The sequence below is a fragment of the Balaenoptera acutorostrata genome, chromosome 5 (assembly GCF_949987535.1).
Source record: "Balaenoptera acutorostrata chromosome 5, mBalAcu1.1, whole genome shotgun sequence".
Lineage (NCBI taxonomy): Eukaryota > Metazoa > Chordata > Mammalia > Artiodactyla > Balaenopteridae > Balaenoptera > Balaenoptera acutorostrata.
In genome coordinates, this window is record NC_080068.1 from 67,221,987 (window position 1) to 67,333,910 (window position 111,924).

Sequence of the window (111,924 nt, forward strand, 5' to 3'; positions counted from 1 at the left end):
ATTTAGAAAGACATTTTTAGTTTCCAGACATACTGAAGTTTTTTCTATCCTTTTGAAAAATTATTTTCTAATTTTATGCATTATGGTCAGAGAAATGATTTATATGATTTAATTCTTTTGAATCTGAGGCTTCCTTTTAGGGCTACTATATGGTCTATTTTTTCAAATGTAAGAGATATGCTTGAAAAACGTGTATTCTCAGTTTATAGGGTGTGGAGTTTTATACATGTATGTACATATATAGCCATATGTTTATGTTGGCTATATCTTCTTGTTCTATTGTACTTGTTATTCTTCTTCTTGTTCACCACTATATCACACTTTTTTTCCACCCTAAGATTCTATCTTTTTAGATAATAAGGTTAGTACTCCAGCTTTCTTTTGGTTCTCATTTGCCTGGTGAAATTTTTTCTTTCCTTCTATTTTCAAATTTTTAAAAGCATATCTCTCTTGTAACTCACATACTGTCTTTTTTTAAAAAATAAATTTATTTATTTTTTTGTATTTATTTTTGGCTGTGTTAGGTCTTCGTTGCTGCATGCGGGCTTTCTCTAGTTGCGGTGAGCAGGGGCTACTCTTCATTGCGGTGTGCGGGCTTCTTATTGCAGTCGCTTCTCTTGTTGCGGAGCACAGGCTCTAGGCACGCAGGCTTCAGTAGTTGTGGCACACAGGCTCAGTAGTTGTGGCTCGTGGGCTCTAGAGCGCAGGCTCAGTAGTTGTGGCACACAGGCTTAGTTGCTACATGGCATGTGGGATCTTCCTGGACCAGGGCTTGAAACCATGTCTCCTGCATTGGCAGAAGGATTCTTAACCACTGTGCCACCAGGGAAGTCCCCTGTCTTTTAAATCTAATCTGATTCTGTCTTTTTTTTTTTTAAATTAATTTATTTATTTATTTTTGGCTGCGTTGGGTCTTCGTTGCCGTGCGTGGGCTTTCTCTAGTTGCTGCAAGTCAGGGCTACTCTTTGTTGCAGTGCGTTGGCTTCTCATTGTGGTGGCTTCTCTTGCTGCGGAGCACAGGTTCTAGGCGTGCAGGCTTCAGTAGTTGTGGTGCGTGGGCTCAGTAGTTGTGGTCGTTGGCTCTAGAGCACAGGCTCAGTAGTTGTGGCTCATGGGCTTAGTTGCTCCGCAGCATGTGGCATCTTCCCGGACCAGGGATCGAACCTGTGTCCCCTGCACTGGCAGGTAGATTCTTAACCACTGCATCACCAGGGAAGCCCCCTGATTCTTTCTTTTTATTGATGGATTTTATCCATCAACTTACAATTTATTGTGGTTATTCTTGCATAAGGATTTATTTCTGCCATTTTGTTTCATATTTTCCATCTACTGTACTTCAATTTTGTTTTTTTGTGTTTTGTTTTGATTTTTTTCCTCTTTTTCTGCTTTCCACTGCAGAGATCAAGTGTTCTGCTGGTTTAAATATTAAATTACTTTTGAAAGCGTCCCAAAGTGACTTCGTCATTATTAGTTAAGTGGTCATGGGCAAGTCTTGCCTGTGCTCTCATCTGTAAAATGAGAATAAAGGAGAATATGGTTGTTGTGGGAATTTAATTAATTAATATATGTAAAACTCTTGAGAAAGTGCCTGGTAAAAATAAAGTTCTATGTGTTTACTGTTATATCATTTTGATAGTTGCTCTTAAGACACCTGTTTGTGTTACCCCTCCTTGTTGATTTCTGAAATATCGAGATTTGTGTGTTCTCCTGACAGGTATTTTACCTCTTCTCATGTGCCTTTCTTCTCTTTCTGTCCTCCTTCCCACTATCCAGCACGTTGGTATTATCCAGATTCTAAAATTTTAAGTCTTAATTTTTATAGATATATTTTGTTTCTTTTTTTGTCCCTCCTCTTCTTTTTATTAATATGCTTTACCAAGCTATTTGATTATCTTTATCACATCTCTTGCAGCATCTTCTATACTTACTTCTCTAATTATTTCCTTCAAGTTTTTTCAATGTTGATCTTCACTTGACATTCTGAGACTTTGTATGCCTAAGAACATTTTTATTACACCTTCAGATTTGAATGACAGCATAGTTATAATAGGTTCAAAATTCATTTCTTTCAATATTCTAAAAATACTATGTTGCTCTTGTTTCCAGTGTAATTATCAAGAAGTTTGATGTTGTCTCAGTCTGCTGGAATTGCTATAATAATTTACCATAGATTGGTAAACAATAAAAATTTATTTCTCATGGTTTTGGAGGCTAGAAGTCCAAGATAAGGGTGCCAGCATGGTCAGGTTCTGGTGAGAGCCCTTTTCTGGGTTATAGACTGCTGACTTATTATAGTACCCTCAAACGGCAGAGAGGGCAAGAGAGCTTCTTGGGATTCCTTTTACAAGGGTACTAATCTCAGTCATGAGGGCTCCACCCTCATGACCTAATTACTTCCCAAAGGCCCCACCTCCTAATATCATCACATTAGAAAACAGGATTTCCACATAGCAATTTTGGGAGACACATTCAGTCCATAACAGATGTAAATCTGATCCTTGTTCCTTTTTAGGTGACCTGTTTTCTCTCTGAAGCTTTTATAATTTCTCTCCTGTCTTCAGTATTGTGTCTAAGTGTGGGTTTTTCCTTCTCTCCTACTTGGCTTTCTCTGAGCCCTTTTAATAAAGACCACAGACTTTATTAAAGTATCCTTAATTTGGGGATATTTATCTCCATTATTTCTTAAACTATTTTCTGCACTCCTTTCTAATATTTCTCATTTCTAAGGCTCATTATTACCTGGATGTTGGCACTCCTACACATATCCTCCATGATGCTCATCTTTACTTTCACATTTTTGATCTCTTTTTCTGAGGCCTTCTGGAAGAAGTCCTCAATCTTATCTTCAAATGTACTATTTTAAAGCTATATCTATACCTAATCCTTGCTCAAAGAAAAATAGGAGCACTATCAAATAACAAAACATAACAAAAAAAGCACTAAGTGGAAATACTAGGTATGAAAAAGGTAATAGTGGAAATAAAGAACACATGGGGGTTGTTGGTGCCTTGATAAGAATGGTTTGACTGGAGTAATGGGAATAAATTGTGATTAGAATAGTTCAAGAAGGAAAGGTGGCATGAAGTGAATATGGAAAACTCCTTTCAAGGAATTTTTGCTATAAAGAGTGTGAAAAATGGAATGGTATGGTTCGAGAGGGTTTTAAAATGGGAGATTAAAAATGGGAGGTATTTTTTGATGATGGCCATTCTGACCGGTGTGAAGTGATACCTCATTGTGGTCTTCATTTGCATTTCTCTAACGATTAGTGATGTTGAGCAACCTTTCATGTGTTTGTTAGCAATCTGTATATCATTCTTTGGAGAAATGTCTAGTTAGGTCTTCTGCCCATTTTTGGATTGGGTTATTTGTTTTTCTGATACTGAGCTGCATGAACTGCTTGTGAATTTTGGAGATTAATCCTTTGTCAGTTGCTTTGTTTGCAAATATTTTCTCTCATCCTGAGGGTTGTCTTTTCGTCTTTTTTTATGGTTTCCTTTGTTGTGCAAAAGCTTTTAAGTTTCATTAGTTCCCATTTGTTTATTTTTGTTTTTATTTCCATTTCTCTAGGAGGTGGGTCAAAAAGGATCTTGCTGTGATTTATCTCATAGAGTGTTCTGCCTACGATTTCCTCTAAGAGTTTTATAGTGTCTGGCCTTACATTTGGGTCTTTAATCCATTTTGAGTTTATTTTTGTGTATGGTGTTAGGGAGTGTTCTAATTTCATTCTTTTACATGTAGCTGTCCAGTTTTCCCAGCACCACTTATTGAAGAGGCTGTCTTTTCCCCATTGTATATTCTTGCCTCCTTTATCAAAGATAAGGTGACCATATGTGTGTGGGTTTATCTCTGGGCTTTCTATCCTGTTCCATTGATCTGTATTTCTGTTTTTGTGCCAGTTGGCCATCATCAAAAAATCTACAAACAATAAATGCTGGAGAGGGTGTGGAGGAAAGGGAACCCTCTTGCACTGCTGGTGGGAATGTAAATTGATACAGCCACTATGGAGAACATTATGGAGGTTCCTTAAACAACTAAAAATAGAACTACCATACGACCCAGCAATCCCACTACTGGGCATATACCCTGAGAAAACCATAATTCAAAAGGAGTCATGTACCACAATGTTCATTGCAGCTCTATTTACAATTAAAAGGACATGGAAGCAACCTAAGTGTCCATCGACAGACGAATGGATAAAGAAGACGTGGCACATATATACAATGGAATATTACTCCGCCATAAAAAGAAACGAAATTGAGTTATTTGTAGTGAGGTGGATGGACCTAGAGTCTGTCATACAGAGTGAAGTAAGTCAGAAAGAGAAAAACAAATACCATATGCTAACACATATATATGGAATCTGAAAAAAAAAAAAGGTTCTCACGAACCTAGTGGCAGGACAGGAATAAAGATGCAGATGTAGAGAATGGACTTGAGGATATGGGGAGGGGGAAGGGTAAGCTGTGACAAAGTGAGAGAGTGGCATGGACATATATACACTACCAAACGTAAAACAGATAGCTAGTGGGAAGCAGCCGCATAGCACCGGGAGATCAGCTCCATGCTCTGTGACCACCCAGAGGAGTGGGATAGGGAGGGTAGGAGGGAGATGCAAGAGGGAGGGGATATGGGGATATATGTATACATATAGCTGATTCACTTTGTTATACAGCAGAAACTAACACAACATTGTAAAGCAATTATACTCCAATAAAGATGTTAAAAAAAAAAAAAAAAGAAAGTACCTGGAATCTGAGTTCAGAGACTTCTCCATATCCCACCATGATAAAATTTGATTTGAATAAATTATACTTAACTTTAGAATTAAGAATATTGCTACCATTATACAAAATTATTTGTAAGAAAGAAAATAAATTGACTGGAAAGTTTATTGGAAAATCTATGTCAAGCTCCATAATTTAAAATTATTTAGAACAAATTAAAAACATCTATAAAAGGTCAGAACATTCAGTATTTCAAGATAAAACTACTTTAAAAAATTGTATCATGGTTATGAAAATAACAATTATGGCAAACTATACATTTTTTAATTATAGAAACATTAAAAATAAAATATCTAACAAAATATGCCTTGCTGTTGCTTTGGGGAAAAGGTGGGGACAAATTTTTAAATTTTATTTACATATATTTATTAAAAGATTTTCCATATGACATTGTAAATAGTCCCATTTCTATTGTATTTTGCTGTAATACACGAATTCACACACAGGAGATAGAATACATAAAATTACATAGATGGTGAAAAAGTAAGCCACATCACACCAAATACACACTTAATTACTGCAAAGGGCATAATGAGAACATATAAGGAATATTAGTTTTAGAAAAAGAGCACTGCCCACCCCCAGGTACACACAAACACTCACACACAAACTCCACTTTATTAAACCACAGGAGGAAATAAAATGTATCATAAATAATTGGTCTTCCATTTTCCAATGCTAGTTTTTAAGTTATTCTTTTTCGATCATAATGAAATCTATTAAGAACAGGATTTTCTTTAAATGTGTATGGTTTAAATACGATTAGTTTTTTTATGACAATCTATTTTGTACTTTTGTTCTTTTATTAATATCTGTATATATCTAAATCCTTTAAAGTTACAACTTTGAAAATTCATTGTAAAAAGCTGTTTTCTATTTAATATGCCACAACAGGTCAGTGTTTACATACTATTCTGGAAGACTGATAAATTACACCACACAGGTTTAGAAGCAAAAAACTGGATATTACTGAATGTATAGTGGAATTTTAACAAAATGTTTTACTGTATTTACCCCATATATTGATATTTTTGTATTCAAATTTTAGATTAGTACAGTGAGAAATTTTATTTACTGAAAAATATCCCAAATTTCTGTTCTGTCATTTTACAAAATTCTAAATACAGCTTTTAGTTTAATTTTAATAGCATTTATAGTATGTGAAGAGTCCATGTGATAGCCAAAATAGTATAATATTGTATACAATATATGAATGTATCTTTTCTATCACAGTTCTTCTAGTTGGCAATATCAAATTATATAGGGCAACCATTATTTTATCAAGACCTTTGCTATTATAAGAATAGACCTGAATATAGTCCCCTCAATGATAGATGGCATATTGGTGCATAATTAATTTTACATTTAGAAGGAAAAAGTTAAACATGACAGCATAGCATCAAAGTTGATCATCCCTTGTGAATGTATTAAAGATATGGGTTATAAACACAGGCATGGAAACTAGAATATTTACATACATATATCATGGCTCATTAAGAAAAAGATTATTAAAGGATAATGTGAGTAATACATCATATTAATTCATAGTATAAACACATTTTGAGAAGTAATTTAAGTCAGGAATAATAAAAATACAGATATAACATTAGCACTATTCATACATATTCTGTTCTGTCATATATATGAAAATATACACATGGATATAGCTCTTTTAAACCAAATTTTTACATAAATATTCACTGATTTAAATAAAAGTTGACAGAGGTAGAATTTGCGTCAATGTTCATAATTTTCAGGAACAAGTGCTTCAAATATTTCATTACTGTTTGTCCTTTAAAAAAATCCATATAGCCAACTCACTGAAAGCCATCATTCTGAAAAAGGGGGGAGGGGAAAGGTGGATTAAGCAAAAAATGATAAAATTACTCAGTACTTTCACGAAAAACTGCAATTCAGTAATGTTTTAACTGAAATTATAATCTCTAATAAAACCTTTGCCCACAATCAAATTATAGTTAATAGTCAAGAAGTATTGTTCTATATTTAAAGGGAAAAGATATTCCCTTTAAACTATTATACAAAAGCACATCAAAGTATATGAGTACTAAAAGAATGATACACAGTGAAAAGAAGGGGTAACATAGAATGTTAATTGAGAAAAATCGCTCAAAAGAAGGGATACTATGATGTATAGGTTTCATAAAATTGCAAACAAGTACTGTAAATTATGTTGTCTGAGTCTTAAAATAGCATGTTAGGGATAGTCAAATATTTTTCCACCTATTCTGACCTTATGTGCTATCTAACCACCCTCCCAATTAAAAAACACAGACATTAAAATATAAAAAATCACACAATGGAAACACTGAGAAAGTAATTATTTTTTTCTATACCGAGGAAGACATACGTAAGAAGAAATTATCAGACAGGTTGTCAAATACTGATGTAAAACATTGTTTATAAGAAAAAAAAGTTGGAAACAAACTATCAATATACGTTCCATAAGAGGAGCATGATTAAATAATTCATGGAATATCCATGTGACGAACTGTTAAATCACTATTTTAAAATGGCATTTTTGAAAATGCTTTTAATGATAAGAATAAATGCATGCAACTATATTAAGGGGAAAACCCCTCACAGAACAGAACAAAACAAAAAAACTGATGAAAACTATTTTGAGTATGATTTCTATTAGAATTATACATGTATGTCTATGCTTGTGTGTATATTTATTATAAATTAAACATAAGAAAGGAGTAGGGGCTTCCCTGGTGGTCCAGTGGTTGAGACTCCGTGCTCCCCTCCCAATGCAGGGGTCACGGGTTTGATCCCTCATTGGGGAACTAAGATCCTGCAAAGATCCTGCATGCCGCATGTCACGGCCAAAATAAATAAATAAATAAAGTTAAAAAAATAAATAAATAAACCTTTTTTTTTTTTTTTTAAAAGAAGGGAGTATACCAAATGGCTAATTGCTATTTTCTCTGGGTTGTAGGATTAAAAGTGATTTTGATTTGTACATCCATGTTCACAGCAGCATTTTCACAACAGCCAAAAGGTGGAAGCAACCCAAGTGATGAATGGATAAACAAAGTGTGTTATATACATAGAATGGAATAATATTCAGCCTCAAAAAGGAAGGGAATTCTGACACATACTCCCTCCCTCATGGATAAAACTTGAAAACATTATAGTAAATGAAATAAGTCAGTCACAAAAACACAAACACTGCATGATTCCACTTACTTAAGGTACAAAGAATAGTCAAATTCATAGAGACAGAAATTGTCATGGTGATTCCAAGAGGTTAGGGGAAGGGGAGAATGGGGAGTTAGTGTTTAATGGGTACAGAGTTTTAGCTGGGGAAGATGAAAAAGTTCTGGAGATTGATGGTGGAGATGATTTTTGCACAAGAGTGTGAATGTACTAACTGCCAGAGAAATGTACACTTAAAAATGGTTAAAATGATAAATTTGACCTTATGTATGTTTTACTCCAATAAAAAAAATGTAAAGAAAAGTGATTTTGGTTATCTTCTTTATACTTTTGTATTTTATGTTGTCTCAGTGAGCATTTTTTTTTTTTTAATGCTATTCTTGTCTGCTTACATTCTTTTTATGTATGTATGTATGTATGTATGTATGGCTTTGTTGGGTCTTCGTTTCTGTGCGAGGGCTTTCTCTAGTTGCGGCAAGTGGGGGCCACTCTTCATCGCGGTGCGCGGGCCTCTCACTATCGCGGTCTCTCGTTGCCGAGCACAGGCTCCAGACGCGCAGGCTCAGTAATTGTGGCTCACGGGCCGAGTTGCTCCGTGGCATGTGGGATCTTCCCAGACCAGGGCTCGAACCCGCGTCCCCTGCATTGGCAGGCAGATTCTCAACCACTGCGCCACCAGGGAAGCCCTCAGTGAGCATTTTTTAGATGCAATAATCAAAACAGTAAAAGCAAAACTGGATTATATATGTTAACTATGAGAGACACTGTAAATATGGCTTGATATGAATATTTCATATTCATTTCTGGGTACTCATGGGGAAATCCCATAAAATTAGTTTTGGTGACAACGTTAGAAAATATGAATGGAAATGTGTTACCAATTAACAACATCATTAGGATACTCTGGGAATTTGTTAACAGTTGTAGACATTTTCTAATATACATCTACTAGAATGGCTATAATAAAAAATGGAAAATAACAAGTGTTGACAAGGACTTGGAAAACTGGAACTCTTAGACTGCTGGTGAGAATGTTAAATGGTACAGTCATGTGGAAAAAGTTTGGCAGGTATTCAAAAAGTTAAACACAGAATTACCTTATGACCCAGCAATTCTAGGTACTCCCAAAAGATATTAAAACAGAGTAAAAGAGATACTTGTACACCAATGTTCATAGCACTATTATTCACAATAGCTAAGAGATGAAAACAACCCAGGTGTCCATCAACTGATGAACAAAAGAACAAAATGTGGTATAAACACAAAGGAATATCATTCAGGAATGAAAAGGAATGAAGTTCTGATACATGCTACAACACAGATGAACCCTGAAGACATTATTCTAAATGAAATAAGCTAGGTGCAAAAAGACAAATATTGTATAAATTCACTTATATGAATATCTAGAGTAGGCTAATTTATAGAGATAGAAAGTAGATTAGAGGTTATCAGGGGCAGGGAAGTGAAGACAGGGGACTGGAGAGTTATTGCTTAATAGATACAGAGTTTCTGTTTGGGTGATAAAAAATTCTGGAAATAGTGGTGATGGTTGTACAACATTGTGAATTTAATGCCACTGAGTTGTACACTTTACAAAATAGTTAAGAAGGCAAAGTTCAGGGACTTCCCTGGTGGTCCAGTGGTTAAGACTTCGCCTTCCAATGCAGGGGGTGTGGGTTCCATCCCTGGTCAGGGAAATAAGATCCCACACACCTCCTGGTCAGAAAAAAAACAAAACAAAACATGAAACAGAAGCAATATTGTAACAAATTCAATAGACTTTAAAAATGGTCCACATCAAAAAAATCTTAAAAAAAAAAAGTAGGCAAAGTTCATGTTATATATATTTTATCATAATTTAAAAAAGTTTTCTAATTCATTACAGCTTTAGAGATTGCTGGAAACCACTATGTTCTAGATCAGTGGTTCTTAAAGTATAGTTTGGGGATCCCTGGGAGTCAAGCCTCTTTTCATAAACTAAGGAGTTACTTGCTTTTTCACTCTTATTATCTCACGAGTATACAGATAAGTTTTCCAGGGGCTATGTGATGTGAAAGGCCAGTTAGTAAATAAATATTTCAGATTTGTGGGCCACAGGGTCTCTGCCACAACTACCTAATTCTGCCACTGCAGAAAAGCAGTCTGAGACAATATGTAAACAAATGGGTGTGGCTTAATAAAGCTTAATTTACAAAAATAGGCAGTGGTGTGGATTTGGCCTATAGGGCCTAGTTTACCAAACCTTGATCTAAAATGCAGCTGTGAATCAAGCATGAAAAAAATGCTTGTGTCACAACTGCCAAGAGGCTTTATAATGAGAAGCAGAACCTCCATCTAATCACATTCAAATTAATGCAGCAGCTTAGAAGTTGTGAGGACACAGTGACTGCTGCCAGCACTAGGAAGTGGTCCTCAAAATGAAAGAGGAAAACAAATGTTTTAATCAAATAAACAAACACAAGAGCAAAAGCACAGCAATCAGGAATCATTTAAACATAGGCCCTACAAATACCAATAAACCCTGGGGCATCAGTATATTAAAGAATAGAACATAGCTAATACTCTTAGGAGGATTCTGAAGTCACCAAGGAAATGCTTAATTATCTCCTATAAAATTCTATTCAGAGAGGCCAAAAAATGAATAATTTTTAAAAGGACTGACTTTACTATTTCTGTCAATAAGCCTGCATTTTTCAGTCATCTACTTTTCAAACCCTGGGTCTGACATGCTTCTTTCCCATTCACTCCCATCTCCAATGAATGAGCACATCACTTTGATCCTGCCTCAGCCAAATGTGTCCTAGCTCTTTACAATCATTTTGGAAAACTGACTTACCATAGCTACTCAAGCTCAAACACATGCATGTCCAGTGACCTGACAATCTCACTCCTAAGTGTATACCCAAAAGAAATGCACACATCTGTTCGCCAACATAAGGTACTAGAATGTTCATCATAATTCCATCTGTAATAGCCCAAACTGGAAATTATCAAATGCCCATCAAAAACAGAAAGAGTAAATGGACTGTGGTATGTTCACATAATGGAATACTCTACAGCAACAAGACTGAACCATCTACGAGTACACAGCAGTATGGATGAATGTCACAAAGGTACTATTGAGAAAAAAAGCCAGAAATATATGATTTCATTTATAAAATGTCCAGAAACAGACAAAAGAAATCTATGCTTTTAATAACCGAGACAGTTACTTTTAGAGTAAGGCTTATGACCAGAAGGACACCCAAGAGAGGTCATATTTTGTTTCTTGATCCGGGTGCAGGTTGCATAGGTGTGTTCAGTTTGTAAAAATTCATTGAGCTGCATAACCTATGATATAGCACTTTTCTGTATGTATATTATAATTTATTTAAAAATATCTAGCTTTCAATATTAAGTAATATTTTCTATGTCTTTGTCCATACTTTCACTATCTGTTATTTGTGCCTTGAGTTTGGCACTTCATCAAATATTACCCTGTGATATCTCATATTGTCATTTAATTTTTGTTGTGGATGTCTTCTCTCTCTCTTTTAATCTGCATTGGGTCTTAGTTGCGGCATGTGGGATCTTCATTGAGGCATGCGGGATCTTTCGTTGTGGCGTGCAGGCTCTTCCTTGCAGTGCGTGGGCTTCTCTCTAGTTGTGGTGCGTGGGTTTTCTCTCTCTAGTTGTAGTGGCGCATGGGCTTCTCTCTAGTTGTGGCATGCAGGTTTTCTCTCTAGTTGTAGTGGCGCGTGGGCTTCTCTCTAGTTGTGGCGTGCAGGTTTTCTCTCTAGTTGTAGTGGCGCGTGGGCTTCTCTCTAGTTGTGGCGTGCAGGTTTTCTCTCTAGTTGTAGCGGCGCGTGGGCTTCTCTCTAGTTGTGGTGCGTGAGTTTTCTCTCTCTAGTTGTGGTGCGCAGGCTCCAGAGCGCGTGGGCTCTGTAGTTTGTGGCACCCAGGCTCTCACTGAGGAGCGCGAGCTCAGTAGTTGTGGTGCACGGGCTTAGTTGCCCCACGGCATGTGGGATCTTAGTTCCCCGATCAGGGATCAAACCCACGTCCCCTGCATTGGAAGGCAGATTCTTTACCACTGGACCACCAGGGAAGTCCCCAGATGTCTTCTCTTTTTTAATTAAGGTATAATTTATGTACAATAAAATACATGGACTGTAAACGTTCAGTTCAACGAATTTTTACAATTGTATACACCCATGTAACCATCACCACCATGATACAGTACATTCCATTACCTCTGAAAGTTCCCTACCACCTTTATAGGCAATCTCCTCTCCCCCCACACAGAAAACAACTCTTGTAATTTTTATAACCAGAGATAAGTTTTGCTTGTACTTGGTGTTACACGCATACCTTTCTGATAATCAGTCTATATGTTCAGGAGAATGTAAAGGAGACTTCAGAGTAGAACTAAGGGGTGGTGTGCGAAGACCATGCCGACGCATCTCTTGGATTGCTCGTTCTCTGTCAATAAAGACAAAATAAGAGATTATACCAAAAAGTGGTAAACAAATAAAAGGTCCTGTTATTGTTATTAGTTAAGTAATTTCTACTCAATTGATTAATTACTATTTCTACTAAATTTAAATCCTTTGTAGGGACTTCCCTGGTGGCACAGTGGTTAAGAATCCACCTGCCAATGCAGGCGACACAGGTTTGAGCCCTGGTCCAGGAAGATCCCACATGCCGTGGAGCAACTAAGCCCGTGCGCCACAACTACTGAGCCGGCGTTCTAGAGCCCGTGAGCTACAACTACTGAGCCCATGTGCCACAACTACTGAAGCCTGCGTGCCTAGAGCCCATGCTCCACAACAAGAGAAGCCACTGCATTGAGAAGCCTGCACACCTCAATGAAGAGTAGCCCCTGCTTGCCACCGCAACTAGAGAAAGCCCACGCAGCAACGAAGACCCAATGAAGCCATAAACAAACAAGCAAACAAATAAATAAATCCTATGTCTTTATATCATTTTTAAGTTGAGGATAAAAGATTTCAATTAAAGGAATATGTACTTTAAGAGATTGTTCAAAGCCCCTCTGAATATAGATTTTCAAAGTTGGTTGGTTCCCCTCTCTGCCCCTACCTTTCCCACCTCTTCTTGCACATAAATCTAGTCCTCTTCCTTCTTCCTGTCTCAAAACGCCCAAATGTTAGAAGTAAAATAATCTACTTTCTGCTATGTCTGGGTTTGCCCCACAAAGCATGATGACTGTGTTGCCACCTCTACTGTGGGCTATTCACAGTCCCTGACCCAGACTTTCTGACTTGAGCTCTTCAGTACCTAGGATTTCTACCTAGATGGGTGCTTCACAAACTTTTTTCATTATAATCCCCTAAAAAAACTTTTTTAGATGCCCCTCCCCAAATTATTCCCCCTCCGTCCAATTTTAATACATCAGATTTTAATACACAGATACACTGTTAATATACTGTGGCCCTTCGGAGGGCCATAAATCACTGTAATACCTAAGGTTTCTTTGCCATTCTCTCTTCCCCAAGAATCCATATTGTTCCCTGCAGTGACAATACTGCCCCTTTAAAAATGCATGATCTAGTTGCATGGTAAAGAGAAGGAAAGACATGGTCATGTGGGTCAAGGTTTCTTTGGGGACCAGGGGCAAGGAAAAAGGAGAATTAAGGGAGTCTATAACCCTAGGCAACAGAGAGCTTGATTTAGGACCCTTGAATTGAAGAGAATTTCAGTTGTCATTAATAAATGAAAATCATTACACATATAGAAATCATTACACATATAGATCTATTTCAGAAAATAGATCTTCTAAAGTACAAGAAATTAACAACACTGCTTTCATGACACTGATGCAACCTCAGGCTTCATTTCTCTTTGAAATCACAAATATTGATTTCCTAGCAAATTCCATCTATAATCCAAATTGCACATCACTTAAAAGTTTTGAAGCAAATGGTTAAGAATAAGATTAGAGAACTCAAAATATTGACCTAAATAAGCAATCTGACCACTATTTGAGAATGAAATCTTAGGAATGCTGATGCCTATGCTATTAATACAGTAGGAAAGAAAAATGGAAGAAAAGTAAATTGACAAATTGATTCACAAATTAGACTTGGATTTTCACTGTTAAAGCAGGTCTCATTCCTGTTTGTAACACTTGGAGATTAAAATTTTCAACATAATAAAGCAAATGAACTGAAATATAAGTGACTATGAAAATTCCTAAGCTGTAGGGAATATACTGAAAAAATTAAGAGCACAGGCTTTAAAATTAGACAAACCTGTTTGGATTTTAGTCTTGGCTCTGCTATTTACTATTTGCGTGACCTTAGTTTCTAATAATAATATAGGCACAATAATAGATAGTTAATAGGATTAATCAGATACATACATAGTATCTGGCATATATTTGTTAAGTGCCCTTGAGATCATCAGCATCATCGCTTTTACGACGATTTGTATTTGGAATTTCCTATTGGACCATAATGTTTTGGGCTCTTGTAGAATCCTTACTAGCTTGCTGATTCCCTAACTATATCCTTTGAAATAATGCCCTAATTTTGCCCTGAGGAATGCTACAGCAAACATTTATACAATACTTGCTACTTTACTGTGGGGATATTATCTTCTACAACACTTGTTGCCTTTTTAGGAAGAATTACCAACGAAACTTATTTTACATATTAATGCTAAGAAAAGTTTGCTATTTGTAAGCCATATTAAATCCTTTTGTAATAGAATAGGGAATAAATAAAAACGCTGTTCAACGCTAAAAATATATTCTTACCGTTCATATCTTTCAGTTGAAATCTGCCTTTTCAGAACATCAAGATCTGTTTGTAATTGTGCCATTTTGGCCCGAAGCATGGTGTTTTCCCGGCTTTGACTATTTCTTAAAAACAAATTTAGAAAATCAAATAAATAATATTCTGTTTTATAGCATCAAGTGCTATGGATTTTTGTTTTTGTTATTAATAAATACAAATGGAGGTGACATATAAGGATGAAAAAAAGAGAAGACTTTTCAACAATAATTCCATAAACGTCTGGAGCTTCTATCACAAAGTTTTCTTTTTCATTCATCTCATTTATTTAACGAACATTTACTGAGCTTCTAGTATGTGCTAGGCGCTGCAACAATGCTGGAGATACAAATGTGAGGAGACATGAATTGTAACATCAAAAAGTAAAGTATCTTTATTGGCTCTTTCTTGACTCCTACCTCAGAAAGAGATATATTTCTAATACCTTTTAAAAGTTAATTATTCCACTCATACTATCTACACTGTGTTTCCTCCCTTCTTCCAAAAATATGTCCAAACTTCTCCATCATCAATCTCTTAAAAGGTAATCAATATCCTTATGAGGGTCAAATTTCATGGTCTTTTCAAAGTCCTTTTTCCTAATCCACAGCATGAAACACAGCCAACTCTCCCCATTCTGAAATGCTCTCCCCTTCGCTGACTTCTCTCTTCATTCCTCAAATTTAGGTATTTTTCTAAAGTCCACTCGTTCACTTCCACGGATACCACCTCTGTGGAGAACATATACAAATTACACCCCCAAACATGATGTTTCTTCTGAGCTAAACCCCCTGAGTTTCCCAAAGCAGCGGCCATGTAATCAAATACTTTGCTTTGCACTCCCATCCCCCACTCCCCCAACACTTCGAAAAAAAATTTTTTGGTTCCTCCACTATTTTTCTATCATTTGTTTTATGCTACAAATCTATAAAAAATTATTCATATTGAAAAATTATTTGTGACAAGCTATTTTCCTCACATAAGTTGATTCATGACGCTTACAATTTGCTTTCTGAAAGGGTTAACTTCTCTTTAAGCAGCTGAATTTCTGTATCCTTCTCGTGGGAGGTTAAATGGGAATGAAATTCTTTATCTCTATTTGTAGCCAACAATGATTCAAGGTTTTTAATTGTATGTCTCTCACTTGACAGTTGTTTTTTTAACAGCTCTGATTCTGATTTTACATTTTCTAATTCCACTGCAACCTACAAGAAAAACAAAGCAAGATTACTTCAGTATAATTTTAGACTTACTCTGAAAAATTATCTGCAGAGCTATACACACATCAGTTGCTTCATTTTGGGTACTGATTAAAGATTCTGTAATACTTTTCACATATAAGAAAAACATCTTATTTTCAAAATAATCTTTGCTATTTTTTAGCAAAGACCTATCCCAACCCTCAAATAGTTTTCTTTCGTGTTATCTTGTCAAGAGAGGGTAATTAACATAAAATCCTAAAATGTGGCCACCCTATCAGTAAGGAGGCCCTTCTGGTTTATTAAATATGTATATTCTGATTACATAGTCAAACCAGTCTTGAAGCTTCTCAGTACCTGAAAATAAAGTTACTACTAAATGAGTGAAAACTGGAAACACCCATGTTTAAAAACACACATTGGGTTGTTCAAAGTAATGCTTCAGTTTGGGAATGGGACGTTCCAGTTAACTCGACTTTTAAAATTAAGTAAGATTTTTATCAGGAAAAATATTCCACTTAGAAAGGAATGAACTGCTCAATTCTTCATATAAGTCTTATTTTTAAACAGAGAAAGAATGTATTGGGATATGTTCCTATTCTATAATTAGAAGACTTGTATTCTCCTAAATACCCATTTGCTTCAAAACAGCACCTAATTTTATCATCATGTTTGCCAAAGAAACCTCAACAAAGAATGTAGTAGTCAAATTAGAGTAGGGCTGAATAAAACAATACGCTACTGTGACTTCCTGGTAGCGCAGTGGTTACGAATCCGCCTGCCAATGTAGGGGACACGGGTTTGAGCCCTGGTCCGGGAAGATCCCACATGCCGTGGAGCAACTAAGCCCATGTGCCACGACTACTGAGCCTGTGCTCTAGAGCCTGTGAGCCACAACTACTGAAGCCCACGTGCCACAGTTACTGAAGCCTATGCGCCTAGAGCCCGTGCTCTGCAACAAGAGAAGCCACTGCAATGAGAAGCCCATGAACCACAACGAAGAGTAGCTCCTGCTCGCCCCAACTAGAGAAAGCCCGCGTGCAGCAATGAAGACCCAATACAGCCAAAAATAAGTAAATAAATAAATTTATATATAAAAAAAACAATATGCTACAATATTATCTTTTAAGTTCTTACCCTCTCAAATTCAAGGTTTTTGGAATTCAATTGCTGGGTCATAATATCTTTGCCTGAATCAAGCTTAATGCAAAGTTCTCTGAGAGACGACACATCATTTAATACTGCTGCTTTCTCATCTTCTTGGTGTCTCAGCTCTTCTTCTAATCTAGATATGGCTTTTGCCATCGATGAGATCTGAGATTCATAAGCATGATGTGCATTTATGTGCTGAAAATAAGAAAACAGGTACAAAGTTAAAGTAACCCAGCAATTTTAAAGGTTTGAATCTGTGTAGCTACAACGTCACTTTATAAAACTATAAAAGCCAATTTTTGCAATTTTAAAAATTTTGCAATTTTAAGATACTCTCAGGAAGTTGTCTGCTATTTAAAGATGGCCTATTTAATGCTTAAAAAAATACTGTGTTTAATTATTAATCATGGTAACTAAGTACCTCATGTATATATTTGGAAGATGCAAAGATGAAAATTACTGCTTTAGGGTTGTGAACATGAGAGATCTTTGAAGTCATATTAAATTTTTCCTTTATAAACTCTTTGTTATAATAATGCTTTTTAAAGTAACATATATACTTATCACTCCTCAATTGCCTTTAAATTCTGAATTTCAAAAATGGAGTTTGCTTTAAAACTATATACCTAAAGTCATATTTAAATTTAATTTAACCTAATAATAGTATACTACTTTATAAGATTTTTAATAACTGAAATAACGAGCAAAATTTGAAATACTGATAAACACTTCTTTCCTAAAGTAATACACATTAAAAAAAAAGAATTAATTAATTAATTTATTTTTGGTTGCGTTGGGTCTTCATTGCTGCACGTGGGCTTTCTCTAGTTGCGGCGAGAGGGGGCTACTCTTTGTTGCGGTGCGCGGGCTTCTCATTGCAGTGGCTTCTCTTGTTGCGGAGCATGGGTTCTAGGCGTACGGGCTTCAGTAGTTGTGGCACACAGGCTTCAGTAGTTGTGCTTGCAGGCTCTGGAGCGCAGGCTCAGTAGTTGTGGTGCACGGGCTTTGTTGCTCCGTAGCATGTGGGATCTTCCTGGACCAGGGCTCAAACCCATGTCCCCTGCACTGGCAGGCAGATTCTTAACCACCGCGCCACCAGGGAAGCCCTGAGTAATGCACATTTAAAATTTTTCACAATTTAAAATGTGAGTGATAAATACAAACAGATATAAACTCTACTTCTAGAATTTAGGAAGAATTCCACATTTGAAAATTAAATTATTAAACAAGTTTTACTAAAATGAATCAACATTAAAAATCTAATACACTGCTTTGAAGATTTAATAAATTTCAACAATTGTAGAAAAGTACTTGGATTTTCCAAATATTAATGAATTAATTAATCAAAATTCCCCCAAAGAAATATAAATATGTAAGTCAATTTTATATATCACATAAGAACATGAACAATGACAAAGAACAAAAGAACTAAAGAATAGTTTCTCCTGAGAACTATTTTGAAGGTTGAAAAACATTCCTTTAGTTATTATACTCTTAACAGAAAAACTTACAGAAATAGTGTATTCGTTTCCTACGACTGCTGTAACAAATTATTGCAAATTGCTGGGTGGCTTAAAACAACAGAAATTTATTCCCTCACAATTCTGGAGGTTACAAGTCTGAAATTTAGATGCTGGCAGAGTTGGCTTCTTCTGGAGGTTCTGAGGGAGAATCTGTTCCATGCCTCTCTCCAAACTTCTGGTGATTGCTGGCAATCCTTGGTGTTCCTTGCCTTGTAGACACATAACTCCAATCTCTGCCTTCATCTTCACTTGACATTCTCCTTGTGTCTTCTGTGTCCAGATTTCTCTTATCTCATAAGGATACCAAACATTGGGTTATGGCCTGCCCTAGTCCAGTGTGACCTCATCTTAAATTGATTACACCTGCAAAGGTCCTATTTTCAAAAAGGTCACATTCACAGGTTCTGGTGGTTAGCATTTCAATATATTTCGGGGGGGCCATAATTCTATCAACTCTCTGGCTCCCCCAAATTCATGTCCTTCCCATGTGCAAAATATATTCATTCTATTCCAACATTCTAGCATCAACTCTAAGTCCAAAATCTTATCTAAATCAGAATGGGTAAGACTCTGGGTATGGTCCTTCCCGGGGCAAAATTCCTCTCCTTCCAAGGATCTGTGATACTAGAAAACAAGTTACCTCCCTCTGAAATAAAATGGTGGAACAGGCATAAAATGGTCCTATGCTGAAAGGGAGAAAATAGAAGGAATAAAGGAGTTACTAGTCCAAAGTAAGCTTGCAGCCAAGTAGGGCAAATTCCATTAGATTTCAAGGCCTAAAAATAATTATCTGTGTCTTGATACTCTGTCCTCTGGACCTGCTAGGGCAGCCCCACCTTCTCAGCTCTCAGGTATAGCCCCATCTCTTGGCTCACAGTGGCAGTGGCGCTGCCTTCTGGAATCAAGGAAGAAATAGCCCAGTCCCCTGGGCCCATGGTAGCGTAGCAGGTCCACCAGCTTTTGAGCCGCCCTTGACAGCCCTGCTGATCTCTGAGCCACCTTCATTCTTCCCTTTTCTTGAAGGAGAACATATGTCCATAACTCTAGTGGCCTGTTTTCTGCTAGTAGGATCCAAGAAGTTTAGCCTTCTTTCCTTTTATCCTGTTTCTGTCTCTTTCAGCCCAAGCTGGCAGTGTTTCTGCTGAGGTGATTGGTTGGATCTATGAGTCACTCACCTACTCTCTTTGCCTAGCCACACTCTCAGCCCTGAACACGCTCTCGGCTTCCGGAACACGCTATCTGGATAGGCTAAGACTTTTCCAAATCATCAAGTCCCGGCTCTTTTTTTGCTTAGCAATTTCTTCTTCAATTTACCTCTTTCCTTCACATCTTACTATAAGCAGCCAGGAGAAACCAGGCTGCACCTTTCATACTGTGCTTGGAAATTTCCTCAGCTAAACATCCAAGTTCATAACTTGTAAGTTCTACTTTCCTAAGAGTACACCATAATTCAGCCAAGTCCTCTGCCATTTTATAATAAGAATTACCTTTTCTCCAGTGTCCAATAACATGTTCCTCAATTCCATCTGAGACCTCACTAGAAGAAACATTCTTATTTCTGGACAAATTCCATTCATGACGATTTATGTATTTTGTAAATAATAGAAGTTTTCTCTACAGCTTTCCTCCTTTTTTCTGAGTTCTCACCAGAATTGCCTTTAATGTCCATCTTTCTACCTACAAACTTTTCAAGGTAATCTAGACTTTTCTATCAGGCACCTCAAAACTGTTCCAGCCTGTACCCATTACAAAACTCTTCTAGCCTGTACCCATTACAAAACTCTTCCAGCCTGTACCCGTTACTCTTCCAGCCTGTATCCAATTCCAAAGACCCTTTTTAGGTTTGTTACAAAAGCATCCCACTTCCTGGTACCAAAATCTGTACTAGTTTCTTAACGTTGCCATAACAAATTACCATAAACTAGATAGCTTAAAACAACAGAAATGTATTCCCTCTCAGTTCTGGAGGCCACAAGTCTGAAATCCAGATGTCAGCAGGATCGGTTCCTTCTGGAGGTTCTGAGGGAGAACCTGTTCCACACCTCTCTCCCAGCTCAAGTGATTGCTGGCAATCCTTGGGGTTCCTTGCCTTGGTAGACACATCATTTCAATCTCTGCCTCTATCCTCATGTGGCATTCTCCCCTGTGTCTTCTGTGTCTGAATCTCCCTTATTTTACAAGGACACCAGTTATCAGATTAGGGTCCATCCTACCCAGTATCACCTCATTTTAACCTTTTAAAAAGTATTTATTTATTTATTTTTGGCTGCGTTGGGTCTTCGTTGCTGTGTGCGGGCTTTTCTCCAGTTGCGGCGAGCGGGGGCTACTCTTTGCTACGGCGCGCAGGCTTCTCATTGCGGTGGCTTCTCTTGTTGCGGAGCATGGGCTCTAGGCGCACAGGTTTCAGTAGCTGTGGATCGTGGGCTCTAGAGTGCAGGCTCAGTAGTTGTGCGCACGGGCTTAGTTGCTCCACGGCATGTGGGATCGTCCCAGACCAGGGCTTGAACCCGTGTCCCCTGCACTGGCAGGCGGATTCTCAACCACTGCACCACCAGGGAAGCCCACCTCATTTTAACTTGATTAAATCTGCAAAGATGCTATTTCCAAATAAGGTCACATTCACAGGTACTGGGAGCTAGGACCTAAATATATTTTGGGGGGGAGGGGGTGCATAATTCTACGCACTACAGATAATCAATACTTTCTTCTAAAAAATAAAGACCGACTACAATACTATACCAACAAAACAAAACAAAAATAGAACTAATAGCCAACTGTTCCGTATCAATCTAGCTTATTTAGGGTCCCTATATTTTAACTAAACTCAAAATTTTATTAAGAGACTTTTATTAGACTGTCTTTATGACAAAAGCTTATTTAAATCCACATGCAAAAGAATGAAGTTGGAACCTTACCTTATATCATGTATAAAAATTAACTCAAAATGGATCAAAGACCTCAACATAAGAGCTAAAACTATAGAACGCATAGAAAAAACAGGGGAAAAGCTGCATTATGTTGGATTTAGCAACGATTTCTTAGATATGACACCAAAAATACAGGCAAGAAGAAAAAAACAGATAAATTGGACTTCATCAAAATTTAAAACTCCTGTGCATCAAAGGATAAAACTGAGTGACAAGGTAAGCCATGAGATGGGAGAAAATATTCACAAATCACATATCTAATAAGGGATTGAAATCCAGAATATACAAACAATTCCTACAACTCAACAACAACAGAAAACAACCTGATTAAAAACTAGGCAAAGGGGCTTCCCTGGTGGCGCAGTGGTTGAGAATCTGCCTGCCAATGCAGGGGACACGGGTTCGAGCCCTGGTCTGGGAAGATCCCACATGCCGCGGAGCGACTAGGCCCGTGAGCCACAATTACTGAGCCTGTGCGTCTGGAGCCTGTGCTCCGCAACAAGAGAGGCCGCGATAGTGAGAGGCCCGCGCACCGCGATGAAGAGTGGCCCCCACTTGCCACAACTAGAGGAAGCCCTCGCACAGAAACGAAGACCCAACACAACCATAAATAAATAAATAAATAAAATTAAAAAAAAAAAAAACAAAAAACTAGGCAAAGGATTTGAATAGATATTTCTCCAAAGAAAATACACAAATGGCCAATAAACACACAAAATATGCTCAACATCACTAATCATTAAGAAAATACAAGTCAAAACCAAAATGAAATACCACTTCACTCCCATTGGGATGGCCATTATTAAAACAGAAAAACAAAACAAAAAACCCCAGAAAATAACAAGTGCTGGTGAAGATGTGGAGAAACTGGAACCCTAACATTGCAGGTGGGAATGTAAAATGGTGCAGCTCCTGTGAAAAACTGTATGGTAGTTATTAAAAAAATTAAACATAAAATTACAATATGATCCAGTAATTCCATGTCTGGGTATATCCTAAAGAACTGAAAATAAAGACTCGAATAGATATTGTACATCCATGTTCATAGCAGCATTATTTTCAATAGCCAGAGAAGGAAACAAACCAAATGTTCATTGACAGATGAATGTTTAGACTGTGGTATATGCATACAATGGGATATTATTCAGCCTTAAAAAGGAATGAAATTCTGACACATGCTACAACATGGGTGAACCTTGAGATTTAAGTGAACCTTAGGCCTAAGTAAAATAATTCAGTCACAAAAAGACAAATATTGTATGACTCCACTTATAAGAGGGACATGGAGTAGTCAAATTCATAGAGAGAGAAAGTAGAATGGTGGTTGTCAGTGGCTGGGGGAGGGGAGAATGGGGAGTTAGTATTTAATGGGTACAGAGTTTTAACTGGGGAAGATGAAAAACTTCTGGAGAAGGATGGTGGTGATAGTTGCACAACAATATGCATGTACTAATTGCCACTGTATACTTAAAAATGGTTAAAATGGTAAATTTTATATTATGTATATGTATATTTGTATATTATGTATACAATATATTATGTATATTTTACTTACAATATAAAAGTAATGGGGCTCTCCTAAGCAAATTACCAGAATTAATAACAGATTACCATTGAACTTGATTTTTACCAATGCTTAAACCTCACTTCAATAAAGTGCCTTTGAATGTTTTCTGTTTTACTAAATTCTGTCTGTGCGAGACCAATGAATATATTACCTCCTGAATTTCTTTTTCTAGTAGCTCCACTCTTTCTCGAAGGTGTCTCCTCTCTGTGTCAATAGAAAGAAGTTCCAGTCGAACTGAGCTGCTTTCTCCCTCAGCTTGATGGGCTTTGACCTCCCAGTCTTCAGCACGGTCATGAAGCATCTGAAATCTATCTAACAAATCTTGATTTTCTCTTTCCTGGTTTAACCACAATCAAATTGTTTCTAAATTAGTCATCATTACTCACTGGAATACCCATGTCATAAACATATACACACATTGGGATTTTTGTTTTAATTTAGGAAGCATAAGCTATCTGTGCAGACACTATACTAAGTAAGATCTGTAAGAAAATATACAAAGACAGTAGGCAAGATCTCCACTTTCATATGTTAATATCTAATAGAGGAGACAGAATAAAGAAACATGAAAAAGTTAAAAAAAAAATCAGTCTTAAGTCCAACCTAAACAATGTTTTTTCACCTTAGCAGCCATTAAGCTCTCCCATCGTGACACTTCAGTTATGTAATTATGAACTCTACTCTTCATTTCTTCTTTTTCTTGCACTGCTGCTTCTAATTCCAATGAAATTTGCTATAAATCAGAAAATTGAAGACAAATCTAAAATCAATGTAGCACCTAATGAGTTCTATTCATGTTCAAATAGCTCTTTCTGAATTTGGGGAATAAGTGAGAGTAGGAAAAAAGGAAAACTGTTCCTGACTGTTATTTTCACATGTTTTTCTTGACTGATCTTGACTTTTTAACCAAATATTACCATATATCTCCCACAATATATGTGACCACATATCTGGTATTTAAACTAAGGGCTAGCTACGCTCAGGGGTTGACATTTAAAAAATATATATCAGCAATATGCTCTATAATGAATAATTTTTTAAAATATTTAAAATAAGAAAATCATTGGTTTTCTTGGTGTAATCCTTTAATAAACCAGCACAAACAAAACCAATACCTTTTAGTATCTGCCATTCTAAACTATTCATTAATTAACTTGCAGGCATATCTCTAAGCCACTGGAAGTAAGTATGAATAATTAAAATCTATCATGGGTCTTTAAAACACAGCAACTTTGCCCTGGGGGTGATGCTGAGGTCCTCACCCAGTAGGGTAACACCGATTTCTGCCATAGAGAACACCATGCTCCCAGCTTCAGGATTTCTTGCAACAAAGACCACAATGGTGAGGGGACTACAGTTGTACCCATTAGACACCCTGTAATATACCGCAGCATTCTAAACCACATTTTAAAATACCCTTATAAACACTATTCTCCTTAAAGAATTATTTCTTTTGTTGTTGATATTTATATAATTAAAATTTAGAAAGCATATTTAGAGCTTTAAAATTTAGCAAACAATGAATATATTGTATAACTGTATACTATAAAACTATCAAAGTTTATGCATTGTGCTCATACCTGGTTTTCTCTTGCCACTGTAGCCAGATCATGCTGTAATCTTCTGTTTTCCTTAAAAGACATTTCTTTAGATCTTCCTACTTCATCAAGTTCCTTGTGAGCTGCATCAAGTTGGCGCCGGAGGCTGCTTATCTCACGGTCCCGATTAATCAGTGTTTCCTTTAGGTGGCTGTTACATGGGTGGTTAGCAATAATAAAGAAAGCTTTTTGGAAAATTTAGTTCATTTACAAAAAAACTGTTGTACTCTGATTTAAGTATACTAGGAATGCAAGAAATTACAACTACTCAACCTATGGACTGGGAGAAAATATTTGTAAATGATGCAACCAACAAGGGTGTACACCAACAGCTCATACAACTCAATAACAAAAAAACAAACAACCCAAGCAAAAACTGGACAGAAGATCTAAATGGACATTTCTCCAAAGAAGAAATGCAGATGGCCAATAGGCACATGAAAAGATGCTCAACACTGCTAATTATTAGAGAAATGAAAATCAAAGCTACAATAAGGTACCACCTCACACCAGTCAAAATGGCCAACATTAAAAAGTCTACAAATAATAAATGTTGGAAAGGGTGTGGAGAAAAAGGAACCCTCCTACACTGTTGGTGGGAATGTAAATTGATACAGCCACTATGGAGAACAGTATGGAGGTTCCTTAAAAAGCTAAAAAGAGAGTTACCATATGATCCAGCAAACCCACACCTGGGCCTATACCCAGACAAAACTATAATTTAAAAAGATACACACACCCCTATGTTCATAGCAGCATTATTTACAATAGCCAAGACATGGAAGCAACCTAAATGTCCACTGACAGTGAAATCTATAAAGAAGATGTGGTACATATATACAATGGAAGACTACTCAGCCATTAAAAAGAATGAAATAAAGCCATTTGCAGCAACATGGAGAGACCTAGAGATTATCACACTAAACGAATAAGTCAGAAAGAGAAAGACAAATACCATATGGTACCACTTATATGTGGAATCTAAAATATGACACAAATGAACATATCGAAGAAACAGAAACAGACTCACAGACATAGACTGTGGTTGCCAATGGGGAGGGGGCTGGAGGAGGGAAGGATTGGGAGTTTGGGATTAGCAGATGCAAACTAGTATTACAGAATGGATAAACAACAAGTCCTGCTATATAACACAGGGAACTATATTCAGTATCCTATAATAAACCATAATGGGAAACTTCCCTGGTGGTGCAGTGGTTAAGAATCTGCCTGCCAATGCAGGGGACACAGGTTCGATCCCTGGTCCGGGAAGATCCCACATGCCTCGGAACAACTATGCTCGTGCCCCACAACTACTGAGCCTGCGCTCTAGAGCCCGCGAGCCACAACTACTGAAGCCCGCATGCCCTAGAGCCCACGCACTGCAACTACTGAAGCCCGCGCACCTAGAGCCTGTGCTCTGCAACAACAGAAGCCACCACAATGAGAAGCCTGTGCACCGCAACGAAGAGTAGCTCCCGCTCACCGCAACTAGAGAAACCCCGCGCGCAGCAATGAAGACCCAATGCAGCCAAAAAGACCAAAAAAAAACATAATGGAAAAGAATATGATAAAGAATATATATATATAACTGAATCACTTTGCTGTATAGCAGAAATTAACACATTATAAATCAACTATACTGCAATAAAATTAAAAAAAAGAAATTACAACTACTTCATTAAGATACTGATTAGGTGAAGCAGATATTTTAGATCTCTACCAATCATTATGTGCAAATAAAGTCATAAAATAAATTTATTATTCTAAAAGTCAAGTAAAAACAGAAGACTTTCAAGTGTTAGGAGCAGAACATAAATGATTCAATTGGCACTTATTTAATGTTTAAGTCCCCACTATTATATAATATGTAAGGGTGTATAAAATAAATACAATTAGTGACTTTTGTCTTGAAGTAGAGAGACCAGACATAAAATGTAAAGTCTTGTAACAATGTTCAAAAAGGTTTAGATGTGGAATAAATTCAACACTGGCTACTAGGGTAATCTGAGTTTTAATGATTAGGGCCTGCACAGGGTAATTACAGTAGAAATAAGGAGCAAGTAGGTATGTAAAAGAATAATTAATAAGACATAATTGTTTAGATGTGGATGACAGAGGAAGGGAGAAAGTTAAAGAGGATAACATTTCCATGCAGGAAACTGAGAAAATAACTGATACTGGTAAAAATAGGAAAACTGAAAAAGAAATTTTCCTATTGCCAGATTGCTATTCAAATAGATAAAGCTGCATTCACTGAAAATTTCTAAAAAAGCTGGATGCCGTTCCATTGATTACTTACTTCATAGAAGATTCATACTCTGAGACTGTTATCTTCATCTGAGAAATAGCTTTTTCCTATAGAAATTATAAAAATATGTAAGATTCTAAACCATTCATATAGAAATGTCTTCATTTGAATTGATACAATGTCACATTTATATAGTTTAAATCCAATTATATAAATTATGTTATAAAAGAAACCTCCAAGTAAACATATTTCCATGTACCAATTATATTTCATATATTGGCATATTTCTACCCACTCTAAGAATGTGAATTGTTCCTTGAGTTTGCTATAATCATATATGATAAAACTGTATTCTAGAAATAGAACTTTTAAAGATTCAAATTACTGGTATAAAATGAAATTTAAACACATTAGAAGATACGGCCTTGGGTCTTAGGAACTTGTACACAGGCAGTAAGAACTGCATATCTAAAACAGAGAATAAAATAAGCTTTTCTGTTCAGATGCTGGATAACATTACTTAACAGTCACATACTTTATTAGCTAGGTTTTCATGCAAGTTTGCAATCTTTTCTGTCTTCTCATCTACAGTCTCCTGAAGAATGTCTTTTTCTTTATCAATAACACCAATGGTCTTTTTCATTACATGAGCCTCTTCATTCTGTGAAGTCATCTTGAAGTGTAGTTTACCTATAAATGAAAAAGAAATGTTTGTTAGACAAAGTAAATTAGGATTAGCAAAAACAAAATTTAAGAATACTTACCTATTTTTTCCTCCAGTATTTTAACTTGTGCTTGTGCTGATTCAAGTTCACTTCTTTTCATGGAAAGTTGGTGCTGAGAGTCCTCAAGTGACCGCTGTAGCTGCTCATTTACTAGCCTAAAGAGTCAGTGGACAAAAACAAATGGTATTCTTTACCTCTGGTAGAAATAATTTTTTTTAATGAAAGATCTTAACAAATATTTTTCTTATTTTTAAAGTTTCTTTTATTCCTTATTTTAAAGCTCTTCCAGTATAATCAAGGGCATTATACTATATATATTATTCCTTTCTTCAAAACTGTTCCATCTTCCTCAAAATAATATGGTGTAAAAATCAAATTAATTGTATACATTTTTCTAGAGGCTTCCTAGTAGTTTTAAAGCTTTTCTCAGTTTCCTAATATCAACCCTCTTTCTCTTAAAATCTATTTCCAATAGTCAAGGCAAAGGAAAAGTCTTGTTTTTACAGAATGGCCTAGCACTTCAAGATCCTGACCATCCTGACCAGCAAGCTTTTAATTCTGCTTCACATTCTGACTTTTTTTGATAGGTAGTCAACTGGAGGTCATAGTAAACAGGGAAATAGGTATTTACTGTAGTGCAATGAGGATTTAAGACTAAAGACTGGTTTCAGGGAGCAAAAAAAAAGGACATACAGCAAAAATAAAGACAATTTCAGACGAATCCTTTACTGATCAGTAAGATTAACTTTTTTTCAGAAGTAACAAGAATTTGCTCTCATGTCATCTAGGGTCTTTGGAAGCTTTTAGTCCTGGCCTAGGAATTCTTAGCCTGGCCTTGCTGGAAAAACATGGCTCTCACGTTAGGCTATTTACTGGGGACTTCCACAGGTTCCTTTTAGGGTTTGTTTGAAGATGAGATAGTAGAAGATACTAAAGGTGGCTTAGCTTAGAATTGCCTAATAGGGAGGAGGTTGGATTCTGAAACCACTAGTAAGATGGGACATCTCCCACAGAAATGAAGAAGTTTTACATGCAACACTGAGATATTCTGAAACACAAAATACATGACCCTGACTGCTCTAATAGCAAGTGAATGATGACCCAGAGGCAGGGAGGGAAGTCAAGGTGAGGCTGACTTCTTTAGAATTGCACAACCAAATAAAACCAAGTCAGAAAGATTCTTGGTTCAAGCAATTTTACTTCATAAAATCATCTGTGAGGTCCAGGTGACTCACTGTATTCAAGCTGCTTGTAAAAGCTACAGCTATTACTCTGAGGGATATAACTACACGGAGTGGAGAAAAAAGAAAGCTAATATTCACTGTACTGATAATTTACAGACATTAGCTCATTTATTCCTAGGACAGTTCCATAATTAGAACCATTATCTCGATATTATAGAAACAAATAACTAATAACGTGTTCAAGATGGCAAAGCTGTTAAGGCAAAGAAAACATATAAATCCAGTTTAGTCTACCCTGATATCCAGGTTTTTCTACTACATCACATTGACTACTACGAAGAGCACAGGACATCTTCTATGTGGAAGGGAAAATGTCTGCCAGTAAACTATAAAGAATCCTTTCAAAAATGGAATGGCTCCCAGAGTTCCTAATGAAGGACACCCAGTAGTTGGCAGTGCTTGAAACCCTAGGTAGAAATGTAAAGATTTTTTTACATCTAAGTTCATTAGCAGGGTTAATTCCTAATGAAAGTAGGGTTGATAAATGAAGGCAGGATAACATCTTGATTGATTATACATATAAAGGAGGCCCTTACTGAGTCTTAAAAATAGCTTTGCCTTTTCATATTCTAGTGTAGACAGGCAAGGGAATAATAGAGATTCCACACAGACCTCGGTGGTAACTTTCTGACAGAAGGATTGCTGCTAAGATAAAGGTCTTCTTAACGAAAGAACTGAGGTATAAAGTTCATAGGAAAGAATAGTTGAGTGACTATCGTATTATTTGTCATCATGGTGTTTGGAAAGGAAAATTTGAGAAACTGTTGAGCACTAAGTTGCTAGGATGAGCTAATTTCTTAGCTTCGAAAGTGCTATAAGCAAAAAGCAAAGGGAAGTGATGACTTCCCACCAGAGAGCGAAGCAATAAAACTTAGAATCAAAATTCTAGCTCTTTACTTACCAGCCATGTGGCTGGATAAGACCATCTCTCTGAGCCTCAAATTCCTCAGTTTTATTACAGTACATGGATGTATACATGTTTTCATCTTAGGGGGCAAAAGTAATTACTTCTCTTCATGATGGACTATATTTTAAACAAAGACAGCATCATAAAGGGTCCTTTATTCATAAGAAGTGTTCAAGTTGTAAAATGGAGCTGAAGCTCCATCTAAGAGGCGTAGGTTTGGAATTTTAATGGCCTCTTAGAAGAAAGAGAGATTGATATGGTATCCCTGTTTTTTAAAATTTATTTATTTATTTATTTATTTTTGGCTGCGTTGGGTCTTTGTTGCTGCCCATGGGCTTTCTCTAGTTGTGGAGAGCGGGCTACTCTTCGTTGCGGTGTGCAGGCTTCTCATTGCAGTGGCTTCTCTTGTTGTGGAGCATGGGCTTTAGGCACACGGGCTTCAGTAGTTGTGGCTCGTGGGCTCTAGAGCACAGGCTCAGTAGTTGTGGCGCACGGGCTTAGCTGCTCTGCGGCATGTGGGATCTTCCTGGACCAGGGTTCGAACCTGTGTCTCCTGCATTGGCAGGCGGATTCTTAACCACTGCGCCACCAGGGAAGCCCAGTATCGCTGTTTTTTTTTTTTTTTTTTTTTGGTATCCCTGTTTTATTTCAGATGTCTCCAAGACTCTATGGTTATGACCCACCACTAACTGAGAAAGTATCATCTCTTGATAACTGAGAGAGGGGAAAAGGGATCAGGACTGGCTTTTCTTTCACATTTCTGCAAAAGGATGATGATTTATATCTGGTGGTCCTAGGTCCCTTGGCCCTTCTAAGTCCAGTCCCATGAGCTCAGCTGTCCTTACTTAGGGCCCTGGCTCCTCTTCTTGTCTTGGTAGAAAAAAATGTTAGGCATGCCCAGAAGATAATTCTTAGGCATCCTAAGGAATCTATGAGCCTTATCTAAAATGGTTCTCAATTCCCTTAACAAATAAATACTTCTCGAAGGAGACCAGTTATATTTGGTTTTCTGAATATACAAACACACTCTACTATAAAAGCTGATACTTATTGCCATAATAATAACTCTAACTAGAGCTTATGGGCTCTTTCCAGGAAAATCCGCTAATGCATTTATTTGATCCTGGATAAGTACATAACCCTCTAGTTTTAAAGAAGGTACACAGTAACTAAAGACTAAGGTGAAATGAAAACAGTCTGACGGTATTTTCAGCTGCAGGAATCTAAATGTTTAGAGCCTCATAGCTAGCAGTGGTAAGGATTAAGGCTATTGTCCTCTGCTGTTGCACCAAGAGACTAGACCAAAGATCCTCTATTTGGACAATTAGAGACTGTGCTTGATATAGAAAAGACTGTTTGGTAGCACTGAAATTTGATGAAAAATGCCTAACTCAGGGAGGGAAAGAGAAAATGGGCCCACCAGGTGGATGAAAAGGAATATATGCTTTATCTATCTGAGTATCAGCTTCTTAAATGTCTTCATGTTAAGGGAAACAGAACTTGATGTGATTAAAGGGACAGCAAAATCTCTATTAAACATATCAAAAGTTGCATGAGGTTTGGACAAGGAGACTTTATTTCTATACAGTGCTTGGTATTATGTTTGTATTGGATTCAGCTTTGGATGTGAACTTGACAGCTTGAACTCATGGTTCTAATGTTTACCAATGTATACTGATATGGAGAATGTGACTGACACACCTTCCTCAGAGACAAGTCTGATATTTGTCAGAGCAAAAAAAAGTTATGGAATCCAGCAATCCCCCCGTTATTACCTATCTCTGTTTACAGACAAACAAAGGTAAAGAGAAAATTCTCCACAACCCATTCCTATAACAAGGTAAAAAGAAAATTCTCCACAACCCATTCCTATAACACAGTGACTGGATTATTCCTAGGTGAGGGAAGTAGCAGACTGGGTAAGAGAAAAGGGTACTAGTATAGCAGAGAAAACGCCAAAGGAGCCGCACGGTAGGGGATCCAAGGGAGGGCACTGAAAGCTCTGTCTTATAAGACTGGGAAGGGCATCCTGTGAGGGAAGGAAAGGGGAGTTATAGATATAGTTTGAAGGAAAAAGCAAAATGGACTAAATGCAGCTCCATTCATCTGGACACAAAACGGAAAAGGGTAGACTAGTAATTCTGGGTGATAGAAATATACCATGGTATTTGTACTTTGGAGTTGAACATAGACATGAACCAGAGGGGGAGAGGCCATTCCATTCAGGTAGCTCTCCTTCATAGCATGTATGTAGTACCTTGCAAGGAAAAAAAAAAAAACCAAAACGGAAAAAGAAGCTTCTACCTTAGTTCTTCCTAAACAGTATTCCTTAATTAAACAGACAAACAGCCAGCTCTTGGTCTTATTACATAGTTTGTTTTGATTTTGTGTAACAAATGTTTCCTAAATCTGGCCACTGTTCTCCAAGTTCATTGTCACTGTTTCACTCCAGACACATTGTCTCCATTGTCTGCCATCAGTCTCTTAAGACTCCAAATTCACCTTCCCTATTTTTGTGAGAGTTCACTTCCTAAGAGGAATGGTAGGAAGTCACCCCCTTGGTTAAAAATCTGTTTGTTCTCCATGTTTGTAAGATAAAATCCAGACACTCTTGGTTATCATACCAAGTTCTTTATTACCTGACTTCAACCTGTAGATACAGCCTACTTGGGCCATACTGACTTTTTTTTTACCATTTTTCAGACACATCATCTTTTAGACTCTGTATATAAATATTCTGATTTTACATTTCTTTGAAAGAAGAACGAGAAGAACAATGACATAGGTAGCAAAAAACTCTGTAATTTCCAGCAATTCTACACTAAGGAGTACAAATAATCTGAAGTACAGGCATACCTTGGAGATATTGTGGGTTTGGTTCCAGACCACCAAAGAAAATATGGCAATAAAGTGAATCATGTGGATTTTTTGGTTTCCCAGGGCATATAAAATTATGTTTAATACTCACAAACATAAAAAACAAACTTATGGTTAACAAAGGGGAAGGGGGAAGGGGGAAAGGGTAAATTAGGAGTTTGGGATTAGCAGATACAAACTACTATATATAAAATAAACAACAAGGTCTTACTGTATAGCACAGAGAACTATAATCAATATCTTGTTATAAATCATAACGGAAAGAATATGAAAAAGTATATATGTGTGTATATGTATAAATATATATATATATATGCACATATGTATAAGTGAATCACTTTGCTGTACACCAGAAACACAGCATTGTAAACAACTATACGTCAATAAAAAAAATTAAATTAAAAATTCAAAGCCATTAAAAAAATAAGTAAATAAAAATAAAAGTTATGTCTGTACTATACTGTAGTCTATTAGGTGTGCAATAGCATTATGTCTGAAAAAAACGATGCACATACCTTAATTTAAAAAACCTTATTTCTAAAAAATACTAACCATCATCTGAGCCTTCAGTGAGTTGTAGTAATAGACAAAGCTCACTGATCACAGATCATAACAAATATAATAATTATGAAAAAGTTTGAAATATTGCAAGAATTACCAAAATGTGACACAGAAACACGAAGTGAGCAAATGCTGTTGGAAATACGGCACCAATAAACTTGCTTGATGCAGGATTTCCAAAAACCTTCAAGTTGTAAAAAACATGACATCTGCAAAGCACAATAAACTGAAGCACAATAAAACAAAGTACGCCTGTATCTGTTAGGGAGATTTTAGAAGGAGGTAGGTACAAAAATTTGCCTGCAATCATATCAAGCTATGAAAGTCTTTAAAAGTACAGATACTCAAAACTTACCCAGATTCACTCAGTGAACAGGAACCTCCAGAGATCAGTCCCTAAATCCATACTTTACAAAAGCTCCCCAAGTGATTCTGCTGCAAAGCCAACTTTGAGAACTACTGCTTTTCAAAGGCCTAGTCCAAAATGCCACCATTATGAACCTTATATAGCAACAAGCTTGTTCCCGGAAGAGAAATGAAACTTTCAATAAACTTACCTAAGTGAGTTCATCTCTGTTTTCTGATGAGATGAGTCACCAGCCACATGGCTAAGTTTTTGAGTTTGGAGTTTTATTTTTTTCTCTAAAGCCTCTATTGTTTCTTTCATTTTTAACATTTTAGACTTTAATTCACATTTTTCATTTTCAAGCTATAATTAAAGTTTAAAAATTAATAGGTATGTGTCTCAGTTTCTTTTCCTTAAGCACTTTTTCATAATATTTCTGGAAGAAAACTAAGGAAACAAATTAGATTTATTTAAAAATACTTTAAAAGTCACGTGTACACTTTAGGTTCTAGACGTCAGAATAGGCAAACACATTTTTCTCTCTCTCCTCTTCAATATCATTGAAATCAAAGAAAAGATACCAAAAAAGAAAGGCAAGAAAGGAAGAAAAGAATGTATCCATAACAGCAATGAGGGGAAACCACTAGCAGACCAAAATTTTGAGAAATTTCTAAAAAGAAAAGTAGCTAGGACTGAACTGAAGAAAAATCAGAGCAGAAAATACCGTAACCCAAACACAAAATGGACAAGATTTATATGAGGAACCTGTAACATTTTTCCTGAAGAGCATAAAACACAACCTGACTTAATGTGAAGACACACCATGTTTCTGAATGGGAACACAATATTGGAAACGGATTAAAATTTCCTGAAATAATTGTAAATTCAATAAAATTTCAGTAAGAATCCTGACACAACCTTTTTAAAATTAGATGGGTGACTCAGATTTCATTCTAAAATTTACTTAGGAAAAAAGAAAGTTAAGAAAAAACAGTAAGAATGGGGGGCAGGAGGAAGACTGCAGCTAGACTTGCTTTATGAGATATCAAAATAAATGAAAAAGCTACTATAATTAAGATAGTATGGATTTCACATATGGACAAGCAGATACATCACAAATGTAAGTTTAGCAAAGGCAGCATTTTAAGAAAGTGGGAAAAGAATAAACTCTTTAAAAATAGAGCTGGGATAGCCACTCACTGGAGACAAAAAATTAGCTAGATTCTATTTTATTTTACGTACAAAAATAAATTCTAGATGCAATAATGATCTATATACAAAATTCAAAACCAAGAAACATTAGTGATAAATTTAAGTCTTCCAGTTGAAACTGTAGACTGACCACACACATTTTTAACATCCCTTCTTCTGGAAACAGTGCTAAAATGATAGTAAAGAAATAAGAAGGTTATATACTCATAATACAGAGAGAACAAGAGAGGAAACAAGGGTGAACACGTGACTTCAAAAACTTGTGGAAGACAAACAGCAGAGAGTGGTTCAGAGTGGAAGAAAGATATATACAATCTAAAGCAGGGTCTGAACCTAGGAACTAATGACCTTTGAGGCCAGGTAGTTCTTTGTTGTGAGGGCCGTCCTGTGCACTGTAGGACGTTTAGCAGCATCCCTGCCCTCTGCTTACCAGATACAAGAAGTACTTTTTCCCCTAATTGTGACAGACAAAAATTCTCCAGATATTGCCAAATATCTCTTAGGAGGCAGAACTGACCCCAGTAGAGAATCACTGACCTAAAATGGCCAAGTAGGGAATACCAATGAGCACAGCCAGTTGACTTACCCTGAAGAAGCTCAACACGTGGAGGCATGAAGCTGTGGGGTGGGGCCACGAGGAGAACTGAACAAGGAGATTGGCTGAAAGTCTATATACTGGGACACTCATACCCCAGTTATCTCTTTCTAGAAAGTTTTCTTGGAAATCAAATATATTAAAAAAATCAATAGAAGGGCTAAAAGACAAAGTTGAGGCAATCTCCCAGAAAGCAGAACAAAAAGTCAAAGAGAAAATAAAGGAGAAAAGATAAGAACATTAGATCTCTTTAGGAAGTCTAAAACCAACAAATAAAGCTCCAGAGAGAGAAAACAGAAAAGTAGAGTAAATTACCAAAGAAATTGAAAACATAAGATAAAGAGAAAACCCCAAATCCTTTCAGAAATAAAAACATGTCATGTACAGAGAACTCAGAAAAGAATAGCATCAGACATCTCAAAGAAAGTTGAAAGACCAATGGAGAACAGTATTCAAAATTTTTAGTGAAAATAATTTTCCAATGTAGACTGCCATATGCCTAAGCCAAATCATAAATTATGAAAGTTGAATAAAGACATTTTCAGACAAGCAGAGTACCAAAAAAATTTCCTCCCATGTATTCTTTTTCAGGAAACTGCTGGAGAAGATGCTATACCATAATGAAGGAACAAACCAAGAAAAGAAGAAAACATGAGGTTCAACACAGGAGAGGGGGACAGGGAAAGTCTTATGAGGACAGCTATGGAGAGACATAGTCCATAATGAAGCAAGATAGAAAGCTCAAGAAGGGAGGTATTCGGGGGAAAAAGACCAGAACTGGTAAGTTTGAAAACTCAAAAAATATTGAAAGGCATGTGGCAGAGATGGAGTTCTTGATAAAAATTAGCAATGAAAAACAGAAAAGTAACAAAAAACAAAATGAAACAAAACAAAACAAAAGCAATTATTAACTCCAGGAAAATGGTCTACAAGAAAAAAGGTAAGAGTAGTACTGTCCCACTTGGCTGAGCCGTAAACCACGAGAAGTCTTGGTAATATAAACAATAACTACTGAAGTGAGCAAAATATGTAATTAAACTATGTAATGGGGGAAGAAAAGGGGAGTGCTAATCCATCATCTACCATCATGGAGACTCACTAAATAACCTTAAATCAATAAAGACTAAATAGCACAAGCACATTATTTAGAAACAGGGAGGTAAACATCAGGAAAGAGAGCTGTGGATGGTAATTTGTGGGATACGGAGGTGGGAAAGGAGAAATTTTTTTGCACTAAAAATCTTCCAGAATTCTTGTTCAAACAAGAGTACATGTGTGGTATAAAGATTAAAAACAGGAACATTTGTGTACCCATCACCTGGCTTAAAAAATATTACCTGAACCTTTGAAACTACTGTGAGCAGTCTCCAGTGACATGCCCTAACTCCTGCCCACAGTATCCACTATCCTGAGTCTTCTGTTTCTCATTTCTTGCTTTTCCTTAGCACATCACATCTGTATGAATCTCCAAACAATTTACAGTTTAGGTTAGCATGTTTTTGAACATTACATAAGCAGAATCATACTGCATGTTTTCTTCAACATCATATTTGCAAGATTCATGCATGTTGATGTTTGTAGCTATTATTCATTCATTTTTGTTGCTCTGTAACACGCCATTGTATGACTTACCACTGTTTATTTTCCTCACAACTGACATCCAGATTGTTTTCTTTTTTCTGTCAGAGAGTAAACATTTTAGGTTTTGTGAGCCATATGGTCCTTTGCCACTACTCTACTGTAACAAAGACACAGCCATAAGCAATGTATTAACAAATAAGCATGGCTGTGTTCCTATAAAAACTTTATTACAAAAACAGACAGGAGACCAGATTTGGTCTAGGGGCCATAGTTTATTGATTTTGATCCAGGGTTCATATCTAGAAATGGATTTGCTGGCTAATAGAGTATGCCTTTGCTAACCTAGAACAATGCCAAATTATTCTCCAAAGAGGTACCACCAGTTTGCACTCCCAGAAGCTTCACAAACTCACTAATAATACTAGCTATAACTTGTTAATTTCTGATGACCTGATGGATGTGAAATGATTTTGCTGTGGTTGTAATTGGTATTTCCCCTATTACTGAGGTAGAACATCTTTTATATTTATTAACCATTTATAATTTCTTCTGCCATGAAGTGTCAATTCACATCTTCTGTTGAGTTTTTTTTAGGTTAAATGTATGGTAAGTTGTTCTCTGCATTAGCGGCTTGTCTTTTCAATTTATGGCTATTTGATAAACAAAGATGTTCTTGTCAATGCGGTCCTATTTATCTATGTTTTCTTTAAAGGAATAAACTTATTTGTGTCTTGTTTAGGAGCACACACTGGCACCAGACACCTGCTAGCTGTGTGATCTTGGGCAAGCTTCCCCTCTGTTTCCTTATCTGTGAAATAAGGATAATATTAGCATTTACTTCTTATGGTTGTAGTGAGAATTAAAATTATATACATGAATATACATAAAATGTTGAGAAAGGTACCTGACACACAGTAAATGCTATATAAATGATTGCTATTATTATTATTTTGCCAAGGTAAAAAGGTTTTTCTCTTGAATTTTCTTCTAAAATTTGTAGCTATTTCTTGAACATTCAAGGCTGCAAGTAACCTTGAACTGATTTTTGGGTCTGGTATATTTTAGGTAGGATCCAATTCCTCTTTTATTTTATGTTTTATTAAAAAAAATCTATCTATCTATCTATCTATCCATCCATCCATCCATCTATCTAGACTGCGCCGGGTCTTAGTTGCAGCACGTGAGATCTTCGTTGCGACATGTGGGATCTTTTAGTTGCGGCATGCGGACTCTTAGTTACGGCATGCATGTGTGATCTAGTTCCCTGACCAGGGATCGAACCTGGGCCCTCTTCATTGGGAGTGCAGAGTCTTACCCACTGGACCACTAGGGAAGTCCCCAATTCCTTTTTTATATACATATATATGAACAGTCAATTGTCCCAGAAACAATAAATTACTGAATAATCCTCTCTTACCCCATTCATCTGAGTCCTCTAAATATCAAATTTCCATAATTTGTGGGTTTGCTCTCTACTGGGTTTTATCACTCTCTTAATCCCTGAGCACTACCACCCTATCTTAATTAATGACTCTAAAGCCTTCATATCTAGTAAGACAAGTTCCACACTACGTTATTCTTTAAAATTTCTTTGTGATTCTTGGCTCTTTGCTTCCACGTAAATTTTAAAATCTATTGTCAGTGTTCACTCTCACACACATCCACCCACCCACCCATCTTCTTGGGATTTCAGCTGAAACTACATCAACTCTACAGATGAATTTGGGGAGAATGTACATTTTTTTATAAACATAATATCTGTCACCTTTTTAATAAATTGGATACATCTCTCCACTTATTTAGGTCTTCCTTAATGTCTTTCAGTAAGGATTTAAAATGTTTTTTATTAAGATCATGCAAAATTATGCACAGGTATCTTGTATTATTTATTGCTATAAAAATGGTATGGATTTTCTTTTTAACTATCTTGCTTGGGATTTGTCATGCTACTGGAATTCACTGTACATCCTGAATCAGAGGATTCCTGTGTTTTCTATCATACCTAGAGAAGTATCAGTTATTATGTCTTCAAATACAGCCTCTCCCGTATTTTATTATATTCTCCTAGAATTTTGACTAAATAAATGTAGGACCTTCTCACTTTATTCTCTAAGGCTTTAACTTATTTTATATTTTCTATCTCCTAGTCTCTTTCCAATGACTTCTAGTACTTCAGATATATTTTCCAGTTCATTAATTCTTGCTTTCAGATTCTGGGCAGGCTAGAGTGACAGGGACCCTTCTACCTGAAATAACTAAAAATTTGGGCAAAGTATATGGAACAATGGTTTTCAAGACACTGGGCATTAGGCAATGATGGATAGTGACCCCTGAGAAATGAAACAAGTGAGATGAGCCCTATAATTGTTCCAGTTTATTGCCTGAAGAATTTCCAGGCTGTGGCACAGGGAAAGAAACCAGCTGGACCTGGTGATTCCCCTAAGTTCAGAATACAGGACTGAGAGTCTAGGGAGGCCAAAGCAGTTAGAATTCGCAGGGCAGATACTGCAGGAGAACTGCACAGAGTAAGAGCACCAGAGATCTAAGAGATCTATAAAGGGTGCCCCTTGAATCTTCAGCTGAGTAGAGCTCAGCTCACAGAGAGCTACCCAAGACCAGGGAAAGAACCATCAAAGAATTAGAGGGAACAGTACTGAGGGCTCATGCAGGGCCAGGAATAGCTTCTTTTCCCATCAGTCATTTGAAAACCTCATAATTCATGAGGCAACAGGTAGTGAGCATACTCAAAAAGATTTGGTTTCAGTAGTAAAACAAAATTAGTCTGAAGCTAAATGCTATTCTAGTCCCACCTAATTAAGCTTAAAAGCAAAACCAAAAAGTAACAAGCTACTTCCATCTGACTTAAGTGTATCCCAGAACGAACTTCAAGAGTGTTTCTAGGAATACAAGCTCTCCAGCAACCAAGAAAATAAAATTCACAATGTCTGACATCCAATCTAAAGTTACCAGGCATGCAAAGAAACAGGAAAATACAACCTATGAGGAAGAGGAAAAAAAATCAACTGGCCCAAAGCTGATAGAAACAGATGACAGAATTAGTAGACAAATAAAAACAGTGAAGACAGGGAAAAGGAAACTAGTCAAAACAAAACACAGAAAGATAAAAAGACTATCAGAACACATACCAATTTGTTAAAAGCTCTATCTCTAGTGAGAGCAATAAGGAATGAAAACGATTTTCACTTTTTACTCTAAGTCTGTATTACATGATATTTTAAACAAGAGCAAAACAACAATAATCATAGCTAACACTTACCGAGTGCTTACGATATGCCAGTAACTATACTAAGTTCTTGATATGTATTAACTCATTTAATTTTCACAAAAACTCTGAGAAGTATTAGCACCATTTCTATCTTACAAATAAAGAAATTAAGGGATGAAAAGTTTAAGAAACTTGCCTACAGGTAATAGGTGACAAAGATGGATTTGAATCCAAGTAGTCAATCTTCAGAGTACATACTCCTAGTCACTGTTATACAGTTTCTCTAACATATTATTTTGTAATTTTAAAAACATACAGCACATTAAAACTATAATTAAAATAGTCATTCATACAACAAAATATACCCCGAATTCAGTTTGATAAATTACCTGGTGATTAACACATGTCAAATGTTCAACAGTTTTCTCTAATTCTGATTTTTCAAAAATACTCATTTCATGGAGATGCTGTAAGAGAATTTTATAGAAGATGTTCATTCACATCAGATAATAAAACAAAATTACCAGAGTAAGCAATGCAAGTCTACAGTACTATTTTATCTGTCTTTTTATAACAGAAATGTTTTAGAAAGAAAATCATTAGAAATTTTACAAAAACAATGTTTTTGGTTGAAAACAAAAACACAAGAGGTTCTCATCTTTTATGCTTTACCTCCATGTATGACTATAACAGAAGACACAGATTGGTATGGGTTCATTTATAAAGATTTATACAGATCAATCCATTAGCACAACTATAAAGGGAAAAACCCAGCAGGTTAAGTAAGCTCAGGAGAATGTCCTCATTAGAGGAGATGTAAGAGGAACAGAGTATAAAGAAAGAACAGATGGGATCAGAAAGACACAGAAAGCAGACTACTACAGGGCCATGCAAGAGATCAGAGTTTCAACAATGAGCTGGTCAACAGTGTAAACACGAGTGTTGTTATTTTTGGTTATATTACCTTATCCAACTTTTGCTGATGCTAAGTCTAGGACAAGTGATATGTTGGTGTTCTGTGAGAATTTTTCGTGCAAATTCTTACTTCCATCCATGTTATTCATTAAAAATAAGTAAAGACATCTGATGTTTGGATTATATATTTCACTGAAAAGGTCACTGTGCTGTATGCATTTTTTTGTTTATTAAATCATTCAACCGGTATTGAGTACATACTATATACCCAGCACCAAGTAAGGTATTAGGAATACAGTAAAATGGATAAAGTCTCTGATGTCATAGACATTATAGTCTATTAAAGACAAACCTTAAACAAGATATTAAAATAAAATTATGAATATTCTGCTAGGAAAAGGAACTTTATGGCGACATATTGAAAGGGAGTCTAGGATCTAGGGTTCATTTCCTTTGTGAGAAAATGATGTTTAACTTGGCTATAAAGGATGAACAGGAATTAGCCAGGTGAGGGGACTGGAAGGGGTGAAGGATCTTCTCCTTAGAAAGGTGGGGGCAAGAAAAAGTCCATTAAGCCTGGTGTTGAGAAACTGAGGGGTGAGGAATGGGGGGGATGAGTTTGGGGAAAAGAAGCTAGACCTTGAAGTAGGCAAGGGCCAATCATCGAAGTCCCTGAAAACAGTTAATGGATTTTAAATAGAAAGTGATGTGATCAGATTTATATCTTTGAAAGATGACTCTGACTTCAGTGTGAAATACAGATTTGAGAGGCTGCTAATACACTAGTGCAGTTGAGAGAGAATAATGGCCAGAATAGGATGGTAGCAGGGGAACAGAAACAAGTAGGCTGACTGAAGAGAAACCAATGTGAGCTGAGGAGCCAGATTCTTTGTGACTCCATTAGCAGGTGATCTTGGACAAATTATTATTACTGTTTTTTTTTATTAAGGTATAGTTGATTCACAATATTATATGTCTTAGGTGTACAACATAGTGATTCATAATTTTTAAAGATTATACTTCATTTATAGTTTTTATAAAATATTGGCTATATCCCCTGTGCTGTACTGTACAATATATCCTTGTAGCTTATTTATTTTATACATAGTCGTTTGTACCTCTTAATCTCCTACCCCATTTTGCTCCTCTCCCCTTCCCTCTCCCCAGTGGTAACCACTAGTTTATTCTCTATATCTGTGAGTCTGATTCTTTTTTGTTATATTCACTAGTTTGTTTTATTTAGATTCTATATATAAGTGATAACATACAGTATTTGTCTTCCTCTGACTTACCTAAGCATAATATCCTCCAAGTCCACCCATGTTGTTGCAAATGCCAAAATTTAATTCTTTTTTATGGCTTAGTGGGTACTCCAGTGTGTGTGTGTGTGTGTGTGTGTGTGTGTGTGTGTTTGTATGTATGTATGTGTGTGTGTGTGTGTGTATATATATATATATATATATATATATATATATATATATATACCACATCTTCTTTATCCGTTCATTTGTTGATGGACACTTAAGTTGCGTCCATATCTTGGCAACTATAAATAATGCTGCTATGAACATATATGTTTTCGAATTAGTGTTTTCATTTTCTTCAGATATATACCCAGGAGTGGAATTGCTGGATCATACAGTAGTTGCATTTTTAGGTTTCTGAGGAACCGGCATACTGTTTTCCACAGTGGCTGCGCCAATTTACATTCCCACCAACAGTATACAAGGGTTCCCTTTTCTCCACATCCTTGCCAACATTTGCTATTTGTGGTTTTTTTGACGATAGCCATTCTGACAGGTATAAGGTGATATCTCATTGCGGTTTTGAATTTCATTTCTCTGATGATTAGCGATGTTGAGCATCTTTTCACATGTCTGTTGGTTGGGCAAATTATTTAAACTCACTGTAACTCAGAGACCGCATCTGTAAGCATTACCCGACTAAAAAGGCAATTGTGAAGATTTATTGAGATAGCTCTTGTAAAAAGCACTCTGAACAGAGCTTCCCACATGGAAAGGGCTTAATAAATGTTAACTATTATTTAAGAGGTAGCATCAATAGGACTTTGTGATTAAATGAGAGATAGGAGCTTTCGGGGAAAGAGGACTCAGTGCCTAGGTTCAACAACTGGGTAGACAGATAGTGGAACGACAGGAAACTACTAGAGAAGACTTAAAGACTGAGAGGATTAGTTCAGTTTTTATGTAAAAGACCTATTGTAAACTCATAAATCCTGACTCTTGTAATCCAGAAAGATTCTGGTAATATAAATGTCACTTTTTCTGAGTTTTTGGCACAAGTGCATTTTTTTAATCCTGTTTTTACCTTCCTTAGTCATTTCAATGATATGGAAAAGGCTAAACCAGTAGCTTGTACTAAAAGTTGCCATATTGCACAGAAGTTTTCCATTTAGTAATTTTAACAATTATTTTTATAAAAAAGCACTTTCTGGAAGGCAATATTCCAAAGGATCCCAATTAAAAGTATTTTGTAGGGGTAAAACTTTAACTGAAAATTTATGACATAAAGACTACCCTTGGGCTTCCCTGGTGGCGCAGTGGTTGAGAATCTGCCTGCCAATGCAGGGGACACGGGTTCGAGCCCTGGTCTGGGAAGATCCCACATGCTGCAGGGCAACTGGGCCCGTGAGCCACAACTACTGAGCGTGCGCATCTGGAGCCTGTGCTCCGCAACAAGAGAGGCCACGATAGTGAGAGGCCCGTGCACCGCGATGAAGAGTGGCCCCCACTTGCCGCAACTAGAGGAAGCCCTCGCACAGAAATGAAGACCCAACACAGCCAAAAATTAATAATAATAATAATAAATAAATAAATACATAAATAAAATTTAAAAAATAAATAAAGACTACCCTTATAATACTTAAATGTTTTTATTCTTAATCTTAGCGACTAATTTCTAAGCATTAATTCAATAATATTTATTGGAAGTAAACTATGGACTCTGTAATAGTAACAGTAATAGTTAATATTGAGTTCTTATAATGTACTGAGCAGTATTAAGTGCTTTATGTATATTAAAATTTTGGGGGAGATTATGAAATATAAAATATTGCCCCTAGATATTATACCAAAAGCACAAGCAATAAAAGAAAAAATAGATAAACTGGACTTCATCAAAATTAAAAACTATCTGTGCTTCAAAGGACAATACTAAGAAAATGAAAAGACAACCCACTGAATGGGGGAAAGTATTTGCAAATCATATATCTGATAAGGGGATTGTATTGAGAATATATTGATATAAAGTATGCTTACAATTCAATAATAATGAGACAACTCCATTTAAAAATGGGCAAAGGATCTGAACAGACACTAAAGAAGATATACAAGTGACCAAATAAGCACTGAAAATAAGCACATTAGCTAACAGAGAAATGCAAATGAAAACCACAATGGATACTACTTCACACCCACCAGCATGATGATAATAAAAAAGATAGATAATAACAAGTATTGGTGAGGATGTAGAGAAATTAGAACTCTTATACACTGTTGGTGGGAATATAAATGGTAAAGCCACTTCGGAAAACAGCTTGGCAGTTGCTCAAATGGTTAGTTATAGTTATCATATGAATCCTGGTATATGTCCAAGATAAATGAAAACATATATCCACACAAAAAGTTGTATACAAATGTTCATAGCACCATTATTCATAACAGCCAAAAAGTAGAAACCACCCCAATGATAAAATATTTTCTATCCATAAAATGGAATATTATTCCACAATAAAAAGGAATAAAGTATTGATACATACTACATAATGGATGAACCTTGAAAACATTATGCTAAGCTACGGAAGCCAGACATAAAGAAACACATACTGAATGATTCAATTTATATGAAATGTCCAGAGTAGGTAAATCTAGAGATAGAAAGTAGATTAGTGGTTGTCTAGGCCTGAGGAGGCTGGGGGAAATTAAGAGTGGCTGCTATTGGGTACAGGGTTTCTTTTTGAGGTAATGAAAATGCTCTAAAATTGATTGTGGTGATGGTTGAACGAGGCTGTGAATATACTAAAACCAAAGAATTGTACACTTTAAATGGGTGAATTATATGGTAAAGTGAATATCTCAATGAAGTTGTTTTACAAAAAAAAGATAATGCCCCTCCACATGAAGGACTTCCTATTGAGATCAGAGGTTGGTTCTTTTCTATAAAGAACCAGATAATAAATATTTTAGGCTTTGTGGACCGTACAGTTTTTGTTGCAGTTACTCAACTCTGCCACTGCAGCACAAAAAAAGCTACACAAAACACATAAACGAATGAGTATTCCAATGAGTATTCCAATTAATGAGTATTATCAACAATGAAATCTGAGTTTCATAATTTTCATGTGTCATGAAATATTTTTCTTTTGATATTTTTTCAATGATTTTAAAATGTAAAAACCATTCTTAGCACACGGGCCATACAAAACCACAGCATTCTGGATTTGGCTCATGTGCCATTGTCTGCCAACCCCTGATCTAGATTCAAAATAGTCATGTCACAGGAAAACATAAAAAGACCTCCCCTTTTCTCAATAAATTATCTTTTAAAAATAAGTCAATTAAGTCAATACGTACTTTTAATTTTTCTTTTAAGGCTTCTTTTTCTGCCATAATCCTTCTTAAGTCAGATAATGCAAGTTCTTTTTCCTTTTCCATAAGACTAACAGTATTATGGGAGACTGTGGTTTGGGTAGATTCTTGTCTGAGTGCAGATAATTCTTCCTGCGCCTTAATGTATTAAAGATATACATTAAAAAACATTGGATATGCTCCCAGTTAAAAAAAGGCAAACTAAACATATGCTACTTTTGCTCTCTTCCCAAATGCCACCAAAATGAGAGTAAAAGGATTAATGTAATAATAGTAATAGTAAAAACAAAGGACAAGGAGATTGAGGGAAGTGCCAGCCACAAAACTTGGGAAACCAAATAGCAGATGAACAACTACTAATTAACTAAGCAGTCCCAAGAAAGCAGAAATCTAAGCCAACAGTGGGAAAAGCCCAATTTGTACTGCAGAATCCCAAAAAAGCACCAGAAGTGAAAAAGCCTTTTTCAACTTGGCCTCTTAACCTGTATGTCCTTCTCTCCCTCTCAAAATAGCAGTAGGATTTCATGGGAGATTGGTATGGGAACAAATTTTGGTGATAAACACCATGCTTTGCTCAGACTCACCTTGCCCTCTGACAACTGAGGCTTTATAATTAGCCCAAACTGTACTGAATCTCCCCCCTATCCCTAGAGGCTAAGTCCTTAATATCCAATTAGTGAGTGCTACCCACTGTTTCATAGACATATCCCAACATGTCTGAATCCCAAGGATACACCTGGCTCAGAGTCAGGCTGAGACTCATTCAGTAGTTTTAGAAATAGGGAATTACCCCTAACTGACCTGACCCGTAGATAAGCTAGAAAAGAGGAAGAATAAATATGAAAAAGCAATAGAAAGCTCTGCTTTGGGAACAGGATGATAGCAGAAACTATTACTTATTAATTCTAACTGTGAAGGAAAATCACTAAGGTCCATATATTACAGTAATTTAAAGGATATATACTGGTACCATTACAGTTAACTGGTGCTATATAATCTGTTGGCTTAATTATAATCAATATCTTACTTCATTATATAAGACACTTAGTTTATCTCTTTCTGCTGTCAATAATTTAACATTGGACTGTATATCCTCCATATGTTTTTCAAATCTTTCTAGCATATGCTGAAGTTCATCTCTTTCTCTTGTGATCAGATGAATTTCTGAGTTGTAATCACCCTGAAACATAATTCAAAAACAGAAGTTATCATTTGTTATAATTATCACCATTTGGTTGCCACAAGGATGCTGATGATGAGACTGACTGAAAGATGCTAACAGACAAAAAGAACACAACTTCTTTAATGTAATTAAGGAACACAATATTTAATCTATAAGGAGAGAAGGAGAGAGAGTGCTGGCAGTACTGGGGCAAATTTTCTGGCCTTCAAGTTCCCAGCAAGGGACCCAGTTGCCACTGATACTACTTGATCAGATTCCATGAGATGTTTCAACTGTCATTCTCCCTGAGTTGTTTATACTGGTGGTAACTAAAGTATAATCCCCAGACCAGAAGCATGTAGCATCTGGGAACTTGTTAGGCATGCAAGTTTTGGGACCCACCCCAGACCTACTCAATCAGAAACTTTGGGGACAGGGCCCAGTAACTGGTTCATCAAGCCCTCCAGGTGATTCTGATGCATACTGATTGTTGGGGATCCCTAGTTTATAACCCACTCCAGGGGAGGAATTAAGAGGGTATGTGTATAGCTGCTCATCCAGTACAAGTAACTGTACAGCCTAGCACATTCCTCAGTGTCTTCTGTGACTGAATCTAAGATCAATTTCCCTAGCACACCAACCCCCAACTATCCCAGCTTCAAACCTATGTGAGGTCTATTTTTGCAATCAGATAAATATAAATATTTCTCTTTTTTTAAGATTTATTTTATTATTTATTTATTTATTTTATTTATTTTTGGCTGCATCGGGTCTTAGTTGCGGCACGCAGGCCCTTTGCTGTGGCACGCGGGATTCTCTACAGTTGTGGAGTGTGGGTTTTCTCTTCTGAAGTTGTGGCGTGCAGACTCCAGGGAGCGTGGGCTCTGTACTTTGCGGCACGCAGGCTCTCTAGTTGAGGCGGGCGAGCCCAGTAGTTGTGGCACGCGCAGGCTTAGTTGCCCTGTGGCATGTGGGATCTTAGTTCCCCGACCAGGGATCGAACCCGCGTCCCCTTCATTGGAAGGCCGATTCTTTACCACTGGACCACCAGGAAAGTCCCAATATAAATATTTCTACCAGACGGTGTACATTAGGGACGTTCACTGAATAAGCAACTACTTCCAACATTTCTAAAACAAGATTATGCCTATTATTCCAGTACAATTCAAAAAATCCACTATCTTCATAGCTATTGCAGAAAATAAATATGGTAAATGTAGACTTGGGATCTGTGGTATATTAATGTTCAAGTACTAAATGCAGAAGCTCCAGATAGTGATAATCTGATAATTTGGTACACTGGGAAGCATCCTGATCTATGTTATTCAATATCTACTGTGCACATACCATGACCAATGTAGACTTGGTAAATGGTAGATATCTGTGAAGTTCCCTTCACCTGCCACTTGGAAATAAGTTATCCTCTTGGTTAAACAAGCAAAATCAAGGCATAATGGATGAGATTAGCTATCTGGACACCTTAAAGGCCGAGATGTATTATAGGACAAAAGCAATTAGGGTGAGGACTTAATCAAGATTTAAATAACGATAAAAGAAAATCTGTAACTTAACAGTATCTAAATAAAAGTATCTTACAGAAAGGAGGTGGGCTGCCTATGTTTTAGAAAAGGAGAGCTCAATGAATAAGGATTTGACAGTCTATTTTCATTACTGTCTAGGTCTCAGCTTAAACGTCACTTTCTCTACGGAGTCCTTCAAGATTCTCCAACCTAATTCAGATCTCCCTCAATGTACTCTCATAGCATTCTGAATCTTTCCTGTATTCTTTCCTCATTAACACTTACTATACATGAGATTATAAAGTTATTTACATGATTGGGTGTTTAATGTGTCTTTGCCACTAAAATGTAAGCTCTATCAGGGACACAGTAGGTATCTGGTCTTACCACATCTTCAGCACCTAGCACGGTACCCAGTAAAATGAATGAATTCCCTACTTTTCCAAATATATCTTGTATGTAGGTATTTATATTTGTGTTAATAATTCCCTTTTACCACTCCACTGTTCCTAACACACACACACACGCGCGTGCACACACAATGCTAAAGACTGTGAGGATAGGAAATAGGTCTTCTTTATCTCATATTCTGGGTGTCTCATTCATAGTACATTCTCAGTATATGTCTACTGAACCGAACCTAATTTTCTACCTAGACCTGATGTGCTTTGAACCAGCAAATAATAAGGAAATGAAACATTTACTAGGAACTAGGTGTTATACTGAACCCTTCTACAAATTATCTCATGTAACCTTCACAAGAGGCTGTAGTTACTTTCCTCACTTTGCAAATGAGGAAACGTGAAGTTAGGTAACTTGTCTAAGGTCATAAAGCCAGTGTGCAGAGTTGAAACTTCTATCAGGTTTCCAACTCCAAAGCACTTTCCGCTACACTATTCTCAAAACTCATATTTGGAACCCTAGTGAGTACAAGGTGAAAGAGGACAGTGCCGTCCCTACACAGACAACAGAGAATCAATGGGTGTACTGTTGACAAAAATCATTGATATTAAAAATGTCAATATTTTTCTGAGTTGCTGCAATCCCAAGAAACTCTGCCTAACAATTTGCCATAAAGCAGGGGTTGAAAACTCACAGCCTGTACCTAATTCAGCTTTAGAGAGGTCTTTGTTGTCTGCCAACAAGTGTTTCTAAACACGTTTAAAATACCAAATTTTAGGTGGGAATTTACTCTAGTTCCCAGCACTCACAACTGTCTTATACTCCATCCATTTCACTCATGTACATCACCCATTATTCCTTACCATGCCTGAAATTTATTACTGGGACTTTAAAATGCTATCAATGTCCCAACTTTCTAAACTTTAGAAAGTAAATTCTTTATCTATGTCAGGTAACATTAGAACATTTCAAGAAGTAAATAAGTTGAAGGGGGGGAAAGTCTTTCCTAATTTCACCAGTACCTTACCAGTATATCTCAATTTGTCTTTCAATTATGAATTCACACCAAGCAAACAAATCAAACATTTAAAAGCGTTGAGGTACTTATCTACTCAGTTCTATTTAATAAATACTTGATTAAACTCATCAACCATCTTGTAGAATATTGTCTGACACAATGAAGGTGATCAATTCAGTGATTTTTCCTGATCCCTAGGTATATATGGAGCTTGAAAGACAACTCAGTACACATAAATTAACTTACACTGTATTTTCCACTAGTTCATTGTGCTTGTAACAGATAACATAGCATAGTGTTTAAACTAAACTTCGTAAATCAAATTCAGCCACTAGCCAATGAGGTTAAAAAACAGTCTAATCAGAAAATGACTCAAAACCATTTGACAATGGACAGAGATCTTCAGGAAAAAGATGACACAATTGGTTAATAGAGCCAAGTCTGAAATCAAATGTTCTGAGTTTTAATGATTTTACTCCCAACTTCCCCTAATTTTATCTAGTGTGTAGACAACATTAGGGTCACATAAGCCTCCAGGACTCCTATAGCTCCAAAGCTTGAAATAAAGAAAAATCTAAAGAACCCAAATGATATTCATAAAACGTTGAAAATAATTAAGACCTAAAATAGAGATACATGCTTTTAATCTCTTATAAATCATGGTTAACTTTAAGTAATATATGTCTTTAGACCACCGAGTTGTAAATGTGATTGTAGTGGACAAATGGGATGATCTGTCCAGCACTCACTGACATTTTGTACCTTCCCCTGTTGCATAGTTATCATGGAAGATGACTGGTTTGTACAATGTGGCCTGGCTTTCTGACTGGTCCAAGGCTGGGAATGGCATGAAGCCATATAAACAAAGCCACTCTGCTTCAAGAGACAAAATGCATCTGATACAGAAAGTAAAGGATAGAAAGAGTGGAAATGTCCAATAGCGCGAGTTCCTGGTTCCAGTTTCTGGAAGCTCAGATGCCCCCGCACTCCTCCCATATATATAATGAGCTATTCAATCTTTCCTTAATTTCCAGGAGTCAGTATGCTTTGCTTTGTTCTTAGGTAGTTTTCCTAATTAATTCAGTGTTCCGAAAGTACAGGTCATGGAGGAAAACAAAAATCAAAATTAAGAAAGACTTCTTAAAAGCAAGTAGAATAACGTTACATTTAATACAATAATAAACCATAAAAGTTTGCTCATAAAGATACTTTCTTGCCTTATCAATTACTCTCATAAAGAGATATTACCTTTTCTAGTGTCTTAAATACTGGAATTTTTTCACATGTAGAATGACTTCGAGAGCAAGATCTTCGCTGTATTAAATGCTGGAGTCTTTCTAGCTCTTTCTTATAAAAATCTCGTTCATCTTCTATACCTTTCAGAAATGTATCTAAACGAGAAGGTGACTTGTCTCGTCGTTTTATTCCATGTTCTAGCCTCATCCTCTCAACTTCCAAAGTAAGTTCTTTTTCTGCAAATTAAAGTATAAAATATTAAAACAATGTTGCATATAAAATGTATAATCAGCCAAATAAATTATATCAATAACTTTTACAATGTAGGTTACTAAAAATCATTAGCTATTTCGTATATCACCTATAACTGCCAGATATCAAAGAGGTAAATGCTGAAAGGAAAAGAGAAAAAAAAACAAAAGCAAAAATTAAAAGTTTAAATAAAATCCAATAAGTCAAAGTCCTCTGCTTTTGTCATATACAAGGATAGGTACTATTTAGTACTACACAGTAGTACTGAAGCAGTAAATCACCACATGGTACATTATGATGACCTGAAAATGCACTAAAAGAAAATTTACCTGTAAACAATTGATCATAATGTGGGCAATTTTAACATTAAGCTTGAATTCAATATAGTATATACACAAAGAGGTCAAAACAACTAGTCTTTCTTCAAATAAACACAATTATTAACTTTTACCATAGAAATCACCTTTTCAGGAGTCAAAAGTAGCCTAATACTGGCAATTTCATATAGTTCAATTTAACTGATATTCTTTACAACTCTAAAGCATGAAATGATTTTCAAGACATTTTCTGATTCACTTTCCAGCTTTTCTTTCATTCATTCCACAGATAATTACTGAGTATTTACTATATGCCCAGCATGAGCTAAGGATACAAGTATGAAAAACATAGCCAAGGTCAAATAATTATTCTAGTTGTAGTAGGACAAGAGCTACAAAAGAACAGCATGCAATGCAATCTGGAGGATGAATAGGGGAATTCATTCTGAGGAGTGACCAGAGAGGTAAGAAAGTATGAGAGTGGAAGGAACAGGCAAATGTGTTAAATGCTAAGTCAAATAAATTGATGAATGGAAAGTGTCCACTGCATTTACCATAATGGAGGTGAGTGGTGACCCTAACAAGAGCTGTTTTATTGGTGACGTGAGGACAGAGCCAACTGGAGTGGACTGAGGTGCTAAAGGGTAGTTGGTGATCAAGCAGAAAAGTATAGATGACTTTTTAAGATGTTAAAGCTATGATGAGAAGGAAAGAGTGGCTGGATAGGAATGGGTACAATTTTTGCTTTTAGAATGGGAGAAGGGTAAGCACGTTTGAATATCAATGGGAAAAAACAGTACAAAGGCTAAAGTTAGGAAAGGAGATAATTAATATGAAAGCGTTTTAAAATTAGAGAAAATGGGATCTAGAGAACAGATGGAGGCAGTGGCCTTTCATAAGAGGTACATGTAACAGGAGGGAAGATAAAGACGGACAGGTTCAAGACCTGGGGACAGGAAACCGACGGAACGCCTCCCTGACGGCTTCCATTTTCTTAGGGGAAACCAAAGGTTAAGATCATCCTCTTAGAATGGGTTTACTGAGAATGAAAAATATTTGAAAATGTTCCCTGCAGAGACTGGGCAACTAAGCAGTAAGAAATATAGAGTAAGATTTCCATACATCACTGAGGGGGGTGCTGTGGTTTGGGATCATATATAATTTACGGTGCCATCGATACTGTCGGGTGCACATGCAAGGAGTGCTTAGCTGCTCGTGTGTAAGTGTTCTGGTTGATCCATGGCTAGGTTTTGGGCAGGGGGATGTATTCAAAACACAAAGAAACGAGGGAGTTTCAGGTATCTGAAAAATTACACTGAAATGGCAGGACAGAGCTAGCATGAAAGGAAGTAAACTGCAAACTTTTATGTGTAGGTCTAAGCACTTTAATAATATATTAACCCATTTAATCCTCACAACAACCTGTTGGGTTAGGTGCCATCATTAACCACGTAGATATGGAGACTGAAGCAATGCTAAGTAACACGCTCAAGTCATGCAGCTGGTAAGTAGAGAAGGTCAGACAGATTATCCACATGAATGCTGAAGTGCCTAGGATATAGCTTCTTCTTAAAATAGCACACCGGCTTTCCTTCACTACATGGAGTTTGATGGCACCAGGCTTCTACGCTTGCCATCCCCTCTGCCTGGAAAATTGCCCCAGATCTTCATATGGCTGGTGTCCTGTCACTAAGCCCTTGGATCAGTCGATCTCTAGCATACCCTCCCATTGTACTGGAAAACCCTTATCACCTAAAACTAACTTCTTCACTTATGTGCTACTAGTTTGTCTCCCTAACTAGATTAAAGCCGCCACAGGAGCAGGGGCCTTGTGTATCTTGTTTACCATTATGTACCATGGCACCAAAATCGGTTCATAAACACTTGTCAAATGAATGAATGAACAAATGAATGAATTCTTACAAGTTCCTTAAACCAACTCATTTAGGATGGGGTACCTGGCAGAAAGCCTATTTCAAGTGTGTGTGTGTGTGTACTTTAAGATGATAAAACTGCATTTACTTAAAAAGATTCTATACTTCAATTTTCCACTATTTCAGAATGGTCTTCCGGGTAGTCTTAATTAATTCTATTATTGCATGCCTCAAAGAAGGATATATATACATTAAAAAATATTCAACCGTGGTTCCCTGTACCAACTAGTCAGAATGTAAAAGGCCCCTGTAAGGTCCTTGAGGCAGAGAGGTTTTCTACTGGATCTCAGTGCCTACTCTGGTTTCTGATACACAGCAAGCACTCAACAAATATTTATTGAATGAATGAATGAAAGATCATCTACTACTAAAAATAATACATTAAGAGGAAATCACAATCACTTTTTAAGTTATCAACATTTTATATTTTACCTGTAACTGCAAAACTTTCAATTTTTTTGTTAAGTCTTTGCTTTTCTTGTTCAAGCTGATGAACAACAGTTTCCAGGTCTGATTTTATAAGGAGTTCATCACTCAGTCTCTCCTTTTCTTTATGACATAAGTTTAATTCCTGAAAATTTTAACACTATAATTAAGATTTCTAGCAACTTTATAAATATTATAGCACTTAAAATAGATATTTGTAAGCACATTTATTTAAGAGTAATTCACATACACATTTTTAGTCAGTCAAATATATATGGTTTCAATGAAAGTTAATTATCAACTGTGGCTAAAAGCAACAATAAAACCCAAATTCAACGGTGCTCCTTCTAAAGTAGTAGAACTATTGGATTTTATTTTCTTTTAATTTGTTTAGCATATTGTCTTTTTAAAAAATGAATATGTACTTGTACAATAAAAAATTTTTAAGCTTTTTTTATGTTTAAAGAAAAGCAGAAGACAGTGCTGTAAGACTACCATAGGTATACATAAGTACAAAGGTTTCTCTCTCAGCCTCATCTGCACAATGAGGGTAAGACCAGTACCTGGACACTGAGGATTCATCTATGAATGGATGACTCTATGAATGTGAAGCACTCTGTACAGTGTCCGGCACATGGCAAGTACTTAATAAGTGTTAGCTAATAATATCATTAGTATTTACCTTAAAAATACATAAAATGTAGTACCAATGGAAAAAATAAGAAGGTCGGAAAGTACAGCAACATCTTGCTGTCAGGCAACAATACTGAAACTTGGTCAGAGTTCTGAGACAAGCATTATGAATCACATATAACTGTATACAGTGTGCATACAAACAGCAGTGAACAAACAGCAAAAATCCCTGTCCTCATGGAGCTTACACTGTAGTGAAAACATCATCAAAACATCTACTTTACATTTATTGACCTCACTGGAGAATTTAAAAATATCTATGAAACTCAAGAGTAGACAACATTTAGCAGGTTTAGCTAATTCAATTATTCAATATTGAGCTGAGGGACTTCCCTGGTGGCACAGTGGTTGAGAATCTGCCTGCCAATGCAGGGGACACGGGTTCGAGCCCTGGTCTGGGAAGATCCCACATGCCACTGAGCAACTAAGCCCGTGCGCCACAACTACTGAGCCTGCGCTCTAGAGCCCGCGAGCCACAACTACTGAAGCCCACGTGCCACAACTACTGAGCCCGTGTGCCTAGAGCCTGTGCTCCGCAACAAGAGAACACTGCGGTGAGAAGCCTGCGCACCGCAACAAAGAGTAGCCCCCGCTCTCCGCAACTAGAGAAAGCCTGTGTGCATCAATGAAGACCCAACGCAGCCAAAAATAAATAAATAAATAAATAAATAAATAAATAAATAAATAAATTTATAAAAAAAAAATATTGAGCTGAACTGAATACCTGCAGTTGAATAAAACAGGAAGCCATTGTGATGCACTGTTAATAGTGAGCATATAAAAATCAACAAGTATTTGAACACCTACTATGTGCCAGCATATCACAAATGGCTTTGTTTTTTAATTTGCCTTATGACTGCCACCAGAACATTACAGCTTGACTGTAAAAAGAGTATAAGTAGGGCTTCCCTGGTGGCGCAGTGGTTGAGAATCTGCCTGCCAATGCAGGGGACATGGGTTCGAGCCCTGGTCTGGGAAGATCCCACATGCCACGGAGCAACTAGGCCCGTGAGCCACAACTCTGAGCCTGCGCGTCTGGAGCCTGTGCTCCGCAACAAGAGAGGCCGCGATAGTGAGAGGCCCGCGCACCGCGATGAAGAGTGGCCCCCGCTCGCTGCAACTAGAGAAAGCCCTCGCACAGAAACGAAGACCCAACACAGCCATAAATAAATAAATAAAATTAAAAAAAAAAAAAAAAAGAGTATAAGTAATGAGAAAACTTGGAAATTAGTATTAGTCTTTGCAATATTAGTGGAAACTCATCCAATTTAACAGGCTATTAAAAAAAATTCTTAACAATCTTTTGGATGACCACCTAGAAGTTTCTACCTGTAAGCAAGACATTCTTTCTGCCAGTTCTAGGCTCTAAGACTATATGCTATATCTAGGTTTATGCTGGGATGATTACTAGTTTTCTCATTTGAAGACCACCAGAACAAACAATATGACTAGTAAAATGGTTTGTAATGCCAAACAAAATTATTAAAAGACGATTGAGTGCTTTTAACAAAAGTCAACAAAATTTTACGAAGTAACTATCAATTTTCAGTTTAAATATTAGTAAGCTGACAAGTCATGAAGTCATTTAAAGAACATAAAATTCCTAACAGGTTTTCCAAATTTGAGTGTAACTTGCTACCTATTATGTATGCTATTAAACAATTATAAAAATATAAATGAAATTAAATATATATATACAATGGAATATTACTTAGCCATAAAAAGAAGTAATGATACATGCTATGACATGCTTGAACCTTGAAAACATTGTGCTAAGTGAAAGCCAAACACAAAAGGTCACATATTATATAATTCCATTTATACAGAATATCCAGGATAGGCAAATCTACAGAAACAGATAGCAGACCAGTGGTTGTCAGAGGCTGAGCAGAGCAAAATGAGGAGTGGCTGCTAATGGATATGAAGTTTTTTTCTGGAGTGATAAAATGTTTTGGAATTAGACAGTAATGAAAAACACCACTGCACCTCCTATCTTCCTCCTCACTCTTTTGCTCACGCCAGCCTTGCCAATGGCAAGGTAAAGACTGACCAGACAGCCCCTCAGGGAGTGGATACAAAACTGCGGGAGCAGAGTAGCAATGAGATCACTGACAGATGAAGATCATTTTAATACCTTAAATTACTTTCTCACATTTTCTAAGAAACCAGTTCATTCATTTTAATCTCCGATGCCTTTATCTTATTCTGCTTACACTTTAGATAGCTTTCTATTGTCCACTAGAATAAAATCCAAACATCCTGCCACGGTTTAGAAGGTCTTCCATAATTTGGACAAACTATGGTTGCACTACTTTGTGCCTATACCAAAACCGCTGAATTGTTCACTTAAAAGAGTGAATATCATGATAGGTTAATTATATCTTAGTAAAAAAAAAGTAACATAAAACATAAAAATTTTCTTGATGAAAATGCTGGCAATTCAATATAACAGCAGTCCCCAACCTTTATTGGCACCAGGGACCGGTTTCGTGGAAGACCATTTTTCCACAGATGGGAGGTGGGGGGATGGCTCAGGCGGTAATGCGCGTGATGGGGAGCAGCAGATGAAGCTCTGCTCACCTGCCGCTCACCTCCTGCTGCGCGGCCCGGCTCCTAACAGGCCAAGGACTGGTACTGGTCCACGGCCCGAGGGTTGGGGACCCCTGCAATATAACACCTACTTACCAGTTGAAGTTTTCCCATTGTTTCTTCAAGATTCCGCACTTCAGATAGCTTTTTCTTAATCTCTTTCTAGGAATAAAAAGCCTATTAGGTAAATACCTAAAAGTCAAGAATACTTATCACTAAGTCACAGTGCCAATGAGACCAAGCCATTTTTCGAGCAGTTCATGTTCCCTCTCACCAGTGAGATCTGAGGCGTTAGCCAGCCCTAGGCCTCAGTTTCAATGAGGAGGAGGCAAAGTTTAGGTTTCTCTTTAATTCTTGGTATCCTGAATGCTTACAGGGACCTATCTGTAACATGTGAAACGAGAGGGCTACTTGAAAATCTTTTTCTATCTGTATACTTGTAGGACTTTCCTTGACCCTTGATTTTTAGGATTCGTCTTGTGGCCCTGTCATTTCCTGACTTTCTTATCTTATTTGCTTTCTCACCACCTGCTACTACCAACCTGGATCCTCTATACTGCAACTGAGAGTGCTGAATGCCAAGATTAAAATATTATAACCTAATAGGAATCTTTTATTGAGCCAAGTTGTCATTCTTGATTACTGCCAATGGGACACGTGAAGCTGTGTTCAATATGTTGTATGCACAGCACAGAATATGCAAAAGGAAGTGGAAAAGGAGAGGAATGAGATATAGGAGTGCTGCAATGAAACTAAAGCCACAAAAGCAAAATTAAAACTGCAATAATTATGTTCTTCATTTTCAAGACTGTCTTGACTATTCTGGGTCCCTTAAGATTCCACATGAATTTCAGGATTTTTTTCCTATTTCTGTAAAAAATGCCATTGGGATTTGGAGAGGTATTACACTGAATCTGCACATTGTTTTGGGTAGTATGGACATTCGAGCAGTATGCAGTCTTCCAATCTATGAACACAGGATATCTTTCCATTTATTTCTGTCTTTACTTCTTTCAGCAGTGTTTTATAGCTGTCAGGGTACAAGTCTTTTGCCTCCTTGATTAAGTTTATCCTTAAGTACTTTATTCTTTTTTTAAAATTTATTTATTTATTTTTGGCTGTGTTGGGTCTTCGTTTCTGTGCGAGGGCTCTCTCCAGCTGCAGCAAGTGGGGGCCACTCTTCATCGCGGTGCGCGGGCCTCTCACTATTGTGGCCTCTCTTGTTGCGGAGCACAGGCTCCAGACGCGCAGGCTCAGTAGTTGTGGCTCACGGGCCTAGTCGCTCCGCAGCATGTGGGATTTTCCCAGACCAGGGCTCGAACCCGTGTCCCCTGCATTGGCAGGCAGATTCTCAACCACTGCACCATCAGGGAAGCCCTCTTTATTCTTTTTTGATGCTATTGTAAATGGGATTATTTTCTTAATTTCCTTTTTGTATTTTAATTACTAGCATATAGAAATGTACCAGGTTTTTATGCAATGATTTTGTATCCTGCAAGTTTGCTGAATTTATTAGTTCTGTTTTTTTTTTTTCTTTTTAATGGAATCTTTAGGGTTTTCTACATATAAGATCATCTCATCTGGAAACATAATTTTACTTCTTTCTTTTAATTTGGATGCCTTTTATTTCTTTTTCTTGCCTAATTCCTCTGGTTAGGACTGCCAGTACTATGTTGAATAGAAGTAGTGAGAATGGGCATCCTTCCCTTGCTCCTAACCTTAGAGGAAAAGTTTTCAGTCTTTTGTCACTGGGTATGATGTTAGCTGTGGGCTTTTCATAATATGGCCTTTATTATGTTGAGGTAGTTTCCTTCTATTCCCCTAGTTAGTGGAGGTGACACTATAAAATTAACTCATATTATTCAACTGATGTAAAGTAGTGATCTTCAAACTAGGTTATACTCATTCCTGGGATAACATAAAGACTATCCAAGTATTATGTAAAACTATCATATATATATATATAAATGATATATTATTTACAATATATATTATATATATAATATATATATGTATATATAGTTTTAAGGAATCAATATCTGGATTCTTAATTTGCACATACAGTCCTTCTTAAAAATTATCTACCTGAGAACTTGCTTGTGCTCTAGGTATCATGTGAGTTCTTCTTTCCCACCTCCCCTTCCACAACTGCCTTTTCCCCACTTCTCAAAAGAAGGGCATGCATCTAATGTAATTCTATCTCAACTTATAAAAAACTTCTGAAGCCCAGACAAAAAGATAACCTGAAATGTTGGAGCTGGCCGAAGCCTTTGATTAAGACACTATTTTCTCCCATTATATCTCACTAAGAGATGTATTTCCAATAAAATTTTACTTTTTTATTTAATAAGTATTTATCAACATTTGTACTACAGTTGTCACTTTGATCCACTGATTACTAATAATTATAATGATAACACTATTTAGAGGAAAATACTAAATACTAACACTCTGAACCTTACAATCGCAGGACATTTTTTAAAACAAAAAATTTCAATTCATATATTTTTTTAATTGCAGAGACATTTGACATGAGTTATTATAAAAAGATATTCAAGCATAAAATATGTTAAAATAGGATAAAATTCTGTGAGGATTTCAAGAAGGGTCATTTGGATTATACTGGCTATATTTAAAAGAATGATGTGACAGTTTTAAGAGATCAATACTTACAATTGATTAGAAATTACATCCTTTGCATCTATTTAAACTTGAAGATGAAAAATGTTAGCTATCAACTTAAAAATGTGCAAGGACATACACAGTTTCAAAAAATACCTTTAAAAGTTCATGAGCACAAAATGACTTAGAGGACAAACTTCAGAAGCCTGCTCACAATGCAGAGATAAAAGGACAGAGAAGAAAATCTTGTAGGAAAAGAGGATAGAGTCTGGAGAGCTGTCCTAGGAAGAGATGTGTTTCAGAAAGACAAACAACTAGAAAAAGGGCAAGAATTTAGGGGATGTAAAAAACACCTTAGAAAAACGTGAATCAAAAAACAAACCAAAAGGCCCGAATAGGACATCAAAAGGTCTCAAGCTCACCATACTCCAGGAGAATTAATGAGCACCTCCACAACCTAGACACACCTTTGCTTCCTCAAGTTCTTTGTCGGCAGTCTCAAGCACTTCTTCTTTATGTCTTTCCAACTGCTGTGCTAACTGGTCAATTTCAGTTAATTCCTGGCAGAGTTTTTCATTTTTGTTACTTAAATTAACAACTTCAGTAGTTACTGTTTCTTTGGTTTCCATAAGCTCTTGTATATGCTTTTCCAGGTCTTTATTAGCTTGCTGAAGAAAGTCAACCTAAATTGAATTTGTAATTCATAAGGTATATAAATTGGAAAATTATTAAAAGACTGAACTTCCAAAATATTTCAAAATACTATATGTTTTTAAAATCCAAAATTTAAAACCCCAGCTATTTTACATTTGCAAACTTATACTGTTTTGATTTGCAAAACTGACAATGTGTGGTTTAGTAAAAATATATATCCACTGTCTTCAATTTTCTAGCATGGAAGGAAAGGATAAGTAAGAAATTTGTGTGAACTTTTTCCCAATACAGAGTTTTAAAAATATGACAAGATTATCACTACGATGATAATATTAGTCTAGAGTGCTGTCCAGTATAGTAGCCACTAGCATCCACACATGGCTACTGAGCACTTAAAATGTGGCTAGTCCAAACAGAGATGTGCTATAAATGTAAAATACAAACAGGATCCCAAAGACTTAGTACAAAAAAAGTAAAATGTTGCAATGATATTTGACAACATTGATTACATGTTGAAATGGTAATATTTTGGATATATTTAGGTAGATACATTATTAAAATTAATCTCATCTGTTTTCTTTTTACTTTTTTAATCAGGCTACTAGGAAATTTTAAATTACCTATGTGGCTCATATCCCATTTCTACTGAACAGCACTGCTCGAGAGCTACTGCTGATATTTGGGGCTTACTCTATTCTGATTGCAGTCTAGGCAGCAGTGACATCTAAATTTCTGAAGGTCATGGTAACAACCTAAATGTCCATCAGATGAATGGATAAAGAAGTTGTGGTGTGTATATATATATATACACACACACACAATGGAATATTATCTAGCCATAAAAAAGAATGAAATAATGCCATTTACAAACACATGGATGGACCTAGAGATTATCATACTAAATGAAATAAGTCAGAAAGAGAAAGACAAATACCATATGATATCACTTATATGTGGAATAAAAAAAAATACAAATGAACTTATTTACTAAACAGAAACAGACTCATAGACACAGAAAACAAACTTACGGTTACCAAAGGGGTAAGGGGATGGAGGACGGATAAATCAGGAGTTTGGAATTAGCAGATACAAACTACCATATATAAAATAAAGAACAAGGTCCTACTGTATAGCACAGGGAACTATATTCAATATCATGTAATAAAAGACGATGGAAAAGAATATGAAAAAGAATACATATATAATATGTATAACTGAATCACTTTGCTGTATACCAGAAACTAACACACACTGTAACTCAACTATACTTCAATTAAAAAACAAATAAATAAATTTCTAAAGGTCATTTGTCATGCTTCATAGAAGTCTCTTGTTCTTTCACTCTGAGGTCAAATGCATGACGAGGGAAACCACTACATAAGTAAGTGAAAACTATATGTTTAATTTTTATATTTATTTTAAAAAATCACCTTTTTTATATTATAAAAGACATACTGTCATAAAAATTTTGAAAATGGAGAAAATCATAAAGAAGACTATCCCATCACACAAAGATAAACTTTGTTAGTGTATTTTGGTGTATTCTCTTCTAGTGTTTTCTCTCTCTGAATGCATACACACATTTTTTTCTTTCTGTGTTCACCAAGTGTTTTTTTTTTAATTTTTTAAAAATTAAAAATTTTTTTATACAGCAAGTTCTTATTAGTCATCAATTTTATACACACACATTTTTTTTAAAAGCAAACTGAAGGTTACATTTTACCTATGGTTTATTCTCTTCTTTTAAATATTTGTCATTATGGTATATATATATTCCTACCTCATTAAATATTCTTTAAAAACATGATTTTTCAATAGCTGCACCCAATTTTGGATACCTTGACTCTATAAAATTTTTTCCACTGTAAATACTAGCCAAGCAAACAACCCTGTCACTTTCACAAACCCATAGACCATTATAAACACTTATGATTTTAAATGCTCAGTGAAATAATTATAAAAGTCATTACCTGAATATTTAAATGAGCAATAAGCTTTTCGTTGGCTTTATTTCTAGTCTCCAGAGAAAGGATATCAGGGGAGCGACCCCCATCCAATGCAACTGACAGTCGTTCTATCTCTCGTTCTCTTAGTTCAATCTGAAGACATAAAGTCATGCTGTCATTTTAAAAACTCAGGTTTTAAACTGAAATGATTAACACTGGACAAACATTTATTTGGATATACTTCCATTTTTCTTACGTCCCACAATATATACAAAAGATTAGCATTCATATATATACCCACACATAAATGGGATTATGAAATGAATTTATGCAGAGCAAAAATATACACAGAAAATATCAACCTAAGAATTGTCAACGTAGGTTTCACAAGTATTTTTATTGAAGCGATTCTTCCTAATTTAATTTTTTTGTTTTGTTTTTTCCTCCTCTAAGAGTAGGCAATGTTTATATAAAAAGAAACTACTAACTACTGGAACTGAGTCTGAACTACTTCACTGCCTGGTGGAATAAATGTGGGATAAACAAATGAATGTAAAACACAAAGGAAAGTGATTTGCTACTGAAACTCAATATTAAAAAGGATATGAGGCTGGAGTGAATTTAATTAATTATCTATTATTTAGAAAACAACAGACTATGATTAAAAACATCACTACCAACCACGAATTCACATACAAGAATCTGGAAAAACTGGAACCTGAACCAAGATGGTGGAGAATGACGTGCTCTCACTCCCTCTTGTGAGAACACCAGAATCACAGCTAGCTGCTGGACAATCATTGACAGGAAGACACTGAAGCTCACCAAAAAAGATACCCCACATCCAAAGACAAAGGAGAAGCCACAATGAGACGGTAGGAGGGACGCAATCACAGTAAAATCAAATCGCGTAACTGCTGGGTGGGTGACTCACAGACTGGAGAACACTTATACCACAGAAGTCCACCCACTGGAGTGAAGGTTCTGAGCCCCACGTCAGGCTTCCCAACCTGGGGGTCTGGCAACGGGAGGAGGAATTCCTAGAGAATCAGACTTTGAAGGCTAGCGGGATTTGATTACAGGACTTCAACAGGACTGGGGGAAACAGAGACTCCACTCTTGGAGGGCACACAGAAAGTGGTGTGCGCATCGGGACCCAGGGGAAGGAGCAGTGACCCCAGGGGAGACTGAACCAGACCTACCTGCTAGTGTTGGAGGGTCTCCTGCAGAGGTGGGGGGTGGCTGGGGCTCACCATGGGGACAAGGACACTGGCAGCAGAAGTTCTGGGAAGTACTCCTTGACGTGAGCCCTCCCAGAGTCTGTCATTAGCCCCACCTAAGAGCCCACGTAGGCTCCAGTGTTGCATTGCCTCAGGCCAAACAACCAACAGGGAGGGAACCCAGCCCCACTCACCAGCATTCAAGCGGATTAAAGTTTTACTGAGCTCTGGCCACCAGAGTAACAGTCAGCTCTACCCACCACCAGCGCCTCCCATCAGGAAACCTACACAAGCCTCTTATATAGCCTCATCCACCAGAGGGCAGACAGCAGAAGCAAGAAGAACTACAATCCTGCAGCCTGTGGATCAAAAACCAGATTCACAGAAAGATAGACAAGATGAAAAGGCAGAGGGCTATGTACCAGATGAAGGAACAAGATAAAACCCCAGAAAAACAACTAAATGAAGTGGAGATAGGCAACCTTCCAGAAAAAGAATTCAGAATAATGATAGTGAAGATGATCCAGGACCTTGGAAAAAGAATGGAGGCAAAGATCGAGAAGATGCAAGAAATGTTTAACAAAGACCTAGAAGAATTAAAGAAGAAACAAACAGAGATGAACAATACAAAACTGAAATGAAAACTACAATAGAAGAAATCAATAGCAGAATAACTGAGGCAGAAGAACGGGTAAGTGACCTGGAAGACAGAATGGTAGAATTCACTGTTGCGGAACGGAATAAAGAAAAAAGAATGAAAAGAAATGAAGACGGCCTAAGAGACCTCTGGGACAACATTAAACGCAACAACATTCGCATTATAGGGGTCCCAGAAGGAGAAGAGAGAGAGAAAGGACCAGAGAAAATATTTGAAGAGATTATAGTCGAAAACTTCCCTAACATGGGAAAGGAAATAGCCACCCAAGTCCAGGAAGCGCAGAGAGTCCCATACAGGACAAACCCAAAAAGAAACACGCTGAGACACATAGTAATCAAATTGGCAAAAATTAAAGACGAAGAAAAATTATTGAATGCAGCAAGGGAAAAACGACAGATAACACACAAGGGAACTCCCATAAGGTTAACAGCTGATTTCTCAGCAGAAACTCTACAAGCCAGAAGCAAGTGGCATGATATACTTAAAGTGATGAAAGGGAAGAACCTACAACCAAGATTACTCTACCCGGCAAGGATCTCATTCAGATACGATGGAGAAATCAAAAGTTTTACAGACAAGCAAAAGCTAAGAGAATTCAGCACCACCAAACCAACTCTACAACAAATGCTAAAGGAACTTCTCTAAGTGGGAAACACAAGAGAAGAAAAGGACCTACAAAAACAAACCCAAAACAATTAAGAAAATGGTCATAGGAACATACATATTAATAATTACCTTAAACGTGAATGGATTAAATGCTCCAACCAAAAGACACAGACTTGCTGAATGGATACAAAAACAAGACCCATATATATGCTGTCTACAAGAGACCCACTTCAGACCTAGGGACACATACAGACTGAAAGTGAGGGGATGGAAAAAGATATTCCATGTAAATGGAAATCAAAAGAAAGTTGGAGTAGCAATACTCATATCTGATAAAACAGACTTTAAAACAAAGAATGTTACAAGAGACAAGGAAGGACACTACATAATGATCAAGGGATCAATCCAAGAAGAAGATAGAACAATTATAAATATATATGCACCCAACAAAGGAGCACCTCAATACATAAGGCAACTACTAACAGCTATAAAAGAGGAAATCGACAGTAACACAATAATAGTGGGGGACCTTAACACCTCACTTACACCAATGGACAGATCATCCAAAATGAAAATAAATAAGAAAACAGAAGCTTTAAATGACACAATAGATCAGATAGATTTAATTGATATTTACAGGACATTCCATCCAAAAACAGCAGATTACACGTTCTTCTCAAGTGCGTACGGAACATTCTCCAGGATATATCACATCTGGGGTCACAAATCAAGCCTCAGTAAATTTAAGAAAATTGAAATCATATCAACCATCTTTTCTGTCCACAAAGCTATGAGATTAGAAATGAATTACAGGGGAAAAAACGTAAAAAACACAAACATATAGAGGCTAAACAATATGTTACTAAATAACCAAGAGATCACTGAAGAAATCAAAGAGGAAATCAAAAAATACCTAGAGACAAATGACAATGAAAACACGATGATCCAAAACCTATGGGATGCAGCAAAAGCAGTTCTAAGAGGGAAGTTTATAGATATACAAGCCTACCTCAAGAAACAAGAAAAATCTCAAATAAACAATCTAACCTTAAACCTAAAGGAACTAGAGAAAGAAGAACACACAAAACCCAAAGTTAGCAAAAGGAAAGAAATCGTAAAGATCAGAGCAGAAATAAATGAAACAGAAACAAAGAAAACAATAGCAAAGATCAGTAAAACTAAAAGCTGGTTCTTTGAGAAGATAAACAAAATTGATAAACCATTAGCCAGACTCATCAAGAAAAAGAGGGAGCAGACTCAAATCAATAAATGTAGAAATGAAAAAGGAGAAGTTACAACAGACACCGCAGAAATACAAAGCATCCTAAGAGACTACTGCAAGCAACTCTATGCCAATAAAATGGACAACCTGGAAGAAATGGACAAATTCTTAGAAAGGTATAACCTTCCAAGACTGAACCAGGAAGAAATTGAAAATATGAACAGACCAATCACAAGTAATGAAATGGAAACTGTGATTAAAAATCTTCCAACAAACAAAACTCCAGGACCAGATGGCTTCACAGGTGAATTTTATCAAACATTTAGAGAAGAACTAACGCCCATCCTTCTCAAACTCTTCCAAAAAATTACAGAGGAACACTACTAAACTCATTCTATGAGGCCACCATCACCCTGATCCCAAAACCAGACAAAGATACAAAAAAAAAAAAAGAAAATTACAGACCAATATCACTGATGAAAATAGATGCAAAAATCCTCATCAAAATACTAGCAAACAGAATCCAACAACACATTAAAAGGATCATACACCACGATCAAGTGGGATTTATCCCAGGGATGCAAAGATTCTTCAATATACGCAAATCAATCAATGTGATACACCATAGTAACAAATTGAAGAATAAAAACCATATGATCATCTCAAAAGATGCAGAAAAAGCTTTTGACAAAATTCAACACCCATTTATGATAAAAACTCCCCAGAAAGTGGTCATAGAGGGAACCTACCTCAACATAATAGAGGCCATATATGACAAAGCCACAGCAAACATCATTCTCAATGGTGAAAAACTGAAAGCATTTCCTCTAAGATCAGGAACAAGACAAGGATGTCCACTCTCACCACTATTATTCAACATAGTTTTGGAAGTCCTAGCCATGGCAATCAGAGAAGAAAAAGAAATAAAAGGAATATAAATTGGAAAAGAAGAAGTAAAACTATCACTGTTTGCAGATGACATGATACTATACATAGAGAATCCTAAAAATGCCACCAGAAAACTACTAGAGCTAATCAATGAATTTGGTAAAGTTGCAGGATACAAAATTAATGCACAGAAATCTCTTGCATTCCTATACACTAATGATGAAAAATCTGAAAGAGAAATTAAGGAAACACTCCCATTTACACTGCAACAAAAAGAATAAAATACCTAGGAATAAACCTATCTAGGGAGACAAAAGACCTGTATGCAGAAAACTATAAGACACTGATGAAAGAAATTAAAGATGATACCAACAGATGGAGAGATATACCATGTTCTTGGATTGGAAGGATCAATATTGTGAAAATGACTATACTACCCAAAGCAATCTACAGATTCAATGCAATCCCTATCAAATTACCAATGGCATTTTTTACAGAACTAGAACAAATCATCTTAAAATTTGTATTGAGACACAAAAGACCCCGAATAGCCAAAGCAGTCTTGAGGGAAAAAAACGGTGTTGCAGGAATCAGACTCCCTGACTTCAGACTATACTACAAAGCTACAGTAATCAAGACAATATGGTACTGGCACAAAAACAGAAACATAGGTCAATGGAACAAGATAGAAAGCCCAGAGGTAAACCCATGCACCTATGGTCAACTAATCTATGAAAAAGGAGGCAAGGATATACAATGGAGAAAAGACAGTCTCTTCAATAAGTGGTGCTGGGAAAACTGGACAGCTACATGTAAAAGAATGAAATTAGAACACTCCCTAACACCATACACAAAAATAAACTCAAAATGGATTAAATGTAAGACCGGACACTATAAAACTCTTAGAAGAAAACATAGGAAGAACACTCTTTGACATAAATCACAGCAAGATCTTTTTTGATCCACCTCCTAGAGTAATGGAAATAAAAACAAAAATAAACAAATGGGACCTAATGAAACTTCAGAGCTTTTGCACAGCAAAGGAAACCATAAACAAGACGAAAAGACAACCCTCAGAATGGGAGAAAATATTTGCAAATGAATCAACGGATAAAGGATTAATCTCCAAAATATATAAACAGCTCATGCAGCTCAATATTAAAGAAACAAACAACCCAATCCAAAAATGGGCCGAAGACCTAAATAGACATTTCTCCAAAGAAGACATACAGATGGCCAAGAAGCACATGAAAAGCTGCTCAGCATCACTAATCATTAGAGAAATGCAAATCAAAACTACAATGAGGTATTACCTCACACCAGTTAGAATGGGCATGATCAGAAAATCTACAAACCACAAATGCTGGAGAGGGTGTGGAGAAAAGGGAACCCTCTTGCATTGTTGGTGGGAATGTAAATTGATACAGCCACTATGGAGAACAATATGGAGGTTCCTTAAAAAACTAAAAATAGAACTACCATATGACCCAGCAATCCCACTACTGGGCATATACCCAGAGAAAACCATAATTCAAAAACACGCATGCACCCCAATGTTCATTGCAGCACTATTTACAATAGCCAGGTCATGGAAGCAACCTAAATCGACAGACGAATGGATAAAGAAGTTGTGGTACATATATACAATGGAATATTACTCAGCCATAAAAAGCAATGAAATTGGGTCATTTTTGAGATGTGGATGGATCTAGAGACTGTCATAGAGTGAAGTAAGTCAGAAAGAGAAAAACAAATATCGTATATTAATGCATGTATGTGGAACCTAGAAAAATGGTACAGATGAACCAGTTTTCAGGGAAGAAGTTGAGACACAGATGTAGAGAGAAAACGTATGGACACCAATGGGGGAAAGCTGCGGGGGGGTGGGGATGGTGGTGTGATGAATTGGGCGATTGGAATTGACATGTATACACTGATGTGTATAAAATTGATGACTAATAATTACCTGCTGTATAAAAAAATAAATAAAATAAAATTCAAATATTAAAAAAAAAAAAGAATCTGGTAAAACCCACACACTTTCAATCTTTGGTTTTCTTTTCCAAAAAATTTGAAAACAACAGACAAGTATTCAATTTAACAATTATTGAGCTTAGTTCTAAGTATACAAAGATGAATAAAACACAGTCCCTTACTTTCAGGAACACACAGCTTTACAGGAAAAGCAAGCAAGCTAACAAATAATTGCTTTAATATGTTGTTCAATGGTAGAAAAATAGAAATAGGTATATGGTACCAAAGTAGTCAAGGGAATAAAGTGATTTAGACTCCATAATATAGTCGTGTCTATCGAAATTAATGAAGGCCTTATCAAATAAACAAGTCCAAAAAAGTTATAAATGATGCTAGGCAGAGGAGAAAGGAGGGATGTTCCAGGCAGTGACAAAGAAGCATAAAGCAACATGGTATGTTTGAGGGAGCAGAAATGACTCACTATGACTGGACTGTAATGTGCGAGGAAACTAATAGTTGGAGATGAGTCTGAAGAATTAGGCAGGAACTAATTATGATAAGCACTGAATACTTCGCTGGGAGAAATATTACTCTGGACTAAAGGATGAATTTGATAAGAATAAGACCAGAGGCAGGAAGACCTCTTGTAGGAATAGATGAGAGATGATTAGGGCCAGTGGGATAGGGCAGAGCGAAGTAGTAAGTTTAAGAAGCACTCAGAACTGACAGAGCATGGTGAGTGGTGTGTGACAGGAGGAGAATGAGATCTAGAAAGACTACAGAATGTTGGCTTGGGCAAATGCTGATGCTTCCAACCAAAGTAGAGAATATAGGAGGAAAAAGAGATTTGAGACAGAAGTTGGCAAGTTCAGTACTAGGCATATGTGTACAGAGAGCATTCATCCAAGTGGAAATGCCCAGTGTCAAGTTGGGTATATGGGTCTGGTCCTCAGCAGAGAGGTTTGAGCCTGAGACACTGGGGAGTCATCAGTATTCAGGTAATAAACTAAGAGAGTGGATGAGACTATTTGAGAAAACACAGAGGGAGAGGAGAAGGAGTCAAAGACAGAATCTTGAGAAACAGTGATATTTTAGGGAGCAGGCAAAGGAAAAAAGCAAAGAAGATATTATAAGAGGTTAAAAAAAAAAGCAAGAAAAGGTAAACCAAAAGAAAATGAAGCCATGGATGAGTTTCAAAGAAAAATTATGAATGATGTCTAATACTACAGAGTGCGTCACGAAAATGAAGACTTAAAGTATCCTTCTGGAGGTAGCAATTAATGTCAGTGGTATCAATTACTAGATCAATTTATAAAGTGTGGGACAGAAGCCAGATTGAAAAATGTTACGGAGTGAACAGGAGGTGAAGAAGAAGAGAAAGAAGAATAAGATACTCTTTAGAGAAGTACACATGAGGGAGAAGACATTAATTAGCAAGAGGGAAAAGTAGTTAAAAGAGATTTTTAAAGGGATATTAGTGATGACACTAGTGCCTCCTCACAGGACTGTTAAGAAGACTAAAAAATTTATAACTGTAAAGCGGCCATGTAAGCTTGTTAAAGAATAATTGATTAAAGCAATATCCTAAGGAGAAGAGAGGAAATGGGGCCAAGTGCACAGGCAGAAAGACTAAACCTTAAACAGGAAGAACACCACCCTACCCACTAAGTCTTAAGGAGAGCCTGAGTGTGAATATTGCTCATTTTAAAGGGGTAGAGATAGGAAATTGAAAAAAAGGTGATATCCTGAGAAGGAGGGTCTTACAGGCAGGGAAAGAGCTTGAAGAGAACAGTAAAATCTGGAATATATGCTGAGAAAAACAGAACAAGTTCAAGCAAAAAAAAAAAAACCAACTGATAGGGAACAGAGTGGACTCAATCAAGATTGATAACCACAATAAATTGGTGGTTTCAATCAGAATGGTCAGGTTATTTTCTCCAAACACCCCAGCCACCTCATACAGAGATAGTAAAGATTGGTCAGTTTATGTTCATAAAGTACTTGGAAAAAAAATATGATGAAAGAATGACTGAATATAAATTGAAAAATATCAATACAATTCATCTCATGTGCATATTTGATATCTTCCACATCTCTCCATGAAGTAAGTTTTTTGGTTGACATTATAACAATTCCTTTTAACTCCATTTTATCCAAGTAATCTTCAAAGTACTTTATAAACTTAACAGTTACACCAACACATAAGTTACATCTATATTTGTATGTGCAGATTTCTCCACTCCAAAAAAACGTAGTCATGTGCAGAAAATGAAAAACATGTTACCCAATTTATTAACTTCAGTAAGCATGTTAAGAAAGCAAGCCTATAATTATCCAAGTCAGAATTTAGCCAAGACACCAACAGAAAGTAGGAAAGAACAAAGCTTGTTAAAGTTATAATCTAACTCTGCATCTATTAATTCCCCTGCTTCCTCAGGAAACTGTTATGGGGTACTAGTGCTTGTAGCAAAAGCATGCAACAAATACGGCAACACAGAAAAGTAACTTTCAAAGAGCCTTATATTCAAAATGACAAAATCTACAGTAAGATTAAAAAATTATTTAAAATACCATTACAAAGCATAACACACTTTAATAAAATACCTCCTGAGATGGAAACAGTTAATATGGTTATATTTGCGGAGACAGATGATTCACCTTAAAAAATCAAAGCAAAACAAAAAACTACTATTCACCTCCATGCATAATGAAGGGAATGGACTGAACGCCCTGAAGCCATCTAAGCCATTCCATCTATTAATTCTAAATATTAACAAATTTATGAAAAAGAAGAGCTGTATTAAAAACTCAGTATCAGTAATATCAAGTATAACTTAATTTCACTTACAATCACACCTACTATGCAAGTAAATAAAAATCCTACCTGCTTGTTATAATCTCTCAGTCCACTTTCCATCACTGCTAACTTTTCTTGTAACTGGTAGACTTCTTGCTGAAGTTCCTGAATTCTGAAACACATTTATAACTAATGCCAATATACTTTCGTTAAGAAATACAAAATAACAAGAAGTGAAACTAGATGTCTTCTCTTAAAAACCCTCTACTTTCTGTTTCTCAGTGAGGTAGGAGGTGCTGTGCCAAAGGGTTCCAAAGCCACAGTGTAAAGTACATCGTCTTGCAGATTTAATTTTCCAAGAATAGATAAAAAATTGAGTGGTAAATAATTTGAAACTCAGATACATTATGCCTACTACTGCATTTTGATCCTCAGGACAACTCTTCCAGGTACTGTTGCCAATTCTCAGGTTCAGGGAACTAAGCGTCTAGTCCAAAATTTACAATATTATAAAGTGAAATAAGGGACCCTACATGACCCTGTATTTTCTAATGAACTATCCTGCAATCCTAGAAAAAAGAAAAATATTGAGAAATACTACCATTTTCCAAGTAACTACAGCAAAAAACCTACTCCTTTCCGGAACTCGTTAATTCTAAGAGAAACAAGATTTGTCTAAATTAAATGAATTCTGCAACTGCTCAAATGTATTTGTTTTACATCAAGCTTTGCCACGCATTAACATAAATATGACACAACCACTTTCATACTGGAAAAATAAAGCCTGAGGCCAGGTCTGCTTTTACGAGAGATTTTCCATGGAGTAGGGTAAGGCTAAACACTGCTCGTCCCTGCCATTACTGGAACCAACATTTCCTACTAATCTAGGTGTAGGAAGGAGTATGTATGCACCCACACTTACATATGCACGAATGACTCTGAATACAGGTAAATGTGCACGTGCAAATTAAAACAAACAAGATAATCAAGAGACTAGTGCTACCTATGATGGTTTGATAGAAAAGAAGAATGAAGAAGAATGTTAAGGCGAAAAAAAAAGACAGAAAATGCTAACACATGTAGCCCCCAAAAACTTCTTGCATAATACTAACACACTGTCTAAATCCTAGATTGTAACTGTACCAGAAAAACAAAACACAAGATATATCATGGGTAAGGTCAGATAACTATATAAATACAGGTACATAATACTGTGTGAGAAGAACTGAGCTAAAAGATCCTAATTAGTCCCTCAATCAATGTCTTTTTCTTTTTTGCTATATTGAGATTAATAAAGTAGAAAACTCCCCCACACTCTCTGCGTAATCTACAAAGTAAAAAGTTAACTGCACTAACCATTTCCACTAGTGTGTTCCGTATTTTAAACTGTTTCTGCAGCTATGACCACAGAGGCTGTCACTAGTGCTCTCTCACTCCTCTGTACCTCTTATAATTTTCTTAATGGCATTTTGTGTATTTCCCTTGTCTCATCTTTATTATACTGGGTTATAAGCTTCTCAAAAGCTGCAACACCACCTTATTCATCTTTACATCCCCAGAACAGTTACATAGTGCCTTTTCCAGAGAGCTTAATGAAGTTTTAATTAAAACAGAATTTATATCTGATTCCAATTTAAGGAAATATCAACATATAGAGCTAGAGAATCATGAAGCAGAATTTCAAAGCCAGTTACAACTCTACTCATGTCTACTGGTATTTGACAAAAATCTGAAGTAATAAAGAGTCTGTAAAAGATTTACTGGGTGATGAAACTAAATGTCAAAGCAACTCTACTGAAATAGGCTCTAGATGGCACTAAATTGTTTTAAATCAAATATGGACAGAAACATCAGATATATGATCTCTTTGAAATCAGAAGTTTCAAAACAAGTAAAAACCTTCTATATTCAGAATACACTCAGAAAGCATTTACTGAGTGCTTGTGCAAAAGTTCTGTGCTAGGCACCAAAGATACGCTAGTTAAGAAGACAGAAGCCCTACTATGAAGAAACTGAAGGCGAACTAAGTGATCAATTAACTAAAGCCAACAAAGAATTATTTAATGCACCTGTTATCAGCCACTTGCAGGAGGTCTGCAATGTACGGGTCATCTGGCTGAGGAACTGGGTAAGAACTGACTTCAGAGGGAGGGACTGGTTCGTCAATTTGCATACGCTGGCGCCTGAAAGCAATACTTCTTTTCTTGCCACCTAAAAAAAGCAAATGTGTATTTCAAAAAATTTAAAACAAAACAAAACACTGTCTTAGAATTAAATATTTCAGAAGGTTAGCCTTTTAGTTATAAAGTGTGTCTCTAGCTCATATTACATACTGATAAAATGTTTTCTCCCTTATATATAAATACCCACCTGATCTTTAAACAACACATTCCTGAAAACCTCAACAAGATATGGTTATAAAACAAGCTTTATTTTCTGCATGCTTGGTACATATGCCCAGATTTAATCTCTTCCTCCAGGAGATGAGGACCAGACTTTGGCAAGATTAAAAGTTGAGTGTGCCTTGTGGTATTCGCTACTATGAGCTCAAGAAATCATCACCAGCAGGAAACTGTCAAATGAGGAGCTTAAGGCAGTGATAACTAAAATAAACATGCTTATTAAGCAATGTCAAAGGAGAAGATAACTGAAACTTTAAGAAGCAAAATTAGTATACAGCGGAATGTATACCCTGAATTAGTATAATTTCTTAATTAGTAAATTGTCTCAATTATCCTTAAAACTAGCAGGAGTAATTTATTTTTATGTTAGATATATCCTGCCTTGGTCCAAACCACATGGCTAATTTACCTTTTCCAGTATCTGGCGAAGATTAGACATGTACTTGAAAAACTAATTGACCCTCACAAAGAACAAACGTAACCCTTAACTTTGTCCTCATTAGAATCCTAACAAATTTTTTATACTCCTAATCTCTTGTTTTGAGGATGAAAATCACAGCAAGATCTTTTTTGATCCACCTCCTAGAGTAATGGAAATAAAAACAAAAATAAACAAGTGGGACCTAATGAAACTTCAAAGCTTTTGCACAGCAAAGGAAACCATAAACAAGATGAAAAGACAACCCTCAGAATGGGAGAAAATATTTGCAAATGAATCAACGGACAAAGGATTAATCGCCAAAATATATAAACAGCTCATTCAGCTCAATATCAAAGAAACAAACACCCCAATCCAAAAATGGGCAGAAGACCTAAATAGACATTTCTCCAAAGAAGACATACAGACGGCCACGAAGCACATGAAAAGATGCTCAACATCACTAATTATTAGAGAAATGCAAATCAAAACTACAATGAGGTATCACCTCACTCCTGTTAGAATGGGCATCATCAGAAAATCTACAAACAACAAATGCTGGAGAGGGTGTGGAGAAAAGGGAACCCTCTTGCACTGTTGGTGGGAATGTAAGTTGATACAGCCACTGTGGAGAACAATATGGAGGTTCCTTAAAAAACTAAAAATAGAATTACCATATGACCCAGCAATCCCACTACTGGGCATATACCCAGAGAAAACCGTAATTCAAAAAGACACATGCACCCGAATGTTCATTGCAGCACTATTTACAATAGCCAGGTCATGGAAGCAACCTAAATGCCCATCAACAGACGAATGGATAAAGAAGTTGTGGTACATATATACAATGGAATATTACTCAGCCATAAAAAGGAACGAAATTGAGTCATTTGTTGAGACGTGGATGGATCTAGAGACTGTCATACAGAGTGAAGTAAGTCAGAAAGAGAAAAACAAATATCGTATATTAATGCATGTATGTGGAACCTAGAAAAATGGTACAGATGAGCCAGTTTGCAGGGCAGAAGTTGAGACACAGATGTAGAGAATGGACATATGGACACCAAGGGGGGAAAACTGCGGTGAGGTGGGGATGGTGGTGTGCTGAATTGGGCGATTGGGATTGACATGTATACACTGATGTGTATAAAATTGATGCCTAATAAGAACCTGCAGTATAAAAAAACAAACAAAACAACTAATACTAAACTTTCATTGGGTTATTTGTATGGAAATATGTTAATATAAATGTTTAAAAAAAAAAAGTATTTCAATGACCTGCTTGTATACACACCTGAACAAGTAAACCATTTTCTTCTTCCCTTATCTCCTGGTTTTCCTCCTTGGTTGCTCCTCAGTTTCTTTCAAAGACCCTCTTCTTTCACCTGTGCCTTAAATGCCAATTTTCCTAGGGTCTGTCTTTGGTTCTCCTCTCTTACCAGTCTACATAATCTTACTAGATAATTCCTACCACATTCAGAGCTTCAATTCTCATGATATTCCAATGATTCCCAAATGTGAATCTCCATCTGGGCTCATACTTCTGAGAACAGATCTACATATCCCACTGCATACTAGAAATCTCAGTGTGAATGTCCTGTAGGTATAACATACTCAACACACCCTTTGTGGAGGGTGGACTCCTGTTCTGCTTTCCACATTCTCTATCTTAAGAAATAGTACCATCATCTACCCACTCATTCCCTTCAAACAGAAATTTAGGAATTCCTCTACTTCCCAAGTCTATCACATTCAGTCACTAAATTTTAGAGATTAAAATTTCCTCCTAAATCTCTCTTGAATCTGTCCCACTCTTTCCTCAGAAAAATCTATCCTCTTTTTTGTTTTCTTAATCTTCCAGGTACTTCTGAGATCTTCTCCCACATTCCTCCATCTTTTCTGCCTTTGGCTCACGGTCCTCCCTTTCCATCTCATTTCCTGCCATTTCAAGTCCCACTGATTCCTCCCCCACCCTGACCCCTCGGTTCCCAATTCCTCAACTCTCATGAGTCTCCTCTTCACTCAGCTATAGGCACACAATAACATGATTACGCCTGGACTTTGTCACTGGTTAGAACTGTGCCAGTGTCCAGATCTTCAACTCTCTTCTGATGGCAATCTTCATTCTGACCAAATTACTTCAGTTTCTACCTAGTCTCATAATTCAGCCCTTTCCTACACCTCACTTACTTCCATAATCTTAATCCCATGGTTTAGACATCTCAATGATCTGGTTACTAGTACTGGAGATTCTTCCACCGACTTTATGCCCAGACAACCACCAACTCTGCATATACCCCATCATTTCCAAATTCTTTAATGAGTATGAATTACTTTTATAACTGAAATAATAATAATGATAAAAATAATAGAAAAAAGAATTTAAATTAATGATTAAGGAAATAAAACTCTGGGCACTGAAGCCAGACTACTTGTATCTAAGAAGTTATTATTATATAAATTTCTAAGCACATGTATAGAATATAAGCTGGATCTTCAGAAATAAATTTAAAAGTTTTTGTGACTAGCCAAGTACATCTTTTCAAATACTAAAGCCTAAGCATGAAAATCCAAAGTCCCATTTCAGTCAACAGTTCTAACATCTTTAAAATATTACCTGCGTACAATTTGTTTTGAGAGTGAACAGACGCACCTGGAGTTTGTACTACAGCTTGCAAATTCTTTTCTTGAAGTTGTTGAATTTTTTCATTCTTAGCTTTGCTCTCTTTCTCCAAAAGCTTGAGTTTATGAACATATTGATTATTTAGAAATTTCAGATCAGATGTTTCACGTGCACACTTTTTCAATGTGGTTTTCAACTCTTAAAATGAAAAAGATTCAGAGTATTTTACAATCTAGAAATTCTTCCATTTCACAAAATACAAAAAGTCATAGTAATCTGAAAGGCTCCACCTGATTCTCATGTATGCTTTGTTAGAAAGGCTATACCTTTTCTACCACTATTAACAAACTGCAAATAAGTCATTAAGCACAAAAAGGAATTATATTTTTCTTCTGTGGTATGAGCCTAATATAAATCATGGCTTTTGATCCAGTAAACTGAATATGAAGCTAAAGGATTATGAATTCATGCCAGGTATCAGACAGGGCTTCCTACTGAATATAAGAAGATTTTATAATAAGTTAGCCATATAATTACCCCTTGCCCAGTACCTTTGAAATCATTCTAATTCTACCTTCCAGGTCAAAGACGGTATATTAAAGAATCAGAACGACAGACACATGGCTTTCTCTCAGTAAGAGAAAAACAAAAGTTATTTCAAGAACATTTCTTCAGCACCAGCATTTAATATTTTCTACAGCAATTAAAAAAAAAATTTAATTAATTTATTTATTTATGGCTGTGTTGGGTCTTTGTTGCTGCATGCGGGCTTTTCTCCAGTTGCAGCAAGCAGGGGCTACTCTTCCTTGCGGTGTGTGGGCTTTTCTTGTTGCACAGCATGGGCTCTAGGCACACAGGCTTCAGCAGTTATGGCACGTGGGCTTCAGTAGTTGTGGCTCACGAGCTCTAGAGCACAGGCTCAGTAGTTGTGGTTCATGGGCTCTAGAGCACAGGCTCATTAGTTGTGGTGCACGGGCTTAGTTGCTCCACGGCATGTGGGATCTTCCCGGACCAGGGCTCGAACCCATGTCCCCTGCATTGGCAGGTGGATTCTTAACCACTGTGCCACCAGGGAGGGCCCTCTATAGCAATTTTAATTCTAAAAATTTAATCCACATAAGGTAAAAAATGAATACAGTTATGGAATGCAAATTTATTTTCCTTCGTGGAAACTCTTCAATACACCCTACAATATTTCAAGAGGTGTCAATAAGATGACTATCACATTTTCTAATCAACAGTTTTAAAGGTAGACTAGGCTTTCTTACATATAAAATGAAAAGGGCAAAAATACTGCATTTTAAAAATCACAAAATTTTACCTTTAATGTGTTGGCCTGATTGTTCTCTCAGTTTCATTAATTCCAGGTATAATTCATTATTTTCCTTACTCAATCTTGCATTTTCAAGTTTATAAGGTTCCAATACAAAATCAAAATTGGCACTTTCTTTTTCAGCTTTCACAGCAGATAATTTTGATTTCCGAAGACTTTCTGTTGTATGAACTAGATCACTAATATTCAAGAACAGAAAATGTAAATACAAGGAAACATTCCATTAACTTTTAATAACTAAAAACATATTTGTAAAAAGACTTAAAATAAATGTTAAAGTGAGCTCAAATCTAAAAACAAACAAACAAAAACAAACACTAGGAGTCTTTCAAGGTACCAGGAAGTACTCAAAAATTTCTCAAAACAGGATTAAAGATTTTTTTAAAATATAAATTTGTTTTATTTTTGGCTGCATTGGGTCTTAGTTGCTGTGCGCAGGCTTTCACTAGTTGCAGCGAGCAGGGGCTACTCTTTGTTGTGGTGCACGGGCTATAGGCGCGTGGGCTTCAGTAGTTGTGGCATGCAGGCTCAGTAGTTATGGCCCACGGGCTCTAGAGCGCAGGCTCAGTAGTTGTGGCTCACGGGCTCAGTCACTCCGCGGCATGTAGGATCTTCCCGGACCAGGGATCGAACCTGTGTCCCCTGCATTGGCAGGCAGATTCTTAACCACTGAGCCACAAGTGAAGTCCCAAAACAGGATTAATTAAAAGTTATTAAACATATACACACAGGCAGAATCATCTTTCAATCTCCCCTCTAACTCACCCCACCATGTCTAATTAGTCACCTGATCCTGTGGAATCTATGAAACTTATTTGTTCATTCAACAAACATTTACTGAATGCCTGCTATATGCTGTGTCAGGGACGCAACAAATAATGAGTCAGTTCCCGACCTCTAAGAACACAGACCAGTGGAATATTCACTCCATCAACATTTACTGAGCAGGGAACACAGTAAAGAACCCACTACCATGGATCTTATATTCTACTAACAATTTGTCAAAAGTTATAATACTATGTGATAACCTCAACAAATATTTCAGTGCCAACAATGTGTTCAGCCTGTTCTAGGTATGCCAGTTATAAAGTCAGTCTCTAGTCTCATGGAGTTTGCATTCTATCAGGAAGATAAAACAAGTTTCCAACAATGATAATAGCTAATAACATGCAGCAGATGTGACAGAGTCCTGCAGGCCATAAGGCTAACTGAACATAAGGGCAAGGCAGGAGGGAGAGGAGAAAGGGACTTTACAGGCAGATAGAATAGCATATGGGGAGACCAAGGGAGAAAGTGAACACATGTTTAGGAGCTTCAGGTGGTTAATACATGGGAGATGAAGGTGTACAAGTATAAAATCACTGTAGAAAAAGTTTGTCAGTTTCCTGAAAAGTTAAATATACCTCTACCCTATAACTCCGAATTGTCGATCTAGTACTAGATCATGAAGGGTTCTGCAGGCCATGCTAAAGACCATAAAGTATCTTTCATCCATTCTCTCCTTTCCATCATCATCACTTATAGTCCTACTGCAAAAGCTTCCTAGGCCACTTCCCTGCTCTAGTCTCAAATCACAGTAATAGAATTCATGTGGAAAAGAACAAAAATCACAAAGACTCTTTCAGTTAAAGTAACTAGTAACAGCTAAAGTCATGGTCAACCACATTAGAGAAACATTATAAATGTAACAGTAATTAGAGACCAGTGACTAACATAATAAGTCAACTATATTTCAATAAAAAAATAAAGACCAGTGAATAAAGCAGTTACAGAACTCCTAACCAGATCAGAAAATCACATTAAAAATTGTACTTTTACTCACAGACAAAACCTGCAGAAACATTCACTCTGAATAGTATAGTGTGAATGGTGACCCTAGAGTTTTGCAATGTGGAGGCCCTGAATCGATGACAGCAGAGTAGAATCTAAGAAGAATAGAGAAACTTCAGCTGACTTAAGGACTTTTAAAAAATCTACCCATTTCTCTATTGAAGGATAAAGTTCAATCAGAAACTAGATAAATGGGATTAAGGATCACACAGGTTTAGAACTGTATTTTCATCTTTACCTGAAAAGTTTTTCTACCAAAGGTAAACACTCCACTGTCAGAGTCTGGCGGTATCCCAACTGATCCAATCTTTTCCTAATATTAATATATTTTCTTTCTGCAGCTGTAGTCATCTTGTCTTCCAAACTAGTTTTATTCATTCCCAAAAATTAAAATCCTAAAAGAAAAGAATGAAACATCATTCTATTATCAGCTATTATTATTGTTTCACGTTAAGAAGAAAAGAATCTTTTAATATGAAGCAATTATTTTTTGTTTCTTTTCAGGTAGGCAGTCTTCTGGAATATTTAGATTGATTTAAATCCGATGTTTATGATATTCACGTTGCTGCATTAAAATAAACATCTCCTCATAAACCTATACGGAAAAGTTAAAACAGGGACTTCCCTGGTGGCGCAGTCGTTAAGAATCCACCTGCCAATGCAGGGCACATGGGTTCGAGCCCTGGTCCAGGAAGATCCCACATGCCGCGGAGCAACTAAATCCCTGTGCCACAACTACTGAGCCCGTGTGCCACAACTACTGAGCCCGTGCACCTAGAGCCCGAGCTCTGCAACAAGAGAAGCCCACGCACCACAACGAAGAGCAGCCCCTGCTCTCCGCAACTAGAGAAAGCCCACGTGCAGCAATGATGACCCAAGGCAGCCAATAAATAAATAAATAAATAAATAAATAAATAAATTAATTAATTAAAAAAAAGAGAGTAACTATCTTCCCAAACCACAAGGCCACGAAGCAGGTGGGTATTCAGGTCCCCTGAGTCCTGATCCAGCACTCTGGTTTCTGTACTATGCTGCCTCAACTTACCAAATCACTCCTAAATTAGTACCTCTCCTTGATTACTCCTTTCTACAAATCCTTCCTTCTCCACACTCTTGTTAGCCTTTTCTTTGAATGGTGTCCCCATTCCATACTAGGTTCTTTCTAGGTTCCTTCCACAAGAGGGACCTGACTGATGCAGGGTGTTCTAGAAAAAGTCCTGGAGACATCAGAAATGCACCTGTCAAACCAAGAACTAGTAGGGCCTCAACATTCAAACATTTCTCCATTTTGTCTGGTACCCACTTTGGTTACCCAGAAATAATACTTCCTCACATCCTTCTGAGAGAGCGAGAATATGAAAATGAATCAAAAAATCATCAACACACAGGACAGATGAAAAAGATTAAAATCCTCCCAACAAGGACAAAAAACAGGCTTTCCCCACCCATAGGCTGCTGTCCTCCACCACCACCCCCATGTCCATTATCCAAACACTGTGGCTATACTGAAAATTTCTAGCAAAACAGCATAAAAGGTAAGGTTTGGAGGTCCTCCACGCATACGTGTTTAGAACCAGCCACTTGCTTAACTCTGGGGGGTTGACGTCTGAAAGCCAGTACATCTTATTTTTACAAAAATATCCTGTGCGTACATATGCACAGGGGCCAAACAAAACAAAACAAAACAAACCCCAAAACCAACCTTAACTGAGTTTATCTCGGGAATCCTCACTCATTTCAGAGAGTGGAAGCAAGAGGGGATGTTAACTAAGGTGCCGGACAATGGTTAATAAACGACTCTCGTCCTACGCTTTTGGCACTTTTGTTTTTACAAAGAGCCTGTATGATTCTTATACGAAAAGAGCATTTTAACTTTTAAATCAACCCATCAGTCAGTAGGAGGCGGGGCCGGGGGGCCGCACAGACGCTCGCGGCGAGAGGGGTAGGAGGAAACAGGGGGCTCCCGCGGCCCCAGGCCGACCTCCGGGCCGCAGCTCCGCAGTCGGGTGTCGAAGGGAAGGGGTGTCGGCAGCGGGGCGGCGGGGAGTCTCCACGCCCCGTCCGCCCGCCCGCCCGGGCCCCACTTCCTCCCGAGGCCGCGCGGCCTCCCTCCCGGCAGCGCCCCGGCCCAGCCCGCCGGGACCGCCCGGGAGGCGGAGGCACCGCCCAGCCCGGCCCTCCCGCCCCGCGCCGCGCTCACCCGCAGCCCCGGCCACTGCTCTCTCCGCCTGCGGTCGCATTCTCCCTCGCGCCTCGCCTCCTTTACTGGCTCCTTCCGCCCCAGACACCGGTTCCGTCTCCAGGACAGTTTGAAAATGGCGCGGAGAGACTATCGGGGCCGGCGCGGAGGAGGCGCCGCGGTTGCCCCGGTAACGGGAGCGGCAGTCGTTTTGCCGCGCGCGGCGGGGTCGCGCCCCACAGCGATGGCGGCGCTAGGCCCGGCCCGGAAACGCAACGGCCCGCACGGCGCGACGCCGCGGCGCCCCCTAGCGGCCGGCGAGCCCCGAACCTCAGCGGGCGCCAGAGACGGTGTCATCCTATCCGTCGGGTGCCTTAAATTTCTGGGCGCGGGGTTAAAACCCTGCCCAACCCTGGTCCCTGCTGCGGATTACCCTTCACCCGCTAGGGGGACGCCTACTCCACGTAAACTCCAGCTTAAATAGCCAGTTGTCTGTGCAACTTTCCCTGAGAACCACCCACACCCATGTCCCCGATGTGTAGACCCTTATATTCATCCCATTATGATGAGTATAATATCACTGTTTTGATCCCATGAGTTATAACTCATCCCGTCAAAATGTAATTATTTGTTTATATGTCTCTCCCTGCCTCCTCCAATTTTGAATTCCTTGAGTCAATATTATTTTACAAAGCTAATTTCTCTGGCACCGACCGCAGTAAACATTTGTGAATGGAATTACATTTAAATCAACTGGTTATAGAGAGCCTGCTCATATATAGAAAACACATGGTCAAATCCTAGAATTCCATTTCTCACGTGAAAACTTCTAGATGATCAGAGAGGAGCTCATTTCCTCCTTTCTATTTACTACTCTCCCAAGTAGGACTTCCATTCTGAAAATGTACCTAATCTTTGGATATCACCTAACTTCTCTGTGGGTTGTGAATACTTTGCACCCATTCGTATATTGCTTTAACCGTTTTCGTTGTGTGTGCCTTGTCTGTTTTCCCACGTGCTTTAGTAAGTTGTTTTATGAATTGTGGGGCAATCCTGTTGGGGCCACCCTCAAAACTGATAACTGGGGAGAGGGAGAGCCAGATGCAGAGAGAAAAAAAAAAAATCTTTCACTGAAAGTGCACTTACAAACCAAAAACAATGAAGAAATCTAATGCTAACAAGGATAGCCAACAAAATAAAACATCAAAACATGAATTCTCTCTAGATGAAATGAAAGAGTCTGATGAAGCCTTTAAAATGAATATGTGTAAGGTGATCTAGATCGAAGTTTCTTGACCTTGGCACTTTTGACATTTGGGGCTGAATAATTCTTTGTTTTAGAGGGCTTGTCCTGTGTATTGTAGAATGTTTAATAACATTCTTGGCTTCTACCCACTAGATGCCAGTAGCATCCCCCAAGTTGTGACAACCAAAAATCTCTCCTGACATTGCCAGCTGTCCCTTGGGAGGATAAATCACTCCTGGTTGAGAACCACTGGTCTAGATAGATGGAAGGAATAACAGCCATTAGAAAGAACAAGAATTGTTAAATGAAACAAGAACAGATGCATATGAAAGGGAGTCAATCAGAAAAATTGGAAATTAAAAATACAGTCATCAAATTTTTTTTTACATTACGTGGGATGAACTGTAGATTAGCTATAGTGAAAAGAATTAGAAAATTTACCTAGAACCTAGTGCAAAGAAATATATTTAGAAAGCAATTAAGAAATACAAATAATAGCTTGAGAGACTCAAAGAAGGCCCCAGAGCTATGAAAGGCAGATGCCCCCTGCAAAGGTGTCCACACCCAAATTTCTGGAACCTATGAATATGTTATATTACATGGCAAGAGGGATTTTGCAGATATAATTAAGGTCGTTAAAGGCCTTAAAACTGGGAGATTGTCCTGGATATTCCAGGTGGGCCCAATGCCTTAGCACAAACCCTTAAAAACAGACAAGTGTGAGCAGGACTTGATGGCTGTTGGGGGTTTGAAGATGGAGGGTGCAGTGTGATGAGGAATGCGGGGATCCTGGGACAGCTGAGGGAGGCTAAGAGCCGGCAGAGAATCATGAACCTCAGCCCTCCAGGAACAGGGAACGGAATTCCTGCCAACAACCTAAGTGAATGTGGAAGCAGATTTCCTCCTTTATTCTCTTACCTTGAGATAAAAACCCAGGCTACTGATACCTTGATTTTGGCAGCAGGGCCTACCTAGACTTCTGACGTACAGAACTATGAGATAATCAATTTGTATTGTCTTAAGCTGCTATGTTTATGGTGACTTGTTACAGTAGGAAGAGAAAAACTAATTCAGCAAAGAAGCAATGTTTGAAGAGATAATCACTAAGAATTTTCCAGAACTGAATCAAGGTACAAATCTTCAGATAAAAATTTTGCATCCTTCTAATTAAAGATGGCAGATTAAATGTACACATTAGCTTCAGCCTTCCTCTTGCCCTCCCTCCCTCCTTCATCCTTTTAAAATGACAGTAAAGGTACTTTCATTAATTAATTAATTTATTTTTGGCTGTGTTGGGTCTTTGTTTCTGCGCATGGGCTTTCTCTAGTTGCGGCGAGCAGGGGCTACTCTTCGTTGTGGTGTGCGAGCTTCTCATTGCGGTCGGAGCACGGGCTCTAGGTGCGCGGGCTTCAGTAGTTGTTGCATACGGGTACAGCAGTTGTGGCGCATGGGCTCAGTTGCTCCGCGGCATGTGGGATCTTCCTGGACCAGGGCTCGAACCTGTGTCCCCTGCATTGGCAGGCGGATTCTTATTTATTTATTTATTTATTTATTTATTTATTTATTTATTGGCTGCATTGGGTCTTTGTTGCTGCGCGCTGGCTTTCTCTAGTTGCAGCGAGTGTGGGCTACTCTTCGTTGTGGTGTGCAGGCTTCTCATTGCAGTGGTTTATCTTGTGGAGCATGGGCTCTAGGTGCATGGGCTTCAGTAGTTGTGGCACGTGGGCTCAGTTGTTGTGGCTCTTGGGCTCTAGAGCGCAGGCTCAGTAGTTGTGGCGCATGGGCTTAGTTGCTCTGTGGCATGTGGGATCTTCCTGGACCAGGGCTCGAACCCTTGTGCCCTGCATTGGCAGGCGGATTCTTAACCACTGTGCCACCAGGGAAGTCCAAAAGTACTTTTTAAAAGGTTTTAGAACCAAGAGAATAGTGGAGGAGACAAGATCAGTAAAATTTGGGGACTGGCAAGCAGTTGGACAGCAGAAAACAGACTTCTCAGCCTTGAAAAATCTGAATCCCAAACAGCAGTGGTAAAAGCTAAGAAGTAAGCTAACTACTCTGCAGAAACCCCAAAGGCCCAGGAACTGGTAGTATCAGGTAGCCCTGATGAGGCTAACAGCAGCAGAGTTGTTCTTGGTAGTTTCCTGCTGTCTTGCTCTGTAGGCAATCTGGAGCTAGTTCCATGTTTTCCACCTTCATCAGGAGTAGATGCTTTGCCCCCTCACCTTCATTACTTCATTACAGGTCCCCCAGCAGGATGGATCAGTTGCAGGCTGAGCAAACTCTGTGGGTATAGACAGGAATTATTCATGCCGGCCAACAGCAAGCTATTTGCTGGCTGCTATCAATGTGGGGTGCTCTCCAGGTAGTAATGAGAAAGACAACTGAGAAAGCTCCTAGACACAGTGATATATACGCACAGACTAACCTGTCTCCCAGAAGCTCCTTGGCACTTGCTTGCTCAGTGTGTGGGGCTGTGGGAGGCAGGGATTTCCTAGGCTCTGGGCTTTGATATTGATTCTATTAAGTCCATGTGATCCCTCCCCTACTTTTACTCCCTGCATTAGTTTCCTCGGCTGCCATTATAAGTGATCACAAACTGGGTGGCTTACCATGACAGAAATGTAACCTCTCACGGTTCTGGAGGCCAGAAGTCCATGTGTGTCTTTTATAAAGGCACTTATCATTGGATTTAGGGCCCACCCAGATAATCCAGATGATCTCTTCATCTCAAGGTCCTTAACTTTTCACATCTGCTAAGATCCTTTTTCCAAATAAGGTAACATTTGCTGGTTATGGGGATTAGGATGTAGACATGTCTCTTGGGGGGGCTACCATTCAACCCACCACACTCCCCTAGTTTTTGACGTTTTTATTTAGTCTGGGTGAGCAGAAAGACAAAAGACCATGTCATGTATCCTACAGAGCCTTACACTTGCGTAAGGTTTTTCATCTTTTGTTTCCTTCCTTTCTTCCTCCCTCGCTCCCTCCTTTTCTGTTTCACTTAAAAGCTGAGAACTTTCCATCTTTGCTTATTTGTTTAGTTATGGCTGAGGTGGGAGAGGGATGGAGAGGGCTGTCCAGGTAAAAGGGAAAGAATTCAGTGAAGTGTAAAAGCATTATTCTGTCATTGCTGTATAGTGAAATAGAGCAGCCCAGCAAAATAGGAGATAGCATCTCATTGGAAGTGAGATTATAAAGCCAGACTATAGGGCAAATATCACATATTATCAAATACATATTTTTAAACACTAGGTCACATTCAGAGTGACTAGATGCTGAGTTTCCAAGAAGCAAAATGAAATTGCATCTGACTGAGTGAACAGCAGAATCTCATCTTGCATCTCAATTTCCCTTGGGGAGCATAAAATAAAATAGTGGGTAAAGCTGCCTAGATGATTCAAATTGTGTTTTTCCTTTCTTCCTATTTTTATAGTTCTTGGCTGAGAGCATTTTGCTGAATTTAAACGAGCGCTTTGTGTTAGAACTTTTTATATTGTTATGGGTTGAATTTTGTCCTCCCCAAAATTCATATATTGAAGTCCTAACCCCCTCAGAATGTGACCTTATTTGGAAATTGGGTCATTGCAGATATAATTGATTAAGATGAATTCACATTGCTATAGGATGGGCCCCTAATCCAATAGGCCTGGTGTCCTTATAAAAAGAACACACTATGTAAAGAGAAAGAGACACATACAGAGAAAAGACAATATGAAGACAAGGAGAATGTTGTCTACAAGGAATGCCAAATATTGCCAACAAACCACCACAAGTTAGGAGAGCAGCATGAAGCAGATCCTTCCTCACAGCCCTCAGAAGGAACCAGCCCTGCCAACACATTTATCTCAGATTTCTAGCCTCCAGACAATAGATTTCTGTTGTTTGAGCCTCCCAATTTGTGCTACTTTGTTACTGCAGTCTTAGCACACTAATACATATATGTTTAACTACCAGTTGATGGCACAGAATAAGTGTCTCAGGAACTCATAAAAGAAAAAAAATCCTTTGAGGAAAAGAACAACCAAAATTTCATGGATCAGATGGAACTTGGAGTCGAACCTTGAAACAATTAGAACTTAGATGTATAGAGAAGAGGAACAGACCACTTCCAAGCCCTCTCTTTGTGGCTGTTGACAGCATGGCTTAGTTTCTTCCCATGTGAGTCTCTCCGTAGGGCAGCAGGAGTGTCCTCACACCATGGCAGCTGACTTGCCCCCAAGTGAGTGATCCCAGAGAGAGAGGTCAAGGAGGAATCTGCACTGCCTTTTATGACAGTCTCCGAAAGCACCCACAGTCACTTCTTCCATCATCATCATCATCACATCATCACATCATCATGTATTACATGGTAGCAAGCCACTAAGCCAGCCTATACTCAAGAGGAGGGGAATTATACCCCACCTACTGAATGGAGCAGTGTCAAACAATTTGTGGATATATCTTAAAACCATCACATTCCCAATAGAGGATGAAACCAGGTCGACAGGGGTAGGTTTAAACCAGACGATACACTGAGAGATATGTTGGTACTTCTGCCTGACTGCCAGCAGCCCGAAGATGTTTATTTGCCAGTCCTTGGCTTGGTGTCTCTGAGACTCAATTATTTGCTGTCTCCCTTAGAAGGAATTGACAAAGAAAGGGAATTGGATCCTTCTAGCTGAGCCACTAAAGCTGATTTAATTGGAGTAAGGATTTGTCAAGCAAAGGGAGCAAATGTGAATTAGATATTAGGTTACTGGGCTGAAGAAAAGTTCACAGTTCAGATTCAGGGTGAAATAGATGATAGTATCTGGAAGTCAGGTCCCCACAAGAATCAATGCGGGGTACTTAATCCCTCCAACCACACTAGCTTAAACAGACTTGAGCAGGCTCTCCCATCCAAGAAGCCACTTCTCAATAAAGTAGGGAACATCTGGGAATTAGAAATGTCTGTCTGTGCTTGACTGCTCCTTTAAATCCAGTGTGCAGGTTAACTCTATGGGGTCCCCTTGTCCTGGGCTTCCTGATGGAAATGTGTTCTTGAAGAGAACCAGTCCTGTCTTCACCCTCAGGAGAAACTTATATGAGGCTTGTCAGTTCAACACACATTCTTAGTGAATGTTTCATTCTTAGTGAATGTTTACTGTATTTCTGGCACCCGTGACCAACCAAATTTTTAGAGATTTCAGACATCTTCAAGATGCAAATTTCTGTTTAGATTTATGCTCTGCCTCTTCCTACCATATTCTTATCTATAGCCTTGCTTGCTTTAGAATATACTTGAATAAGAAGCATTGCTGCTGAGGCAGCTTATTCAAAAAAAAAAAAAGTACTTCTTCCACAAGTCAGGAGCTCATCTTTAAAGCACCTTTAAATAAATTTTGTTTTTCCTTCTGATTTTGAGATGGAGTCAAAATAGATGGTCTTTTATTTATTTATTTATTTTAACTGTTTGGGTTACCAGCTTTTTGGGACTCTCAGAATTTACTGTCTCAGTTCCAACATTTCCATTAGAATGCAGCCTGCTAGCACTGTTTACAATAGCCAAGACATGGAAGCAACCTAAATGTCCATTGACAAATGAATGGATAAAGAAGATGTGGTACATATATACAATGGAATATTACTCAGCCATTAAAAAGAATGAAATAATGCCATTTGCAGCCACATGGATGGACCTAGAGATTGTCATACTGAGTGAAGTAAGTCAGACAGAGAAAGACAAATATTGTATGATATCGCTTATATGCAGCATCTAAAAAAAAAGATACAAATGAACATATTTACAAAACAGAAACAGACTCACAGACATAGAAAACTTATGGTCACCAAAGAGGAGGGTGTGGGGATTAATTGGGGGTATAGGATTAATAAATGCACACTACCATATATAAAGTAAACAACAAGGATTTACTGTATAGCACAGGGAACTGTATTAAATATCTTGTAATAAACTATAATGGAAAAGAATCAAAAAATATAGATGTATATATATGTATAACTGTATCACTTTGCTGTACACCTGAAACTAACACAATACTGTGTTAGTTTCAACCATATTTCAATTAAAAAACAAAACAAAACAAAAACTCTCACCCTGCCATCTTTCTAAGAGTGGGAGGCTGGCAGAGAGGGGCTGAAATGCTTGATAGTCATTTGGCCACACTGAAATTTCCAAAGGGAGCACTTGCCAGTGCTTGAAACTAAAATCCCTGGACACTTCAAACTTAGAGAATCCCATGAATCTAGCACAGAATATCCATTCTTGCTCCAATGTACCCGCTTACTCTCTACCTTAATGTTAAAACAAAACAAAACAAAGCGAAACCTCTAGCCCAGACCAAGGATACTTTTACAGGAAACCAGGAGAGCTGGGGAGGGACGCTGTCGAGATAAGGGGCAAGCAGTGCAGTGAGCCATCCTGCACCCATTGTCTATATCCAAGTCACCGAGGACTGGGAGCCAGTGCCTCTCCTTCACCTGAAGGTGGAGCCCATCTCTTTCCACCTGGGTGAGGAGACCCTCTGCTTCCCCAGGGATCAACCCAAAAGGTGTCCTGCAGAGCCTAGAGGACACTCTCATTTGCAGGCGTCCATTTAAAGCATCTTTTAAATATTTTATATATTTTAAAACACCCTTTCCTGTCTTAGTGCCACCAGTGGCCCAGTTCCATCCATTCTGAATGGAAAAGCAGAGACTGCCAGTACTTTCCCTGGTCTTCTCTTCATCTCTGTTGATCTGGAAGTTCCCCTACCCGTCCCATTCATCTCTCTGTTGTGGACGGATAGCAGAGGGCACCAGGCAGTCCTGCGTGACTCCTCCATGATCAGTTTTTTGTGTCTTGTTTTTGTAACTGTCCTTCCGAACCAGCAGGTGTTTGAAAATTAGAGAAAAAATTAAATTCTCACCAGTGGTTGCTGTTATAGTTAAGTCAATAAAGATCTTGAGTATTAAAGAAAGAAGAGCAGGAGAGAGAGATTTGGAGAGGGGAGAAAAGGAGGAGAGGAGATAACATGATGAGAAAGATACTTATGGGGAAGTTGATTGCTTCAGGAATAACAAAGGCAGCAAACTGATGGGGACAAGGACGAGCAGAGTGGCATAGATGACAACACTGGAAATGAAAAGTGATATCGGGGGGTGGTGGTGGTGGTGGGATGAATTGAGAGATTGGGATTGACATGTATACACTAATATGTATAAAATAGATAACTAATAAGAACCTGCTGTATAAAAAAATAAATAAAATAAAATTTAAAAAATTTAAAAAGACATGAAAATAAGCACTGAATAAAAAAAAAGTGATATCAAATGACTAAAACAGTCACCAAATGTTAGATTTCAGAGCTTGAATTTTATCCAATATACAATGGAGAATTACTGAACATCTTTTAAACTGGAAAATTGCATGATGAAATTAGTTTGAGGAAGGTTAATTTGGGTTGTAGAAGGATGGAATCGTGAATGGTGCAGAAAGCAATATTATCTAGGACAAAAGATTATTTTAACGATGAGATAAAGGCCTGAGGGAAATGTGAGAACTACTACAAAGGAAGAATGGGCAGGGCATAGTGAGGGGCCAGCCTCTAGAATAGAAGGAGTGGAAGGAATCCAGGTAAATGTCAAGGTTTTGAGTTTCAGAGACTGAAGAATGTGCTGTCGTACAGACCCCTGGGTATATAATCAGGAGGCCATCTTGAAGTGTGCTGGGGCAGGAAGGGGACAAGGGGTGGGTGGTAAGCGTGGCCTGTAAGATAAGGGGCTTGAGGTGATATTGCAAAAGTGTATTGGGGTGGCATTATAGGAAAGATGGGGGGCTTCCCTGGTGACGCAGTGGTTGAGAATCTGCCTGCCAATGCAGGGGACACGGGTTCGAGCCCTGGTCTGGGAGGATCCCACATGCCGCGGAGCAACTAGGCCCGTGAGCCACAACTACTGAGCCTGCGCATCTGGAGCCTGTGCTCTGTAACAAGAGAGGCCACGATAGTGAGAGGCCCGCGCACCGCGATAAAGAGTGGCTCCTGCTCGCCACAACCAGAGAAAGTCCTCGCACAGAAACGAAGACCCAACACAGCCAAAAATAAAATAAATAAATAAATAAATAAATAAATAAAATTTAAAAAAAAAATAAGAAAGAAAGATGTTTAGTCTTTTTCCTCAGTCCTGGAACAGAGCATCTAAAGTCCTTGGAACTTCCTGAGTGACAAGGGTGAGAGGTACATCTTTTGTTCTAATGCAGTGACTCTCAACAGGGCCCTGGATAGCTTCAGGATGGGGCTGGTCACCAGAAAGACCAAGCCTTGATTAGAAGCTTGGAATTTTCAGCCCCACCCACAATCTCTAAAGAGGACAGAGGGACTGGAGCTTGAGTTAATCACCAATGGCCAATGACTTAAACAATCATGCCTACCTACCGGAACTCTGTAAAAACCCTAAGCTATGGGAATCAGAAAGCTTCCAGGTGGGTAAACACATCAGGTGCTTGGAAGGTGGAGTACCTGGAGAGGACACGGAAGCTCTGTGCCCCTTCTCCGCTTCCTTGCCCTGGGCATCTCTTCCATTTGGCTGTTCCTGAATTGTATCCTTTTTAATAAACTGGTAATAGTAAGTAAAGTGTCTTCCTGGGTTCTGTTCTAGTAAATTATCTAACCTGAGAGGGGGTTACGGGAACATCCAATGTATAGCTGGTCAGTCAGAAATATGGGAGGCCTGGGACTTGTGACTGGCATCTGAAATAGGGACAGTCTTGTGGGACTGAGCCCTTAACCTCTGGGGTCTCTACTAACACAGTAGTAAGTAGTTAGTGTCAGAAATGAATTGAATTCTGGAGACTTCCCTGGTGGTCCAGTGGTAAGGCATCTGCCTTCCAATGCAGGGGACACGGGTTCAATCCCTGGTCGGGGAACTAAGATCCCACATGCTGCGGGGCAACTAAGCCTGCACGCCACAACTATTGAGCTTGCGTGCCCTGGAGCCCGCGCGCCACAACTCGAGAAGAGAAAACCCACACGCTACAACTAGGGAGAAGCCACAGCCCAAGGGCCACGGTGAAGAGACCGCATGCCGTAATGGAAGATCCTGTATGCCTCAATGAAGATCCCGCATGCCGCAACTAAGACCTGAGTCAGCCAAAAAAATAAGGAAAATAAAAAATAAATAAATATTTTTAGAAAAGGAAATTAATTGAATTCTGGACCAGCTGGTGTCCAAGAGAGTTGGAGAAGTGGTTTTGGAAAAGACACCACGTATTTGGGTGTCAGGAGGAAAAAACCCTCTCATTTGGTGTTTAAAGTGTTGTGAGTAAAGAAAATTCACCAGGAAACACCTGGGTGTATGCAGATAACATCTAGGAGAAACTGAGAGATAACTTGAGGTTCCTTTTTCAGGTTTCTGCTCTGTATATTCAAAACATATTCTGTGTATCTGGATGTTGCTAACTCACTCTACTGTAGTCACAGATTATCCTGTTTCCCCTTTTAGACTGTGAGCTCCTGACAGTACACAGAAGACTAATGTGTTCTTCTTTGTGCCTATAACCCAGGCAGAGTGTCTGGCACTTAACAAAAGATCAGGATGTATGAACTGAATTGAATTGAACAGAACTGAACTGAATGAACCAGGCCTTCTGATACAAGTCCAGTATAGCAGAGCTGCCTCCTTTCAGTGACTGGCCTAAAGATGGGGCTGAAATATCAACATTACTGTCAACGAATTCAGGTCCTTTTATTTAAACAGCAGGGACTCAATTTCCCTATTGCCAGAGGTGTATAGTTTGGCTGGCAAGTTCATTATTTACCGGCAGATAAGGATAATGGTTATGATAGTTCCAGTCTGTCTGGAGCCTTGCAGTGGAGCCTCTGTAGTGAGTTGGCTACAAAATAATCAGGTGCTATGAAAAGCTATTCTTTAGCAGCAGAGACACTGGAAAATTATTGGCAAGAAAAGGCGAGTCTCTTTTAAAAGCACAGTGCTGAAGCATCTTGATGGAGTAGTTTATTTTGTGTGTCTACAAAGACATCAGAATGTTCATTTCATAATTTTAATGCAAGGAACTACACCTTTAATCACCTTTTGGAGTCAGTAAGCATAGAGATAAGAGCGGGGGCTCTGCATGAATAAAAAGATTAATAAACACTAATATATATGTTAAAAACCTTCTACATGCTCTAACCTTCAAAGGAACCTTCAAGAGTTCTATGGCCAAAAGACAAAGGATAAGCTGGGGAAAATGTTACAACTATTATCATAGACCTAATATATAAAAAGCTCCTACAAATTGCTAGTAAAATGACTAACACATGATAGAATATATCAGGAAATTAATTTTTAAATGAAAAAGGTATGAAAATGTAATTGCTCAAATAGCTCTTTATCATGTGACAAGAGACTCAAACTCACTGAAAATAAGAGACATATACATTAAAACCAACAGAGACTTGAAGGATGAGTAGGTAGCCAAGTGAAAGGTGGAGAAAGACAATAAGTGAAGATGCCAAAAAACTAATAACAACCATTGGGTATTGAGTGCTTGTTAGGTTCTATTTTAAGTGCTGTGCATGCTTTACGGTACTATTTCATTTAATCACCATACTAACCCTATGAAGTAGGAAGTATTGGTATCCCCATTTTACAGATGAGATTAAGTAATTTACCAAGAGTCACAAAGTTAAGTGATAGAGCCTTGACTTTAACTCTGGAAGTTAAAACAACTCTGAATTTGGCAGACTATCAAGGAAGGGAATGGTATAGGACAATGGCTAAAAGGAGAATATTCAGATGATGATCAATTAAACTTGGTGGAGACAGAGTTGTCAGGGTCCTAAAATGTCAATTAGACCAACCTCCCACATCAAACACAGATTTCTTCCTCAACCCCTCCAACAGATGGCCATCCCAGCTGCCACCTGACAATGACAAGAGGACTCACTACTTTTCAAAGCAGCTCATTTTATTGCTGAAATCTTTGTTAGAAAAATTCTTCTTTATATGATGCCAAAATCTGCCTCTCCTTGTGTGTGAGCCATTTGTTCTGAGCAATCAAAAGAAAGTGAACTTTTTCCCTCATACATGGGATGACCTTTCAGAATACTCAGATCCTTCCACCTTTGCTCACATGATAGGGTCTCCAAGCCCATCACTTATCTGGCTACTTCCTCTGGAGTAGAAACGCTGTAGTTTCTCAGTCTTCTTATTGAGATTTATACCCAGAAATTGTTGCATCAGATTAGGGCTGAAGCTTGGGATATATTTGTTTCCCTTGCGATATCTGCACAGTACTTTCAACGTATCCTAATACTGTTTAGTATCACATTAGTCTTTTTAGCAACTGAGTCACATTCTCCAGTGAAGAACCATGCCCGAGCCTCTTTCTACAGCTGACCGGTTTTTAATATCTATATTTATGTATATTATCCTGAAGGCAAATATGAGGTTTCTGGTGCAGAGATCAGTTTTTATTACTTACATCAATAACTATCCTTGCCCAACCCCCCAGGGTGAGGTGAAGAGAGTCAGATGCTGCCCTGTATGTACCGGGTTCTGTACTGCAGGAGAGGAACTACCCCCGCAAATAAGAATCTGAGAGTTTATGTATGAGAGGAATAGCTCTCTTCCTTCCTCTCTTGAGAAAGGGAGAGAAAGCTTTGCTGCCTAGTTAACACTAATTTTCCTTGGGAAGATAAGGGAAAGGTCCTGGGCTCTGACCTTCTGGAATATAAATAGATATCTGGGGTGGGGGGGAAGACAAGTGAAGCCTCTCCTGGTTTACATCTCCTGGGAGGTCTCCTTAGTTCCAGGTTTTGTCCCCATTTGAAATGTAAACACATACTTCCAGGGAGGTAACTCTTTCCAGAGTTTTCTCACTATCTATTCTGTCATAGTCATAATTAAACTTCCAAGCCTTGTTCTTTAACCCGGGTTCTGGTAAATCTTACTCAGAAAGTCCTAACTGTGCAGAAACATGAAAATACTCACTTGCTGACTTGGGCTCCAAATCTCTCTCTCTCTCTCTCTCTCACTTATCATGGGTTCCAGTGATTCATCCTGAGTGTCAGTCAACATGCATTTGGCTGCAAGTATCAGAATGCCTGACTAAGAACTGGTTGAGTAATAAAAGCATTTCGTGGTCTCACCTGACAAAATACCTGACAAAAGCGCGTCCTGTTCTGGTTTGTCGTTCAATGGCGCCATCAAGGACCTGACCACTTCCCATGCTTCCACTCTCTCTCCTCAGTGGGTGACTTTCATCCTCAGACCATTTGTCCCATGGTCACAGGATGGCTGCCACAAGTCTAAGTACCAGGTCCACATGCATCAGCACCCAAAACAAGAAGCGAGGGCGGGGAGCAGGGATTTCATGACAAGAAAATAAAAGGTTTTTCCTCACAGGCCTTTTTCTCATCAAAGAGAAATGTCTCCCAGAATCCACTGGTAAAGTTCCCTTAATTGGCCAGAACTGGGTTCCAGGCCCACTCCTAGAGCAGTCACTGGTAAGAAGGCCTGAATCCGTTATGACCTATTCTCATACCAAATTAGGGTTCTATTAACAAGTGTAACCAAATGTTAGAAGTGATCCAGGAATTTTTGGAGGACTTCTCTCTTCATCTCAAATCAAGAGAGAGGGCACTTAAAGAGACCACTTAATTCGTGTCCCCTGAACAAAGGAGAGAATCCTGAGTTAAGGGCACCCTCTCAGACTTTGTCGTATCTTTTCCACAATCAGGTATGAGCCTCATGTGAGAGATCTTTGTTCCTGTACCAGATCCTGTGAATTGGGTCCCTTGGCATCAACTCCAGGCTCCTAGCATGCCTTCCTGTCTGAGAGGCTGGAAAGCTGAGTGTTGTTTTTCCTGGATTGCCTGCAGCTGAAGTTCCACCATCATCTGCACTCATGTGAGACACATTAGGAATGGGGTGAAGGAAGGAGAGTGCGGGACGGGAGGCATCCACTTGGCTGGGATGGGTGGTGGAGCAGGTAGCTTCAGGAGCTGCCGGCAGCATTGGTGGAAGCTTTCCTGACCACAAAGGAGATGTGATCTTGGGAGTGGGAGCTGTTTCTAGAAGCTTTGCCTAGAGCCTGTTCCTCTATCCCTTCCAAACAATTTTGTAAGCCTCCTGCAAACCTGGTTGTAAGTCCATTTCCACTGAAACAATCTAGAGGGGTTTCTCTGGTCTGCAACTAAACCCTAACAGAAGAAGGTCCTGTTTAGGAAGGCCGGCAGGAAGACGAGGAGTCTTCTGCTAAGGGAAGCTGGGGCTGGTGCCAGTTCGGGAGGCAGAGAAGGAGTAAGAGCCCACTGGGAATTGAGATGCACTGACTCTTGGCAAATGAGCTGTAGGTGAGAAACCCACAGAGCGGGGAGGAGGGTCTCCAAAGCATCTGCAACAACAAAGAAGAAGTCAGGTTTAAACACCTGAGAGCAGACGTTGGAGCACAGAAACACTGGTCAAGTAACAACTTCCCTCCTCTCCCTCCTGTGGCAATTTGGGTAGAGGAGGAATTGAAGTGGGAATGGGAAAAGAGGAAAACAAGGGGCCACTTCCCTTTGTTTCTCTGCCAGCAGCGGACCCAAGCTGGCAAAGGGTGAGAACATTGACCACCAAGCCACGTTTAGTGTTCTGCTTATGACAGGGAACTGCTGTAGGTATTTTAATTACTAACCAAGGACTTCTTCCTCTTCAGAGACACCAAAAAAGTCATGGGTTCTGCCTGAGTTATTATCCAGGGGCAAGAGGAAGAACTGGATGTGAGGAAATAAAACTTATGTTTTGAGCCATTCTGAGCAAACTATGCTTACTATCTAAACCTCAAACATAAATAAACATGGTGGCTTCCTTTTTTCTCAAAGTAGGGGAAAAACCATCTGAAGAGGAAGATGCTGATACACAGAGAACTTGCCTTGCCTCACTCTTCCTAACTCACCAAAATTGGGTGATGACGAACAGAACTTTCCGAAATAGCCTCTAAACAGAGATTTAAAGCCTCCAAGAAATGGTGCAGATGTATAAAAATGTTCAAGGAGAGTTGTAGAAATCACTGGATGCCAAACTGGTGATATTTTAAGGAATACCCTTAAGTTTCCAGTTAATGAAATGCTGAGTCAAAATCAACCATGCTCCCTCGCTTGGCCCCTCAGCACATGTGCGCTGGTTTCCCTGGGAGGACCAAATCCTGGGTGGGATGCTCTATGGGTCTGATCTAATACATTAATTACTTCTGCTGCATAGAGCTCCCATAGCAGCTTCTTTTCATAGCATTTAATACCCTGAATTGTAATTGGTTTTTAGACTGATTTAGCAGGATTGTGAATTTAACTCACACCACATCTCGAAAGTTTGGAGAAACTGTGGTCCCTTTGTTAACTGATCCAGCCTTCTTCCCCGGTCCCCACCTGCTGGTAAGGAGTAAAAACAATTAATGTTTAGATCTGAGCCAGTAATTTAAACACTCCCTTTAAAGGGGGTTGTTAGTATGTCTAGGAAAATAAAAGCTCAGTCTGTCAGGTTTCTCACCATTTGGGCTCCAAGACGTGAACTGGGTGTATGCATATGGGGAGGTGTGGAGTTGCCTCACCTTGTAGCTGAGGGCAGACTGTGGGCCTTGGGAACCTCTTCTACCCTTGTCTACCTGGTTGCTCTTACCATCGCCGGCATTGCAGCTGCCTGTGGCTGGTGTGAGGCATGGGCCTCTCTTTCTCTCCCTAGTGGTGCTCTCTCTCTGCCTCCCTGGGGCTCCTCCCAACACAAGTTATTCCTCTGACTTCTGGCTGTGACTCATCCCAGCCCATCTCGCAGGCCCTCACCCACCTCACTGGCACTATGAGTCCCCAGCCAGATTCTTGGAGAGTCTTGGTCACAGGGGCGCCATGAAGAGAGTATAGCTGACTCTAAAGTTAAACCTCATGACCTCCCTCTGCCTGGTCATGCTGGCCCCACTAGGGTTGATATGAAGCAGGCTGGAATGAGGCCTCTTCTCCGAGTCTCAAATGGGGAGTGGAGATAAGCGCCCCCTTCCGCCTTTGACGTCTTCCCCAGCTAATACTACATGCCAGGATGCGTGTCTGACCACTCTGTTCCTCTCTTGCTCTTTCCTTCCCACAACCCTGGGGCTGAAGAGGACTGGCTCCCCTTCCCGTTCCTCTGTATCACACCTTCCTTCCACCATGGAGTAATTGGACCCTCTCTAAGGGGTGTCTTCTCTACCCCAGGTGAGAACTCTCTGAGCCAAGGCATCCAGGCTTAGTACCTAATGGATGGGGGCTGAAGGTGAATAAAAGAATTTAGAAAATCCCCTCCCAATACAATAGCCTGGCTTTTGGACTATTGTTTGGCTGCACAATCTTATTTTGAAGGCCAGAAGCTGAGTATTAATTCTTTCTCCTTGCATTACATGTAAATTGCTTAGAGCAGTGCCTGGAGCCCAGTAAGCAATCAGTGTTCTCATTCTGTAACAGATCTCTTTGTCTCCTTCTGAGACTGGTTGATGTCTTGGGCCAACTAGAAAAATATGTGCTAGGAAAAGCAAAAGAGAGCAATTATGTTGATGATGTCTAAGATATTAACCTTATTAACATTTCATTTTACCATGTTTCAAATTTATCAACTAGTATATGCTTGTAGAGGAATTCAAACCATATAGGAGATTACAAATTGAAAGTCACAAGAAACTTCTAATATTTTCCCTGTTCTGGTCCCCCATTTTACTCTTTTCTCTAAAGATAATGACTGTAAGCATTTGGGTTGGATATTTTTACTTGCCCATCTCTACCATTACACTATGTGCTTTTTGATCTTGTCTCTGTAGCCCCACAGGCCATTAGTAAGTGTTTGATGAATGAATAAATGATTGAATAATGAATTATCAAATAATATAAGTAAATGAAATGTCTTAAAAATTTGCTGTTATGTAAACTTGTTAAGATGCTAGTATAGTTACTTTTTGGGCTTTCTTCATAGGATTACATCTGATTAAAATAGAACAGCAATTAAATTATGATGCTTCATTTACAGTTTTCTTTTAAATGCTTCCCATTATACTTAAGGAACCTTATACTGAGTAATAGAATGAGGAGTTTGGATGATGACAAGGCAATTCATCAAGGCTTTTGTGTTTTTGTGTGAATACCTGATACCATAGCAGTAATGTCCAGAGCTTCATGGTTTATTTTATTTTTGATGTGTTATAAAGTATAGCCAATACATACTCTGCTATCTAATGTGCTCAAGTAAAATGAACTGTGGCGACTGATCAATTGGATTCATCAGTGTTTTAAAAGGTAGTAATATAATTCTTTTTTAAATTAAAAAGGACGTAACTTTGGCGGTCTGATTAAAATGGCAGAAGAGACATACCAATCTAGTGAATAGATTATTGGTGTATGAATAAGAAACAGGACCCAGTTCATATCTAGTTTCCAGAATCCGTGAATGAGCTTCTTTCCCATGTCATTTGGGGGAATTCGAAACCAATTTCTTGGAAGTCTGGTTGAAGCTAGAAACTTTCTTCTGTGCTTTGTCTCACAGGTTTGCAAAAGGCTAATGAAATAACATTAGCAAGTTACTAAAGACTTTGTGGGTAATGGCTTCACAGACAAAAGCCTTGATGAGACTCCCTCTGTCCTGAGAACGTGTGAGCGCGTGCATGTGTGTGTGTGTGTGTGTGTGTGTGTGTGTGTGTGTGTGTGTTGGGGGGGTGGGTTGGGGTAAGGAGTGGATCCCTGTTAGGTGTTGTCATTTTTTTGACCCAAGGATGTTGCTCATTTCATCCACTCACCCTGGAGAGATGAGTCTGATTTCTCAACCATTGCAAAGAAGTGCATGATTGATTTGTTTCTTTTTAAAATTGAATGCTTATTAGTACTGTGCTAAACATTTTACAAACATTATCTGGTTTAATCCTTACAATGAACCTATGAGAGGAGTACTCCTCTTTCCATTTTACAAATAGGGATACTGAGGCACAAAGGCTGACTTACTTGAACAAGATTGTACAGCCAGAGAGAGGAGTGTTTGAGCCCAGTTCTCTCTGACTTCAGAGCCTGAGCTCTTAGCTCAATGTTACACTGCTATTTATCTTCATGGGTGCTGCCCAATGGGTGGGTGGCAGTAACTCAGTGATGCATATCCCAATTCCTTTATAAAGTCTTTCTTGACTTTATCAGACCACAGATATATCTAACTCCTCTGAGCTATTACAACACTTACTGTCTGTATCGTTCATTTGGCATCTATCATTTATTGTCTTATATAGTTTGTTTGATTTTGTGTACATACATGTTTCAGTCTGCATTCATTGGGGATCTTTGGTTGCAAGCTACAGAAACTAACTTCAGCTAACATAAGGGCTCCCTACCACTCCCTGACTGCAATATGGGAAGAATATTGGGTGATACACAGAATCAGAGGAAAACAGAACCACTTGATCTTGGGAGCAACAGAAACCAGGACAACTCTGGAGATCTTTACAGAAGACATTTATGGGTGGTCTCTTTTGGTGTGACCATTGGAATGATTTAACTCTAAGTGCCTTCATTCCACTCAGCGTCACTCTGCCCAAGATTCAGATTCCTGGCAGAGAAAGAGAGTCTGATTGGTCCAGCTAATATAGTCATCTGCCTAATCTTTGTAGAGCATGGAGACTGTGATGGATAGTCTTACCAGGATCCAGAATGATTCTACTATGATATAGAAGGAGAAACAGTTCATTTCTAGATTATTTTGATAACTTTTATACCCCCTGATGAACAGCAATACTATAATTTTTCAGGCAGAAAAAAAAAAATCTGTGGTCCAAAGACAAGGCTAAGAGGCAGGAGATTATTTAAAAGACAAGGGACCCTGCGAATAAGAAGAGAAATCACAATTCTTAAGGTGATGCCCTAGGGAGAGGTGCATAATTTCAGGCTACATCAGTAAAGGTTAAAGTATTCATCTATTACACTCTCATTAACTGTTCCTCCTCTCTCTTCTACTTAGAGAACTGTTCACTGTGATAAATGTTATGGTTTGAGCAATCTTACATCAGATTACTCCTCCTGAATAAACAAATATGGAAATGACTTTTTATGAGCGCAAGTTAGATATAGTACATTTATAGCTGTAGTTAATTTAAAGTAAACTTGGCTTAAAAAAATGTAAGTAAAATTATAATGAGTAAATTTTAATACAAACCACTTCAAGATTTTTTGTTTTTTGAAATTAAATTTAGGGCCTACAGACTGTCTTAGAAAAGCATGTGGTGTTTTGGATTAAATGTTGTATTATTCCACTCCTTAGAAATCCTTTTAGAAAGTTCTCTTTCCCTAAGTGCTACAATATTGACTGGTCAACCTGACCTCAAAGTAGTTGCAGAGAATCGATATTGGCTTAGTTACAGCTTGGCAAAGTCTGGGGGAGTAAAATAAGAGCTGTTGGTCCAGAAAAATATCCAAAGATAAAGGGCTCTTTTAAACTATAGCAAATGAAAGAAATATTAAATTCTAATAAAACAACATAAAATTTCTTCCAAAGAACTCTCAGACCTGTTTGCAATACTACTATTTAAATCATCTACAAAGCTAAAAGGATCATGATTGTGCAATGAAAATTAAATAGAAACCTCTAATGATTAATAGTAACATTTGGATAATCATTAAAGAAATTAAATTCAATACCCTAAAATTTCAAATAATTGTACCTACTCTCTCTACTGTTTACATACATATATTTTTTGACATGTATCATTCCATGATTTACATTTTCTTTGATGGCTCAGGTAATCCTCCTACCTTCATGATCCTACCTCATGATCTCTTCATATCACAACATACCAAGAAGGAAGAAGACATAGAGGATTAAGACCCTGCATATCTTATGAACTTCCTCTTATATCAGGGTGGAAAATCTTTTCTAGGACCCCTTAGCAGATTTTTCTCTTACATCTCACTGACCAGAACTGGGTCGCATGGATGCATATTCCTAAATTAACTACAGGCAAAGGAGAGCTGGATTGTCATGGTGGGCTTAGACCAGGGCAAACATGCTGCCCATTATAATCACCCGGGAGGTTTGTAAAAACTTGGGCCCCCCCTTCAGAGATTCTTATTTATTTGGCTGGGGTGGGGTGCAGATATCAGTATTTTTAAACATTTCCCCAACAACTGTAATATGCAGCAGGTTGAGATCCAAGGGTTTATGCCAACCTTGATTTTTCACTTTTGTCTGGCATGTTCCTACTCTGTAAAAAACAGAGCTCTGTTAGCAAGGAAGAGTAGGCAGACGCCACAGCCCACAGTGTCTGTCAGAGGAAATGACAGTAGATCTAGAAAACCCTCCTCCCAAAAAGAGCATATCTGAAATCTACAGAAGACATTGTTTATTTAGGTCCTCCATGAATTTAATTCAATTCATCAAGTCTTTGTTGAATTTATATCACTGTGCAAGACCCTGTATAAAAACAGGGAGTAGAGCAGTTTTTCTTTTTGCTTTATCTTGTCTCAATTTCCTTATAACAGTTCCTTCACTCAGCACCTAGAATGAACATTATCTTCCACATCTAGTTACCGAGCACTTAAAGCAAGGTGGCACATTAAGCGCTGGGCTCAAGCAGTGAACAAAGCAGGCAGAGCCTCTGCCCTAATGCAACTTATTTTCAAGAATATGGTCATGCTGTAGACATGGAAGAGAATTGTAAAGAAATACGCGTGTAAAGAAACCTCATGGGGGAGGTTTCCTCCTTCCATGCATTAACGATTCAGGTCTCCCTGTTCACTTTTTACTTTTTATTTTTATTTATTTATTTATTTATTTATTTATTATTTTAAAAATATTTTTTATTTGGCTGCATGGGGTCTTAGTTGTGGCACATGGGATCTTCGTTGCCTCATGCGGGATCTTCCTTGCGGCCTGTGTGATCTTTTTAGTTGTGGTGTGCGGGCTCTGTTTTTAGTTGTGGCATAGTTGCGGTATGCGGGATCTAGTTCCCTGATCAGAGATCAAACCCGGGCCCCCTGCATTGGGAGCTCGGAGTCTTAGCCACTGGACCACCAGGGAAGTCCCACTTTTTACTTTTTAAATTCAACATTTATTAAGTACTTACATGTGCTAGATAGATACTGGTAAACAGAACAGTCTTGATTCTAGTCATAAAGACTGCAGGCTAAGTAGGGGAGATAAGACACTGAAGAAGGGGCTTCCCTGGTGGCACAGCGGTTGAGAATCTGCCTGCCAATGCAGGGGACACGGGTTCGAGCCCTGGTCTGGGAAGATCCCACATGCCACGGAGCAACTAGGCCCGTGAGCCACAATTACTGAGCCTGCGTGTCTGGAGCCTGTGCTCCGCAACAAGAGAGGCCGCGATAGTGAGAGGCCCGCGCACCGCGATGAAGAGTGGCCCCCGCTCGCCGCAACTAGAGAAAGCCCTCGCACAGAAACGAAGACCCAACACAGCCAAAAATAAATAAATAAATAAATAAATTAAAAAAAAAAAAAAAAAGACACTGAAGAAGTAGAAAGATAAACATATTTCCTACTATGGTAAGTGCCATGAAGTAAAAGAATAGGCTCTTATGAGAGAATTACAGGGTAATGTAATTTAAAGGCGATTCGGAAAGGCTAACTGTTTAAAATTAAATGGAGACAAGTATAAAATTCAGATTAGAGCACATTCCTTCAATTTCTTAATTTCTTTTCCACTGCCTTCTCCTCTAGCTAACTAGGCTGGAACTTCTTGAAGGACTCACCATGTTGCAAGTGAAATTCATTGAGATGCTAATCTCACAGAAGCTGCTTTCTCAAGATTGCTGGGCAAGTGATTTGCTCATAGATCGATGTTGCTTTGTCTTGCTTGCTGTATTTTCCATTGTTAGCACCTGCTTTCCCTTTTTTGTTTCATATATACCTCTCCCCGTTTCCATCTACCCCACTGTCTTTTGAATGCTCCCCCCATCCTCTTTTGAAAATATGAATTACTCCTAAATGCATTTAGTACTATACGCAGTCAGGGATTAAGTGAGCATTATACCACGGTATCATGGTGCCACCAAATATTACAAACTGAGAACTCTTTTAAAACCACAAGCATACAGGGCTTCCCTGGTGGCGCAGTGGTTGAGAATCTGCCTGCCAATGCAGGGGACACGGGTTCCAGCCCTGGTCTGGGAGGATCCCACATGCTGCGGAGCGACTAGGCCCGTGAGCCACAATTGCTGAGCCTGCGCGTCTGGAGCCTGTGCTCCGCAACAAGAGAGGCCGCGATAGTGAGAGGCCCGCGCACCGCGATGAAGAGTGGCCCCCACTCTCCGCAACTAGAGAAAGCCCTCACACAGAAATGAAGACCCAACACAGCCATAAATAAATAATAAATAAATAAATAAATAAAAACAAACAAAACCCACAAGCATAAATGTCAGTTATCTCCCAAAGGAGAAAAAAACCCAAATTATCCTGATTTGTTCAGAGGTATGAATGATGTAACTCTACACCACTGTTAAGCTTTGCAACACAAACTGTGGGCTATAGACCAGCGGCATTGATATTACCTGGGATCTTGCTAGAAATGCAGAATCTTGGACCACACAAAACCTGCTGGATCAGAAACTACATTTCAACAAGATTCCTGGTTGTTCCCTATGTACATTAACATTTGAGAAGTGCCAGTGTAGAGGATCCCAAAGCAGATAGTTATGAGAAAATAATCTTACTTCTTTGACACCACTCTAATATTGCATATTTAACCTTCCTGGCATAGCCATTTTTACTTTCTCAGCACTTTTTCATTTATTTATATTCTCTAAGTCAGCGGTCTCCAACATTTTTGGCACCAGGGACCAGTTTCGTGGAAAACAATTCTTCCATGGACTGGGGTGTGGGGGGATGGTGCAGGTGGTAATGCTAGTGATGGTTCAGGCAGTCATTTGAGCGATGGGGAGCGGCAGGTCGCTTGCTCGCCTGCCGCTCACCTCCTGCTGTGCAGCCTGGTTCCTAACAGGCCGCGGGCTGGTACCGGTCCACAGCCTGGGCGTTGGGGATCCCTGCTCTAAGTTATCATTTTCTGTAGTTTGTTTAAACGTTCTATGTTTCTCCTTCCCTACCCATCTAGCATACAATAGTATAGATCTTTAAGATCCAGAAAACTATAGCTGATGGAAGTCATCCACTGCCTTACCACCTGCCATACCACCTGCCATACCACCTCAGGTAAAATTAACCTTTGCCTGTTAATGGAGATATCAGACAGTGTTTGGTCCTTAGATGTAAGTATATTCATATTTGTATCATTCCTGCTATCAACAGGGTAAAAGAAAGGCCAGCACTTTGAGAGGAAGGTTATTGTTGTGTGGAATATCAGCTCTGTTAATGTTTGGCTTAGACCTTGAGCAAGTCACTCGATCTTCTTTGGCTCCAGATCACCATCTATAAATGTTCAAGTTTTATTATATATCAATAAAGATATATACACACATATATGTGAGTTTGATTTTATGTTTTTAAATTAAATGTTGAACTAAAATAAAATAAGATTTATAAGGTATATGTAAGGTATAAAGTGTCATGGTACAATGAAATCCATGTAACCACTACCCAGTTAAGTAAAAGAACATGACAATATGCCTTTAAAATCCTGTCCCTGCCAGGTACCATAAACTTCCCTTCTTGCTCCCTAATCACTCTCCAGAATTTTATGATCATTTCCTTGCTTTTCTTCAGTTTTACCACATTTGCAACTCTAAACAACATATAGTTTAATTTTGGGTTTTGAACTTTTATAATAATAGAATCATACAGTATGTATTGTGATTTTTTTTACCTGACATTATTTTTCTGGCATTTATCTGCACGCTTATATGTAGATAAAATTCACTAATTTTCACTACTGTATTGGCATATAATGAATATACCTTAATTTATCCATCTACTGTTAATGGACATTTGGGATATTTGCAATTTTTTGCTATTACAAACTGTACTGATAGGGTCTTTGTTAAGACTTTGTGCTAATGCCTAAGTACACGAGTCTCTTTATGGCAGTGATTCTCAATCCACACTGAGTACCAGAATCACTGGGGAGCTTTGAAAAACTATAGATGCCTGCCCTCCACCCTGGCTCAGCTGAAATTTAATGTCCCAGGCATCCGTATTACACAAGCACACCAGGTGATTCTAACGTGTAGTTTGGATTCAGATTGACTGCGTTGGAGCACAGACTTAGGGGTGGAATTGCTGAGTCATAGGTTACACTCATCTTTAACTTTACTAGAGTGTTAAATTGTTTAAGTGATTATACCAACTTATGCTTCCTCCAGAAGCATTTGTGTTCTGTTGACCTCACATCCTTTCAAATTTAATTTAAATTCAATCAGGGAAAACATTTCCCTTATGTCAAGTGAACACTTCATGTGCTTATTAGTCGTACTGTCACTTTCTTCTGTGAAATGCCTGTACCTTTTTTTTTTTTTTTGTCCTTTTTATCTATTGGTTTGTCTTTTTCTATTTTGGCTGCACCGTGTGGCTTGCAGGATCTTAGTTCCCCGACGGGGGATGGAACCCTTCCCCCCTGCAGTGGAAGCTCGGAGTCCTAACCAGTAGACTGCCATGGAATTCCCTGGTTTGTCTTTTTTGTTTTAAACTGATTTTTAGGAGTTCCTTATAAGTTTTGGATGCTGATTGTCATATGTGTTGCAGTTATCATTTCTCAGTTTGTGGTCTGTTGTTTCATTTTCATGAAAGATGAACACAAGTTCCTAATTTGGACATAGTCAAATCTATCAACTTTTTTTCCTTTATGATTTGCATTTTTGTATCTTGTTTAACAAAATCCTTCCCATTCCTGAGGTAAAAAGATACTCTCTTAAGTTCTATAGTTTTACATTTCACAATTAGGAATCCAATCCATGTGGAATTCATTTTGTACATGGTGTGAGATAAGGGCTCGATTTTTACCTTTTCTCTTATGGACAACCTGTTCCAGCACTATTTATTCCAAGTCTCTTTACCCCACTGATTTGCCATGCCACATCTGTAATAAAGCAAGGGTCTCTATTTGTATGGGTCTGTTTCTGGACTCCTGGTTTTGTTCCACTTGTTTATTTATTTATTTATCTTTGCACCAATACAATGCTGCTTTAATTATAATTCTTGATAAGGAAATTCCTTCTACCTCATTCTTCAGGAGTGTCTTGGCTATTAGCCTTTTGTTTCTCCATATACATTTTAGAAACAGCTTGTTGGGTCCCACGAAAACCAACCAAACCAAAACAGTTGTGACTTTGACTGGAATTGCACTGAATCTTTAATCTCCAAATATTTTGGGATTTTCCTGTTATCTTTCTGTTTTTGGTTTCTAGTTTAATTCCACTGTGATCTGAAAGCAGACATTAGATAATTTCTATTCTTTTAAATTTATTCTGAACCATTTTTTATGGTCCAGAATGTGGTCTATCTTGGTGAATGTTCCATATGATCAGGAGAAGAATGTGTACTCTGCTCTTGTGGATGAAGTAGTCTATTGATGTCCATTATCTCCATTTGATTGATGGTACTGTTGAGTTCAGTTATGTCCTTACTGATTTTCTGCCTGTTGGATCTGTCCATTTCTGATAAAGGTATACTGAAATCTCCAACTATAATAGTGGATTCGTTTATTTCTCCTTGTAATTCTATTAGTATTCGCCTCACATATTTCAATGCTCTGTTGTTAGGCATATACACATTAAGGATTGTTATGTCTTGCTGGAGAATTGGCCTCTTTATCATTATGTAATGCCCTTCTTTTTTTATTTATTTTTTTATTTTTTTTAATTTTATTTATTTATTTATTTATTTTTGGCTGTGTTGGGTCTTTGGTTCGTGCGAGGGCTTTCTCCGGCTACGGCAAGTGGGGGCCACTCTTCATCGCAGTGCGGGGACCGCTCTTCATCGCGGTGCGGGGACCGCTCTTCATCGCGGTGCGCGGGCCTTTCACTATCGCGGCCCCTCCCGTTGCGGGGCACAGGCTCCAGACGCGCAGGCTCAGTAGTTGTGGCTCACGGGCCCAGCTGCTCCATGGCATGTGGGATCTTCCCAGCCCAGGGCTCGAACCCGTGTCCCCTGCATTGGCAGGCAGATTCTCAACCACTGCGCCACCAGGGAAGCCCTAATGCCCTTCTTTATCCCTGATAACTTTCCTTACTCTGCAGTCTGCTCTGTCGGAAATTAATATATCTACTCCTGCTTTCTTTTGATTAGTGTTAGCATGGTATATTTTTTCCCATTCATTTGCTTTTATTTTGTATATGTCTTTATATTTAAAGTAGATTTCTTGTAGACAACATACGGTTGGGTCTTGTTTTTTGATCCACTCTGACAATCTCTGTCTTTCAATTGGTGCATTTAGACCATTGACATTCAAAATGATTTTTGATACAGTTGGATTAATAGCTACCCATATATGTTACTGTTTTCTATTTGTTGCCCTTGTTCTTTGTTCCTAGCTTTGTCATTCTTTCTTTTTCTGTCTTTTGTAGTTTTAACTGAGCATTTTATATGATTCCATTTTCTCTCCTTTCTTAGCATATCAGTTATACTTCTTTTAAACCTTTTTTTTAAATTGTTTGCCCTAGAGTTTGCAATATACATTTACAACTAATCCAGGTCTTTCAAATAACCCTACAATGTGTCATGGATAGTAAGAGTAGCTTATAGTAATAAAATAATCCTAATTCCTCCCTCTCATCCTTTTTTATCACTGCTATGGTTCATTTCACTTATACATAAGCATATTTATATATGCATAAATAATTGAATACATTGTTGCTATTTTGAACAAACTGTTATGTTAGATCAATTAAGAATAAGAAAAATAAGTTTTAATTTTCCCTTCACTTATTCCTTCTCTGATGCTCTTCCTTTCTTCATGCAGATCTGAGTTTCTGAACTGTGTCATTTTCCTTCTCTCTAAAGAAGTTCTTTTAACATTTCTTGCAAGGCAGTTCTACTGGCAGCAAATTCCCTCAATTTTTGTTTATCTGAAAAAGTCTTTCTCTCTCCTTCACTTTTGAAGAATAATTTCACAGGTTACAGAATTCTAGGTTGGTTTTTTCTCTCAACACTTTAAGTATTTCACTCCACTTTCTTCTTGCTTGCATGGTTTCTGAGAAGTGGGATGTAATTATCTTTGTTCCTCTATAGCTAAGATGTTTTTTTCCCCTCTGGCTTCTTTCAGGAGTTTTTTAATCTTTATCTTTGATTTTTCTGTAGCTTGAAAATGATATGCATAGGTATAGTTTTTCTGGCATTCATCCTGCTTGTAGTTCTCTGAGCTTCCTGGATCTGTGATTTGGCATCAAACATTGATTTGGGGTTAATTCTCAGTCATGATTGTTTCAAAGATTTCTTCTGTTCCTTTCTGTCTTTCTTGTCCTTCTGGCATTCTCATTACATGCACGTTATATCCTTTGTCCCATAGTCCTTGGACATTGTTTGTTTTTTTTTTTTAATCTTTGTTCTCTTTGCTTTTCAGTTTTGGAGGTATCTATTGTGATATCCTTAAGATCAGAGATTCTTTTCTCAGCTGTGTCCAGTCTGCCAGTAAGCCTATCAAAGGCCTTCTTCATTTCTGTTATAGAGGTTTATCTATAGCATTTTCTTTTGGTTCTTTGGATTTCCATCTCTCTGCTTACATTGCCCATCTGTTCTTGCATGCTTTCTACTTTATCCATTAGACCCTTTAGCATATTAATCATAGTTATTTTGAATTCCTGATCTGATAATTCCAACATCCCTGCCATATCTGAGTCTGTTCTAATGCTTGTTTTGTCTCTTCAAACTGTTTTTTGCCTTTTAGTATGTCTTATAATTTTTTCTTGGTAGTCAAATAATGATGTACTGGGTAAAAAGGACTGTTGTAAATAGGTCTTAGTAAGGTGATGGTGAGGTGTAGAGGGAGAGGAAGCACTCTGTAGCCCTAAGATAAGGTCTCAGTCTTTTAATGAGCCTGTACTCTTGACTGTGAACTTTACCTGTGCTTTTCAGTGCCCTCTCCCCCTTTAGGTGGAAAAGGATGACTAGAGTGGGCTGAAGTTGGGTATTTCTCTTCCATTCCATGTGGAAGGCTTGAGTCAACTGGAGTTGGGTGTTTCCCTTCTTCCAGATCAGTTAGGCTCTGGTTAAATAATTCTCCTGACAGCAGACTTTGTTAAGAGTAGAATATTCTGGCATATTTCAAATTGGTTCCTTTTTCCCTCCTTTTGCTAGAAGCACAAGGGAATTTTTCTCCGATATTCAATGTGAGAACTTGGTAGAGCTATAGGAGGTAAAACTCACAAAAGTTTTACCCCCAAAGACTGGGTTCCCCCAGAGATTTTATTTCTCTGACTTATCCACACTCATCTCCAGCAATTTGTCAATTACAGTTGTTTTTCCTACTTTAGCACTGGTTCCTATGGAGGTTTCAGTATGTTGTAATTCTCCCTGTTCTATTGATCTCTCCAATTGTGGAAGTGGTTTGCCCTGGGACCTTGCTTCTCTTATAGTTCTAAGAAGAGTTGCTTTTAAGTTTTTTCAGCTTTTTACTTGTTGTTAGGATGGAGAGGTGACTTTCAAGCTTACTTGCTGGACTGGAAACTGGAAGTTTGCAATGAATTTTTAAATTTGGGAATAACTCTCATTTCTACCATGTTATGTGTTCTTATCTGGAAACATGAAATAGTCCTCTACTTATTTAAGCCTTTTAAAATATCTTTTAATAATTTTATAATTTTCTCCATAAAGGTCTTATACTCATTTTGTGTTAGTCAGCTCAGGCTGCCATAACAAGATACCAGAGATCAGGTGATTTACACAACAGAAATTTATTTTCTCATGGTTTTGGAGGCTGGAAGTTTGAGATCAGGGCGCCAGAATGGCTGGGTTCTGTTGGTGTCTCTCTTCCTACCTTGCAGATGGCTGCCTTCTTGCTGTGTCCTCACATTGTAGACAGAGGGCTCTGGTGTCTCTTCTCATAAGGGTACCAGTTCTACTGGATCAGGGTCCACCCTTATGACCTCATTTAACCTCAATCACCCCCCTTAAAGGCC

At 38.0% G+C, this 111,924-nt stretch overlaps 1 protein-coding gene across 7 annotated transcripts; it reads right to left on the reverse strand.

Annotated features, from left to right (window-relative positions):
• Positions 1-4,895: 4,895 nt before the first annotated feature.
• Positions 4,896-82,909, reverse strand: CEP135 (centrosomal protein 135). Of its 7 annotated transcripts, none has more exons than XM_057547350.1 (26): positions 82,693-82,909; positions 80,731-80,887; positions 78,651-78,841; positions 77,360-77,527; positions 73,956-74,097; positions 71,974-72,058; positions 62,546-62,674; positions 60,389-60,604; positions 57,396-57,461; positions 54,024-54,162; positions 51,101-51,324; positions 46,778-46,930; positions 45,736-45,888; positions 40,618-40,695; positions 33,826-33,977; positions 27,719-27,834; positions 27,490-27,644; positions 27,006-27,061; positions 24,689-24,857; positions 23,731-23,841; positions 23,260-23,445; positions 17,077-17,286; positions 15,743-15,945; positions 14,725-14,829; positions 12,318-12,428; positions 4,896-6,622 (listed from the first exon to the last, which is right to left on the reverse strand). In XM_057547350.1, the coding sequence occupies exons 2-25, from the start codon at positions 80,868-80,870 to the stop codon at positions 12,329-12,331; spliced, it is 3,447 nt and encodes a 1,148-aa protein (XP_057403333.1). In that variant the 5' UTR covers positions 80,871-80,887; positions 82,693-82,909; the 3' UTR covers positions 4,896-6,622; positions 12,318-12,328. The 7 variants fall into 7 exon arrangements, with proteins under 7 accessions (XP_057403333.1, XP_057403337.1, XP_057403335.1 ...); XM_057547351.1 differs by lacking the exon at positions 4,896-6,622 and adding an exon at positions 6,639-12,012; XM_057547354.1 differs by lacking the exon at positions 80,731-80,887.
• Positions 82,910-111,924: the final 29,015 nt, after the last annotated feature.

What these genes read in the sequence shown, in the direction of transcription:
- CEP135 (XM_057547350.1), bottom strand. Translation starts at nt 80,870, where the DNA reads ATGAATAAAACTAGTTTGGAAGACAAGATGACTACAGCTGCAGAAAGA. An exon ending in CAGTGGCAAGAGAAAACCAG is followed by an intron (nt 23,842 to 24,688) that starts GTATGAGCACAA and finishes TCTGATTTATAG; the next exon opens with CAAATTTCATTGGAATTAGA. An exon ending in AAAACCTTGAATTTGAGAGG is followed by an intron (nt 15,946 to 17,076) that starts GTAAGAACTTAA and finishes TTTTTCTTGTAG; the next exon opens with GTTGCAGTGGAATTAGAAAA.